The following is a 140,945-nucleotide window of genomic DNA, read 5'->3' as shown; positions in this document are numbered from 1 at the left end:
TCAAGCCAGCTCTGTGTGTTGGGGAGTGGAGGAGACTCTGGATTTTTTCATACTTGACTGTGTCAGTGCTAAACACAGAGAGTGAGAGCTGGAAATATTAAAAAAAACCACAAAACCAAATCATAACACAACATTTTGATACTGCAAACACTTGGACTGGATTTTAACATCACATGCTCCAACCTACACATGCAGAGCCAGACTGGGTCAGTCCCAACATCCTGTCTCCAGCAGCAAGCAGTAGCAGCCTCCCCAGTGCTCAGTGTAATTGTCAACAAAACCCTGATTTCCCCTCTCACTTTTTGGTCTTTTTCCCTCTATTTTTTTTCCTTTATTTCCCCTTTCTGTCTGTAACACGATGTGACTGAGAGCAGGCACACCCCGTGCAACTGTTTGCCGTCATGTTGAAATGCACCTGAGATTGACAAAGTTCCCTCCACTCCAGGAAAATTACACAACTTCCCCCCTGGCCTCTATAAATCCAGAATTTCCCTCTTATTCCTCTCTTTAGGGCCCTTCACTCCTCCTGGGGGTGGAACCTCCACCCACACCGAGCCATGAGGGTTCTCCAGCTGCTCCTGGCAGTCCTTGTCATTCTCCTCCTCCAGGGCGCTCCCGGTAAGGACAAAATCCTCACAGGGCTTCCTGCAGGACTGTGGAGAGAGAAAAGGCAGGTTCCTGCTCTTCTGAGGTAGAAGAGGACAAGACAGGGCCCCCAAGTAAAGGCTGAGCTAACTCGTGCTTCCAAGGAAAAACTTTCTCCTGGTATGGTCTCCATGAAGTTCCTGGATGCAGCTGTCCTGAGTTCACAGATTGTGCATCCCCTCCTCTCTGTGCCCTCAAAACTCACCCAGAAATGCTGAGCCTAAGCCAGGAGCCTGAGCTTTGCTCCTGACCAGGATAAAAGCCTCATCCTCCACCAAACAAGGAGAATCCCATTAAATTCTCCATGAGTGGAATACAGATGTGGCAAATGCAGGAAGAGGCAGGTGTGACCAGAAGGTTGAGGGAGGTGATTTTCACCCTCTGATCTGCTCTGGTAAGATCCCACCTGCAAAGCTGCCTCTAGATTTGGGATCCCCAGCATCAGAATCTGATGGGGCAAGTCCAGAGGAAGTCACAGAGATGCTCCAAGGGCTGGAGCCCCTCTGCTCTGGAGCCAGGCTGGGAGAGCTGGGGGTGCTCACCTGGAGAAGGCTCCAGGGAGAACTTAGAGCCTCTTTCAGAGCATAAAGGGGCTCCAGAAGAACTGGAGAGGGACTTGGGATGAGGAATGGAGGGACAGGACAAGGGGGAATGGTATTAAGTTGAAGGAGGGTAGGTGTAAATTAGATATTGGGAAGGAATTGTTCCCTGTGAGGGTGGTGAGGCCCTGGCACAGGTTGCCCAACAAGAGTGTGGACTCTCCACCCCTGGAAATGTTCAGGGCAAGGTTGGATGGGGTTTGGATCAGCCTGGGATAGTGGGAGGTGTCCCTGCCCATGGCAGGAGGTTGGAAGTAGATGGTCTTTAATGTCCATTCCAACTCAAATAATTTTGTGTATCTTTGATTCTATAAAATCAAAACTGTCTTTCAGCGGGGGAAAGAAGAGGGAAAGGCAAACAATTTTTGTTTGCTTGTTTGTTTGTTTGTTTGTTTGTTTTCTTCTGAAATTCTGGTTTGATAGAAATTTATTCCATGACTTGGCATTTTTGCTATCTGTTTGTATACACATGTCAGAGGTTTGGGTTTCATTCAGGTGTAAGGTCACTCTGATTTTAGCAGGACTTTGGTGACATCACTTTTGCAGAAGGCAAACCTGATAACCAAGAAGAGGAGAATTACTTGCTTAGTCTGTTTATCTTGTCATTTATTTAACCCAAGTCCTGGGGACAATGAAGGGAGAAAGAAGGGTTTGCCCACCCCACTGGTGGTGGTGGACCCTCCAGAACCCCCAAATTTGGTGTTTCTGATGTGTCTAAAGAGAAGCAGCACATGCCTTTTAATCAAAACAGAAGCAAAAGATTTGAAAAACCCAAGCAAACAAAACCCCCAAAACACCAAGAAGCCAAAAAACCTCAAAAGGAAACAACAGGTAAAACAGCTGTTCCAAAAGGCCCTTCTCTGTCTTTTGATGCTGTCCAGCCTCACCTAACTCATCCAACCTAACACAGCCAACCCAAACCTGGCTGTCTCACCCAGGCCATCCTTTTGAAGACTCCCAGTGCTTGCTGGATGGAGAAGTCCTCCCAAGCACATCTGATCCTCACCATGGAACCACCTGAATTTCCCTACTGCCGGCTGAGAGCATCCCATGGCCCAGCCACCATCACCAACACCAGTGGAGTTCCCAGTAGGTTTTAGAGCACTGAGTAGATTCCAGCTCTCCTCACCAGGTCTCTCCTCTTTCCCCAGCAGCCAGAGGCCTTTCAGACACGCAGCAGTGCAGGAACAGCCGTGGCCACTGCCGGAGGCTGTGCTTCCACATGGAGCGCTGGGAAGGGAGCTGCAGCAGCGGCCGCCTGCGCTGCTGCCGGTGACAGCGGCCACCCCAGGGGGCTGTGACAGCCCCAGGAGAGCCAGCACAGCGATCCTGCAGCCAGAACTGTACACAGAGCCTGCCTTCAGACACCTCCACGTGCAGCTCAGTTTGTCCGCCACCAATAAACCTCTGGGTTTGCTGTGTCCTGCTGGATCCGTGTTTCCCCCTCAGATGGAGCTCCCTGCCTGACATTCAGGGGTTGATGGTGCTGGAGGTGCACTGGGGGATCCAAATTGTCTGCACAAAGGTGGCAGATGTGGTGTGTGACAGTGTTCACAGGGGTCTTAGGATGAGGGAAGAGACGAGGACCTGACTCCATGTTTCAGACGGCTTGATTTATTATTTTATGATATATATTATATTAAAACTATACTAAAAGAAGAGAAGAAAGGATTTCATCAGAAGGCTGGCTAAGAATAGAAAAAGAAGGAATGATAACAAAGGGTCTGTCTTGGACTCTCTGTCCGAGCCAGCTGACTGTGATTAATGTCCATTAATTAGAAATAACTCTATGAGACCAATCACAGATCCACCTGTTGCATTCCACAGCAGCAGATAATAATTGTTTACATTTTGTTCCTGAGGCCTCTCAGCTTCTCAGGAGGAAAAAATCCTAAGGAAAGGATTTTTCATAAAACATGTCTGTGACAGTGGTGTAGGGGCAAGGGGTGTCCTTCCAGAGTGGCAGCAAGAGAGGGAACTGCTGGGCTGGTCCAAGTTATGAAACCTCTCTTTGGACCCATTCCTCCACCTCTGTCTCAGTCACTGCCTTTAAAAACCTCAATTTCTAGCTCTGCTCAGAAGAGGCCATGGCAGGATTCATCCTCTTCAAGGAGATGGATACAAGACAGAGGTATGGTTTTCCCTCCAGAAGTTCCTCTTCCTTGTTGTAGTTGAGAAGGAGACAATACAAAGCAACACACTCCATTTTCAGAAGGCTTCAAGCTGATTTTATTATAGCATGAATGCTTTTAATACATTCTTACAAAACTCATAAGTTTTCACTTTATGCATTGGTCATGAAAGACAAAGAAAATGCTCATTGGAATAGGCAGTTGCAGGTTTCTTTTATTTATCCTTCTTTCTTTCTTGGTTTCTATGTCAACGACCTTGGGTAGAAAATTCTTGGATCCTCTTATCAAACATGGATCCTCTTATCAAACTCTCTCTAGCTCACAGAAGTCGCTGTGAAACTTCTTCCACTCTTCTTCTCCTATAGCAACAAGTTGAATCTGGCTGTGTGACTCAGATTATCCAACCTGATCTCCTGGATCAGGAGGTGGAAGGAACCCTGGAAGGTGTCCCTGCTCATTCCAGGAATGCTGGAATAAATGACCCTTAAAGCTTCCTTCCAACCCAAACCATTCCATGATTCTGTGATCCACCTCTGTGGGGAGGTGAAGGTGGTGGGTAAGGCTGAGAAATCCCTTTGGGGAGAACAATTCAAACAATTCACTTGGTCTCACAGGGAGTGTGGTGGGCTCTGCGTCTGCCCTGCTCCTGCATGGAGCCATTCCCAGGTGAAATCTTACTTCCATAGTGCAAGTGATTCCAAACTCTACCCCAATATCACCCGAGGGGTATCACTGCCTCTTTTCCTGCATAAGCTGATTTACTGAGTAGAATTAAGAGTGGGAATGAGCCAAGGCCAAGTTCACTTCCAGCAGTTCCTCACCAGGGAATGAGAGTTGTTGGCTGTGGACTGTTGTTTACTGAAGGAATTTGTGAATTGCCCACTCTGGTGTGCTCTGGAGCAGGACCCCCAAACAATTCCTCACCTTGGAGGTGGTGAGGGGGAAAGGAGTTGGTGTAGGATGACCAGGAATAGAGATGAAGGAGGTGTAAGTAGAAAGTTGGCTTGAAAGAGTGTGAAAATCTCAAGAGAAAAACTGGAAGATTTATCTCTTGAAAACACCCAGTGTGGTAATTAGGACATGGAAAAAATGAGGTGGGCAAAATTCCCATCCCCAGCTACACACCTGGCTTCAACCTAAACCCACTCTGCTATCCATCCCAGAGGCACCAGTCTTTCCCTGGAGGAAACCAGTAAAACCAGTGACCCCAGTGGAGACCTGCCCCATCTCTGGCTGGACTGTGAGCAGGGAAAGATCCCCTCACTCCTCCCCACCATGAACTGAGGCAGTGAGGGCCTGCTGGGCTCCATGCTGGGACACCCCATCCTTGCTCCTATGGCTCTGCAGGCTGCAAACAGGGTGGCAATGCTTTCAGGCAGTCCCCTCTCCTGGATGCTTGTCCTTTCCATTGTTGAGTGACACTCTGGCTCCTCAGGGACCTCTGGAAGCTCAGCCAGAGGTTAGCAGCCACTGCGGCTCGCAGGAGCCATCAGCCCCATCGAGAGATAAGGCTCCCCTTGATAACAGGACCTGCCAGAACTGAGCCTCCAGTTTTTCCACCTTTTTGAAGTCTGGCCGGTGAAGTTTTGCAGGACTTTGTCTTTTTGCCAAAGTAACCAACTTCCAGCTCCAGCCTTTGCCTTCCCTCCTTTTCCCCAGCCTCCTCCCCCTTCGCCTTCCCTCTTCCTCCTCACTCCTCCAAGCGTGATAGGGATTCTGGGGGGAGGATGGACACAACCAGGGGGTGATGTCATCTGTTTTTGGCCGTTCAGAGGGTTAGACACGTCTGCCTCTACCCAGCCTGGCGCCGGGAGCAACTGGGAGCCTTCCTCTGGCAGCCGCCCCTGCGCCTTATCAGGGGCAGGGTGACATCCCGGGGCTGGGATGCCGGAGCTGCGAGGGAAAGGAGGTGGGGAGCCCCTGAATGAGCTCTGTGAGAGGCTGTGTGCACAGGGATGTGTCTGTGTGTGTGTCTGAGCTTGCTGGCAGCAGGGAAATCACTCCCAGCAGGACGGAGTTGGCTATCAGCTGCAAGAGAGGGGGAAAGCACCTCTGTGCCAAAGTCCGGCCTAGTCAAGGGTGATGCTGTCACCCAGATTTGCTCCTGGGGTCTTGGGGATTTAGCTGGTTAGAATGACCTTGAGATGCATCAGAAAGTCTCTTTTCCCAGCCCAGCAGTTGAAGGAGTCAGAAGTCCTCAGTTCTCATTCTCAAGGTTGTTTATTTGCTCTTATCTAATACATTTTCTTTCTGACCCGCTGAGATTTGTCCAGCATGTCAGTTCATGGCACACTGACCACCTTGGGTTATCTTTTTATACCAAAAATTACATGTGTATTATTTACAGTTACTTCCCAATACCTATCACCTATGTTAGACAGTGAGCTTCTACTCTAAACCAATCCAAAAGTGCCAACATCACAGCAGAAGATGGAGGCCAAGAAGAAGAAGGAGAAAAGCTGGACATGCCCAGATTCGTCTGTCTTGCCCCCTGAACCCCCATTCTAAAAACCCCAAAAAATCTATTTTTCACCCCGTGACAAACTAGTTATTATTCTACTTAGACTTTCATGGCTTGCAGATCTTCATATAAAGTTGGTAACTTTTTCCGTGGGCCGTTGTCAAAGTCACAGATGCCTTGGGCTCTGTGCCAGGGTCTCTGAGCCCCCTGGCAGGGGTCTGGGCAATCCAGGACAGCCAGAGGGATGACCTGAATTATGACACTGGGCGGGTTTAACCTCTCATATCCCAGGCAGACCACCTGGAAAATCCATCTAGAAAAGGTTAGAAGATTCCCCTTGCCATCAAAGAAGATCAGGGCAGATGGAGGGAGATAAATTAATGTGTCCCATACCCAAAGCTCAGGGTCTGGAGTGCTCTCAAGCAGAGCTGGGTACAAATTTACCATGGAAATGGTATAGGGATGGACTTTTGTGTCCTTCTCTTGTTTTGGCACCTTTCTCCAAGATGGAATGCAAAACCTTCATTCTTTTTAAAATGCTAACACCACCCCCTCTTTTCTTGTCTCCCCCAGAAAGACAGCTTGATCAGAAAAGTGTGAAATATTTTTGGCTAAATCCAGGGAAAACTGGGCTTCCTATATTCTACAACACAGCCTTCAGAAGGGAAAATCCTTGTGGGATATGGGAGCCCAAGGAGAGAGACAGTTCCCCACAGCAATGGTCTTCAAATAAATTCAATTTTGTATTATTTTTTTATGTTAGAAAGAATATTTTACCCCCTGTTCTGATGGATCATCAAGCTCACTTTGGAGACCAGTGCTCTGGAGGGAAAGGGAAATTTTGGGGAGAACATCTACAGCCCCTGAGGATTGGAACAGAAATCTAAACAACTGGTAGGTCTCCTTCCAGCTGGAAAATGTAGAAAATTGATTTTCTTTTGCTTGGAATAAATAAGGTTTTCTGCAAAAGTAATTCTCAGTTGTTGTAACTAGAGTGAGAAAATAGATACCGAAAAACTAGGAGTGCTGTAAAATCAGAGGGAATGGGCTCAAGCTGTGCGAGGGGAGGTTCAGGTTGGACACCAGAAGGAATTTCTCCATGGAAAGGGTGGTTAGGCATTGGAAGGGGTTGCCCAGGGTGGTTTGGAGTCCTCATTCCTGGAGGTATCTACGAAATGACTGGATGTGGCCCTCAGTGCTCTGGGCTGGTGACAAAGTAGGGATCAGTCACAGGTTGGACTCAATGGTCTCAATGGCCTTTCCAACCTAAATGATTGTGTGATTCTGTGTCAAATGAACCTCCGCCACCAAAACCTGCCACTGTTTTTTCCATGAATAAATTGATGCCCTGTTCATACATCCTTTCTTCTTCTGGGAATAAACGCAGCCCCTGGCACTGCCCCTGCTGACCTCGGCTCCCCACATCAGCACAAAAACCTGGCAGTGGCTCAGTGGCCCATCTCAGGGGCTGTGCAATAAAGTACACGTTTTTTTCTAGGCATAAATAAATGACTTCACCCTCCTGGCGAGCTGCTCTGGGCTCTTTCATCAGCTCCACGTGGAAGAAGGGCAGCGCTGGAGCAGCACAGCCCCCTCTCCCCACCGAGGCAGCACTGCTGATGGGGAGGCTCCAAAACAAACACAGTGCTCAGCAGCTGCTGGGCTGCTCCCCAGCACAACAGCAAAGTCACCTGAAGCCAAAATCTCGTGGCTCTCAGTTTGGAGATGCCCCAGAGCAGGGTGGAATTTGGGGAATGTGCAGGGAAATGGCTTTGCACCCCAAATGGGGAGGGTGGATGAGCCCTTTCCCCTCTCCAGCCTCCTCCCCAGGATCACAGCTTGCAGGACCCTTCCCCAAATCCCACAATCATTGAGGTCTTCATCCAGGACTATCCCCTCGTGCCTGGGATGGACACAAAAGCTGTCAGGAGTCTTTATTGTCCAGATCTCTGCGCCGTTATCAGCGACTCCCACACACTGGAAGTGAGATATGTGTGACAACATTTTTTCCATCAGCGAGCTTATCGTGGCTGAGAAGAGTGGAAGGGGGTGGGGAGGGTGATGGGGAGGAGGAGGAGGAGGAGGGAGGGGAGGTGCATGGGCATGAAAGCCCACCCAGCCCATCCTCCACCCAGCCCACGATCCCACATCTATGGAAGAAGGAGAGGAAAAAGGGAGTTTTGTGTTGTCAGAGCAGTTGTGCCAGGCCCAAGGCCTCCTGACCCAGCAGAGCCAGTCCTAAATTCCTTGGGTAAGATCCGAAAACACCCTTCCTGCAAAAGCATCTCTTAATTCATATGGGTGTATGTACAAATGAGGAGAGCCTCTGCAAGGATGTTGGCTGGGCTAGCAGGACCCCAAGGGGTCTGACCCCTCCTTGGTGTCAAGGCAGATCCTTCCCAGGGCAGGGGGAAGCTCCAGCCAGCAGGAAAGACATTAATGTGGAAAATATCTCAGCTGTATCAGACCACAACAGGGCTGCTGGGACCCCAGCACTGCATCTGTGGCTGTAAATTGTGTGCTGCATCTCGTTGGGTTTCTGCTGATGCCACTTTTGCCAAGTTCTGGGCCTACAACCCAGATTTTTAGGGTAAAACCTGAAGCCTGCCCTTCCTTGTCTTCATCTGGAGGAGGTGGAGGGAGCAGAAGTAGGGGATGATTCTTTGAGGCTGGAAGTTCATCCCTAGCCTGGAGGAGCTGATGCCATGGTCCTGAAGCACCAAGAAACGGCAAAGTTTTTGCTGCAGGAGCTGTGGGGGCAAAACCAAACCTGCAGCTGCGTGATGGGAAGATTTTAGGGAGCTACAAAACTTGGTGATAGAGATGTGGAGCTGGCAGCACTTGCCAGGGCAACACGTCCCAGTGAGGTCTGCAGGACAAGCTAAAAATACAGATGTGATTTCACAGAATCATAGATTGTTTTAGGTTGGAAGGGACCTGAAAGCTCATCTCATTCCAGTTCCTTCCATGGGCAGGGACAACTTCCACTATCCCAGGTTGCTCCAAGCCCTGTCCAGCCTGGCCTGGAACACTTCCAGGGACAGGGAGTCCACAACTCCCCTGGGCAACCTCATCACCCCATAATAAAGAATTTCTTCCTCATTTCAAAGGCTCTTCCTCATTTCAATTTGCTCTGGAAATCACTATGTTTATTCCAAGTTCATGCATATCCCAAGTTTGCCATTAGCCCCTTTTCTCCCAAAGATCTGGGTGTCTGCTTGGCCCATAGCAGCCACTTCAAATGAAACACATTTCATTTGTGTTGGGGTGAAAACCACAGAAATTAAATAATCCCTCCCTCCAGGCTGCTGCTTTCAAGGAAAGCCCAAGAAGATGCTGCCCTGGTTTTATTTCAAGGTGAGGAGTCTGGCAGTGCTGTCTTGAGACCATGGGGAGGCGATGGCCCAAAGGAACCAGCTCTGGAAGCAAAGGGGAAGCTGAGGTCCCCCTTGCTGGCATGGGAACAGCTTTATCTCCCCAAGGAGGACAGTTATGGATTTGCCTGTTAGGACCTGTACATTGAACAGTTAAGGATTTGCATTACGAACTCTCCAGGCTGATGTTTCCAAGGATGAGGCTGGATGACAACACAATCCTTCAATTTATGATCCACAGCCCAGGGGCAGCCCTATCTGAGCACCAGACAACTCCTGACACAGAGCACATGGAGGGAAAAACACATGGGAAGGGGAAAACGTGGATGTTTTGTCTGCCTGGGGCTGTGACTGGTTCTGGTGGCTGGGATGGGAGGTGGTGGCCGTGCTCCTGTGATTAATGGGAGGTTTCACCATCAGCATGGTGGCTCCCAGGCTGCCTGTTCCCTGCTATCTGCTGGGAGATGCTGCTCTGGGAGCTGCTATCTGCTGGGAGAGGCTGCTCCTCAAGCACAGCTCGTTAGCAGGGTCCCCTGGGGGGTGACAGACTGCGGTGGGCTCAGCACAGGCTGCAGAAGGGATTTTTGGGTTTTGTGAGCTGACACGGTGAGGGATGATCCGAACCCCTGCTTCTCAGGTTGCTGTTGATAATTGCTGCCCCGAGATGTGCAGGATGTCTCTGCTTCGGCCTGTGCAACTGAACAACGAGTCTGGACTCTTCACTTTTCGGCCTTGGGGTTGTTTATTAATTCTTATCTATAAAATTTTCTTTCTGCCCAACTGAGATCTGCTCAGAAGGGCAGTCACAGGCACTCTGACCGCCCCCGAGGCGGTGTTGTCCTTTTATACTACAAACTACGTATAATATATTTACACTTAATTCCCAATACCTATCACCTATGTTAGACAGTGCACTTCTACTCCAAACCAATCCCAAAGTGCCAACATCACTGCAGAAAATAGAGAGCAAGAAGAAGAAGAAGAAAGGCTGGAAATGCCCAGATTCCTCCATCTTGTCCCCATAACCCCAATACCAAAAATCCTAAACCCTGTGATCATTTTATTTTTACACTATTCAAACCTCTGTGACTTTCAGGTCCTCATACAAAGCTGGCAACTTGCTCCAAGGGTCAAAATCAAATCCCCAGGTGTTCTGGGCAGCATGCCAGGGTCTCTGAGTCCCCCGGCGGGCTCCTTGGCAACTCTGGACACCCGGAGGGATGCCCTGAGTTCCGACACTGCTGACTGTAGGCAGAAGCAATTCTGGCTCGAGTTAATCCAGTTATCAGCCCCCACAACAGCCCTGTCACTCACCACAGTCACATGGTGGAACACTGTAAAAATGCCTTCAGAGACAATGGGAAGTCATCCCACCAGCCATCGTCAGTCACCAGCTGGACAATCCTGAGGTAAAAGTGGATCCCAAAATGTGTGCAGGGACCTCCTGTAACTTGGGCATGGGGCAGAGATGAGTGGGTTTCTCATGGATGATCTGCAGCAGTGACTCTCTCATCAGCCTTAGACCAAGAAATGAGGTTTGTGGATGAAGGTGGTGGAATAAAAGATGGGGAGAAGCTTTTTAGCAGAGCCTGCTGTGACAGGACAAGGGGTGATGGTTTTAAACTAAAGGGGAGTCAATTAAGATTAGATATAAGAAAAAGTTTTTGCAGTGCAGGTGGTGAGGCCCTGGAACAGGTTGCTGTGGCTGCCCCATCTCTGGGAGTGTTCAAGGTGGGCTCTATTCAAATCAGTTTTTCCAGGGATGAATGGTTTGGGTGGGAAGGGACCTAAAAGCTCAGCAAGTTCCACCCCCCTGCCATGGACAGGGACACCTTCCACTGTCCCAAGTTCCCATCCAGCCTGGCCTTGGACACTTCCAGGGATCCAGGGGCAGCCATAGCTTCTCTGGGCACTCTGTGCCAGGGCCTCCCCACCCTCACAGCCAAGAATTCCTTCCCATTATCCCATCCATCCCTGCCCTCTGGCAGTGGGAAGCCATTCCCTGTGTGCTGTCCCTCCATGCCTTGTCCCCAGTCCCTCTCCAGCTCTCCTGGAGCCCCTTTAGGCCCTGGAAGGGGCTCTGAGCTCTCCCTGGATCCATCTCCTCTCCAGGTGAGCACCCCCAGCTCTCCCAGCCTGGCTCCAGAGCAGAGGGGCTCCAGCCCTTGGAGCATCTCTGTGGACTCCTCTGGGCTCACTCCAACAGGTCCATGTCTCTCTGGTGCTGATGACCTCAGAGGGCATATGGATTCAATATATATCTCTCACTTCATTCTTTTTATGTTCTTTTTATGCTCCTCTCTGCAGCCCATGCACAAAAACTCACTGAGCCCTTCTTTTTTTCCCTAATTAGAGGCAGTTTTGTATCACACTTGTCCCAGACACCACTTTCTCATATCCAGGATGTGCCACCAACCACATCCTGGTCAAGTTCCCTGTGTGCTTGTGACTCTGAGGCTGGAATTTCAGTTTCCATCCCCTGCGCTGTCAGTGGTGGCTCCTGGATCAGGTCACTGGGATGATTCTGCTCAGGCTCCTCTGCTCACACCTCTTGTCTGGCAGCAGAGTTGGTGTTCTGCATCCCATCTCATCCCAGGGGATGCTGGCACCGTGATCTCCTCAACCTCTGCTGTGTCTGGAGGATTGACCTCTTCCCTTATGGGGTTATCATCTATGAGCCCCTCACTGCTGCCAAGTTACCTTGGCAAGACAGGGATAATCCTTCCCATCCAGGAGGGAATTAAATTTGTCTGCACTTTTAAATTAGCCACTCGTTGCTTTTAACACTGACCAGTGAGCACAGAGCTGAACAAGCCCTCAGCACAATTTGGCCATCAGGACATTCCCAGCAGGCTCCTGTGGGGAAGAGGTCCCAGAGAAATGATTCTGAAGGAACACCAGGTTGGGTGTGCCTCCATTGCACCCATCTGTGTTTTGGGGAGGGTTCCTCCATGGGTTATGGCTGATCAGGATGGATGTGGGTTGAGGTTTTATCCATGTAAATGGAGAAGAAAGGCAGTGTCTTGGAGTAATGATGAGATTTCCATGTGCCACAAGTGTGACCTGCTCCAAGGTGATAACATGGAAGTGATCAGCAGAAAGTGGTGGTGACTGCAGAAACCAGCCAGAAAATGCAGTTGTTGTGTTCTGCCACATTGAGATTAAACAGCAGGGCACCTGCACAGGGAACCTGAGGCAGGACACACCTGGGATATGGGCACAAGCCCCTCTCTCTGGTTTGTTCCAGCCCAGCAGGATCCAAGGGACTGGTTCACACCCAATCATAGAAACATGGAATCATAGAATCAGTCAGTCATGGAATGGGCTGGGTTGGGAGGGACCTTAAAGATGACCTGGTTCCAAACCCCTGCCATGGGCACGGACACCTTCCACTAGACCAGGCTGCTCAAAGCCCCATCCAGAACTGTCCCTGTCCCCAGGACTGTCTCTCTTTAGGGACAGCATACATGAGGTTCAGTCTCACAACAGAATCACAGAATCACAGAATGATGAGGTTGGAAGAGACCTCTAAGATCGTAAAGTCCAACCTATGCCCTAACACCTCAACAAGAGCATAGTACCAAGTGCCATGTCCAGTCATTTTTTAAACATACCCAGAGATGGTGATTCTACCACCTCCCTGGGAACAGCATTCCAGTACTTTATTATTCTTTCTGTGAAAAATTTCTTCCTAATATCCAAACTATACCTTCCCTGACGTAGCTTGAGAACAATGGGAAACAGGCCACTAACAGATTAATTAGCAGTCTTCACAGCAGGCTAATAACCATTTTCTCACAGGTTTTTGGAGTTTCCCAGCCAGGTATGACCCCGTGGGTGTGTGACAACCCCTGCACACAGACCTGCTGAGCACCCCTGTGCTGTGAGCCTGAGACCCTTTCCCCATTACAATGAAAAGGATATTTCTAGGCTGCTTTCCTTTCAGCAGCTTCCTCTCATGGCACTGTGTCTGCTGTGATCCTCATTCCCCTCTCTACCCTCCATTATTCCTCAATATTCCTCTTCCAGGTCCTTTTCCTTATCTGCAGCCACTTTCCTGTTTTTCTTCCTCGCTCAGCACCCTCCAGCCTGCCCGGCTCCTGGACCATCAGCTCCTGTCGAAGGGTTTCCTCCTCCCCTGGCTGATGTCCTCCCAGAGATAGCCCTGAGCATCCCACGGGACCGTGGGCATCCCGTGGGGTCCCGTCAGGAGAGGGTGGTGGCGCTGACCCTGAAGGAAACGGCGCCGGGAGGAAACGGCAGCGCTGGGCTCCCAGAATATCTCTGCTCTGGGTTACCCCAGGGATGCAGAGATAAGCAGAAAAAGGGGGAAGGAGGAGGAGGTCAGGGCTGTTTTCTGAGATGTTTGTGTGTCTTCTGGCACAAACAGCAGTCTGGGCTTCCCCAGCAGGCGCCAGTGTCGTTTTGGGGGGCAATTGTTTGTCCAGGCTCGCTCACCTTGGAACGTGCAGCTCAGCACCACGGTGGCCAGGGAGATGCTCAGGGCCACCGGGAGACAATGCTGGGAGAGCCACAGCAATTCCCAAGAGACGATCCCCTCTTTTTGTGGTGTTTGTTGCCTTGGGTAAGTGCCAGTTCAGGGTTAGGACCTCGCTGTACTTGATGTTGGACACACTCAGGGCTATCCCTTACCCCTGAGATGGAACAAGAGGCACTTGGTGTCACAGCCCATCCCATGGGACAGCTGCCTGCTGTGTGGGGACTTCCATGGGTGATGTCCACCCTTAGTGGGGCAGTCCCAGGAGCTCGTGGCCCTTGCAAGCACCAGCAAATAGAGTTTGCCAGGTACAAGTCCTTGGAGGGGCTGCAGATACTTGGAAAATGCAGCAAGGCCCCTCTTGGAAGACCCCATGGTGTTTAGTCAGCCCTCAGACCCTGAGGTCCATCCCAAGGCAGGAGACTGGAACAGTGGAGGCTGCAGTCAGGAGTCACAACCTCTATCCCCATGCCAGGAACTTCCTGCAGCCAAGTGATGCCTTGGCAGATAAATAAAAGGCCCTGGAAGAAGAATATTGAGGAATAATGGGGAGTAGGAGGGAAATGAAGATCGCAGCTACTCCTTCAGCACAGGCATTTCTGGAGATAGTGTCATTCTATTCTATTCTATTCTATTCTATTCTATTCTATTCTATTCTATTCTATTCCATTCCATTCCATTCCATTCCATTAAATTCATTTAAATGATTCATGGTTCCGTGACTGTGCCATGACCACGGCCGTGTGTTGGGACATCTGCCATCCCGTTCCCCGGAGAGAAAAGTCACCTCAAAACTAAAAAAAAGCCCATTCCAACCCAGCTGACTTGTTACCCCATCAGCTGAGAAAAACACCCAGCTGCCAACTTCCCCTCCAAACCCCAAGGCCTCTCCAAAGTCCCAGGACAGCATAACTTCAGGCTTAGGTCTTGGTTTAAGCACATACACGTGACTCTGTTGCAATGACCACAAAGCTGTCCCAGAGCCAGTTCCCTCTGCCTGTCCCCAGCCCAACCTGCTGCCTTTCTCCTGCTATATTTATCAGAAGGATTTGGCTGGTTGGAAAGCGCTTGGGGAGGCAGCAGGGGTGGAGCCACCTTGGAGATCAGCCATGGGAGAAAACCTGGAGCTGGCTCCAGCCCCATGTGGCTGCTTTGAGATGGTCTCACATCCCCCCTCAGGGTAATTCCAGTGTAAATCTGGGAGGCTGCTCTCCAGTTGGTGAATTCTTCATGTTTTACAGACAATTTATAAGTCTTTAGCACCTTTGTGCTTGTCCTAGGGACCTGCTCCCTTATCGAACCTTCACAATCCTCATCTCCAAAAAAAGATTTAAAGGGAGAGATGCTGCCACTTTTTTTCTATGCAGGAGATGTTCAAATCAATTTTTTTGTCACCCTGTCTCTCTGAACCACGGGGATTGTCACCCTAAACTGGGAATTCTTACAGATACCAGTGAGATTGGCTCATTTGAGTACCTAAAAAAGCTTTGTCACCCCCACGCTCTCCTGTAGCAGTGAGAGCAGAGGAGAACAACACACAAAACCTCTCCCAAACTTCCAGAGTCAGACAGAACAGCATTTGCTCCTCACTTTTCTGCATCCCTGGGAAGATCTGTTGTAGCTGGAAGCTTTGCCTGTGCCAGCCTGGAGGCACTGCCTCAAATCCCTGCAGCTGCAGATGTTGAGCAAGCAGTGAAGAGATTCCTGCTGCTCACCACAGCACGTGGGCTGCTCTTGGGCAATCAAAGGCTTGCAGCAACACAGGACCAAACCTCTTGGATGTGGAGGCTTTATGGTGCTCAGCTTCCTCTTCACTCCTGGAGCACTCACTTCTGGAATTTTGGGCTCTGAATGTGTTTTGTCTTTCTGTGCTGGGATCTCTGGGCACCCTGTACCAGGGCCTCATCACCGTCACAGTTAGGAATTCCTTCCCAATATCCCATCTAACCCTGCCCTCTGGCACTGGGAATCCATTCCCTGTGTCCTGTCCCTCCATCCCCTGTCCCCAGTCCCTCTCCAGCTCTCCTGGAGTCCCTTTAGGTCCTGGAAGGGGCTCTGAGCTCTCCCTGGATCCTTCTCTTCTCCAGGGGAGCACCCCCAGCTCTCCCAGCCTGGCTCTAGAGCAGAGGGGCTCCAGCCCTCAGAGGTTAAAATGAGATAGGGTGAGACAGCCCAACTCCCTTGAGGTATTCAGGATGGCAATTCCCAAACAGACATGGGATAAGGTGATGGAAATAATCCTCCAGGAATGAGACCTGTTCAAAGTGACAGGGCCAGGGGCAGATTTCACAATTCTGCCAGGGAAATGACAGCAGGAGCTGCCCAAGCCCACAGTTTTCTGCTCAGCCAAGGAAATATGCTCCACATATCTCACTGTAAAACCTTCCCGGACCACGAGATGGCATCAAAAACCAGAGCAGCCTGAGCCAGACAGGTTTTCCCTCTGGTCTGGCCTCGTCCAGCAAATACAGACTTTCCAAGGTTCATCCTGCTGGGATGAATGGCACAGCTTGTCTCTTCTTACAGGAATGTCACTTCTGCCCCAGGAAACTGCCTGTTGGCTCCCTTGTCCTGCACATTTTTTTTCCTAAATAAAAAATTAAAATTAGAATTAGAATTAAAATTAAAATTAAAAGTAATTAAAATTTAATTCTAAAATAATTAAAATTAAAATTAAAATTAAAATTAAAATTAAAATTAAATCCAATGTACTTCCAGTTTCTTCCGCAACCCAAACAGGTCCAGGCACTCTTCTCACAGATCCCTTGCTGCTGACATCAGAAATCCCTCCTGGCACTCTGCCCTTCCTGCCCCAGCTCCTTAGGAACGACCCAAATTTCCAGTTCCACCAGTTCTCCTCCTATTTCCATTTGTCCCCTGAGGCTCATGTATAAACAAAGCAGAGAGCAGGGAAAAACAGGGTTACCAGGAGAAAATGGGTCCCTGGTTGCTGGCGGCATGTGACAGACCCTCCCATGTCACCAGAGCCTGGCATGGAGCCTGCTGAGATAACCTTTCACTGGAGCACCAAAAACGCCCTTTTCTGAAGAATCCTGGGAGGTTTCCCTTCCTGCTGGGAGCCAGCAGCTCCTCTGGCTCTGCAGCAGCACAATGAAATTGAAATCATTGCAGCAAGGCTCTCCATGGGCCACCACTGTGGCTTTCTCCAGCTGGACTCACTGTAGGATGGAACCTTCCTGCCTCAGTTTCCCTTCTGCCAAGAGGACAACAAAAATTGCTCTGCAGAGAAAATGGTCTCTCCCCAAAGCCAAATTCTGCCTGTACCAGACACAGCCTCCATCCCTGTATCACCTTTCCAAGCCAAAAACAACACAGAACAAATGCTTGGGCCTAAGGAACCCCCCACCCCATGGGTGCTTCATGCTGTGAGCAGGAGGCATCAAGAGATGAAGTCACAGACACAAATGAGAACCTGGGGATCTCCTGGAACAGACAAGGGCAAACACAGCCCCATTCCTTGGCCAGAAACGTTGGGAAAACACCTTCCCAGCTCTGTGTTGGAAGGAAGACTCAGGTGAGTGTAGGAGGAGCCAAGAGCTCAGGTGATGCCCTTGTTCAGGCTCTGATCTGGGCCATGGCCAAGCTCTGAGCTTGCAGAGAAAAAGCCAAATTGTGAAACACTTCCTCAAAAAGCTGTGCCCAGAGCTCTCCCAGTAAAGCCAGGATGGCAAAGTTGCTGTGGTTGGAAAGGACTGACACACTGGTCATGCAGAAAAAGCAAAGGTCACAGAACAGGGGTTTTGCTTTCCCTCTGTACAACATGCACAGAAAAATACTTTGGATGCAAATTCTCACATGTCACTGTCCCCACTTCTCTCTCACTTCTTCTTTTCAGTGGATTTTCTCCTCTGGAGCCAGCTGGGAGTTTCTTTTTGAAGCATAAGGTCTTCATCCTTAGATGTTCCCATCTTACATCTGTCATCTGGGCAGTGGGTGACCCAGAGGGGCACAGAGGGGAAGTCCGGTCCCACTTTCTGTCACAAGCCAGGATGGATGGACACAGATTGCAGCTGAGTGGCTCAAAAGCACAACCTCAGCAAGAAGTGGAAGGATGAGGTCAGGATCAGGTGACCAGGCAGAGCAGCTGAGTCCTGAGCACTTCCCAGAACTCCTGAATTCCCTGGAGGTTTGTTGGGGCATGGCAGGAGCAAAGTCAGGCGTGAGCCATAAAGGGAACAGAGATCACAGTGGCTGCTCCGAAGTGTCTGAGCACAGCTGACCCAGCTGGACAAGTGCCAGGAGTGTCCAAAAGGACAAAGGCACCTGGGCTGTGCCAGCTCTGCGGTGGCAGCAGGAGCAGGGCAGTGCTGTCCCCTGTGCTGGCACTGCTGGGGCACCTCCAGTGCTGGGGACAGCTCTGGGACAAGAGGGACATTGAGGGGCAGGAGCTGTCCAGGGAAGGGAACAGAGCTGGGGAAGGGGCTGGAGCACCAGGAGGGGCTGAGGGAGCTGGAAAGGGGCTCAGCCTGGAGAAAAGGAGGCTCAGGGGGAACCTTGTGGCTCTGCACAGCTCCCTGACAGGAGGGGACAGCCAGGGGGTTCGGGCTCTGCTCCCAGGGAACAGGGACAGGACAACAGAAAATGACATCAAGTTGTACCTGGGGAGGTTTGTATTGGATATTAGGAATAATTTCTTAATCAGAAATGTTCTCCAACCCTGGCACAGCTGTCTGGGGCAGTGGTGGAGTCCCCACACCTGGATGAATTTAAAAGCCATGAGGTTGTGACATTTGGGGACATGGGTCAGTGGTGGCCTTGGCAGTGCCAGGGGATGGTTGAATTCAATGATCTCAGAGAGCTTTTCCAAACTAAATTATTCTAGGACACCTTGTATGGAAAGCACATGGCAGAAGTGCCCTGGAGTTAAGGTGATTCCAAAAGGAACCTCCTGAACTCTCTGGGGCTGGAGCAGCTGCCCCAGCCAGCCCCACATTGATGGGGACACAGCTCTGGGGAGCTGCCCCAGCCCCAAAAGCTGAAAAACAAAATCCCTTGCCAGGGCAGAGAGAGAATAGAGAACAAGTTCCCATAGATTCAAACTGTTCCCGTGTCAGATTCATGGAGGAAAATTCAGATCTGATAAAATTCCACCTTTGACTCCCGGAGAGCTGCAGCCAAAAATTGCTGGGAGAATGGGGAGACAGGTCTGGCCATGCTGAGCAGTGACATTCACACAGGTCTACAAAGTTTTGTCTGAAACAAGACACAGAATAAGTTTGTTCTCTGCCTCTCTGATGTGCCAAATATGAAGAAAAACTTTCCCACCTTAGGATTGGAGCAGTTCTTGGGCACAGCTGGTGATGATGTTTGCTTAAGGAATTAGGAGGGGAAACACCCCAGGAAGACAGGATAGAGCATGGTAACCAAGGAGAGAGTCTCAATAAAAATACATCAAACTATTAATGCTTAATCTAGACAAGGACTCTGCCTTATTCTGGTGCTGAAGATCAATTAAAAGGGACACAAACTTTGCAAGAATTAACAATATCCCTGTCCTTGGCTCCCCACATCCACCCAGAGCCAGCAAGCTCAGCCCTGGAGGTCTCGATGTGCCCCAGGCAGGGTGGGAAGAGGCTTTTTGCCGATGTCATCTGTTCCCTGTGGTCACAGGGCTCCTCGTGAGCCAGCCCGGCTGAGTCACCGCGCCCGAGGCGTTGTGTAACCGGAGTTCCCTGTTTGCGCTGAATTTTCGGGGAATCAGAGCTCCCTGTTTGCCAAAAGCAGGGGGGAGGATTTTGCAGGATCCTCCAGACTTAGCAGAAACCTTCAGCCTCTTCAGCAGCATCAGCAGCACAAGGCTAAAGGTGATGCTGATGATGTAGGACACCAAGACCCCCCTGATGCCCCAAATTATCTCCCATCCACACCAGGAGCACACAGCCCCCACCAGCCAGGACAGCCTCTCTTGCTGAAGGAGGCAGCAAAGCTCATTTTCTGTCTGGACAGAAAAAATCTGGTCAACAAACTTCCACCAGACAAGCCTAAATCCCTCAGAATTAGCCAACAGCTCCATGTTCCAGTGAGGTTTCTAAAGCCACGTGCTCCAGGTCCTGGAGATGGTCTCACATCCCCCCTTCGGGGTAATTCCAGTGTAAATCTGGGAGGCTGCTCTTCAGTTGGTGAATTCTTCATGCTTTACAGATAATTTATAAGCATTTAGCACCTGTGGGATGGAGGAAGGCCAGAGGCAGGCTGGAGGAGGGATACAGGTGGGCGGGAGGCAGAATTGAGGAAGGATGCAGTGGCTCTGGCAGACACTGAATGCTTGGGAGATGAGGACTGGGGCTCAGGATGTCCCAGTTCCCATGGAGAGCTGAGGATTTCATCAGGGCCCAGCCCTTCCAGCAAGGATTTCTCAGGCTTTACAAAATCCTGTTTTAGTTGCCCTGGGTGAGTATTTTACCTTGGCAGCTGATGCAGACATTAATAACCATCATTATTCCCATCAAGGCCTCACAGTTGCTCTGCTGCTGCCAGGGAGAGCAAGTCAGCTGCAAAATCATGTCACAGAAATCTTAAAATCATAGAAATGCTTGGGTTGGAAGGAACTTTAAAGCTGATTTCATTTCATGCCATGGGCAGGGATTCCTTCCATTATTCCAGGCTGCTCCAAGCCCCATCCAACCTGTCCTTGGACACTTCCAGGGATGATGCTCAAAGAGGGACATAAAGCCAGGAATAAAAGAACTTCAGAGTAAAATATTGTGATGTTGCTTCAGCAGTGAAATTATAGTGTTTAAAAGCATCTGAAAGGGATGAATCAGGAAAAATCACCGTGGATATTCCCTAAAGGAGAACTGGCAGCCCAGCTGAACAGGCTTTGGGTTCAGGGAGGAGCACAATTCACTACTACCCCAAGCAAACCAGATCTAGTTGATTATTAAATAAACATGCATTTCATACACTTTTTGTAAGCAATGATGATTTTAAACCCTGAAGATGAAAAAAGCCACACCTGCTAAATTAGGACCATAAAAAAATTACGGTAGGAGATGAACTTACATAAAACTTGTTTTTTTCTTCTAAAACCCATAGGTGTTGGCCCTGCAGTGGCCTCCCTAAGAGCTGTTTGCTGTTAGTACTGAAGCAGGCACACCATGATTCAATCAGCACTGATTTAATCAGTGATAAGAGAGGTTTGTCCAAGGCCTCCTGACCCATTTCCTTATCTTGTTCCTGTAGTGTTGGATTTTGCTCCAAAGGCCAAAGCCTCAGCAAACACCATTCATTTTTTTCTGATATGCTAAAAAAATACAGTGAGAAAAAAGGGGGTTTGTTTCATGTCTGGTTTGGGCACACAAGGGATTTTTGAATGCTCTGTGAAGCCTCAAACGGGGAAACTTTCCTGGCTGCACTCAGCATCAGATATATAAAAACAACTTAGCAATGAACCACAGAATGATTTGGGTTGGAATGACCTTAAAAGTTCATCCCATTCCACCCTCTTCCATGGGCAGGGACACCTTCCACCATCCCAGGTTTCATCCAACCTGGCCTCGGACACTTCCAGGGATGCAACAACTTCTCTGGGCATCCTGTGCCAGGGCATCCCCACCCTCACAGGGAACAATTCCTTCCCAATATCCCATCATAGCCATTGCCCCTTGTCCTGTCCCTCCATCCCTTGTCCCCAGTCCCTCTCCAGCTCTCTTGGGGCTCCTTTAGGCCCTGGAAGGGGCTCTGAGCTCTCCCTGGATCCTTCTCTTCTCCAGGTGAGCACCCCCAGCTCTCCCAGCCTGACTCCAGAGCAGAGGGGCTCCAGCCCTTGGAGCATCTTATCTCAAAAACGATCAGCTTGTCTCAAAAACTGACATGTTCTCAGTCCAAACCAGCTGCAATAGGGGCAGCAACTCTGACACTTCCCCAAAGAGGGCAGAAAGTCAGCAGCCTGTGCAAAGTTTTAGTTCATGCTTTCGTTTCTTGAAAAAGACACCAAATATTTGCAGGAGAAACAGGTGGCTGCTCCCTCCTGAATAACCCACAGGGGACACCAGCAGAGTCTGAAGGATGGGACCCCTGGTGACACAGAGCAAGGCAAAATAAAAGGTGTTTTATGGGACTGAAGGTTTAAAATCATTGTTCTGTAACTTCTGGGTGAAAACCTAGCTGGAAATAAGCAGGTGTGGGGAATTCAGAGGGAAATTATCAAATTACTGGAATAAATCAGTGTTAAGTGATGTCCTGACTGACTGGAGGCACTGAGGCTGTTGGAGCCGGATTGTACAAAGGGCAGGACAAAATCCAGGTTATTTCTCTTGTTTATGAGGTTTTATGCCAATAAAACCTTGCAGACAATGTGGAAAACTGAAATCAACCTTCACAAGGAGAGTGAAGAAATCCTGTGGAGTCAGAGGGAAGTTAGGCAAATTGCAAGTGATTTTTTTAAAAAAATATTTTAATTGTTAAAGCACAAATAAAAACATAGTGAAGGGGTGGTTAAATATTACATGCAAAGGCCCTTGCAGTGGTCCAAGGGCCATTGCACACACAAAAACATCTCCAATTTTACTGCCCAAATACTGAGTTGTGCAGTCAAGTGTATTAAATGTTATTCTGATTTTTCTCATCACTTCACTAGGAAATCTTCTCATACCAAAATCAATCTTTAAAATGTGAGTATGACCAAAGATTGATTGATATCAAAGGAAATGGGGAAAAAAGGAATATGCTCACTGGTTTTTGATCACTGATTATTTGTGGTTCCAGTCCACATGGTCTTTTCATTTCTGAGAATGGTGGGGAGTATAGTTTTTACCTCCTCCTCTCAGAGAAGGGTGAAAAATAATAAAAAAATGTTTTTTATCATTAAAGATAAGCTTTAGCGTCATTGTTGTTTAGAACAGGTCTTGAAACTAGCTCCTGAGATGATTTTTCCGTTGCTCATACTCCTGAAAATTGGCCAAAATGAGGGGAAGACTCAGTCAGCACAGCAACACGGGGAAATATTTCTGTATTTCCAGATGAAAATTTCAAGGGATGCTGACAGGACAGAAATGGAATGGAGACGGGATAGTGTTGGGGTGCAAGGAGAGTGGATTAGGAAAATTAGATAGGATAAAGGCAGGTTGAAGGAGAGAAGCAGGAGGATCACAGAACCCCAGAATGGTTTAGGTTGGAAGGGACCTTAAAGGTCATCTCATTCCACTCCCTGCCATGGCCAGGGACACCTTCCACTATCCCAGGTTGCTCCAAGCCCTGTCCTTGGACACTTCCAGGGATCCAGGGCAGCCACAGCTTCTCTGGGCAGCCTGTGTGATGCAGATGGAGTGGAAAAGGGATGGGTGTGGGATGCAGGAGGGTTTAGGAAAGATACAGGCAGGTTGGAGGAGGAAAACCAGGTGGCAGAGAGGCCAGCTGGAGGAGAGAAACAGGAAGGAAAAGGTATAGAGGCAGGATGGAAATGGGATAGCAGAGGTGGGATTCAGGAAAAATCCAGACAGGTTGCTGGAGGAAAACTAGATGGGATAGAGAGAGGATAGAGGAAGGAAGCAGGAAGGATGTAGATGGGATTAAGCAGGGATAAAGGTGGGGTTGAGGAGGAATTCTGACAGATTAAAAGATGAAAACGAAATTGGATGGAGCACAGCAGGAAGAGAGAAAGGCAGGAGGAATGATCCAGGATGGGATGGCAGAGGGAGGAACACCTGTGGGATCGAGGAAGGCCAGAGACAGGCTAGGGGAGGAATACAGGTGGGATGGATGCGGGATTGAGGAAGGATGCAGGAAGGGTGGAGGTATGAACACCAGGTGGGATGGAGGAGGAGGGATGGAGGCAGAGCAGGGGCACAGGCAGGATGGTGGAAACCTGCAGGAAGAGGGGCAGGGATGGAGGCAGAAGAGAAGCAGGCAGGATGAAGGAGGGGAGGAAAGAGGGGAGGAAAGAGAGGAGCAGCGATGGAGCCGGGATCAGGGCTAGACGGGGGGATGGATGGAAGCAAGGATGGATGGCTGGAAGCACTGAGAGATGGCTGGAAGGAGGGATGGATGGAAGGAGGGACGGATGGAAGGAGGGATGGAGGGAAGCAGGGATGGAGGGAAGCAGGGATGAATGGATGGAAGCAGGGAGGGATGGCTGGAAGGAGGGATGGAAGGAAGCAGGGATGGAGGGAAGCAGGGATGAATGGATGGAAGCAGGGAGGGAGGGAAGCAGGGATGAATGGATGGAAGCAGGGAGGGATGGCTGGAAGCAGGGAGGGTTGGATGGATGGAAGCAGGGAGGGATGGAAGCAAGGACGGATCCATGGAAGCAGGGATGGATGGAAGCAGGGATGGCTGGAAGCAAGCAGGAGTGGATGGATGGAAGCAAGCAGGGAGGCGGGCTCTGGGGGCGGGCAGCCGGCAGGATGCTGTCACACCGGGGGCGGGCCGGCGGGGATGACTCAGCCTCCGGGAGCTGCCCCGGCCGCGATCACCGAGCGGGGCCGTGAGCGCCGCTGAGAGCCGGGGGAGCCGGGGACGCGCACAAGGAGCGGCAGGAGCGGTAAGGGAGGGGATGCTCAGGGACAGGGGGCACAGAAAATAGGGCACATCCTTTCGGGGCTCCGTGAGGGCCACGGAACACCCGCAGGGACAGCAGCAGCAGCGTCCCCCGCTTTTTCCAGCGGCGCTTTGGGGGATTTTTGTCCGGGATGCGCAATGCAGGGTGAGCGATGGGGGATGCGCTGCGGCGGAGGTTGTGGCAGGGAAAATGAGCGCTCGAAAGGCGTAAAAACCTTCAAGGAAGGTCACGGGAGGAGAGAGGAAGCCTTGTTTTTATGTTAGAGACAGGAAAAACAGCGCAGCCCTGCTCGTCAGCTGACGCCGAGCTCGGTTTGGCACCCTGGGAGCATCCCGTGATGCAAACCCAGCCTGGGTTTGGACAGGACCATGGCTTGGGAATGGCGATGGAGAAGCTGCCATGGGCTCCTCTGGCCTGGAATGAATCTCTGTCCCCTTATCCCACTGCCAGGGATGCTCTGAGGGCGCGGTGATGTAGCAAACATCGCTTCCTTCTGGCATTTCCCTCGAAATCTCCTGTCCTGCCGTAGCACGGGGGCTTGTGCAAGACTCTGGTTTAGGGATTGGTTTGTAAGCATAACAGGGAAAAAAAAAAAAGAAAAATCAGTGCAGCTTCATTTGGGAGGAATCTTGTGCTTTCTGTGCATGTAAGCTGCATAAGTGAGTGCTGCAGCTTGGCTCAGGAGGGAATTATTTTGTCAGATACAGAACAGCCTGGTCTAGTAGGGTCGAAATTAGATGACCTTTAGGATCTCTTCCAACCCAAACCTCTCTAGGATTCTGTTACCTGACCTGTGTTAGCGATCTGGCTTTGCTAGAAGGGAATAAACACAGGGAGGAGCACCTCATGTTGTTTTGTTTTTTTTTTTCTCAATGAAAATATAATTCCAGCTCTGGTAATGCAGAGAGAGCTGTAATGAATGCAGGTTTGGTGCTGCCGAGCTCACCTGGTGACGCAGCAGGCTGAGCTGGATCTGGAGCTGCAGCTGAGCCTTTCTGGGCTGGCTTTGTTGTGGCTGGGAGTCACAAGCCCTGGCAAAGAGAACAAAGGACAGAGCTGGGCCCGGGCTAAGGGCTGGTGCTGAGCGGGACACAGGATTTGGGCTGTGCTGAGCAGGACACATGATTTGGGCTGTGCTGAGCATCCCTGGAGGGCTGGGGGGTGTTGTAGAAGGGAGGGTGGGACAGCTTTTACCTTCCCAGAGCCTTAGAGAAGGAAGGTGTGGATGGCTCCTTGGAGAAGGTGTGGATTGCTCCTTGGAGAAGGAAGTTGTAGATGGCTCCTTGGAGAGGGAAGGTGTGGATGGCTCCTTGGAGAAGGAAGGTGGGGTGGCTCCTTGGAGAGGGAAGGTGTGGGTGGCTCCTTGGAGGAGGTGTGGATGGCTCCTTGGAGAAAGGAGGTGTGGATGCCTCAGTCTGTGCCTGCAGGGGGTTGGCCCAGACACTGCAGCAGGAGCTGGGAGATGCTTCAGGGCTGTGACTTATCTGTGGTCTGACCTGCCTGGGCTGAGTCATGTGAGCTGGGCTCCGAACAGCCGGTTTGGGGGTTGGGTTGGTGCCTTTTTCTTTCTTGAATAAAGTTAAGTGGGACTCATGGGCTTTGTTTTGGGGTAGGAGAGCTTTGTGGTGCAAAGGTGAAGGGATTTGCTGCTGTGGGCACTGAATGTGTGTCAGCCTTGGCTGCTGGAGGGTGATGTGGGGTCCTGCTGAGGGCTGGGATATCAGGATCTCTGCTGGTCAGAGTGACTCTGAGATAGGTACAAGTCTCTTTCCCAGTGTCAAAGAAGGAGTGAGGATTCTTCTGTTCTCGTTCTCAACGTTGTTCATTGTTTCTTATTTATACCATTCTTTCTCTGGCCTGCTGAGGTCTGTCTGGCAGGTTGGGTTGAGGCACACTGACTGCCCTTGTGTTATCTTTTCATACTAAAAACTACATGTGCATTATTTACAATAACTTCCCAATACCTATCACCTATGTTAGACAGTGAGTTTCTACCTTAAACCAATCCAAAAGTGCCAACATAATCCAGAAGATGGAGGTCAAGAAAAAAAACAGAAGGACAAGGTACACCCAAATTCCTCCATCTTGGGACCCTGAGACCTCATTCTAAAACCCAAAAAAATCTATTTGTTTGTCACCCTGTGACAAACTATTATTCTACTTAAGCTCTCTTGACTTGTAATTCTTCATATCAAGGTGGTAATTTGCTCCATGGCACAAAATCAAAGGTCTGTGAGCCCCCTGGGCAGGGGCTTGAGCCATCCAAGGCAGCCAGAGGGATGTCCTAGCTTCCAACAGGCTGGGATATCAGGATTTGATTATCGAGGAGCTCTGTCCAGGAGAAAACAGTTGATATTGTTAAAAAAAAAAGGGAATTTAAAAACATTAAAAACATAGATGATGATGATGATAATAATAGATGATGACAACTTCATCCTTTCGTTACAAAACAAAAAAGGTTAAAAACCTTCTGTTTATTGCAATTAGAATTGCTAACATTTTCAATAATAATGACAGCAGATAATGACAACTTCATATTTTCATTACAAAACCAAAAAGGCTAAAGAACTTCTGTTTATTGCAATTGGAATTGTTAACATTTTTAATAATAATAATAATAATACTAATAATAATAGCAGATAATGACAACTTCATCCTTTCATTACAAAACAAAAAAGGTTAAAAACTTCTGTTTATTGCAATTGGAATTGTTAACATTTTCAATGATGATGATGATGGTGATGATGATGTATCAGTTTAGGGGGCTGCCCGGGCTGCCCGATCTGCTCAGGAGGGATGGGGATGGCTCTGGGCTGGTGTCTCCTCCTCCTCTGCGGCAGCACGGAGGGCTGTGGGTGGATGCTGCAGCACCAGCACAGCCACAGCCCTGGGGCTGCTCTCCTCCCTCGCAGGCTGCAGCTGCTCTGAGCAGCTCCTCTCTGCAGAGCCTTCGGCCTCGCTGCCTCCTCCTCGCTGGGACAGGGGCTGCACTCAGCTGCCCCAAATTTCCTCTTTCTGAGCGACCAGCTGGCTGAATCCTGAGTGTCCTGTCCCACCCAGGGGCACGTGTGCTGGTGGGTGTTTATTTCTTGTTTATTGCTTGCTCATCCTTTAAGAAGTGGTTTGGAGCTCAGAGTATTCCCTGCTCTCAGGCCAGGGGAAGGTGGGGGGACATGAGGGGCTCTTTGTGAGCCCCAAACATCCTCCTGCCAGCTGGGGAATCCTGCAGGGTGAAGCTGACCCCTTATTTCTGTTTCCAGGCTGGTGGGATGGGAGCTGTGAGAGGATCAACCTTGGCCAGGGTTATCCTGAAGCTGAGGCACCTCTGGAGATGTTTGGGGTACAAAGGGAAAGGATCTGCTGAGGTTCCTGGGGAAGCTCCTCTGCCCTGTTTGCTGTGCATGAATTGGGGGGCAGATGTTGGGGTGCAGCAGCTGTGATGCAATTTTGGTGTTTGGGGCTGCTGCTGTGGGGTTTGAACAGCCCGGAGGTTTGAGTGTGAGGAGGAGATAGCGGTGCTGGGGGAAGCACAGTGCGATAACGCTGCCAGGGGAAGCTTTGCTGCTCAGATCAGCTGGGGTACAGGGGCTGAGGGAGGAAAGCAGCAGCTTTTTGTCGCTGTAGGGTCTCTGGGGTTGTTGTGGTTGTGCTGCATGTGACCCACGCCCGGTGGGAATCCGTCCTGCCAGTCCCGTGCCTGTGCCCTATTTATAGCCCTGCTGTACACAGGATAAAGCCAGGGAGAAGGGGGGGTTAGGGAGGAGCAAATCCCACGGGGGTGAAGATTTCCCTTTCCTTCTCCAGACACCTGATCTTGCCTGTCAGCTCCCACCACTCGAAACTTCCCATTGGAGACCTCATAGAATAATAGAAAGGTTTGGGGTGGAAGGAATGTTTAAAAAATTTAATTCCAGCTTCTCTGCCATGGGCAGGGACGTCTTCATAGCATTTAACTGTGTATTTTAACTGTATGTCAGGTTGCTCAGAGCCCTGTCCAACCTGACATTGATTGTTTTTTGGGATGGGGCATCCCCCATCTCTTGGGGCAACCTGTTCCCTCATAGGGAAGGATTTCCTTCCCAATATCCCATCCATCCCTGCCCTCTGGCAGTGGGAAGCCATTCCCTGTGTCCTGTCCCTCCATCCCTTGTCCCCAGTCCCTCCCCAGCTCTCCTGGAGCCCCTTTAGGCCCTGGAAGGGGCTCTGAGGTCTCTCTGGAGCCTTCTCTCCCCCAGGCTGGACACCCCCAGCTCTCTCATGGCCCACAGGCAGGCTCCATGCCCACAAGAGGAGTTTTTTTGGGGTTTTTTTGCCTCAAGAGCCATCTGGCTCCCAGCTATTTGCTTTGCTGGGTTTGCTGGCCCTGGGCCATGTCCATGGTGCAGATGCAAAGCAGCAGAGCTGAAACTCTGCCTCTTTCAGGGGAAACTGCTGGGATCTATTTTCACTTTGGTTTCGGGTTGCCTGGAGAGCGTGGTCTGGTAACCTGAGGCTGGGAGATGTCCCATGCCTGTCCCTCAAAAGCTGGGTGTGAGCAGCCCATCAGTGCCTGGCAGGGTGGTTTTCAGCCTGTCAGCAGATTTACAAACATCCTGCTGCAAGAAAAAATGTGTAATCATGTGACTTCTGGCCTCAAAAACACCTCCTGCCTCTGCTATGGGAAAATACTGAGTTGACTGCAGGAAGTACAGAGGGTTGTGGGGTTTGATGTTTTTGTGTGTGTGCATTTTTTTTTATTATTTTTATGAGATTTTTCATTTAAAAGGTGCTTCAACTCAGGCTGGTTACCTGCAGACTTTCTGTGGCCTGTTGTGGGCAAAGAGCACAGTTGTATTGTAAATGTATATTTATTTTCCTGGGTGTAACCTCCTGTGCAAACAGGGGAGCACAGCCAGCGAGTCCCTTGCCTGCAGAAACCTTTAAGCAAGAAAATACCCATGAAACCCCTGAAAAATGTGCATAAAACCCCTTCACAGAGTTGATATTTAGGAGTGGGAGGACCCAAGTGCTGCTGAAATTCAGCTTTTTTTTATGGGTGTCCTGCTGAAAGCACAAAGCAGGGGGAACAAAATAAATACATGATGGAAGGAGGAGTGGGAAAGGAGAAAAAAAGCCCCTTTATACAGCAAGCTGCAGCCTCCTGGGCTCACTGCTGGCAGAAAGTAGGACACTCCTGCTGGGTTTTCTTCTCTGGAAAGGCTAAACTTGGCTGGGAGTGGGTGGAAGCAGCCAGCAGGGAGGTGTGAGTGTGTGTGGCTCCATCCCCATGCCCTGCTCATCCAGCAGGAGCTGTGTGTCCGGTTTAAAGCTTGCCAAGGTGATTACACCTTCAGCTGCCTGAGCTGAGCAGGAATTAAAGCCTGGATGTCTCTGCTGGGGAGGATCTGAGGGCTTGGGGTGCTCACCAGGCTTGGGGTGGATGTGGGGCTGCTGGGAGGGTTTGGGGGAGGAGGAGGAGGGTGCCCTGGTGTGTTTGCAGAGATAAAGGAGCTTGTGTTGTGTCTGAGTCAGGTTTGAGGACGTGGAACAAGTGGCTGCTGGCGCTGGGGGTAAATTTGAAGTTGGGCAATTTGGTGTGAATTAGGTTAAAGGGGAGGGCAGGGAAATCACAGAGCCCTGGGGTGTTTGTGGGCTGCATGGTGCTTGTGCTCCTGCATGGGAGGCTGTGCTCCTTTCTTTCCTGCTCTTCTTTTGTGTCTCTGACCCCCAAATTGGGGCTTTCTTCATTCCCTGCACCTTCCCAGTGGGAGGGGAGCAGAGGACAGGAGCATCTGCTGACCCCCCTGTAAATGGACAGGGGGTCACACCAGGGGCTGTGACACCCCCAGGGCATGGGGATGGCCAAAATGAGTCTTTAAAAATGTAATTTGGAATACTGTCTTTAAAGGGAAGAGCAGGGCTTGTATCAAATCCCATGCCTGAAGTAGGGTGTGGAGATGGGATGTCACTTTTTCCTTCTCCTGGTCCATTGTTGTGGAAGTAAACACAGGTTTTAATACCCTCTAAATCCCTTGGATCTGCTTCAAAAGGTATTTTCCTGCTGCTGCTAATCCTGCAGTGGTCAACAAACAAGGTTGCCTTGTCTGATTTCTCCTGAGCTGCAGCGGGGGGGTTCTTGCTCTGTTCCTGTGTCTCTCTCCTGACCTTTGGGGCAATTGGGGATCTGGTGCAGCCACACATTTTATCCTCCCACATGTTGCTGCAGCTGAGCCCACCCTGGGGATGTCCCAACACTGCTGCAATGTGTCTGCAGGTGGGGTGTCCTGTGCAGCAGCCAAGATGTGGCCGCCCATGTCCCTCCTGTGTGTCCTGGTGGCCTTCGCCAACGCTCGCAGCATTCCTTACTTCCCTCCCCTCTCTGATGACCTGGTCAACCACATAAACAAGCTCAACACCACCTGGAAGGTGAGTACTGTGCTGATTTGGGGGTTTTTTGGGGGGGAGGCATTGCTGGCAGTCTCTGTGGGATTCAGTGGCTGGGCTTTGGGAGTGTCACCGTGGTGGTGACAGAGATCCAGCCTTGGTCCCAGCTGGATTCTCCAGTGAGGTGATGCTGTCACAGGAACTGTGGAGCTCCTCCTTGGAGCAGAGCAGGATGAATTTGTGGAACAGGAGCTGCTGGTTCTTTGCTTTTTTTTTCCTTACCAAGCTTGGTGCTCGAGATGGTATTTTGTGTTCAGACTCAGATGTTTATTATTTCTTATCTATAACACAGTCTCAGAAGCTGTAATTCTACAGCATTTCACTGACAAGCTACAAAAGGCCCTGTATCCATCTCTATAAGGTCTTTTAAGGAAAAACTATATAATTAAGAAATGACACTTAAATTATTTTCACTTTTAACTCAGTAACTAATCACTCGTGTCCCACAATGAGGATTAATTACATAATTAATTACATTATAAAAAATTACATTAGAAATACAAATACAAAAATGCATTATAAATTATAAAATACAATATAAAAATACATTATAAAAATTACATAATTAATTACATTAATAATTGTCTAATTACAAAATACTACTCAAACCCATGAAGAAGAAGGATTAACCTCTGCCTTAAAACCTCTGTCTTGCTTCACATCTGTTATTATGTTCTAAAACATTAAACTCTTAAGTTTTCCACCACCTGATATTACACACTTCTAATCAAACTCCACACCTATAATCTCAGTTCTGTCATTGAATTTTGGAAGCTTTCTCTACAGCCTCAGGTCAAATGTAGTGTTCTCCAGGGGGTCAAATCTGTCAGCACAGAAAGTCTGAAATTCTCAGCATGCAGGGTTCCAACATCTCCTTCCCCTCTTGTCTGAACCATGAACACTGCTCTGACAGCTTTGTCAAACCTCTGTTGGATACACTGAGAAGTAGAGGAGGAATAATGTAAAAGAAGGAAACTGCAGGAGGCTGGAAACAAGCAGTGAATGTCCAGTTATTGGTGACCTGAGTCTCCTTGGCCAGTTTGCTGTGTCCAAAGCCTTGAGCTGGACCTTACTGGTCCTGATGGGCTGGTCCTGGGCTGTGTTCTGTGTCTGTAGGTGCTTGGCTCTTGGCCCCTGGGCTTTGCAGCAAGTGTCAGACTCTGGCTGGGGTTTAGGATCTCCGGAGCACCAAGCTGTGATCCCAGAGATGCTCTTGGTGGCTCTGGAGAGTCCTGTCCCAATTCTGTGTGTGTCTCTCCCCAGGCAGGGCACAACTTCCACAATGCTGACATGAGCTATGTGAAGAAGCTCTGTGGCACCTTCCTGGGTGGGCCCAAGCTCCCTGAGAGGTGAGTGCAGGGAGGGGAAGGTGAAGCTCCAGTAGAAGTTGTGTGCATCCTTCATGAGCATCTGGAGTGGATGAGGGGCTCTCCTGGTGGGGTGGACACTGTTCATGGGATTAAGCACACATGAGGGGAATATCCATCCTGTGTCCTGGCAGACCCTTGGCCAGTTGTGCAGTTTGTTCTCCTTGAAAATGAACACTCCAGGGAAGCTGCTGACCTGCTCTGAGGACAGCATAAGTATTTGTGCTCCTTCAGTGAGCAAATAACACAAACATCCTCCAGGCCACCTTCAGAGGAGGCTGGAGAGTGCAGTGCACCCTGTCGTGCTTCAGTGGTGTTTCTGAGACAGGATTTCCCTCTCCTCTCAGGGTGGATTTTGCTGCAGACGTGGAGCTGCCCGATAACTTCGACTCACGGACGCAGTGGCCCAATTGCCCCACCATCAGTGAGATCAGAGACCAGGGCTCCTGTGGCTCCTGCTGGGTGAGGACAGGGGAAATTTAGTGTTGTGTTCATAAAATTTACTGACCCAGGCCTTTGTATTTGCTGCTGAACCCCCTGCCATGGACAGGGACAACTCCCACTATCCCAGGTTGCTCCAAGCCCTGTCCAGCCTGGCCTTGGACACTTCCAGGGATGCAGGGCCAGCCACAGCTTCTCTGGGCAACCTCTGCCAGGGCCTCCTCACCCTCACAGCCAAGAATTCCTTCCCAATATCCCATCCATCCCTGCCCTCTGGCAGTGGGAAGCCATTCCCTGTGTCTTGTCCCTCCATGCCTGGTCCCCAGTCCCTCTCCAGCTCTCCTGGAGCCCCTTTAGGCCCTGGAAGGGGCTCTGAGACCTCCCTGGATCCTTCTCTTCTCCAGGTGAGCACCCCCAGCTCTCCCAGCCTGGCTCCAGAGCAGAGGGGCTCCAGCCCTTGGAGCATCTTTGTAGCCCTTAGTGAGAGTACACTGAGATCCTGCAATGTCTGAGCTCCTGGGTGCCTTCTCCCAGCCAGGCCATGCTTGCTGCTCTCATTTCCAGGAGGTTTCCTGGTTTCTCTCCCCTGGCTGAGCTCTAATGTGTGTTTTGGGGTTGCCCTCAGGCTTTTGGCGCCGTGGAAGCGATTTCAGACCGGATCTGTGTCCACACCAACGCCAAGGTCAGCGTGGAGGTCTCGGCTGAGGACCTGCTGTCGTGCTGTGGCTTCGAGTGCGGCATGGGGTGAGCTGCTCCTGGTCCTTGTGCTCCTGGAAGGTGGTTGGGAGGAGCAGGGGCAGACCCTGGAGGTGCCTTTGTTACCTCCTTTAGGAGCACAGAGCTCCTCCAGGGGTTTGTGCTGTGGATGAGGGAGTTTGGTGGGAACATAAAGGTGATTCCAGGGACTGGGATACATCCTGTCTCCAGCATGGTGGGTGGTGATGGCTGCAACCACTTAATGGTGCTCTCCCACACAGAGCTGGCAGCTGCCAAAGCCCAAAGAAGGGTCTTTTCTTAGTCCCAGATCCTTGGTTTTCAGGCACAAGCCTTTTGCCTGTGGCTTTCCCAGTTGTTGAGCACAGGGTAGGGAGTTGAGTCTCCAAGTCCTCCCTGCTGCTACCAGGTCAGGGACCTGGTAATGAGGCACTTTGGGATTTGGATGCTCTTACCTCCTCGCCTGAGGCCTTGGTGTCTCAAGGCAGATCCTGGGGAAGAAAAGAACAGACTAGAAAAAGGTTTAATATGCCCAAACCTTCCTTCGAACCATCGCAGGCTGGCTCCATTCCCTTGCCTCTCCCAGAATGGGATGGCTGGGGCTGGAGCTGGTGTCTTTCCCCCCCAGGTGCAATGGTGGTTACCCCTCTGGTGCTTGGAGGTACTGGACAGAGAGGGGCCTCGTGTCCGGGGGTCTCTACGATTCCCACGTGGGTAAGTCCTGGCTGATTCCCTTGGGGAAGCAGGGAGGAGCAGCTCTGCTTGCTTAAAGTTCATGGATTTTGGGACCCTTCTCTCCTGGTTTGCATCCTTGTGGCTGCTCCCTCCTTCAGCTCAAGCACCTCCGCAGTCCCAGCTGGCTGCCCCTGCCCTCATGGCTCCTTCCTTTGGGACAAAGGTCCTTGAGCAGCACCCAGAGGCAGGAGGCCCATCTGGGAAGGGAGCCAGGAGCCCTCAACACACCCCCAAGGCTCCTGTTTCCATAGCAGGAATGAATCAGGCCGTGAATTTTGTGCTGTTGCTGGTTTTGAACCAGTTCACTACGCTTTGGATGAGGTCAGGAGTGTTCCTGATGTATTCCCCCTTCAAAAAATAACTTCCAGACTGGAACCCTCTGCCTTCTCCTTGTCATGACCATCAGCTGGTTCACGTTTCCACCTTTTCCATCACCATTTGGAGAGGGAGGTGGTGGGAAACATGTTTTTCATGGAAGGAACACCTCCTGCACCCCACTAATTTGTGAGGTTCCCGGGGCAGAAAGTCTTTTTCCTTGGGTTTCTGCTGCTTTCTCCAGCATGGCTATTGGCATCTCTGGGGACAACCAGTTGATGTCACCTCTGTCCTGGACAGGCTGCTGGCCCAACACCAGCCCTCAACACACCCCCAAGGCTCCTGTTTCCATAGCAGGAATGAATCAGGCTGTGAATTTTGTGTTGTTGCTGGGTTTGAACCAGTTCACTGCACTTTGGATGAGGTCCTGACTTCCAGACTGGAACCCTCTGCCTCCCCCTGTCATGACCATCAGCTGGTTCACGTTTCCACCTTTTCCATCACTATTTAGAGAGGGAGATGGTGGGAAGCGGGTTTGTTGGGAAACATGCTGCTCATGGAAGGAAGACCTGCACCCCACTGATTTTGTGGGGTTCCTGGGGCTTCTGGTGACTTCTCCAGCATGGCTATTGGGATCTTTGGGGACAACCAGTTGATGTCACCTCTGTCCTGGACAGGCTGCCGGCCCTACTCCATCCCACCGTGCGAGCACCACGTGAACGGCAGCCGCCCCCCCTGCACTGGGGAAGGAGGGGGCACCCCCAGGTGCAGCAGGCACTGTGAGCCTGGCTACTCACCCTCATACAAGGAGGACAAGCACTATGGTAAGGGAGGTGGCCTCCAGAGCTGCTCCTCGTGGTACCTGGGAGGGGTGGGCAGGATTGAACCCGTTCCTTGTCACAGACGTGTTTTATGAAAAATCCTTTCCTTGGGATTTTTCCTCCTGGGAAGCTGGGAGGCCTCAGGAGCAAAATGCAAACATTGATTATCTGCTGCTGTGGAATGCAACAGGTGGATCTGTGATTGCTCTCATGTGGTTGTTTCTAATTAATGGCCAATCACAGCCCAGCTGTCCAGACTGTCTCAGTCACAAACTGAGACATTCCTTGTTATCATTCCTTTTCTATTCTTAGCCAGCCTTCTGATGAAATCCTTTCTTCTATTCTTTTAGTATAGTTTTAATATATATAATAAAATAATAAATCAAGCCTTCTGAAACATGGAGTCAACATTCTCATCTCTTCCCTCATCCTGGGACCCCTGCAAACACCACCGCAGTTCCTGGTGGGTTTTTCTCCTGTGCCCTGTCCCTGGTGGTCCTGGAGCAAAGCTGAGTGTGGCAGATGCACAATTTGTGTTTGCTGAGGCTCAGCTGGGAAGGCGGAACTGGTGGAACTGGTTGGAGGCCTTGAGGTGCACGTGGATGGCTTGAGGAGCGTGGTGTCAAAGCCACCTCCAAGTCTCCTTGGCAGCCCTGCACATTTAGGATAATCCGGCTGTTTCTTGGAGATTTGTCTGCACCTTGAGTGTTTTGGGTTTTGAAAAGGAGAATGTACAAGGGGAAAATGTCCCTTCCCACTAAAGCTGTCTGGAATAGATCTTTGGGTACAGAATAGGACTCAGATTAAATAATTCCTTCTAGAAGAGGGATGGCTGGAGCCCACTTTTCATGCTTGGCTGTGTCAGTCCCTCTGGAGCTGCTGGGTTGGGATTTAACCTGAATTTAAGTGCAAGAGGCCTCCTGCAGGGTCACACTGAGCCATCCTGTGTGGCCCATCCTAATGGTGGGAATTCTTTTCCTTTTAGGCATCACATCCTACGGAGTCCCTCGCAGTGAGAAGGAAATCATGGCTGAGATCTACAAGAACGGCCCAGTGGAAGGAGCCTTCATTGTCTACGAGGATTTCCTGATGTACAAATCTGGTGAGCAGCACCACTGGGGCTGTGGGGGGAGAGTTTCAACCTGGGGTCCCTCTTTTGTGGCCCTGGTCTGTCTTCTCCAGTCTTGGAGATCTCAACCATACACCTGAGTATCTGCTGTGGCAAAGACATGGGCAGGTGCCACCTCCTGTGTCCATAGCAAGAGGAATCAGGTCTTGGAATTGGATCAGCCCTCATGGGAAGCACCCCAAATCCCAGCTGGCAGCAGCAGCTCAGATTTTAGGACCTCAAAATTCTTCTTGTGAACTTTGAGCCCCTTGGGGAATGTGTCTGGGTGTCCTGTGTGCTCTGAGCATCAGTCACAGAATTATGGAATGGTTTGGGTGGGAAGATAATGATTTAAAAATCTTCCCATTCCAATCCCTGCCATGGGCAGGGACACCTTCCACTATCCCAGGTTGATCCAATCCCTCTCCAGCCTGGCCTTGGACACTTCCAGGGATCCAGGGGCAGCCACAGCTGCTCTGGGCAACCTGTGGCCAGGGCCTCCCCACCCTCATAGGGAAGAATTTCCTCCTCCTAACACCCAACCTAAATCTCCCATCTTTTAGTTTAAAACCTTTCCCTTCTGTCCTGTTGCTGTCTCCCTGTGCAAAACTCCTTCCTTTAGACTCTGTGCTAAGTTTCAGTTTCACATTTAACCAAAAACCAAAATTAATAATATGTAATAATGTTATAAAATACAAATATAAATATAATTTTATAAAATATAGCACAAATACATTAATATAAGTATACAATCTATTATATAGTATATTATATAAATATATTATATTATAAAAATATATAAATATAAGCTATGAATATAATTTTATAAAATTATATTTATATTTTATAAAAATAAAATATAGTAGTATTTTATAGATAATAAATTATATTGTTTATAATTTTATTATACATTTATATGTATTATTAATCTCAGCCACTCTGGGGTTGGTGCCACCAGGCTGTGAGCACTCTGTGGTGTGGACAGGCAGTGCCCTGTTGACATTTTGGGGTGTTTTTCCCCTTGCAGGGGTCTACCAGCACGTGTCTGGGGAGCAGGTGGGAGGCCACGCCATCCGAATCCTGGGCTGGGGCGTGGAGAACGACACTCCCTACTGGCTGGTGGCCAATTCCTGGAACACTGACTGGGGGGAGAACGGTGAGAGCCTCAGGGAACCTTCCCTGCCCCATTTCCCCACCCCATTCCCCTCCACCCGCAATTCCCACCCCATTTCCCTACACCATTCCCTTCCACTAGCAATTCCCGCCCCATTTTCCTGCCCCATTCCCCTCCACCAGCAATTCCTGCCCCATTCCCCTCCAGCGGCAATTCCCACCCCATTTTCCTGCCCCATTCCCCTCTACTGGCAATTCCCACCCCAATTTCCCCACCCCATTCCCTTCCAGCGGCAATTCCTGCCCCATTCCCCTCCACCGATTATCCCTGCCCCATTTTCCTGCCCTATTCCCCTCCAGCGGCAATTCCCGCCCCATTTTCCCGCCCCATTCCCTTCCACTGGCAATTCCTACCCCATTTTCCTGCCCCATTCCCCTCCACCAGCAATTCCCACCCCATCTTCCTGCCCCATTCTCCTCTACTGGCAATTCCCACCCCAATTTCCCCACCCCATTCCCTTCCAGCGGCAATTCCTGCCCCATTCCCCTCCACTGGCAATTCCCACCCCATTCCTCTCCACCAGCAATTCCCACCCCATTTTTCCTGCCCCATTCCCCTGGGATGGATGGAGAGGATGATTTTTTTTGTGTGTTCTCCCAGGTTTCTTCAAGATCCTGCGGGGAGAGGACCACTGTGGCATCGAGTCCGAGGTTGTGGCCGGCATCCCCAGGACGGAGCAGTACTGGAAGAGGATGTAACTCTGATCAAAGCACAAATAATCCTGAGTCCCTGATGCTTTTAACTGATAGTGGGTTGGGTGCAGAGACCCCTCCCTTCTAAAAGAGACTCTAGTTCAGGTTACTTTATTAAAGCTTTTTATCTTTTCTTTTTTTTTTTTTTTTTCAAAAATTTTTGTTTGTGTTTTTTTTTTTTTTCTTTTTAAAATTTTTGGGTTTTTGTTTTTAAAATTGTACGTTGGGGCTGGAGGTGGAGCTGCTTTCTGCCAACCTCCTGCTTCTGGTAGCAGAAAGGGGCATGCCCTGCTCAGAGGACTGCTGGAGAACCAAATTCTTCTTGGAATTTGGTTAGCCTGGACCCCTTCCAGCCCAGTTTGCCGCTGGGAGGGCAGGAAGCAGCAGCTTTGTGCTGGGATTAGAGACTTGGTGGGGCAGCAGAGGTGGATGCTGCAGGAAAGCCATGGCCAGGGGGGATTTGTGCACCCCCAGATGGGTTGATCTGACTGTTAGCACCCAAAACAAGCAGGGAGGAATTTCCTGTGAGTGTGTGCCTTGAATTGACTGATTTTAGACCTATTAATGAACAAACTGCTGATGAACTTGCTGTGGGGGTGGCTCTGGCCAGAGCTGCCTGCACCAAGTCCCTCGTGCATCGCCTGCTCTGCTCCATCCTCCTGGCTTCTCAAACCACTTCTTCCTCAGCTCTTCACTGACTTTTTTATCTGCTGTAGTCTGGGGCTATTGATGCTGGGGAAGGGCCTGGCTGGAGCTCCATGAGCCTCTGATCAAATATCCTGCAAGCATCTGGGAGGGAGCTGGGAAAGAGCAAAGCCCTTCTCCTGCCTGGCTGAGCAGCTTGGTGTGTGCAGGTCATGCCTGGGCAAGGGTGCAGTGCCCAAATTTGGGGTGCTTTGGGGCTGCAGGTGCTGGATGCTGAGCTGAGGGATGGTTCCCAGGTCTGCGGCAGGGAGCTCAAGCAGATGCTTGGTGGTGTCTCAGTAAATTGGACACAATTAAAGCATTCTTTTCTTGACATTAGGGAAGGTAAAAACCCTTATTTTTGTTACTGGGGGGAGGTGATAGGTGGTGTACAGGAGGAATCATGTGATTTGCCAACACACTAATATAGCAAAGAGCTTTTTTTTTTTAATTTTAAAGCACAAAATATATTAGTGACCTGAGGCTATGGGTCAGAGATGTGTGAAGCAGGCTCTCCATGCACTGTAAAATAGCCCCTCTTACCTCTGCTTGCTCAGGCATCAGCGAGGCAGAGCTGTGCTGTATTTGGCTGGAACACCTGTGCCAATAAATGATTTCTCCAGTGTCCTGGCTCCTGGCTCCTGGTTGCTTCTGCCACCTCTAATGGTTGGGGTGGAAGCCAAGTGAGGCCCTTCTGTCTTCAGAGAATGGTTTGGGTTGGGAGGGACCTTAAAGATCATCCAGTGCCACCCCCTGCCATGGTCAGGGACACCTTCCACTATCCCAGGTTGTTCCAAGCTCTGTCCAGCCTGGCCTTGGACACTTCCAGGGATCCAGGGGCAGCCACAGCTTCTCTGGGCACCCTGTGCCAGGGCCTCACCACCCTCACAGGGAAGGATTTCCTCCCAATATCCCATCCATCCCTGCCCTCTGGCAGTGTGCAGCCACTCCCTGTGTCCTGTCCCTCCATCCCTTGTCCCCAGTCCCTCTCCAGTTCTCCTGGAGCCCCTTTAGGCTCTGGAAGGGGCTCTGAGCTCTCCCCGGATCCTTCTCTCCTCCAGGTGAGCACCCCCAGCTCTCCCAGCCTGGCTCCAGAGCAGAGGGGCTCCAGCCCTTGGAGCATCTCTGTGGCCTCCTGGACTCTCCCCAGCAGCTCCACAACCTTCTGCTCTTGCCCCTAGGTCTGGAGGCAGCTCTGCAGGTGGGGTCTCACCTGAGAGGGACAGAATCCCCTCCCTTGTGCAGGTGTTGTCACTGCCAGCCCTGTCCTGTGGCCCTGCTGGTGACAGCTGCCCTTGGGATGGGGAAGGTGCCTCCACCCTGAGCAGAGAGCAGCCAGGACCTGTCCCCAGCATCCCTGAGGATGCACAGAGCCCTGGAGCTTGTGCCTGCAGCCCAGGGCTGTGCCACCACTCCTTTCAAGGTGAATTTATGGACCCTCAGCTGCCACTCTGGTTAATATTCTTCCCCCAGGTCTGTCACGCAGGGCTGTACTTTGATACTCAGAGTTGTCACCAAGGGAGCACTGGAGTTTTATGAGCTGAGGGCTTGTAACTTATGGGGAAATTACTGTTGTAAAAGAAATGACAGCTGAAGAGAAAAAAAAAAAAGATGGCGCATCAGTTTTTGTTTTTTTTTCCAAAGAAAACTTTTAATTTCAACAAGACTGGAAGCTGCACAAAGAGAGCTACCACGAGTTTCTTTAGAACAACAGCTTAAATCTACACCAGGAACTGTGGAGTAGGGGCTCTCCTTCTGAGTAACAGCCTGACCAGGGCTCGGCCTTGCAAAGGCCACCACCCTGCACCTGGCAGCTCTGTCCTAGACCAGGATTTCAGCTCTCCTTCCCTTCAGGACAGCAAAGCAGCATTTGAAGGGGGTGGGTAGGGACCTTGCAAACAACAATCCACCCCAGGAGAACAGGACTTGCCTTCAGAGTGCTGTTTCCTCTTGTGAGGCCAGCCTGACGTGTTTGAAGACAGCAGGGGGAGCCTCCTGCAGCTCACACATCAGTCTGACCCAGAGCCAGAGCCAAGTGGGTCAGGGAAACCTGCCCTGGTCACCCCTGGTGGCTCCAGCCTTCCCAGCTCCTGGCAGGGATCACTCCTGGCTTCCAGGGTGAGCAAGGCCACCCTAAAAAAGCATCCCATGAGGGACAGCAGGGTGCAAACCCTCCCTCCCCTGCCCTGCTCTGCCACCCATGCCCTGGGGCTGGGTCAGCACAGAGCCCAGAGCCTGCTGTGGGTCAGGCCTGGGGTTATGAGCTCAGGGCTGTGCTGGCAGCTCCCTTCTCATTTTAACCATTTCCCCACTGCTGAAACAAGATCTGTGTCACTGCAGGGACCATCTGTCCCAGCTGCACAGCTGCCTTTCAGCTGGGGGCACATTCAGGTGGACAGAGTGCCTCACCTCTCATATATTTAACATTAAAAGGGCTCATTTCAGCATCCTTCAGCACAACAGAAATGTGGCTACAATCTGCCTGCTTCCAGCCTGCAGGATGTCAATCACTGAGGGCCAGAAAGTGGCCAGAGCTTTTTCCTTGGATAAGGAAGCACATTGCTCTCCCAGCTGAAGCAGCATCTTTCCAGCATGGAGCAGGCACCAGAGGTGAGGGAGAAGAGGCTGCTTAAGAAAGGGAGGCAAAACCTTCAGGGTTTTGCTCAGCTCTGAGCTGGAAAGATGCCTCAAATCTCAAGGAAGAAAAGAAACAACTGGAGTTTCTATTTCAAATCATCCTAATGGAAAGAAAAACAAAACAAACAAAAATAAAATCACCAGAAATATTCAGTTAAACAGGAAAGAATGGGGGAAAAAAAACCACTCAACTCCAAACACTGAGACTCCAGTCAGCATTTGCAGCCAGCAAGGGCAGTGAGGATGGAGTCCAGCAGTGCAACACTGTCACCTCAGGGGCTGCAGCTCCCCAGTGTCCCATCCTTGTCACCATCCCAGTGCTGGGCCACCCCCACAACCGAGTGACCTCCTGCCACCCATCTGCCACCATCATCCCCCCACCCTGCGGTGCCCTTCAGTTGTCCCCTGCCTGCACGTACTCCTCGGTGGCCTTGGAGAGGGTGCTGAGGTACTGCCAGCTCAGGGCAGCCAGCAGCATGGCACAGGACAGGTAGATGGGCGAGTAGTGGTGGCGGGAGGCCATGGGGCCGGCGGGCAGGCTGGCGGCGCGGATGGCGGCGATCGCCTGCTGCGTCCTGCGGCACGAGGGGTCCGTGCTCGGCATCTTCTGGTAGATCTGCAGCAGGAGGAGGGAGGGAGGAGGAGTTAGGGCTCCTATTTATGTAAATAAATACCCTGTGTAGGGCTCTGTCATGGTTTGATGCTGGCGCAACGCCAGTGCCCCCATGAGAATACCCTCACCCTGGTGTCTGCTGTGAGATGCGACCAGGAATAAGCAAAGCAGGCCCCCACTTAGAAATAAACAAAACTTTATTTACTAAACTACAACTATGTGTAAAAAGAAACACACAGGAAAAATGAAAACCTTCCAAAAACATTTCCTCCCCCCCTGTCATGGGGTGCTTGACGCTGGCGCAATGCCAGTGCCCTCCATGAAAATATACATTCTCCCTGGTGTCTGCTGTGAGATGTGACCAGGAATAAGCAAAGCAGGCCCCTCACTTAGAAATAAAGAAGAGAAAACTTCATTAACTAAACTACAACTAAATGTAAAAAGAAACACACAGGAAAAATGAAAACCTTCCAAAAACATTTCCTCCTCCCCTGTCATGGTTCGATGCTGGCACCAATGCCAGTGCCCCCATGAAAATACATTCTCCCTGCTGCCTGCTGTGAGATGTGACCAGGAATAGGGCAAAGCAGGCCCCACTTAGAAATAAAGAAAACTTCATTAACTAAACTGCAACTATATGTAGAAAGAAACACACTGAAAAAATTAAAACCTTCCAAAAACATTTCCTCCTCCCCTGTCATGGTTTGACGCTGGCGCAATGCCAGTGCCCCCCATGAAAATATACATTCTCCCTGGTGTCTGCTGTGAGATGTGACCAGGAATAAGCACAGCAGGCCCCTCACTTAGAAATAAAGAAGAGAAAACTTTATTAACTAAACTACAACTATATGTAAAAAGAAACACACTGAAAAAATTAAAACCTTCCAAAAACATTTCCTCCTCCCCCCACCAAATTTCCAATACATCCATCCCTCAGATCACCCACTCTTGGTTCATCACCACCCTTTAGATAATCAATTCTCAGTTCATCAAGGAGTGAGGAGTCCTCCTTGTGCCATAGGCTTCCCCTGGAAACACCGTTGAGACCTCCTGTGTTTCCTGTCACATGTGGCACTGCCCAGAGATCATTGCATTCCTGACATCTTCTTTCCATGCCCACTGCTCTCACCACTGCACATGGACCACAGCTGCTTCTAGGGTTCTCCTTTTAAGGGTGCTTTGTCCAGTTCCAAAAAAGAGCACAGTCTCTCACTTTTGGGACACCTGTCCCCCCCAGATTTCCCCCCCTGGGGCCAAAGGGTCTCAAAAAAGAGATCTCCACTGAAGATCGAGGGCACCAACCACGAACCTCCTCATCCATTGTCTCTGCTCATCTCTCCCATAACATCACTGCACTCTCTCAGCTCCAAGCCACTGCCTCCCCCCTGGATGCAGTCTCTGTGTCACAGGAAACATCGTTCTGTCCATGGCTATACAAGAAAAGTCCAGCCAAAGGCCACTCCATCACCTCCTCCCACCTAAGATTCTTCTCCACTCTTCCGACATCTTTCACCTGCACGAACTTTCATCACACTTGTCCATTTCCTCCTCCATTTCATCTCTATCTCTCTTCTCATTCAGATCCAGAAGGATCAGTATGTATAAGGTTTCCATTATTCAAGAAAAGGGTTAAAATCTCAGGCTCTGCCTGCCCAGAACTCCCACGGCTTCTCACCGTGCCCCCACTGCACTCCCTCCTTCTTCTCGGCCAGGCCTGTGCTGCCAGCACATGATATCAAATTTCAAGGTGGCACAAGGAGTTTAAGGGAGGAAAATGGGAGGAGGTTGAAGTTTTGAGGGCCAAGAGTGATGGTGGTGGTGGAGCGACGTGAAGCAAGGGACAGCTGGAACAGACATTTTTTATGAAAAATCCTTTCCTTAGGATTTTTCTTCCTGAGAAGCTGAGAGGCCTCCGGAACAAAATGTAAACATTGATTACCTGCTGCTGTGGAATGCAACAGGTGGGTCTGTGATTGCTCTCATGTGGTTGTTTCTAATTAATGGCCAATCACAGTCCAGCTGGCTCAGACTCTCTGTCCGAGCCACAAGCCTTTGTTATCATACCTTCTTTTTCTATTCTTAGCCAGCCTTCTGATGAAACCCTTTCTTCTATTCCTTTAGTGTAGTTTTAATATAATATATATCATAAAATAATAAATCAGCCTTCTGAAACATGGAGTGAGCTCCACATCTCTTCCCCCTGAACACGGTCACAGAGGCCCATCCCTTTCCCACATCCCTCGGAAAGTGCACTAAGCCAAGCTGCCTCTTGAGGGCTCCCCATGATGGGACATGGACCACATGGCTTTGGACACGAACCCTCGAGCCCCAGTGATGTTACAGGGACCAGTGGTGTTACTGGGATCAGGGGTTTTCACTCTGCAATCCTCACTCGCTGTACAGCCCACCCGAAACCAGCGGGAACATTCCTGCCTGGAAACAGCCACATCATCACCTGATTCTGGGGCATTTGGGGTTTTCTTCTCATGGCCTTCTGAGATACTCCTCTGCAGGAGTCTGAGCAAGGTGGGCTCAAGCAGAGACCCTCTCCTGGGTTAAAGCCCTGCAGTGTCACTGTCCCTTGCCATGGGATCAGCCAGTACACAAGGGCAGCTCTAATAACCCATGGTTTGGGGTCTCTCTGCTGCAGACTATTATTTTATTTAATAGCCTTCACTGGAATTGGGTTTTGGGGAGGGGAGGTGTTTTTTTCCCACAAAAACCCCCCACAAGTTGACTTTCCACGTGAACTTTTAATCTCCACAGGACCCTGTGGAGTCAGGAGGAAGTCATAAGGTCCCCCTTGAGCCTCCTTTTCTCCAGGCTGTGCCCCTCCCCAGCTCCCCCAGCCACTCCTGGTGCTCCAGCCCCTTCCCCAGCTCCATTCCCTTCTCTGGACAGGCTCCAGCCCCTCAATGTCCTTTGTGTTGTGAGTGGCCCAGAACTGACCCCAGAATTGGCTCAAGGGGATGGGCACTGCCCTGGCCCTGCTGCTGGACACACTAGTGCTGGTCCAGGCCAGGATGCCCCTGGCCCCAGTCCCTACTCCCCAACACACACTCAGACCCAGGCAACATTCAAGGGAACACATCAAGCACAGTTTGGTTCAGACCAAAACCACATCAGGGTCATCACTCCCCACTGCCACTGAGCCAAGGATAGAATGAACAGATCCCCATGTACTCCCAGCTCCACCCCAAAAACACGGACAGGAACAGCCAGAAATGGCTGAAAACAAACTGCTGAGCCTACCTCTTCCACATACTGGTACATGATGGCTTTGACAGCTTGGATGTTGGTGGCATCCATCATGAGGGTGACGGCCTGGCCCTTGCGGATCTTCACCACCCCCCTGAACACCTGCTGGTTGTTGTAGCAGGCAGCCAGCGTGGCAATGGCCATCACCTGGGGAGAGACAGCAACTTGCACCGCAAGGAACTTGCCAGAAAGCCACCCTGTCCACAGTGACATCCATGAAGTGGAGCCACAACCTCAACAACAGCAGAAACGGCAGGAGCCACGAAATAAGCAAAAAAACCAACAACACAGAACCTCCTCCACCTCCAGCTCCTCACCAGCTCGGCTGCAGAGGGTGAGGAACCACTTGGAAGCTCAGCTCACCTGGGGGATAGCGCAGAAGTTGAAGACACTTTGGTTTTTGAGGCGGGACAGGTAGGTGAGGACGTCGGGGACGTGGTGGAGGGCGTTGGTGATGAGCTCATTGAGGCACTGCACGGCCACGTCGATGTTCTCTGGCTTGGCAAGGTCTGAGAGCTTCTTGGCATATCTGCTCCAAACCTAAACACCAAGATAAGTGTTCCTGAGCTGGAGGGGTGCATTGATGTCATCAGAGAGACAGCAGGTCTGGGAGAGCAACAAGAAGCACCAAAAAACCCCCGCACAACAGCCTTGGGATAAAGAAAAGCAGGAGGGGCAGGCGTGGGGATGTGACAGTGGCCTTGGTGCACACAAAGAGATGGTAAAGAAGTAGGATGAAACTCATCTCCACATCTTTCCTAGGGAGGGCAAGGAAAAGGTGAGTCACACATCAAGAAATGCCCCGTGAGACAGCTGAGCCACATAGGAAAGGGGGAGAAAAATTTTTGGACATCATGTCAGGCACAGGCAGAGCTGACCCTGCTTTTTAGGAGCTTTTTGGATACCCTCCTGGGATCCCAGCCAGTTTTATTCTCCCTCATTCCTACAGAAAACCTAGCAGAGAGGAGAAAGAGCTGCCTAAGTAGCTCTTGGCAGTGTGTGGTGGCATCACCTTGTCCCCACATCTGCAACCAGAGAGCTGCAGACAGATGTCATCAGAACTGTCATTACCAAGAAGATGTACAGCCAACAGCAGCAATTTTATGAGGTTTTTCCTCACCTCTCTGGGCCAGAACTCCCTTCCCTCCATCTGGTCCTCCAAGTAGTCACGGATGATGTTGGTTTTCTGCAGGAAGAGGCCCATGGAGTTTGCCAGCTCTGTGTCCTGCCCCACGATGGAATCTTCCAGCTCTGATGCAGAGAAGAGACGGGAGAGGCCAATCCCCACCAGCCCAGCAACGTAGTGACAATACTGCCAAGGAGGTGCCAAGTTGGGAAAGGAGAGGGAAAAAAAACAAGATAAAAGGAGCAGTTACAAAGAGCTGCCTGTTTGCCACAGTGAGTTTTACAAAAAGCAATTGAGAGTTCATTTGATGCAAGGTCTCCCAGGGATGTCTCAGCTTTCCCATGAAAACAAACATTTTTTCCCAATAGGGATGGTCTGTCTACTCCTTTCACAGATACAAAGAGGCCCTACCTGGAAATTTTAAAAAAAAACTGTGGATGTGGCACTTGGGGACACAGTTCTGTGGTGGCCTTGGCAGTGCTGGTGGAATGGTTGGGCTTGGTGATCTCCGAGGGCTTTTCCAACCTTAACTCCATGACCCTGCTCAAGCTCAGTCCATTCCTCTGTCTGGGCTGACTCACCTTGTCCCACTCATGCTCAGAATCCACCTTTTTCTCCAAGAACTCTGCCATCCCAACACCCATCTTTTGACAAATATCTGAAATCACATCCTGGTAGACCTTGGACAGTTTTCTGAACTCCATGGAGATCTGTAGCGTGGTAAAAACAGAAAGAGAGTGTTCAGGAAGCAAAAAAAAAAACCAGCACAGATCAACATTTATTAACAAATCAGAAAAATACTGTTAAACAAATCAGAAAAATACTGTTTACCAGGCTCTAATCCTGCCCTGGCTGGAGATCTGGGACAACTCCCTCAACCTGAGCTGTTTCAAGGTCCTTGGAGCCCAGGCTTAGCCTGTTCCCAGTCTAAACAGGACGGTCTCTGGCAGGAGATCAGACACAGCAGAATCTTTGGGAAGGCTCTGTGGCCTTGGACTGGTATCATCTGGGAGCTGCAGGACAAAACTGGCTGCACTTGGTACACAGAGCTGTTTGCCTCTGTAATTTGAGAGCATTCCATGGGAAAACACCCGTGGGAGGTTTCTGGTGCTCTGCTCTCCCCAGCCCTCTCCAGCTCTAGCTTCACACATTTGGCACAACTGGAAAGGCATCAAGCAGTGAGGGAAGAGTGAAATCCTTCTACTGCATGTCCAGTAACGTGATCATGGAATAACAGAGTGGATTGAGTTGGAAATGACCTTGAAAATCTAGTTCCAACCCCCCTGCTTTGGGCAGGGACACCTGCAGTGTCTCCATCACTCTCACACTGAAAAAAAAAATATTAAAAAGTGCATCCTTCTTTTCCCAAAACTGTGGAGCATCATGTTTCACTGTGCTAAGCTTTATTCTCCATCAGTGGGGGACTGCAGCCAGCCCAGGGGTTTTGTGCAATAAGGGTTTGTCTGTAAAATAAATGTATTCACTCTGCTTCTGCCTCTGTGGCTTCAGTCCCTTCAAAGAGCAGCACAGTCTGCAAATGCACCTCTAGGAAATATTATTAGAAGTTTTTCACTGCAAGGGTGGTGAGGCACTGGTAGAGCATGCCCAGAGAGGCTGTGAATGCCCCCCAAAAAATTCAGGGATAGGGCCTGAAGTAACCTGGTCTAGTGGAAGGTGTCCCTGCCTTGGCATGGGATGGAATGGGATGAGCTTTATGGTCCCACCCAACCCAACAATTCCATGGTTCTACAATTTTATGATTACTAAAATTATTAAAATAATACCTGAGCATGGGTGTATTTATTTATTTATATTTCTTTTATTTCTATTTATTTATTTATTTTAATATTTATTAAAATATTAAAAATTATTTTAAATATTAAAACAATAGCGATCAAAACATTACATAAAATTATATTTATTAGAATATTTATTAAAACATTCCTTTAAAATATTAAAAATTTATTAAAATCATACCTGAACATAGATTGCCTCAAATAAATAACATATACACCAAGAGAGAACAGCAAAGCGCCACAAACACCTTCTCAAAAGCTCCTCTAAAGCCAAGCCACTGACATATCTACTGTATCTCTACCCACATTCCCTACAGCACTCCAGCCCCTGGCAGGCTACAGCCACAGTCACCTCAAACCTGAGCATCAAAACTCCCAACACACCTCAGTTCTCCAAACAACCACCCCATTCCCACTGCTAGGGAAAGCCTGAAAAGGGCAGAATAAATTAAAAATGGTAAAAACCTGAACAAAACAGAACATCCTCTGAAAATGAGATGTTCCTCACCAGAACTATTACATTTTTTCTTAAACAGAGGGAAGGAAAAAACCCTAAAAATCAGCTCAATAATAAAAAAATCAACACAATATTGTTACTAATTACAATGAGGGTGCTTTTTGTCTTGTATCACAGAGTTATGGAATAGTTTGGATAGGAAGGGTCCTTAAAGCTCATCTCATTCCACCCTCAGCCATGGGCAGGGACACCTCCCACTGTGCACACAGGTGTTACATTTACATTTTTTGAAAAATCTCTTTGTCTAAAATTTTTCTCTTGAGAAGCTGAGAAGCCTCAGGGAAGAAAAAAAACCCAATAATTATCTTATTTACATTTCTTTTGCTTATATGAAATGTGTTTAAAGATTGTTTATTTACAAGTAATTGTTTTATTGGTTTCTGGTGTGAGTTGCTTTGACTCATTGGCCAATCAGTGCTAAGTTGTGTCGAGACTCTGAAAAGAGTCACGAGTTTTCACTATTATCTTTTTAGCATTCTATAAATATCCTTTCTGTATTCTATAGTATAATATAATATAATGTAATGTAATGTAATATAATATAATCATAAATTAACCCTCTAAAAACATCAAGCCAAATTCATCATTCCTTCCTTCACCAGAACACGCCACAAATACAATTCACTGTGCTGGGTAACAACCCCAAATTTCTCTCCGTAAGTCAATGGTCATCTGCTCTTCCAGCAGAGGAGGCAAAAAGCCACTTTCCAAGGGCTGGAACTTTTCCACAGCCAGATCCCCTCTGCCCCACATCATTGCACAATGTTTGAATTTCTCACCCCAGCTTGGCACCCAGCCCCACAGGCAGGTGATGAAGCCCTTGGGAAGACCTGTGGCACTGAACAAGCTCTGCAGGCACCACGTGGAGACAACCCGGCACCCAGAGATGCCACCAGGGGCAAGGAGGAGGCTGCCTTACCGTTGGGAAGTCTTCCAGCACCTGCCTGTCCTTCTCCTTGCTCTCTGTGTACTTCCAGTCTGGCTGGTAGAGATGGGAGTGGAACTCGTGCAGCATCGGGACCTTGACATCCAAGGGGATGCTCATGTCATCCTCTACAGTGTCCAGGGCACGGAGAACCAGGTAGAATATACACACTGCATGGCTGGAAAAGGAGAAAAAACAGTAAACTTTCACTTGGGAGTGCCCAGGAGGCAGGACAACCAGCTGGGATTAACCACAGAGCCTTCAGCAGAGGCACTTTGAGCTCAGCATGTCACAGAGTGACACTGCCACGTGCCTTTGGAAGATACCAGGCAGGAAAATCCAGGATTTTCCCTCATGAGGAGAACTACAGCATATTTTTGGGGTTTCTAAGATGTGTATCAGGGAACTACAGCATGATTCTGGGGTTTCTAAGATGTGTTTCTCAGATGTGCACTTCTAGTGTGGCTGGTAGAGATGGAACTCGGGCAGCATTGGGACCTTGACATCCAAGGGGATGCTCCTGTCATCCTCAGGAATCCATAGGAAATCCAGGATTTTCCCTCATGAGGAGAGCTACAGCATGATTTTGGGGTTTCTAAGATGTGTATCAGGGAACTACAGCATGGTTTTGAGGGTTTCTAAGATGTGTTTTTAGATGTGTACTTCCAGTCTGGCTGATAGAGATGGGAGTGGAACTCGTGCAGCATCAGGACCTTGACATCCAAGGGGATGCTCATGTCATCCATAGGAAATCCAGGATTTTCCCTCATGAGGAGAGCTACAGCATGATTTTGGGGTTTCTAAGATGTGGATCAGGGAAGGGTCAGGCCTGTGAGCTCCCTGAGCAGGGAAGATCCAACGCTGCAAGCAAGGCCAGTGTTCACCTGGACCCAGAGGACAGAGCCCAAGGTCAGCTTATTTGGAAAAGCAAATGTCAAATAGGGAAGGGGGAAAAAAATCAGTTGTTTTCCCCATCATTCCCTCTTCTCTGCACACTTTTTACCCTGTTGGGGTAAAATATTCCTGTCCTTTCTTAGGGGTAAATAAAGGGGTGACACTGTGCAACAGGAATATTAGGACTGGCAGAAAGAGCCAAAATCACCTGTACTTTATATCTCCAGAAGCAGGACACTGGAGGCAGCCCATGTGTCCCAATATCCCAGGAGGAAGCTGCTGAGAGCCACCTCCCCTCCTGCTCCCACCACCCCTGCCTTCCCTGTCCCTGCTTCCTTCCCCATCCCTGCCTCCACATTTCTACAGCTGAAGAAAAAAAACCAACCAAACAAAACCAAGTCCTGATGGCAAGAAATGCTGTTTGCAACACGATTTATATTAAATAATCCCCAGATCTCCATAAGCACAGGGATATATGCCAAGGAGAGGAGGCATTTATTAATTGTTTAACAAATGGAAAGTAGCTTGATCTGCTTAAATGCTAATTACCAGGTGACAGTGTTGTACTCCTGTACAAGCAGTGATTAATCATCCAGGGAAAACTGACTTGCTCTTAGAGCCAATACTGTCAAATTTGGCTTTTTTTCCTTGATTAGAAGGGTATTTAACACCTCTGTCACACCACATGAGCAGTTCTCGTGCTCCTGTTCCTCTGCATGACTGAGTTTTTCCATTCCAGCCATGCTGTAAATGTTCATCCAACAGGATGCAAGTGCCCAAGGCTCCAATCTGCTTCCAGGAGCCACCAAGAAAGGCAGAGCAGAACCTGAAAATGCCATCCCAGAGGCACCTCTCACATGGGCATCATGCCCAGGGAAGAGCCAACAGTAATTCCAGAACCCAGCACAGTTAAAACACTTATTTAACCCCAATTCTGCATCCAGACCTTGTCTGCCTCCCTAACTTCCATCACATACTGAATTTAGACCCATGGCACAAATGGAAGCAAAGAACAAGTCTGGATCTTCCAGAGCTCAAGCTCAGCCCTGTCAGCTGTAGCTCCCTCCTGCCCAGGTGAGGAGCTCTCCTCTCTCCTTGCCAGCACATACAGCCTGTGCTGAACCCTCAGGAATAGATCCTGAAGAGTTCCAGAGACAGGCAGGAGCATGGAACTGGCAGCAGAGAGGCAGGAGCATCCCTCTTCCCCTCTTCATCACCAGGAGACGAGCTATGAGCTTGGATCAGAACTCCTTCCCACCACCAGCAGTTATGATGCTGTTGGCTCAGCTGTGGATGAAATTGCAGTTTTGAGCCTCCCACCTTCCCAGAAACGCCCTAACCATGGAGCAGTGAGCTGGACAGGGCTCTGGCCAGCAATACAGGTGGTTCATGGGGCCAAAAAAAGCCAGGAAGGAGGAACCAGACATTTCAGCTCAGCTACCAATACCCTGTCTGGCCAGGGAAGGGTGCCCTGCCTCCCTAGCTTCCATCATATACTGAATTTAGACCCATGGCACAAATGGAAGCAGACACTTGGAAAGAACAAGTCTGGATCTTCCAGAGCTCAAGCTCAGCCCTGTCCTGGGTGCAGCTCCCTTCTGCCCAGGTGAGGAGGTCTCCTCTCTCCCTGTCAGAGAGGCAGGAGCATCCCTCTTCTCCTCTCCATCACCAGGAGAGGAGCTATGAGCTTGGATCAGAATCTTTTCCTCCACCAGCAGCTATGATGCTGTTGGCTCAGCTGTGGATGAAATTGCAGTTTTGAGCCTCCCACCTTCCCAGAAACACCCTAACCATGGAGCAGTGAGCTGGACAAGGCTCTGGCCAGCAAAACAGGTAGTTCATGGGGCCAAAAAAAGCCAGGAAAGAGGAACCAGACATTTCAACTCAGCTATCAATATCCTGTCTGGCCAGGGAAGCACTGCCCCAAGCACTCCTCCAGAAGTTCCCCATTCTCCAGCAGCCCTTCTGGGATGCCTGTCTGTAACCACAGGGGCCCAGGTGAATTCCCTGATGGGGTCAACAACAATTCAAGCACTTTTTTAATCCAGCAAAATTATTTCCTTCTGTAAGGCTGTGGCTCTACCTATTTCTCTATCCTCCCTATTTTGTATTTCCCTTGTTTGTCCCTAAATCTTCTGGTGGAAATCCTTTGAAAATGAACCTCTCCTGATCCACTACTGAGCCAGCTGTAATCCAACCACCATCCCTGCCCAAGCTGGGTTGCAAAGATCAGGCAAGAGCATTTTTAGGATGCCAAGCAGAAATTCTGTGCCCTGAAGGGTGATTCTCCTGCAGGGCTGCCAGGCAAGGATTAAATGACAATAAACACCAAGAAAACTGCAGGAAATTTGAGGCAAGCATAGGGCAGACACATTGCTAACAGGTTTCATAGTGTTTTCTTAATTTTTTTTCTTAATTCCTGCACAGAAAAAACATGGAAAATAAAAAACTTAATTCTTGGCCCTACTTGTACTTTTCCATGTAATTTCAGCCAAACCACTGAACTTCTCTGCCTTTCCTGTCAACCAGGCTGCAAACACCATTTCATAAACACTGGACACAGTTATGGGGCACCATCCAAAATGCCAAACCAGGGCTCAGAAACCCCACAGATCACACAGTGTTTGGGGTAGTGCCTGCAACAGCTCAGATCAGAGCCATCAGATGTGTCTGGAACAACTTCCAGAACCCCTAAATTTGATCATCAACCCATCTTGGGATTAACTGGGGATTTAAAAACTGAAATCAGTAATTGTTACATGAATATAGGGAATTATATATATGGAAAATAATTACATGGCATGAGGCTCCCTGGCCAGCTGAGCTTTATTTACATCCTCTGTTACTATTCCTGTCTGAAGCTTTTCTGCACAAGGCAGCAAAATCTGCACAGCAAAAAATGGGTGTGCAACAAACCTGCTGTGATAAATGCACAGGTTTTGAGGCAGCTGCTTCCAAAAGCACCTCCCAGGCAAAACCCAGACCCTTGGTCAGCCCCAGGTTTTTCCTCACCTCCTCCCTCCAGCCTTTGTCCAGCTCAGCAGTGCCAGGACACATTCCCAGGGTGTCACACGGGGCACAGTGCCAGGCCCTGTGTTTAACAGCCTGCTGGCCACAGGCTGAGCCCAGAGACACAGTTTGGGGAGGGATGTGATGCAGAGGGGGGATGTGGCACAGCCAGCTGGGACGTGAAAATCCCCACGTCCTGCTGCACGGGGTGGGGCTGAGCTGAGTGAGCCCAGTCAGCTCCTGATGGGAGAGGGAGCGTGTCCCAGCAGCTCCACTAGAGAAATATGGAGTTTGGGGGTAGGTACTGTATGGGCTCAGCTCTGGTATTATGGAGGACATCACACCCACCAGCTCCTGGGGAGGCCTGAAACTGGGGGGCCACTAAGTTCCCTGGGATGCCCAGTGTTGGGGTGGCACTGTACCACTCAGGGAGGAGATTTATCCTCACCATCACCTCCATCACCACCTCCCAGGGAGGAGATTTATCCCACCATCACCAACGGGTTCGGGGGAAAGCTGCACCCACCCCCTCCCGAAGATCCCCAGCATTGGGATGTCACCCCACCCACCACCCCCCAAAATCCCCGCCCTGCCGGCGGTCACCGCACCCCTCCCCGGTGTCCCCCGCTCACCGCAGCTCTCCATCCAGAGCCTGGATGACGGCGGCGAAGCTGCGGCTGGTCTGGTTGAGGTATCGGTAGCAGGTTCGGAGGCCACATCCCAGCGAGTCCTGAGGGCAGAGCGGGCCGGGGGCCGCGGGTTGGAACCGGGGGACGGCGGCGGGCGGTGGGGCCGGGGGGGCTCCGCACCGCTGCTGCTGCTGCTGTCCCCGCCGCTGTCCCGCTGCCCGCGGGGGTTTCCGCGGCGGGGACAGCGTCAGTGTCCGCCGGAGCACGGACACGGCCCGGGAGCCGGCCGCCATGGGGGCGGCAGCATTGGGGGGCTGCGGCCGCTCCGCTCCGCCCCAGGCCCGAAACCCGCCCCTTAACCCGCCCCGTGCCGCGGCCGGACACGCTGCCATGTACGGAGAGCGCCGGGGCCGTGCGGTGTCCGGAGCAAACCGGGGATGCGCGCAGGGTACAGGCACCGAGCGGTGCAAGGGATGCTCGGAGCTGGGGGGATGAATGCGGGTATGGGCAATGAGAAATGCATGGGAAACGTGAGATGCTCGGAGTCAGTGGGATGCTGGCAGGATACCGGCACTGAGCGATGCAAGGGATGCCTGGAGCTGCGGGATGCTCCGGTAGCACCGGGGCTCTGCGATGTCCGGCACCGAGCAATGCAAGGGATGCTCGGAGCTGGTGGGAAGCTCGCAGGGTACCGGCACCGGGCAAAGCAGGGATGCTTGGTGCCGGTGGGATGCACCAATGCACAGGATGCCCGGAACCGGTGGAATGCCCGAAACCGGTAAGATGCACACACAGTAGGGGCAATGCAATAGGATGCCCGGAGCTGGTACAACCGGGAAGCACCGAGGCGCACACAAGGCGCACAAAGCCAGGCAAAGTCCTATACAAGCTGGATGTGGGATGGTCACCCATGGCAACACCGTATCCGCGCCCGGACATGACAGTGCCTCCCACCTCCTCCTCCTCCTCCCGTGCCCAGCTCCCCACCGGGAGCACCGCGCACCGGCGACAGCGAAGCGCTTCCCGCCGCCCGCTCACCGTGTCCATCCGCGGCATGACGGCGCGGTAGCCGCCCATCTTGAAGCGGAGCAGGTTGTAGATGTCCTCGGGGTGGCCCAGCCATTTCCGTAGCAGCTCCATGGGGGCCGCACTCAGACCCCGCCGCCGCCGACGCCGCGCGCTCCCGCCGCCCCCCCCGCCCGCCGCTTAACCGGGCACGGGCGGGGCCGCTCCAGCCCCGCCCCGCAGCCAATCACAGCGCTCGGCACATCGCTCGGTGGGGCGGGCGCGGCGCCGATTGGCGAAGGCGCGCTCGCACCAGGGCAGCGCCAGCCAATAGGGAAACGTCGCGACTGGTGTGACGGCCGGCGGCGGGCGCTGATTGGCTGAGGCGCGCGTCGGCACAGGCGGAGCGGGAAGGAATCGGCGGCCCCGAACCCCCTCGTGTGAGCGTGAGGGGAGCGGAGCCGCCATGGAGGCGTGGGAGGGTTGGCGTGGGAAGGGGGCGTGAAAAACCTTCCAGTTCCAACCTCCTGCCATGGCAGGGACACCTTCCACTATCCCAGGTTGCTCCAAGCCCCGTCCAGCCTGGCCTTGGACACTTTCAGGGGTGGAGAAGCCACAGCTTCTCCAGGAGTTCCATCCCAGCTCCCACCTCCTCCTCACAGGGAGGAATTCCTTCCCCGTATCCCATCTAACCCCGTGCTCTGGCAGTAGGAAGCCATTCCCCCTTGTCCAAAGTCCTTTTCCAGCCCTCCTGAGCCCCTTTAGGCACTGAAAAGGGCTCTGAGATCTCCCTGGAGCCTTCTCCAAGCTGGACACCCCCAGCTCTGAGCCTGCCTCCATCACAGAGGGGCTCCAGCCGTTAGAGCACCTCCATGGCCTCCTCTGGACTCGCTTCCACAGTCCATACCCTTCCTGGGTATGTGCTGAGAACCCAACACATACCCAGCTCCATCCTCATATCCTTCAAAGTGCAAGATTCAGCTTTTGGGGTTCTTTTTTGTGAGTGGTTTTCTTCCAGAACTTGGGCTTTGATCATCATTGTGGGTCCCTTCCAATTCAGGTTATTCTATGATTCTTTGTTTTGGACAGGCACTTGGCCAACACTCTGCAGAAGGGACATTAAACACTTTCCTTGGTTCCATAACCCCATTAATTCGTTTATTCAGCAATCCCATAACCTGCAACCATTCTCTAAGGTGTTGCAGTTCCCAAGGGAGAAGCTGTGCAAGCCTTGCCTAGGAAGCAGCTGCCTACAGCAGAGGTGTTTACCTCCAGCATTCCCAGCTGATTTGCAATCTATCTTTAAATCCAGTTCCCATTAATGAGACCACTTACACAGCTAAGGAAAATCACTGGTACCATCCTCAACAGGCTGCTGTTAACCAATTTCAGGCAGCTGGAATTTCCATGTACACCCCAGTTTCTAACCAAGAAACTGCCAGAAAGGACACACTTGAGATGAACATCATTGATTCTAATTCCAGCTTTTATTGTTTTGTTCAAGTCAACAACTTATTATTAAAATAAATCCAGGGAGAGAGGATAGCAGCAGTTCCCACCTAGTGCAGAAACACAGCTCTATTTCCAAACCTTTCTGCTTTCAGGTTTCCTTGGAGAGCCTGAGATTTATGCAACACTGCCACACGCTGTAATTTTTTTAAATTTTTACAGCAAGATCTGGAATTGGCAGTTTGCCACAAAGCTGAATCCTGTGGGCGCTTTGAGATGAGCTCCACCAAGCACTGCTGACATATATTTTGTACAAGCTGATGTGGAAGGAGGAGGGAGCTGTTCCTGCCAGATTACATGGGAGCAGCCCCTCATGTTTAACCACACCCATTCACAGCCCAGCACACAGGTATTCAGCTCCAAACAGAGGCAGGATTATTTAATTCCTAATTAATCAAGCTGCTTAGGCAGAGGGATATCCTCTGTTTTGCTGACTCCTCCGGGGTCAAGGGACAGGGTCACTTCAGACCACAGCAATCCCCTGCTCAACCCTTTACACTTCCCATCCACTGCCACCTGAACAGGGTGACCAATGCACCTCAGACCTGGTCAAACTCTTTACACTGTGACAAAAACCCCCATGAACAGCCACTTTTTCCTTTATGCAGCCACTCAGGGAACCTGAGACCTCCACTGAGCACTTAAATCTGCCAACTCCTTAAGGGCAAACTCAACAGCCTAAAAGAAACCATAGAGATCTTCTAGCACAACGAGGAACATGGATCAGAGACCACCCAGCACCCTGCAGGACAGATCACCCAGTGACTGGGGAAGGGTCCCCATCCCCTGGCAGCAGCTCAGGCTGGCACTGAGGGCACCACCACGTCAGTCTCTTGAAGCCACCCGAGGGTCCAAAAGTGCCCTTCATCAGGGGATGTCCCAGGGGACACTGCTCCTTCTGGTACACCTGGGGGTGCAGCCCTTGGCCTCGCAGTTTGTTGTGCAGCCACTCAGAGCTGAACTGAAGGGCGCAGTCCAGGAGATGCTCCAGATCTGAGAGAGCCAAGAGGGAGCCTGGTGTTAGTGGGTGGATCCTGGCCAGGTACAGGATCTCGTTCTTGATGATGTTTCCTGGGAGGGGTCAGAAACAAGGAGACAGTAAGGATATTTCTAATCAAGGTAATGCAGGCTGCTGGCTCTAACTTGGGATTTCTGCCTCAAGGAGCACAGCCAGCAACACCACTCCCTGTACCAGCAGTGGCATCCAAAGAGTAGACTTAGAGCTGAGATTCAACTGGAAGAGGTTCTCTTCCCTCTACTGTTGTTACAGACCTTGAAGATGATAACATGCCCTCAGCTGGATCAACCAGAAACTCTTAGCTAAAGAGAAAACCACCTAGACATGCACTTCTGCATCTGTGGACATCCCACCCACCTTCCTCCATTTCTCCTTCTGCCCCTATTCCCTGGAACTCACCCAGCCCTGAAAAATATCTTTGGTCTAGGAGGGTGTAGCAGACAGGATCGGGTGCACGGAGGGCACGCAGCGCCCGGCCTCGGTGGAATTCCACAGACAAGATGTCAGAAGCAGGATCAGCCCTGGGAGAGGAGCACCAGAGCATCCGGCAGTTGTAGAAAACAAGGAAGCCTCCGCTCTCAAAGTGCAGAACCAGCCTGGGAGAAGCAGAGAAGTTGGATTTTCTCATCAGAAACATCTCTGAACTACTTGTTATACTCTGCAGCTGGCCACTGTCTCAAGGCAAGGCAGCATCTTTAACAACTGCAGCCATGAAGCTTGGTGGTGAACCCACACAGCTGGCGGAAAGTTTTTCCTGCTGCTGCCCTGTGACCCTGGTTGGCAAAGCCTTCAGCAGGACAGTACACAAATCAGAGAAATGGATGTTTAAATGATCACAAAAAACGGTGTCTAAAAATACTTGCATAGAAATAAAGTCATCCTTCAAAAAAATTAACAGAATCATAGAATGTTTTGGGTTGGAAGAGAACTCAAAGATCATCTTGGGCCACCCTCTGCCATGGGCAGGGACACCTTCCCCCACCCCAGGTTGCTCCAAGCCTGCCCTTGGAAACTTCCAGAGCAGCCACAGCTTCTCTGGGAAGCTGTTCCCCCTTGCTCTGTACAATTCCAGTGGGATACAGGACACAAACCACACCCATGGTTTCAATTCACTGCTGTCCCTTACAGCATCACTCCAGCCTGTGACTCCAGGTGTATGAGATGTTTGTTATTTATCTAAGACTTTTTTAAAAACACCTAACTGGGAGAAATTGGCATTTTTAGGGCATGATTCAGCCTGGCATCCCAAAATTTCTCTCTTCAAGATAAAAATCTTAGCAGAGCTGGTACTAAAATCCCCAGACAACTGCATCCTACAATTCCACTGTGGATTCTCTGCTTGAGCACACCCCACATTTACTCATACCTTAAAAATTATCAGAGAAAATCAAGGCTAAGAGCATTCCCACACAGATTTGGCTTGGGAGAAAAGAGGAAATACCTGGGCACAGGATCCTTCCAGTCCCCCCTTTTGTTGGCTCTGCTTGCCCTCGAGAACTCGTTTGCGCGGACGCTGCCGAACATGCCAAAGTGGATGCGCAGCCAATTGCCCCGACCCTCTGCTGCCTCTGGGGCTTCAGATCTTGAGTTCTGGGCTTCCTGCAGCTCCTCATCTTGGGAATGGGGATGTGGAACACCAGCCTGTCCCTGCTGTCCCTGGGCAGGACAGTGTGCCTCACAACCAGCCTCTCTTTGCAGCGCTGTCTCTTCTGCAGTTGGCCCAACAGGACCTTCAGCTGCCACAAATGCCAGGTACAAATTCTTCCCATGAACCTGAGAAAAGAGGTGGGATGTGCTGATGATCCATAAAGGATCATAACATTCTAGAAAGAGTTTGAATGGACCTTAAAGCTCATCTCATTCCAAGCCCCCATCCACTGGCAGGGACAACCTCCACTAGACCAGGTTGCTCAGCCTTCATCCAACCTGTTTTTGAACACTTCCAGGGATAAAATCTCTGGCAGTTTCCATACAAGTGACTTATTTGTTATAACCTCTATTAGAGTGCACATCAGCCCACCCTGAACATGGGATTCATCAGCATCCAAGCCACTCCCATCAGAGCTGGGGTCATCCTTGCAGATTCCTTTCTTTGCCTGCCTGAAGCACAAGGTGTTTAGATGCCACTCAATTCTGAATCCCTCACAGGGATTCCCATCAGGGGTTTGAAATTGGTCATCATCACTTCTGATTCCTCTTTCCACTTTGTGCTAGGCACATTTTGTGCTTTTAATTTTGCTCCACACCTTTAATCAGAGGTGAGGCTGCACCAGGCTTTGGCCAGTCAGGTCCAAATCATCATCTGGAGGTGTCAGGCCAGTGAAGCCCCAGCAGGACTGACCCGGTGTGACTTCTGACAAGTACCCACAGCACAGACATCTCAACTTAGCCAGGTGAAACCCTCAGGGAAACATTCACAGGTTCTGCACCTTCTGTCACCCAGGTGTGGGGCAATGGTGATTTCTGCCCTCAGACTTGTCATGGATCTGTAAATTCAACTCACCTGGGAGTCCTGGAGCCTCAGGGCATTCAGGTCATTCACACTGAGCTTCCTGCTGCTTCCCCCCACCTTGGCCACCACTTGTCCCACAAAATGGGAGGTCAGCAGCTGGAACTTCCTCACTGAAGGTCCCTCTGGCATCTCCAGCAGCTGCAGGGGGATTAGCAGGTCCTTGTCACACTCTGCCCTAGACTTGAAGGGAAGCTGCAACTCAGAAATACACAAAACATTCTCCTCATTTTCCTCCTTAAGTTCCTATGGTAAAATCTATGAAGATAAATGGGACCAAGGAGGAGGATGAGTTCTCATCCTAGTGGATATATATAATTTAATCTAACACAGCCCTGAATAACATACTCCAATGGCAGATTTCATGCTGCAAGTAGGAATTTGGCCTGGGGAATCTTTCAAAGTCCTTTTTTTCCTGGGGCAGTGAGAGGTTTCCCTGCCCACATCACTGGGCATGGGGATGGAAGTAGATGATCTTTAAGTTCCCTTCAAGCCATTCCATTCTGTAATTTTGTGATTAGTGACCCGGAACCAGCACAGGCAAGTGACCCATCTTTTTCCCCATACACCACGGGAAGTGCTGCTCCCATGGGAAGATCAGCCCTGGAATTAGAACATCCCCACCCCTGGCTTTACCCACTGCTTGCCCCACTGACTGCAATGGCATGGAACCAGTTGGGGAGCATTCCTGCACTCTGCTAAGAGCATCTGGGAGCAGAAGGCTCTGGATGAGGGGGAGATGAGGCAGCATCATCTCGCAGCTCCTTCCAGGAAGTCACACCAATACATGAGGAGTTATTTCTGGCATGAAGCCCCAGTTCCTTGCAGTTCTTCTGAGGACTCCTGCTGGCTGTGGGTGTGCAAGGAAAGCTCAGCTTGGCTTTCATCCCACAGTGCCAGTTCTCGCTGCAGACTAATCCCAGAGCCCAGCACTGATCAGAGGCTCAGCTTCAAGCTCCACAGCACTCAGTGAAGGAATCTGAGGCACCTGGCACAGCTATGAGACAGCTTGATGAGAAAATCAACAGCAATCCTGGGGTCCCCCGCCAGAAGAGCCATTCCCACCTCATGCCAGCCATTCCTGTGCTGGAGCACAAACCAAATTCCTTTTGGAAGGCCTCAAGAGGAAAACATGTTAGGGAACATTAATTTAATGTCTTAGATCGAGGTACAGATAGTAAGTAGTCATCAAATCTAGATTTGGCAAGGGTAAAAGACTGAGCTTTAGTCCTCTGACTTCAAGGGCATGTAATGATTATTCACAGGCCTACTCCAGTTTTATTGAAAAAATCTGCACATTATGTTTAACAAGAGGCAGCTAAAGAGATGCTTCTGCTGCCAAAGGCACCAGCAGCAGTTTGGATCCCTGGAAACAGCTGGGCACAAGGAGTCTGCCCTGACTATCCAGGCACTGGCTTCACAGATTGAATGCCAGGACAGCCCTGTGAGCCCAGAGCTCACATCCCAGGGAAGTTCATCACCTGCAGAGCCCTGACTGCTGCTAAGTCAGCTCTCCACAGCTCCTTGGAAGTGCTGGGAGCTCTCTAAGGTGTTAATGCTCACACTACCCCAGCTGTAGCCTGTCTGACAGCAAAGGAACACTCCTCCTCAAAAGGAAAAACTGCCCTGTTCCCCAACACATCAGAACCACCAGCATCTGCCCTCCTTATCCCTTGTACCTGATTCCCTTATCTCTATGTACCTCCTTATTTCACATTTTTACTCTAGATCCATTTCAGTCTCATCCACAGCACTCCCCCTTCCAAGGAGGAAGATGAGGAAAACCATCCCCAGCCCTCTGCAGGGCACGACACCCATCTCACCATGAGCATGGTACCTGAGCTGGTGCTTCTGCAGCTCTGGGGCAGGCAGCCAGGCCTCCAGGACAAACCCTCCCCCTGTATGGGCTCATTCCCAGTCCTTGTGCCCAGACAAAGGCCCAGCACCCACAGCAGAACAGAGCAAGGACAAGCTCAGGCAGCTCACCCCAGCTCTGCCTGCACCCAGGGATTGCAGGAAGGCTCCCTGTGACCTTACACCCCTGGGCAAGGCTCCTGCAGCGACTTCAAGGCACAGCTCTGACCCTCCACATGCACTCAGGGGGGTGCAGAGCTCTCTATCTTCTCACATTCAACCAAGCATCATTTTGCAGACACCATCAGAAAACAGGCATTGATTTCCCACTCCATTCTCACCCACACCACCCCAGGGCAGTGAAGGCACCCACTGCTTTTCCCCCAAGCCCCACATTCCCGCATCCAGCTCTCATGCACTGCTCTCCCCATGCCCACCGTGTGCATCCATTTGGGGAGCAGGCTGGGCAGCCTTCCCCCCCCCCCCCACTTCATTACCTCTCCTTTACTCCTCACAGCCCTTCCTGTATCTCTACCCACCCTCAACAGGACTGGGCACAACCAAAGCCCTTCCACCCACTTCTTTAAAAGGGAGGAAGATCCTCCCTCCCCTCCCCAAAAAGCAGGGGAGCTCCCCAGTTGGCTGCTGGGGCAGGGATGGGCGGTTCCAGGTGCTGAGCTCACTCACCCCCCCAGCTGTGCCGGTTTGTGAACTGGTTGGGCTGGGCGGGAAGCTGGGCAGTACCTGGCAGGGTGATTGGGTGCTCAGAGCAGGGCTGTGCCCCCGCAGAGTGGGAGGTGGCTCAGCACATCTTAAAAACAAGTGATTGGCGTTTTTCACGGCACAGCCCTGGCTGACAGCCTGGTTTCAGCTGCCGGCTGTTGTCTCTGAGTTCAGCTGGAAGCACTCAGGCTGAACAAGGCCTGCCGAGTAAAATTCAGTGAGAAGACCAAACATCTGAATCATGATGGTTTTTAAGTGTCCTCAAGGGTTTTTCCCCTCTCTGCTGTGTTCAGCAGCTTTTCCTCATTTATATTAAAATCATAGCCACAGATTGGTTTGGGTTGGAAGGAACCTTAGAGATCCAGTTCCACCTCTCTGCCATGGGCAGGGACACCTTCTGCTCCACCAGGTTGCTGCAAGTCCTGTCCAGCCCGGCTTTGAGTTGCTCCAAGCTGGGTCTGTCACCTCTCAGTTCTTTACCCTGTGTTTGCCATCCCAAATCCTACATGTAGGATTGTAGGACTGTATAGCCTCTGTGTGGCTCAACATTGATTTTCCTACAATGACTCATTGCTTGGGAATTACCAGGTCTAGGCAACAAAGATTTTTGTTCTCATTAATTACCTAATATTTATTAAATAGAAATTTTTATATAGGACAAGGAGTAATGGGTGCAAGTTGAAGGAGGGGAAATTTAGATTAGATATTAGGAAGAAATTATTAACTTTGAGGGTCGTCAGAAATTATTAACTTTGAGACACTGGAACAGGCTGCCAAAGGTGGTTGTGGCTGCCCAATCCCTGGAAGTGTTAAAGGCCAGGTTAAAAAGTCCTTGAACAGACTGGTCTAGTGGAAGTTGTCCCTGCCCATGGCAGGGGTTGGGACTAGGTGAGCTTTAAGGTTCCTTCCAACATCTTCACATTTTATGATTTCAGAAAACATTTCCACCATGAGGGTGGTCAGACACTGAACAGGAACCCAGAGAGGTGGTGAGGTTTCCATCTTGGGATATATTCAAAACTTGACTGAACAGAGCTCTGAGAAATCCGATCTCATCTTTTCTGACTTTAAATTCCTTGTAATTTTTTAATTGTGAGCTCTCTGGGACAGGACCCACTTCACCATTTCTCCTCCAGGTGCATTTCATGTTTTCAGTATTTCATCATTTACCCCCTGCCCTCTCCAAGAAGCCTATGAGGGTAGACAGAATCAAGCACAAACCTTCTGGTTTTATTATCATTGTTTTATTTCCATTAGTTCTAAAGGTGTAGAAGTTACGTGGATTGGTAGCCATACTACTTCATAATAGATATTTTTTTACATCTTTAAATAATTACAGCTTGTTCAGTTGGTTGGTTTCCCTCTCCCCTTTACAAATAAGTGTTTGTTTCCACGAGACCTTCCCAGATGACCTGAGAAGCTTCAAACTTTATACATGGGGAGAAAAAAAAAAAGGCAAAACAAAACACCACCCCTGACATAGTCACAGTTTCAATGTTACATTGAGAGTTGTTGATTGGTTTTAAAGCTCCCTTGCAATATTCCTGAGCTCCTCCTGATTGCACCCTCTCCATCCAAGCCCATAAGATTGCAAGTGATCTGTGCATCTTGTCTGATCGATTTACAGAGAATAACTGAAGTGAATCAAGACAATGCCCTTCCACAAAGAGCAAAGACGTTTAGAAGTGGTTAAATGACCTTTCTTGGCTCCCTGTCCTGGTTCTCATCTGCCCATCTCACTTTGGTGGCCACTGGGCCAGTGCCAAGGTCTGGTTTGACACAGCCAAACCTTGTGCTATAAACTCTTCAGCATCAAAATTTTCCTGATTAGGGGTGATCTCAAGGGGAACAAATCCCACAAATGCAGTTTTATATGTGCTGAGGTGTTTTGCAGGAGTGGGCCCTTCCCTCTTGCTCCTCAGAGAAGGGATAGTTCTTGGTCCTGTATTTGTGTAGGACCTGGTATGGGTCTCATGAGGTTCTCCAGCAATGAAAGCAATAATAAAATCAGTAATTACTTTGCTTTAATGGATCTCTAATAATTGTATCTAATTCATTACCAAAGCAGGCTCTAACTGCCTCCCCCATCACAGGCAGGGAAGCAGAGCTCAGGTGGAACCTGTAATTTTGTTATTAGCTCCTCTTGCTGGAAGGAGCTGAGTGAACTGACAGTGGCAGCACTTTAATCCTCTTGTCCTGTGAGTATCCCTTGGTCTGTCACCTCTGGAGTTTGTCATCCTGCATTGGCCATCCTTGCAAGACGTGGCTCTGAGTGATTCCTGGCCTTGGAAACCATGTTCAACCTCCCACAATGACTCCTTACACGGGAATCCCCAAATGACAGTAATTAATTTGCCAGTGATTCTTGGGAAAACATTTCCAGCATGAGAGCAGTCAAACACTGGAACAGGAACCCAGAGAGGTGCTGGGATTTCCATCCTTGGGAATATTCAAAAGTTGCCTGAACAAGGCCTTGAGAGACATGATCTTGTCCCTTCTAAGTTAAATTATTCTGTAATTTGATCTTTAGAAGCCCTAAAGAAGGGGACCCATCAATTATGGTGTGTTTGTACCCCACTTGAAATGGTGATGCTCATCTGAGATCAGTCTCTCACCATCCTGATACTAGAACTGGCTTGAAAAAGACAAAATCTCCTGGGCCAACAGCAGCTCTACAACAGTTTTGGGTGATTTAAAAGAACCACAGAACCTGGTGTATCTGAACTTATGCTTCTGGTGCAGAAAGGAGGACAAAAGAGCTAATTTCTACCCCTAAAGAGTTGTCTTCTACCCTTAAAGCTGCCCTCCAGAGCTTCACCTTTTGGAAGCAGATGTCTTGTTCTGTTATCAGGGACTTTTAAATGCTCCTCACTCTGTTTCAAGAATTGCTTTTCAGGCTTTGAGGAAGGCTAAAATCTAGTTAATAAATCTCTACCAAGAGGACATAAGGCAGATATGTTCTGCAGGGATTTTTTTCCTTCTGGCATTATAAGCAGAGTTCTTTCTGGCATCTCTGAGTGGGTTTCAAGGGCAGGAGAAAAATTCCACTGGGGAATTTGGCTTTGAGGGAAAGAGGAGGAGCACAGCAATAGGGAAGGGAAGGGAGAACCAATGTGAGCCTCCAGATGGAAGGAGAAATGGGGCTGTGGTTGGTCTGGACTTTTAATCCTTATCAGGAGGCTCCACTCCCTCTTGGGGCTTTCCAGGGTAGTTCTGGATCCCTCAAAAGTTGGCATGAGCCACGTGGCATTTTGTGGTGTTATGGCCAGGATTTCACAGCCAGCTCCCAGGAGGGCTCCACTGCCATTTACAAAAGGGATTTACTTAAGGAGGAGTTTGGCTAAAGATCTTCCTGCCAATGGAGAAACACCTTTGTGTTTTCACCTCAAATTCATTTTTTTCAGGGCTATTTCTGGCCTTTTCTCTAAAGCCTAGCAGGCCTGAACAAAATCACAGAATTTAATTTCGTTGTATTCATGTTTCATGAATGTCTTTCCCTCATCTGTAATTAGCACTAACGAGGCTAAACACTGCATTAGCTCCACAAAACAGTGGGAACTGGTGCAAACACCACCCAGCTGTTCCCATGGCGCCATTGCCATGGTGCTTTTCCCTAGGGAGTGTGGAGGCTCTGTCACCCCTACAAAACCCTGCAAATGTGAGCTATGGAGAGAACAGGGAATGTGGAGACTCTCCAGTCATGACCAGTCCAGTTGAATCCTTCTCCTTAGAGAAGCCTTTACACCATAGGGAGGAAAAGGGTGAGTTCAAGCAAAGACAACACAATGCCATTGTTTTGCTTCAAACCTGTCCATGGCTCTCCTCTTCACCAAGTCACGTGCCTTAGTTTGTGGGGAAGAACTCTCCTTGTGGGAGTGTTAAACAGTGGGAGGCAGAGGGTGGCACATTTGGGAGGGCTGCACAATCCCCCTTAGAGATTTTTCACTTGGTAGTTCTGTACTCGAGTTCTGGATGCGGGAAGGAAAAGAGAGGAGCTGGGAAGGCAAGAAGGGTAACAGAGCTTGGGAGCAGACAGAAACCAGGGTGAAGAATCTTGCAGGATGAATCTCCCAGGAGCTCTCTGCATGGACAGGCAAGGCTGTCCTTCCTTGGAAATGTTGATGCAAACGTCGTGGGAAGCATCTGGTGAAGCACTTGGGCTGCCCAGGGGAGCTGTGGCATCTGCCCTGCTGGAGTTTGAGTTTGTTAAACCAGAGGCAGAGCAGTCAGGGCTGGATTAGGCAGGATTGATCCCTTTGGGAAAAGGGAATGAGTCTTGCTCTTTGCATCTCTTCCAACTCCATTTGCCAGGATTCCCTGGTAGCTGAGAGCCTTATGGACAAGCAAACAGTCGAGTCTTGTTTAATGGAGTTGTGCTTCTCTTGCAGGCAAGCAAGTCTGTGCACATGCTTGATAAGGAAAACAGCCCCTGCCACCTCCTGTAGGGGCTGAAGCCACTGCTTGTTGCAAAAAGTGAAATCCTAAAGGATTAGATGTGGGAAATGGTCACGAGCCAGCTGTTAGGGGGAAAGTGGGCACTCACAGTACAGCCAAAAATAAGTGACAGTCAGATTTCATCAGTGGCATCCAAACCAACATAAAAATAGGCAAAATAATTAAATTATCTGTCTGAAAAGCAGTGGCCCAGCAGCGTTAGAAGAGCATCTTTCACTTGCTGTGCTCTTGAATCATCTCTAAACCTGGCATGTCGCTATCCATCAGGGAAGAGCCCAGCCATTTCCTCCAGGATTTGATGACCAGCATGGGTCTCATCTACCTTCTTCCAGAAGGTTCCTTCTTCCAAAATCCTCCTTTGACTTTGGGCAGACCTACTCCAGGCTCAGCCAACAACCTTTTGGAAACAGTCCCATGATTTTGTAGAGATAAATAGGAAAGGAGTTACTATTAAATACGGACATTCATGAGCTTTCCAGACCATCTAGAAAAATGAAGACAATGCTCTACATGTGTGAGCTGAGGAGGAAGGGGGATGTCTCTTTTTTTTCTCTGCCCTACATCATATCAAGTCCACTAAAGCCACTAAAGAATCTCTAGTGAAGTCTGTTCAGCAAACTGTCCTGGAACTGGCTCCATTTGGTGGAAGATCACTGAATTTTGGGTCATGAGAACACAGTGGCATTTTCTTCTGTCATGAAAAGAATGGGTGGTGGCAGAAGAAGTGTCTCTGTTCCACCACTGTCTGAGTCTTAAAATGCCAGATATTGTTAAATAAAACTCAAGAACTGTGTCCATCTCTATTTCTGGCTGTTTCATAGTAAGTGGTGACAGTCAAATAGAGAGGCTCATTTAAAGTGGGGAAAAAAGGCTTCAAATCCTTGAGTTACTCTGAGATTTGAGTCTTCTCTGTTCATTTCATAAGAGCTCCCTTACACCTTGGATAAGTTCTCTTTACCTCTTTGCTGGAACATCTCACAAGGGGAGAGAAGACAGGAGAGCAGGGGAGGTGGAGACAACATTGACTTGATGATTACGTGGCATCTTCTTCATCTTTCAAGCAGATCAGCCTGGAGTTCATAGGAAAAGGGCCAGGTTATGCAGTTATGATGTCCCCGTGGTTCTCAGCCAGCACCAGGCTGTTCCAGGAGTCCTGTTTGGAGCTGGTTTGGGGAGACTGGCTCATGGCTGACTGGTAAGCCTGGGGGGAAAGCTTCAGAGCTGAGATCGCAGGGTGAATGGATGATCCATGTCCGGACATGGCAGAGACTGAGAATGCCTGTGGAAAAAAGAGAATGCAGTGAAAAAAGCTTCAAACCTTAGAGGACCATGTAAATCCATTTAGTGTGGGCTGGTGCTGTTGTAAAAAATGTGTCTGGATTTACTGCAGGGCTGGAGATTTGCTGCACCCTATGTGGGATACTTTGGGCAGGCTCTTCCCTCCTGTCTCCCTTTCTTTCTAGTTCTAGAAACGCAGAATGGTTAGGGTTTGAAGAGACCTTAATGATCATCTCCTTCCCACCCTTGCCATAGGCAGGGACACCTTCCACCATCCCAGATTGCTCCTGTCCAGCCTGACCTTGGACACTTCCAGGGATGGGACACCCACAGTTTCTCTGGGTAACCTGTGCCAGGGCCTCACCACCTCACAAGGAAGAATTGCTTCCCAATATCCAATCTAAACCTCTCTCTTTCAGTTTGAAGCCATTCCCCTTTGTCCCATCACTCCATCCCTTGTAAATAGTCTCTCTCCATCTTTTCCTGCAGCCTCCCTTCAGGTGCTTAACAACCTAAGTAAAGTTATGAGGATGTTCTCCCCATGTCTACCACCCTATTTCCCTTTTTATTTTTTTTCCCACTGCTAACATCTCCCCTCAGTACCTGAGAAACAGGGCTGGGGTGCCCATAGTGAGATGACAGCCCAGGTTCTGTTTTGATGGGGCGCATTTCCTCGGTGGTCGTGGTGCTGCTGCTGCTGCTGCTGGTGGAGCTGGTGGTCGGGGTAAGACTCTCGCTGCTGGATGGGCCTGGGGTAAAACCAGAGGGTAAAACAGGCTCTTTCCAAAGAGCTTTCAAGCACAGAGTTGTGCTCACTTCTGGGTAGAAGTGAGTGTGGTAAAAATGAATTTTAAAATAGTTGGAAGGGTATTCAGGTATTTAGACATCTCCCATTTTTTAAAAATTCGCCTGTTTTATCATTGGATCTCTCTAATTTGAGGGCACTGTGGTTAGAAATACAAGTGCACACACAAATACAAATAATAAAATAAATTTCTTCATTCAATACTTACCTGCTGGTGCCTTTGTTTTGTTAAGGTTCTTAGGCTTGCGTTTCCTCGTCTGAATTCCCTCTTTTCTCATGGCTAAAGGCCTTGGGACCTGTGAGTCCAAATAAAAAAGCACATTGTTTTCTGAATGTCCTTAAGGTCATCTAAGAGAACATGATTCCAGTTCTAACTTGTGGTCCAGCTGGTTTAATTGAAAGCAACAACAAAAAGGAGCCCAAATTCCCTGGTCAAGGGAGATTAAAGATGTGCATCCAAATGGGAATAAGAAGATCACACCATGGTATTGAGTGTTTTAGGGCCAGAAGGGAACTACAGCTCATGTGTTTGTGCTTCTGACTTGGCTCTTTTACTAAAATGCCTAAATTTATGTGGGAAGAATCCGGGCCTTGTTTCATTAGATTTTAAGACTTATTTGCAAAGGCGACCTAATTAGTAAGTGAGAAGTGCCCAGCATGTACACCCCCTTGCAAGAATAAACACAACGTGACCTTGAGGGGGACTAAACCCAAAAGGACAGCAGGAAAAGCAGCTCCAGGAGAGCACAGAGCTATGTAAAGAACCCAGCCCCCAGCCTGGTGCCACGAGCAGCCTCCCACAGCCAGGATTTACCCCGTGGAGCTTCATGTAGAGCCCGCAGGCGTTGCAGACGGGCTCCCCCTCGGCGTTCCTGCGCCACAGCGTGGTGGTCGTCGTGTGGCAGTTGGCACAGGAGAGCCCAACACGGCGGGATGCTGACTGTGGGGACAACAGAACAAGGAAACAGTGAGCCCTGCAGTGCCCTCACCAGCTGCACCCCACATCCCAACCAGCTCGCTCCACCACGCCTCAGGGTTCCCTCTCCTCTTGCCTCTCGTATTTTTCCGGCTTTTTATCTTTTTGCCCCTTTGCAATTGTCCAACTGCATCTTTCTGCCCCTCTTGCCTTTCCACTGACTCCAGGAGGTCTCAGCTATCCTAGGCCATCTCAGGTGCCACCAGAGACATGAAATAGAATCATTGGAAAAGACCTCCAAGACCATCGAGTCCAACCTGTGACTGATCACCACCCTGTCACCCTGCCCAGGGCACTGAGGGCCACATCCAGTTGTTCCTTGGACACCTCCAGGGATGGGGACTCCAGCACCTCCCTAGGCAGCTCCAGCCGATGCCTGACCACTGTTTCAGTGAGGAAATTCTTCTGGATGTCCACAGTAAACCTCTCCTGGCACAGCCTGAGGTTCTCTCCTCTCATCCTGTCCCTGTTCCTGGCAGCAGAGCCCAGCTCCCACCTGGCTGCCCCCTCCTGTCAGGGACTTGTGGAGGGCCAGAAGGTCCCCCCTGAGCCTCCTTTGTCCAGAATCCCACATCACCTGAACAGAGCCCCAGATCTCCAGCAGCTCCAGTGGCAGCTTAGAGACTCCCTGCACATGCACCCACCTACCCTAAGGTGTCTGGATCTCAGACCATCCCGCCTTTTCCAGCTCCCAAGCCCTTACAGGCATCGTGGCTATCCCAAGAAAATGTGATCAATTCCATAAATGTTCCATATTCCTTGCTGGCTTTGTGCTATGTTGTTTATAGAGCTCAAGGGGAAGATAAAAAAAGAGAAGCTTCCAGCAGTGTTTTCTTCCTCTTGATAAAGAGGGATAATTAATAGGAAGTCTCACTAATGAATTAGGGAGCAGACCCAAAGTTCCTTTTCTGGGTGAACTGGTTTAGTCAGGCTCAGAAGGCAACAGGAGAAAGCACCGGGCTTGAGGCCATATAAAATACAAGTTTAGAGCTGAGAAACAGTGGGAGGTGGAGGAAGGAAAAGCCACATCGTCCACATCTGCCTGACTTTTGCCATCATCCTTCAAAGCTCAGGCCTTAGAGGCCAGTAAATGAGAGAGGGAAGGTCCTGGGTGCCGGGTGAGATCCTGCCTGGATCATTGGGACTCCGGAAAGGCGTTTCACAAGAGGGCGCTCGGTGCCCGTGGCTGCTGGCAGCGCTCAGCCTGCCCGTGTCACTTTGTCACTCTCGGGGGACGCCTGGGTTTGGGCACAGACAGGGTTACAAAGGGCGGTGTGGGGATGGAGCCTCGTGGAAAACAAGGAGTGTGGAAATCTGGCTTTCCGGTGGCTGCTTTTAGCTTGGGTTCATGATCAGAGAATGTTAAGGTATCATAGAATGTTGTGGAATCATAGAATTTTAAGGGGGTAGAAGGGATCTTAAAGCTCATCTAGCCCCACTCCCCTGCCATGGGCAGGGACACTTTCACTATACCAGGTTGCTCAAGGCCTTATCCAGCATGGCTTTGAACACTCTCAGGGTTGGAGCATCCACAGCTTCCCTGGGTAACCTATTCCAGAGTCTCACCACCCTCACAGAGAAAAATTCTTCCTAATACCAAACCTAAATTTCCCCTCTTTAAAGTTGTACCCATTGCTTCTTTCCTGTTACTCCAGTTCCTGATGAAGAGTCACAGATTCCCTGTAGGACCCTTCAGGTACTGGAGGGGGCTGTGAGGTCTCCACAAGACCTTCTCTTCTCCAGGCTGAACTGTCCCAAACTTCTCAGCCTGTTGTGATGGACTCATGTCACTGGGGATACAGAGACTTTCCCAAAACCCCTCACCAAAACATGCATGGAGCAGCAGAATATCAACTGAGCCCACAGAATCATGGAGTGGTTTGGGTAGGGAGGGACCTTAAAGATCAAGTTCCACCCCCTGCCATGGGCTGGGACACCTTCCACTATCCTAGGTTGCTCCAAGCCCCATCCAAACTTGCCTTGGGCAATTCCAGGGATCCAGAGGCAGCCACAGCTTCTCTGGACAACCTGTGCCAGGGTCTCAGCACCCTTACAGGGAGGAATTTCTTCCTAATATCCCATTCAAGCCTACTCTGTCTGTTTGAAACCATTCCCTGTTGTCCTGTCATCCTTGTAAATGGTGTCTCTCCATCTTTCCTATAGGCTTCCTTCAGGAAAGCTGCAATAAGGTCAACCCAAAGCTTTCTGTTTTTCAGGCTGAACAATCCTGTTCCTGTCCCCCAGGTGCCTTGTGCACACCCCACCCTGACCCCAGAGGCATTGGGATGCCCTGACCTGCCCTACAATGGGGGCTTCACCTCATACAACAGATATGGGAGCAGAGTATCCAAAATAGAAATCCAGAAAAGTCACCATGAAGTGAGGGGCTCACCCAGCAGTGACGAGGGATCCCTGTGGATACTGTTCTGGAACTGGAAAGAGTTGCCATTCCTCCAGATATCCCCAAATCACCCTGTGTCCTACAGCCCCTTCCACCGCCTGCCTGAGTGTCTGGAGAACTGCTCTGGGCAGTAGCAGGGCTTGGAGTATCCCAAGCATGAGAAAATCTGTTTTGAAAGTCTGGACCTCAGCTGGGCAGATGGGAGTCGAAACACCCCTGGCATCTCCAGCTGGCTGAGATTTCTGTGCCTCCTCCTCCCACAGGTGTGATCTGGACTTACCAGCCTCCTCTGGGGTTTGAACAGGGGCCGGTTGATGCCGTTCATCTTGTGGTAGAGCCCGCAGGCGTTGCAGAGGTAGTGCCCCGTGCCGTCCCTCCTCCACAGCGGCGTGGACATGGCCCCACAGTTGACACATTCTCGCCCCTCGGAATAATCATCAAAAAATTCTGCTGCCAGGATGGGAGAGAAGGGAAAAGACTTCGTTAATTAGGTGGCTGTACCTGTAATTGCTGCTCTGCTTCTCAGTTAAGCCCAGAACAGATATTTCAAGAAATCACAAATGTTCAGATTTTATAGGTTGCAAGAAATAGATTTTATAGAAATCTTTTGCAAGAAACAGCTCTTTCTTTCCCAAGGAAGCCCCCCTGGGATTATTGGGAAGAGGGACTCCTTTCCTTGCCATGGCTTCAGGACTTCTGTGGCAGCAGGGATGTGCTGGGACACAGATACCAGGAAGCTCTGATATTATCAATTTTCCCTTCTGCTCTGATGTTATCCAATTTTCAAGATTGGCCATAGCCAGGGCAAGCAGATCGGGGCAGGTGAGCAACCCTGGTTACAATCAAGGCAGATTCCTGAGACCGTGGATAGCCACAAACCCCACAGAGCAGACCTGCCCAGAGCTCAGGCAGCTGCACCTCAGAAAACTATTCCATGTGCCCTGGTCCCCATGGGAATGCTCCTCACCCAGCCCCTCTGCTGGGGGGAATGGCTGCCGAGAGCCAAGGGGAGGTTCGTGTGCCTTCACCCCATTCTCTGCACAGAAAACGTCTCCTGAGGTGCAGGAATCCACAACTTGAAGGAGTGGATGTAGATGTGAACCTTCATGTGCAACTTGAAGGTTCCCTGCCCATGGAAGGGGGTTGGAAATGGATGGTCTTTAAGGTCCCTTCCAACCCAAATTATTCCATGGTTCTGGGATTCAAACCCCAGCTCAGGCTAACAGCTAACAGGGATTGTTGGGAATTTATGTGTGTTAGAGGCTCAGCTTTTGATAGAACTCTGTATTGTGTTTGATGCCACACTCCAGGACTTGCTGCATTCACCCACTGCATTCCTGGTACATCCTTCATTGGGGCTTGGCTGTAGCTGGGATTTGAGGGACAACTGGGCATGGGGTGATAGGAGAAGGGGGAATGCATTTAAACTGACAGAGGGCAGGGTTAGGTCAGATGTTAGGAAGAAATTCTTCCCTGTGAGGGTGGGGAGTCCCTGGTGCAGGTTTCACAGAGAAACTGTGGCTGTTCCATCCCTGGAAGTGTCCAACACCAGGGGGGACAGGGCTTGGAGCAACCTGGGATGGTGGAAAGTGTCTCTGCCCATGGCAGGGGGTGTGGAATGAGATGAACTCTAAGGTCCCTTCCAACCCAAACCATTCTGTCATTCTGCACTGGGCTGGGCCAGTCCAGTCCCTCTGGCTGTGACAGGACCAGGAGGCTCAAAGGTCAGCACAACACAGCTCAACTGCATCATCATCCTTTGGAAAGACACTGCTCCCTCCCCGTTCCATGCAAACCCTTCCAGAAACCAAGAACTTCACTGTATTTTTTGTCCACCTGCTTTTTACACAAAAATCTCAGCTTCCTGCTGGAAGACAATTGCTCCCCAAGGAGCAAACCAACAAAATTTGGCTTCTGGCTGAGTTGTGCCTCAGTCCCATGTGGATTCTCTGATGTCTAGCAAGGGTTATGTTCAGACGTGGCCTTATTTTCTCTTTTCCCCAGACTATTTTTGGAAAATCTGCAGGAAACTGCATAACTGTGAAGCAGCCAAAGGACAAAAAAAAATTAATGAAGTGGCGCCAGTTAGCAGAGACAAATATTCACGTGAGCTTAATTCTCCCTAGGAAATCTGGCTAAAAATGGCAGGAGATTACACCATGTGCCCATGGGGAAATGGTAGAGAGCAGTAATTTATTGTACCTAAGCAGCTCTGGATCCAGAAAAGCAGGAATCCAGTATCTTCCCAGCAGTTTGGGAAAATCTCACTACCCTGGGGCAATTCTGGTGGTTTCAAGAAGATGGGAATCCCTCCAGGTGATTTTTGTCCACATGGATTCAGTGATGCCATAACCCTCACTTTCACCCTTAAAATGACAATTGAGTCACAGCCAAAATCTAGATCAAATAAACTTCCTTTGAAAAGAGAAGGGATTGGAACAGCTGGTCAGGAAAGAACTCATTTCCTTGAAAAATCTCAAGAAAGGAAAACATTTCACTTTTTTTTTTTTTCATCTTAGAAGTTGTTGAGGTTTTTGATTATAATTTTCCAAAGAAAAAGCCAAAGTATTTTTGCAGTAAATTTTTCCTGTAAAAAATGCATTCTTCTTCGAAAATAATTCAGTACAGAGTTGTGGACATAATCCAGGGAGAATTTAGCAGAGCAGAGGTAATCAAAAAGGTAACAGTTAAAACTTGAGTGATTTGAGTTGTGCCTGTGACTAATTACAAAATACAGTCTTTCTTGGAAATTTTTCCACCAGGAAACCAAAATATAAAAGTTTTTATTAAAAGACAAAGAAGAGAATTCCTAACAGTCCCTTGGAAATGTTAAGAATTGGACTAGTTCTTAATAAGAAGGTCCCTCAAAAAAATGTCAAGTATGGATTTATTTCTGCTTTTAGAAAAATGTAAGTCTCCTATCTGCTGGCAATAAATAATTTATTGCCAAAAGTTGTGTTATTTCCCAAGAGGGGGACACCCAGCTCCAATGCCACGATATTTTCAGTGTTGTTTTCTCATCAACATCCAAAACACCAGTGCATACCTGCCTGGAGACCTGCTCTCTTTTCCCTTCTGCATTTGACTGATATTCTTCCTATTTCTTTGGTTGGGTTTTGGGGTTTTTCCCCAGTTTCCTTGGGATTTGGACTGGAACATCTATCTCAAGGGACTTCCAAAAAATCACAGAATGATTTAGGTAGGAAGAGACTTTAAAGCCCATCTCATTCCAGCCTCCTGCCATGGGCAGGAACACTTTGAAATATCCCAGCTTGCTCCAAGCCCCATCCAAACTTTCATTGGTTGAAGTTTCCATAAGTCCCCTTCTGCTTCCGTGGCAATAACATTTGTGAGACTTTCCCCTCTCAGCTGCAGGCAAAGGTGATCCTTGTGGAGGTTCATAAACAGGAATCATTGGTGTTGGAATCAGGGAAGGGACAGACTTTGTTCCCAGGGGACACCGAGGCTCCAGCAATGGGCGGCTCTCCCTAATCACAGCCCCTATCAGATGGGTGTGTCCCCTCTGGGCACCACCCAGTGCTGAGTCAGATGACACCCGCCAAGTGCAGCCTCATTAAAAATATTCCTGCATCCTGGAGAGCTCCTTGACCTCGAGAGATATCACCTGGAGGAGAGATATCCTCACCTGCCTCAAAGAATGCTTTGGGATGGCACAGGAGGTGTCTTGAGCACTGCTGTAAGTTGGTTTAGAGATGATGATATGGGATTGGTGCGTGTCATTTATTGAACAAAAGGTGTTTGGGCCCTAAGGAAGTGGGAAACAAGGGACTAGATGTCTTTCTAGAGGAAATTATATTTTTATAATTGTTATTTTGTATATATACAATTATATATATATTCATAGCATCAGTGAACTCCAGAATGAAGTTGCCACGGGGAGTTTTCTGAGCTGTCATTCTGGCCACACGTCCCCCCTGCTCTGTAGAATCCTGAAGATCTACAAAATAATGAGAAAGGGTCACCTGAAGACCTGCAGCTTGTGCAGTTTGATGTGGGTGGGTGTTCAGGACCCAGGAAACCAAAATGTTCCCAGGGCTCAGAGCCCACAGGAGCTGGGATCTCCAATCAGACTGAGCTAAATTGGGCATGGAGGTCACTGGGCTTCAAATGCACTAATTGTTTAATTTGTCACTGTTATTAATAATGGGGATTAAGGAGACTCCCCAGGAAAAAGCAGCAAAGTGTTTCCTTGGCTTCTGGCTTGGGGCTGGAGCTCTAAATCCTGGCATTATGAGATCCCCTGACACTTATTCCTTGTACTTTGCAGCCGGGAAAGGAAACGTTTATTCAGGCAGCAAATGGCCCGAGCAGCTCCCGGAGGGCCCTGAACAATGAGGGGGGAAGGAAAGGCTCCCCCAGTCACACTCAGGGCAATAATTTCCGTTCTGTGGCACAGGAGCCGCTGCCTGATAATGGAGATTTATGGGTCCATCCGGTGACCTCTGGAATGGCCTTTCTGCTGGAAAGATTTACTCCCCCTCCCAAAGCCAGGTACAGCCAGCACTGGGACAGGGTTGAGGGAAGGATTTGCTGATCAGGCTGAGAAGGAGCCTCATGTGTGCTGAGTGTCCTCATCTTCCTCTTTGAGTGTTCAGCTTCCCCACGTGCCTTTGCCAAGCCCTTATCTTGTATCTTGGGATCATTCAGTCCTTTTTATGGGCTGGGTCCCTGGTGTTGGCTAATCCTGATGGCCTTCTGCTTAATTCTTCATAAAACCCTGCCTTTAGTCAATGAAGGAGCTTCTCACATGAAAGCAGATCATGAAATCTCACTGAATGACCAGTGGAGAGAATGGATTGCGTCCCATCCCTATCCTGGTCATCAACTTGCTGTGTAAATTGAGATTTTTTTTCCCCTCACATCTACTGTTTATGAGCACTGCAAGGTCCCCAGGGCAGGAAATGTCATTTGTGTGTTGCACAACAGGCTGCTAATCTTGGGTGAGGCCTTGAGTATGCTCATGTCAGAAATACTTTCCACAATGGGATATCCAGTCCCCAGGGAGCCAGGAGTGACTCCTGAGTGGGACACAGGGGTCTGGTAGGGAAAAAAAAGAATTCTTGGATGTGGCCCTTCTTGACACTTGGTCGTTGGGAGGGATCCTTCACATCCACTGAGATCAGCCTGTATGGACAATGCTGAGGTCATCAAAAAAGCAGATTGGAGCTGTTCCTGCCAGCCCACACCTCCAGCACCTCTGGCTTACCAAAAGTCTCAGGAATTTTGTCTTCCCAAGCAGGAGAACCAGATATCCACGTGCAACTCAACCCAAGGCTTGAGCCTGCAGCGTGGCTTGACTTTTTCCTACCATCTTTGCAAACCCCAACTCTGCCAGCCTAGCACTACGTCCATGCCTGAGTCCAGAACTTTGGGCTTTCTTTAGGAACCCATCCCTGGAAGTGGTCCAGGCCAGGCTGGATGGGGCTTGGAGCAACTGGGACAGTGGAAGGTATCCCTGCCCATGGCAGGGGGTGGGACTGGATGAGCTTTAATGTCCCTTCCAACCCAAACCATTCTGTGATTCTGTGATTAAATCTCTTTGCACAGGGGAGATCATCTTGAATGCATAAACCTGATGGATCAGGAACCTAAGGAATAATAAGAGAAAAAGGAAGGATTTTGAATCCTTCAGTTCAGAGCCAGCATCCAAATTATGAATTTCTCTTCCCAAATTATCCTTTGGAAAGGGACAAAGAGCCCTCCCTACCCTGGTTTGGGATCAGACCCTCCTGCATGAGAAACAACAAGGTTGTCTTCTACTTCCCTCCTACCCCCTCCTGCTTTCACCCTCTCTGGATGGAAAGAGACTTCCATTAATATAGCACTGGAGTTTTGTTTACAGCTGGAGAGATATTTGATATCAACAGTTCCCCCTGCAGAAGTGTCTCCTCAACCCAATGAAGCAACTCAGCAAAGGAGGAACTGTCCTTCAAACACAGCCAGGCCACTTAGAGGCTCTAAACACAGCCTGAGAGCAGTTTTCCCAGCAGAGAAGCAGTTTCCTAAAACAATTTGTTATGATAAGAGGTGAGAGCCACGATCCTGTGTATACACAAACCCCAAATGGACTCTCGGGGGCACTCGCAGCTGAGGCAAAGGACATGGACACCCTGGAATCCCACCCAGGACACCCTCACCTTCTGCTTCAAGGGACAGCCACAACAGCATGCCAGGAGATACAGGATTTACCATCCCCAGCCACTCTGTCCCAAATCCCAAAATTGTTCCCATTAAAAAGTGGCAGTTTGGAAATCCTTCCAGCCTTTTGGGGTCCTTTAAACCAGAGCTTTGCTGCAGCTAGAGGAGCTGAAAGTCACATATTCTTTTTCTTTGGGATGGGTTGAGATTTTCCATGAATTGCGTGATTCCAGAAGTGGAAGTTTCAAGGGGAAAAACCCACCAAAAAGTTTCTGGTCAGATCACATCCCAGCTAAAAGGGCTCGTTGGTCCAGGACTGGGGCAGAGAAGGAGAAAAAATGAGAAGAAACAAAAGGGGAATGGCCAGGGAGTGACAGGGCAAATTTTAAATGCCCAGATTTATGCATGGGGGAGCTCTGTAGCCAAAGGAAAGCTGTAATTGAGCCTTTCCTTCGTCCATGGGGACATCACCACCTTGGCACACAGCCTGGGATCAGAAAGTGAGGATGGAGCTGATGGAGCCAAGGGTGTTTCTATAAAAACAGGTTTTGCTCATTGGCTTTTCCCTCTCTGCTTCCTCTTCTCTTCCTGTTTCCTCTCAGGCAGAATTTGGGGGAAATTCACCCAGGGCTTTAGAGATTAATGGGATCTAAACACAGGGAGAGCAGGACAGTGCCTGTCTGAGCAGTGCCCATCTCTGGGCTGGGAGCTGTGGGAATGTGGCTCCCTGCTCTCCCCTGGTCTGGGTTAAGAGAAGGCATCACCCATGTGATTGAGGATCTGCAGGAAGTGGGGAACCAGGTAAATTCCCCACACTTAGACAGAAACATGCTTTCGAGCAAAAAGCATCATTGTGCAGCCTCACAGAAATGGCTTGGTGCCATCCCAGAAAGTTTTAGGGTTTATCTGCCACATCTGTGGTGGAGAAAATGGTAACTGTGTACCCAGTTAGCTGCCTGGGCCAAACACTTTTCCCTCTGAAAACATAAAGACCCTACTTATTACTGAGGAAACATTCACCGTACAGTCTGGCTTTCCAGAAGGCAAAAAAATCTGCTTTTTCCCCAGCTTTGTGAAACACCACGGCGAGACATTTCCCGTGCAACCCTTCCCAGGCCAAATGTTTCACGTCAAGGCAAAGGGAACATTGTGTCCCTCCCCTGCAGCACTCCCTGCTCTGCCTGCAGCAAGCCAAGGTCTGTGGCACACACCATTGCCAGCAGCCAGGAATACTCCTTTTCCTTCATGGATATGTTTTCTGCGCTTTGAAGGACGGTGGAGGTGGAAGCAGCCAAAGGACCAGCTGAGATCATGTGCAGGAGGGCCATGATGGGAAGGTTGGGCAAATTCTGGGCCTGGCTTGGAGCTGAGTCTTGGCTCTGCATTAGGATGCCCTTGAGCAAGGCTTTTCATCTCGTGGTGACGCTGTCCTTTCCCTGTGACAAGGAGTGACACTGGAGGGGGGCAGAGGACAGCTTTCAAAAGCTGGAGAAAAGAAATGGATGGAAGAAGGGTGGGTGGAAACAAGCTGGTTTCCTCTAGATCAGATCTAAACACTACTTTGGGAAGGGGCAGAAGCTGGGGGTATGGCCAACCTAGTTGCTTGGAAAAGCAGTGACAGCTCTTCAGCACACAAAAACCGCCAGAGCCCAAACCATCCAGCCTCATGGTTATCACAGAGTGGAGAGACAGTCCACACACACACTGAAGGACCATGTCCCACATCCCAAAGGTGCACAGCCTGCTCTGAAGGAGACAGGAATGCAGACATCCCTGAGGGTCTTTTGGTGGGAGCCTCTTGGCCACCTTTTAGAGACCAACCTGGTGTCCAACAGCAGCTTCTGCTGACTGTCAAGTTGTGCCTGAGTGAACTCCCACCCACCAAGGTGACCTCCCCTTCCTTACTCCTCCTTGCAGTTCTTACACTTGTAAATATCTGAGGCTCCTCTGATAAACAGAAGATTCCTCCGCTTATCGACTGTCCAAATATTTTTTAACAAATCTCAGATTAGCATGGAGAGCCCAGGGAATGGGGAAGATGGGGTCAGCCTCAGCCTGGAGTCTGCTTGGCAGGAGGCACCTGGAAATGGTCTTTCTCTCTTTTGACAAAGGAAAAAGAGCCACAGCCTTGCCCTCCTTGAAATCTGGCCCATCTCCAAGTGGATGTGCCCATTGAGACTCTTCTTTGATAGCCTCAGGGAAGGGACAGTGGGGAAAAAATGAAGAGGATCAGAAAAACTTGGGATTTGCAGTGCCATGATCCCTCCTGTCTCTGAGTTGGGAACAGGTAATGGATCATGTGCAGCCGTTCTTGGTGTCCCCACAGGGGACCACAAGCAGGTGTGCTGTGGAGTCCTGCCAAGCTGCTGCTCTGTGGCTGAGCCATGGGAATTGCCTTATGGCTGCAGGGTAACCAGTGAGCCAGAGCCAGCCACTGGGGAGGTTTGGAAGCCTGACCCTAAGCCCAGCCAGCAGTCTGGCCACGTTCAAATGTTCTGAGACCCCAATCACACCCAAACTTCCTCCCAGGAACTGCACCAGGAGAGGCTGGGCTCAGGCTGAGATGGTCTGTGCTCGGACCATGCCAGGGTCTAACAATTACCACAGAATCACAGAATGTCCTGAGCTAGAAGGGATCCACAGGGAACATTGAGTCCAACCCCTGCCTCTGCACAGGACAACCCCAAGATGATTCTTCACCAGTGACTGAAGATTATGGTCTGTTGGGTTTTCATTAGAAGATGAGGGAATATCCATCCTTGGGCATTCCAAAGCCTCATCCACATGCCCTCAGCCACTGCTGAGTTGGTTGTCCTGCTCAGGATCTTAAAAAGTGCATTTCTACAGTCCTACACCTCCAGAAACCCCAAGTTTGTGGTGTTTGGGTATTTTTTTTTCCCCAGATCAGAAGAATAGACATTTATCTAAAGCAAACAGGCAAAATCTTTCTTGTAGAAATACAATGATACAATTGTATTATTGTTATTATATTTGTGGGCATGTGGTATACATATATATAAACAAATATATTTGTATATATACACCTAACATGTCCTAGTATCACAGAATGGTCTGGGTTGGAAAGGATCTTAAGCATCATTAATTCCAGACCCTCTTCCATAGGCAGGGATGCCTGGGATGTCCTTGAGAATGCCACTGTAGCAAGTTAAGAATCATCTCCAATCAATTTTTTCTGGTTTTGCTATTAAAATTATTATTATTCTGTGACCATGTAGAACTTAGCTATATAGAATAGTGTGCGAATATATATTTATATATATGTGCCCAAATGCACACATGTATATTTAAAAAACCCCTAATTTTATATGTGTAAAACACATATGATATATTAAAACACCTCACTTTATAAATACAAAACACATCTATACCATGTGCAGGAATATATGGAATATGTAGGACTGCTCCACATATACAATCCCTCCCTGAGCACGACAGCACTGACCAATACTGACACATTCAAACTCCAAACCCCTGTCCCAGTTTTGTTCTAATTTCACTGATTTAGACACAGGTTCTGCCTCCAGTTCAGAGCTGTTCCACTGACAAATCCCACTCAGAGGAGCTGCACCAGCACAAGCCAGGCCAGATCCCGGCCTCCCAGTGGGACTCCAGCCAGGGACAAACAAAAAGGTGTTTACTAGGGCTCATCACGTTAGAGGGGACAGTGAGTTTGTCTAACCCCTGGCCCTTCTCTTTTCCTCTTTTATTAGTTATTCTGGATGTTAAGTCAACTCAGCCCCCGAGCGGGGCGGGAGGAGGGGATGATAAAGCATCTGCAAAGGTCACTTCGCAGCCCAGGCCAATAAAACGGCAGGTACCGAACTTATCAGGGCCACATATAACTTGCAGTTTTTCTAACTCAATTGATTGGACTTTTTATCTAAAATAACAGGCATTATAAGATAGGCGAAAGTCGAGATAAGGAGGAAAATTGAGTAGCCTCGAATCAAGATCAGCCTGGGGACAGGTTCAAACTCCCACACCTGCCCCAGAGGAATCAATGAAAGTTTCTTGGCGCCGTCCGCTCGTTTTGAAATGCTGCTGGAGTTGGGTGAACTTTGAGACTGCGGCGTTTATTCTGTGATTATAATTAACCTGCTCACCCGTTGTTATTGATTTGTGTGGAGGGAGGTGCCAGAGCCTGACTGGGATGTGGGTTTGGGAATAGAAGTGCTCGGGGAGAGCAGGCAAGAGTGAGACCCTTCCCTGGCTCGAGGCAAAGGGAACAGGGTGAAATCCCCCTCCTGCTTGTGGTCTACTTATTTTGGGAAATGAAAAGACCCTCAAGGCCAGATCTTCATGTCCAGAGGGGCAGGATAAATTACAGCGTCACTCATCTGTCCCAGAAAAATAATGAAGGACTGAAACGTGGGAGAAGTCATACCCAGCATCCAGAGCATCATCTCAGCCCAGAGGAGCGTGAGGAAGAGACATCCCACCCCCAAGCCAGCTGCCCCTCTCGTGCTCCACACCACCCAGGCATGTCCCAACCCAGAGTCCTTCCCAGCAGCCAGCCCCCCAGGCAGGCAGCCCCTGGGGCCAGCACTCCCTTCCCAAAATAATCTCAGACATCTGGGACCACACGTCATTTGGAGGAGTCCTGATGTCTGGGGCTCAGGGCCTCACTGATTTTTTTTTTTTTTTTTTACAGCTCCAGCACTGTGAGCCCTGGATGTTGAATAATAGTGGCTCCCTGGCTTGCAAATCCAAGAGTCTGGCTTGGAAAGTCATTGGAGTTTGAATAATAAATATTAGATTGGGTTTTCTTTTTTGTTTTTTTTTTTTTGCCTCGTCTAGGATTTCAGCATGAAGGAATCAGCTTTTTCCAGCCTCCCCCTTGCCCAGGAAAGCTTTTCTTTCCCTTTCTGAAAGAGCAGAGCCTAACATATGATAACAGGACTCCGGAAGCTGGAGCTTGAAGGAAAATTGAGGTGCACCATAGCACAAGGGCTGGCAACACCCAGGGGTGGGCAGCTGGGAATCCAGCAAGAGGGAGATGTCTCCTGAACTGTCTGGAGGTGTTTGCAGAGCCAAAGGAGGCCCTCGAGGTCAGAGGACAGCCTGGAATTTGCTTAAATATTATGAACACAGGGAGCTCCATGTGGAAATTCCAGGAAGAATTGGCAAAACCTTGCTTGGAGGGACTGGCGTGACCTCATCCTCCCTCTCTGCTTCAGCTCTGTCCCCAAATTTGTGTTTTAACCTTTTGGGAGAGTCTGATGGCAATGGGAACCCAGCCCCATCCCAGGTCCCTGTAAATGTACCGTGCTGGAAGCATTGTCCAGCAGCAAAGGACTGAGCTCTGGGAAGGCAAACAGGAACAGCGAGCAGCATCCCACCACGGGACCTCTCCTGAAATGCTCCCCCAGCAGACACCAACTTAATTCCCAGGGATTAGGAGGAAGCATTTCCAGGCAGTGATTTTGTCGTCCCAGATTCAGAAGCAATCCAGTACCAGTCCCTGGTGGAGACGGGAGATCAGCCCTGCGGGATCCCTCATCCGGCTGCCCTCGCCCCACCTCTGCTGGAAAAATTATTAATTTTTGGCTTTCCAGGAGTTATTTCTTTTCCTCTTTTGCAAATAAAATTAATTTCCGAGTCGCTCTCAAGTCTGGTGTGAGTGGTTCGAGCCCAGCTGGCTCCGATAAGGGTCTCACAAGCTTTAGGGGTGACTAAAAATAATTAAAAAAACATCCTGAATTCCTTCATGCTGCAGCGTATAAATGAAGTCGCCACTTCTCAGGAAAGAAAGGAAGGTCCCACTGGATTTTGGGGTTTCACCTCCCTGAGAACACATGTAAATTCCCATGTAATTTGCAGTGGGCTGAGTTTCTTCCTATAGAATCTATTTGCGTGGGCCTGATCCTGCACCAGCTCCCAGTGAAATGCCCTGTGCTTTAATTCAGGGATGGCTTCAGCTCTGAGCAAGGAATGTGGGTAATTTTGAGGTTGTTTTTATTTTGTCACTGTTTTTTCTGGTTTTTTAGGGGATGGCTGATCTTAAAACCTGAGCAAGTTTGGCCTTAAAAAGACAGAGAAAGCAAAAAGAGATTGGAAATACCCAACTTGCTCCCCCCAAACAAAGACTTCATTCTACAATTAGGTATCCACCTCATTAAGCAAAAAAACCCCTCTGTGCCAGCAAATAATTGAGAAAAAAATTAATCACTGGGCACTTCTTGGAAAAGAAAAAATTATTTTCACTTCCAGTTGACGCTGCCCCAAATTTGGCTTTAAAACCCAGGTCTTGCCAAAACCCCAAAGCTGAAACATTTCAGCGCTGACGACGGGGTCAGATCTGCATCCAACTTGGAAAATCTCTGCCTGGCTCTTCTTTTGGAGCACACCCAGCACCCGCCAGTTCTTTTTTTGGGGGATGAGAAAATCCAGCCCGAGCTTATCGTATTGAAAAAGAAATTGCCGCCGAGCGCTGCGAGCGTTTAGAAAGGTGCAAGAGCGCGGGGAATGCTGCAAACTCAACGCACCCCGCAGCAAGGAGCTCCTGGAAAAAAGGATTAAAAAGGGGGGAAACGGGAAAAAAATGGAAAAAACCCTGATATTTTGGAGTAGGTTTGAAAACATGGGCGTTTTCAAAAGGGCCTTTAATGCCCCTCGTGCCAACGGTGCTGGGGTTATTTTCGAGCGCTGTCACGCAAGTGCAAGCACCCGTGTGTGGGAAGACCTCAGTGCTCAGGCCTGGCAGATAATTGGGTTTAATTTGTCATTACAGATGTATTTACAGCTCAGGCCTGGTCACCGTGACCGATGATGTGGGGAAGCCTTGGAAAGGCAGGAGGAGTTTTCATATTTTGCCATAATGTGGGATGTGATCGCAGACAGCTGCAAGAGTTCTGGGCCATGAAGGAGAAAGACAGCTTTTCTTAAAATGAAAAAAAATCCTCAATCCAACCTTATAATGAAATTTGCTTCTATAATTTGGGTTAATTTGGCAGGTCAGAACAAATTCTCACCTATTTCCCTGGTTATTTAAGCAGTGTTTCACACTCGCACACCAAAGGCGAATTTAAACCTTCCTGCCAGACGGCAGCGTGGATTCCGAACCGCCGGCAAGGTGAATATTTGGCATTTCCAGATATTCCCATCTCCCTTTTTGCAATCCCACAGGCATAATTACACACATTCCCCACTCCAAAGGAACTCAGACCTGTAACAACCCAACCTGGCCATTACAATGGAAGGGTTTTGGCAGCGTAATCACATTTTTCGGGATCCCATGTCCCCAAAACGTGTGGCTGGTGCAGCAAAAGTCTGCATTTCTGCCTTTCCCTCCCAGTATCAGCAAAACTTTCTTTCCTAAGGCTATGGACTGACCTCTTGAGGTAGATTCCCACCTGGTTTTGAGCCCCAAAGGGGAAGCAGGCTCTTTGTGAAGTTTTTTACAGTTCGGTTGCAAAATCCTTGAAGAACTCAAGATTTCAGCTTCCTTTGCCCTGTGAATCCCCAGGAGTGTCACCGAGCAGGGGGAGATCCCCGAAAATCCCATTTCTGCACCTCCTTTCCAATAAGGAAATTGCAGGGAGGGAAGGACACATCAGGCTGGTGTGCAGACTTGGGAATAAAACCTCTCAAAGTTGATATATTTGCATTCCTTTTTTTCCATATGCTTGCAAAGCTCCGCAGGACTCAAGGAGCAAAAGTTCCGGCCCAGAGCCCCGCACGAAGGAGAAACAAAATTTCTGAAGGTTTTGGGATAACATAATCAACTTTTAAAAATTGAATTTTCTTTAAAATTGCACCTTTATTTTAATATCGTCCCTCAGAAACAACAGGCTGCCAACCTTCAGGCACATAAAAAGCCACTTTTTCACCCAGTTTGGAATTCTATTTGATATTTGGTGCTTTGTCAGTGGTTTTTTCCACACATCCTTAAATTTTCAGAGAGAAATGGTTTGCCCTTTCAAAATACCCCTCTGTATTTGGCAGAACCAGTTTTGGGGAGCCCCTTTCTGCCGGCCAAGCCAAGGGTTTCCCATCATCAGAAGAGCACAGAGGTGTCAGGATTGGGCCTGGTTTCCTTTGGAATACTCTGCCTAATATACCCTCATCTGTTTCCAAGAATTTCGCCTCTTTCCCTTAAAATTTCTGGCAAAAAAAATGTAGAGAGAAAAATATAAGTTGTCTCTTAAAAAAAAAAAAATATTGCTGTTATTGTTACAGGGATAAAGAAATGCATATGGATGGGTGAAAAATAATTAATCCTGGTTTAATAAAGTCTTAGATTAAGCACCACCATCCACTGCCTTAAGTTTTACTGCTCTACAAAAATTTGTGAGCTTTTATATTATATACTACCCCATGGCTGTTCTGTGCAAAATAAGCTGCACTTGGTAATATAGTGCAATTTTAAGTAAATAATTGAATTATTAATAGGGGTGACAGAGTGCCCGTGATGGTGTTATTTTTATTATTATCACTGATTTATTTGAAATTTAAATTCTACTGCTTGGGGGGGCTTGGAGAGGGGAATAAACATTTGTGTGCTCAAGCTTGATCTTGCTCAGAGATTAGAAACCCTCATTCTGTGGGTTTCATCCCAAATCCCAGACTGACGGGTGACAATTGAATTAGGACGGAGAGCAGAAGGTGGATTCAGACCCGGACGGGGGGAACAAAGCCCTGGGCGAACCTTCCCCGCCGGCGGGGCTGGGGTGAGAAATGCGGCCGCTTGCGAAACGGGGGATGCAGGAAAAGGCAGACAAGTCCAACAGCCCCTCCCCGATGTCCTACAACCCCTCCCGATATACTACATCCCCATCCCGATATCCTACAGATCCATCCCGATGTCCTACAACCCCATCCCGATATACTCCAGCCCCATCCCGATGTCCTACAACCCCTTCCCGGTATCCTACAGTCCTTCCCGATGTCCTACAGCCCCTTCCCGATGTCCTACAGCCCCATCCCGATATCCTACAGCCCCTTCCCGATGTCCTACAGCCCCTTCCCGATGTCCTACAGCCCCATCCCGATATCCTACAGCCCCTTCCCGATGTCCTACAGCCCCTTCCCGATGTCCTACAGCCCCATCCCGATATCCTACAGCCCCATCCCGATATCCTACAGCCCCTTCCCGATATCCTACAGCCCCTTCCCGATATACAATAGCCCTTCCCGATGTCTTACAGCCCCATCCCGATGTCCTACAGCCCCTTCCCGCTGTCCCACATATTTTTCTGCCATCCTACACTCACATCCCTCTGTCCTATGGCCCCATCCTAGCATCCTAAGGTCCCATCTCTCCAGGATCAGGGACAGAACGATGCTGGGACTCCCCTCTCATCCCCTGCCACCCCACAGGGACCAGGCACCTTGTCCCTGGGTGTGTGGGGAAGGTCAGGGGCTGCTTGTAGGGGCAGAGGGTTGTAACAAATGCCAATGAATCACTGGAAATGTCAGCGCCGGGATGCGACAGGGCAGATCTCTTAGCGTCCCTGTGGGAAAGCTTAAGATCTGGTTCCCAATCTCTCCCCCACCAGCAGCAGAAAGGACATTTTCCAACCCAGTGTCTGCTCCAGGCTTTGATCTTCCCAGATGCTGCTGCTGTGTTCCAGCAGCGCCTGTTTGAGGAGCCCTGACTTCGATTTGGCCAAAAAAAAAAACAACCCAAAAACCCAAAAAGCGCCCACCAGGAATACCCGCAACCCCGATTTACCCCCAACCACAGCAATTCCTCCGCGGTGCCACAGCGAAAGTAAAATCCCCGCAGTGAGCAAAATGAAATTTGGGATCGGAGTGTCCTTCCCCAGGCTCGAAAGATCCAGGGGCAGCGAGGAGCTGCGGGATGGATGCGCTCGGAGCCCCGTGCCGCCCTCCATCCCCGCTCCCCTCCGCCCGGGGAAGGGGCAAGAGCCAAAATGCCCATCTAGGGTAATTTTGGGAGCGATTTCAAGAGATTTTTGGTGCTGGCGGGGAAGTCTTTTGAGAGGGGATTCTGCGGCTGGTCCTTTTCATGGCTCATTAAGTCGGGAATTCGCAGTAACTCCATCCCAGGCAATGCCTGGGGCAAGTTCACTGCCGCGACCACAGGGTCTGATCCTGCTCTTCAGGGTAATGAAATCAGTCACCAGACTTACCCTGAAAAGCCCAAATTTGGCATTTTGAACTCACATCGGGGAAAGTTTGCCAAACGGGCCCGTGCGTTTTACCCATCCTTCCCAGTGCTTCATACCACGGTTTAACCCAGGCAAAAATTCCTCAATTTAGGGCAAAACAAGAAGATTTGTATTTCTTTTAGTGTTATTTTCTTCGAATACGTTTTCACTAATCTTTTCCCTGTGTGTTGCTTTATTGTTACAGAGATATATTTATATAAAACAGGGAGGAAAACGTCATGCCTAATTATATAGACAGGGAATTCCTGTCTGCATATTCAGCTATAGCTGCCTATACTTGATCTTTATTTTTAAAAAATCGTAATAATTAAAAATTTAATGACACCCAGAGGTGGTCTGCATTTAGCGCTACTCGAAGGTGATGGTTATTTCTGTGAAAAAGAAAATCAGAGCGCTGAAAATATTTATATTTCACACATTTAAAAGGATTGCGTTTCCACCTTGAGATTCCTCGCTGTGCAGAGAATAAAATTACTTTTAGCCCTAAGAAAAGGCAAAGAAGGAGTCAACTCCACCGTTCCAGGGATTTCTCAGGTGCTGACCAGGCTCGGATGTGGAATTAACGTGTGTCTGTGATGGGAATAATCCACAGCGATGTCCCCTCCACTACATCTTTCAGTGCCTTCAGTTTTCCAGGGTTTTTTTACCCTTAAAATCATGAAAATAAAACCATTTCCCAGCTCAGAACCCCACAGCCAGCCTCTACATGCTTGACTCAACCCCCTCGATGCCCAAAGCATCGCTCGGCTTCAGGGAGGGACCCGGCAGCGGCCGCGTCCCGACTCAGGGGGGGAGAAGTGGGAACGGGGCAGGGCTGGACCTAAAACTCCTTCCCGGAGGAGCTGCCTTCCAAAAATCCTTTTAAAACTCACCAGCTCTCAGGCAGTTCATTTTATTTTGTTTTATTTTTTACCAAAACCCAAGCACTTTTGCTTTAAAATTCGAACGCTTTTCCATATCCAAGGCAGAGGCGTAATTAGCGCCGTGCTAATGAATCCCGCGGATTCGGCCGCGCTGCCGAGAATCCGGCACCCGAGTCAGGACCTGGCTGTGGAGTCTCGGCTTTTTCCTTTTCATTAAAACCCATCTACTGCACTGGCTCAACTCATCCGTTCTTCCCAGTGCTATTTAAAAACCTTTTTTTTTTTTTTTGCCACCAAAATGCAGCAAAAACCACCACGCTCAAAACCCCCAAATCCCCTTGCGTTTAAAAGCTGATGGGTGTTTCTGCAACTGCAATTCTTCATTTGCATTATTTTGGGTTTAGGGTATTTTTATTATTAAAAGCCCTTCTGAAATCACCGCAAAAAAAGGTGATTATTTTCCTCCCCCCAAGGAAGAGATGGCACCATGGTAAAATACAAATATTCATACGTGCTTACTGATATTCAATTAATACTTGATTTTTTAATTAATCCTGATTTTTTTCTCTGCGATCTGCCTTCTCACGGCTTCCAAAAAAAATCGTCTGATTGGCTAAAATTTTATCCTTATTCTGTTCCTCGTGTTGAGAAATTTTCTAGCACCTAAAGAAAAGCACAAGATGTTGGCAAGGCCGAGCCTTCACCGATGCCCAACTTTCCTTCTTTTAACAACTTAAAATAATGCTAAAGACAACGCAAATCCCGATGGAAAAATCGCCCTCCAAAATTCAGGTCAGAGAACACAATCGTAAAATAGATCTGCAGACAAATTTGAGGTGTTTTCTTTGTTAACCCCGACCCCAAAGCCAACAGGAATACCTTCATGGAGAGGAGGCGGGAAGGAAAAAAGGGTTTATGCAACCACCATGCACAGATGTGCCTGCATTTCTCTCTCCTTTTACCCCTCTTCCACCTCACGAAATATAAAAGCAGTATTTTAAGCCATTTGGACCAATTCTTCGCTGTAGGAACCAGAGGAATTTAATGAAATGAAAGGATCCGAGACTGGACTGGGCACGAGAGATCAGGGTGAGGATTTTTGGGGTAAAGAGACTCAGAAATACCAGGGTTTCGTTGTTCAGATGTGCCCGAGTTCCCCGAAAAGCACCATTATAAATGTGGATGCATTTCTTTTAATCCTTCTCCATCATCTCTCCCACCTCAGCTCTAAATTTCTCTCTGCTCTCCCTTTTTGTAGCCCGACCTTTCCAAAAGAATTTTTTAAAAGACCAGAACTTAAAACAGCCCGAAGGGAAGATTTGGAATTCATGGACCCAACTTTGCTTTCTCAATGCTCCCAGTTTAACACCTAAAGCCAGCGCAGGAAGGGGCTGCCTACGTGTCCATGGAACATCGTGGGGATAATTCAAATTATCCCCATCAGAGCCCCTAAATCCCCTCTGAGCTACTCGAGGAGCCAGCAGGCCCTCGCTCCAGAGCTCGCCCCATCACTCCTTGCCGCTCCGGGCCTGCCCTAAATTTCCTTTACTTTTTGGAAACTTTGAGGATGTTTTGGAACAATGATTTTGCAGAATAATTAAGAATAAGGACCCCGATGTTTTCCAGACAGAGAGGCCACTCAGATAGCGACAACCCCAAATATTCCGAATTCCTCCCTCCAAAAACCAAAACCTACGCACAGAGGGGTCCGTGCCCCAAAATCTGGGGGGGTAACGGGGTGAAACCTCCCCTCCCATCTCCCAGCCCCGTGCTCACCGATGTTGGCGTGGCGGGCGGCCGCGGGCGTCCCTCGGCTCTGCAGGTTGTGCAGCATGGGGCTGTCAAAGGGCGACGAAGTCCAGGTCGTGGCCATGTCGGGGCTCATGTAGGCCGGGTAGGGGCTGGAATAGGAGCTGCCGAAGCCCCTGCCGTACTGCTCCCTCCCGTTAGCAGAAAGGTTCAAGGAGCTGCTGTAAGCCGCCGCCGCTTCCCGGGAAGAGGTGGCCGGGATGGGGGTGCTGGTGGAGAAGGAGAACCGAGGTGACACGGGAGGGTGAGAAGATCCAGGGTTGTAAGCGGCGCTTTCGGCTCCGGGTTGAGTCCAGATGGAGTGGCTGGAGTGGACGGGGCTGCCTTGCTGGGAAGAGGCGCTGCTCTGCAGGTAGGGCAGGCTGGGGAGCATGGAGGTGACCCTCGTGGTGGGCACATAGACGGGGGACGCTGCGGCCGCGCTGTGCATGAAGCCACCTGCCCCCTCGTACGCCGGAGGCCCGGGGTTGGCTGCCATGGCTAAGCTCTGGTACATCTCGTGCGGGGCCTCCCCAAAGCCCAGCCGCGATCCAGAGCGATGGGGAGCGCCTGGAAAACCCTCGGCTCCACTTTTTTTTCCCCCGGAGCGGTCCCGCGTGGGCGCGCAAGCCTTCCAGCCAAAACCAAAACACCACCAAGCGATGCGATTTTTTTCCTCCTCCGACCCCCCCTCCCCACCTCTCTCTTCCCCACCGCCCACCTTCCCCACCTTCAGCAGGTCCCGCCGCCTCTTGCCGACCCCGAGCAAGAAGTCCGGGTCCCTCCGGAGGGGAAATTTAGCTCCCGCCTGGATTTAGCTGCTCCCAGCGGGCTCCATCCATCACCTCCCGCCCCCCCACCCCCCCGCCCTCCACCATCAGGCCGGGCTGTTTAAAACCCTCGCTCAGTCTCCTCCTCCCTCCCCTCCCGCCCTCCCCTTCCAACACCCCCGGGGGAGCAGGGGGAGATGCTGCCGGGATGCGGGATGCGGGATGCGGCGGCGGCCGGGCCGGGACCCCCCCGGGCGGGGAGATAAGGAGGTTAGAGAAGGGGGGGAGGTGAAAGGAAGGGGGACACAGGCGGGAAGGTGAGAGACAGCGATGCTCTCTCCTCTGGCCCGCAGCAAAAACCTTTGTCCCGCAGGTACGATCGGTGCTTTAAGTTGTTAATGGCCACCGGGGCCGGCGTTTGATGTGGGCGGCGGGAGGGCTGGGGGGTGTGGGGGGTTAAATTAGAGAAAAGTAGGGGGGAAAGAGGGAAAGGAGGAAGGATGGATCGACCCTCCCACCCCTCGGCTGCCCCACGCGTGTCCGCACCCCCTAAAGCCCGGCCAGACGTGACCGAGGGCGCTTAAAGGAGAGGGGGGACATTACCCATTGTAGCCCCAAAGCGGGGAGCAGACCCCAACTCCCTCTTCCAGGTGTTTTCTATCTCTCTCCCCCGTTTTTCCCGTGTTGGGAAACTGGGAGAAGCTGGAAGCACAGCGGGGTGACCCATTGGGGACTGGGAATGCTGTGGGTCTGGGTGGGGAGGAATGTCCCAAAGTCGTGGGACAGGATGGGGGAAAGGGGTGCTTTACCTCATGCTGGGTTGGTTTCGAATTTTGGGGAAATTTGGGGGAATTTGGAGTGGGTTTGGGCCTTGGGATGCCATTGGGGCCTTGTGCATGGCTTGCAATGGCAAGACCCCAAAACCCACTTGTGGAAAGGGGTCAGGGTGAAACCCCTTCCCCAAGAAGGGTCCGGGGAGGGGGGTGAGATGAGTTGAGATGTGAAATTCTCTACGAATCATGGAGGGAGCCTCTTGGACGGGGCTTGGAACAACCCAACCTGGTGGAAAGTGTCCCTGCCCAGGGCAGGGGGGTCGGAACTGGATGAGCCTTTAGGTATTTTCCAACCCAAACCATTCTGGAATTGTGGGATTCCATGAAAGCTACCTCACACCGGGAGAAGAGCTGGATGGGGTGCAGAGGGGGCGGAATTATGGCCGGAGAGTTGGCTCCTGGGACTGCCTTAGGTTTAACCAACAGATTCCCCCGGCTGAACCCCTCCGCTGGTCTGAATTTAGCAGCAGAAGAGATAACCAGCAGATAAGGGCTGATACCCTGGGAGGACAGCGGGAGACGGGCAGGCGGCCGAGGAAAGGGAGAGGAGCCGGAGGCAGCGCTGGGAAGGGGTAAGGATGGAATCGAGCCGGGAAGAAGGGGCTTTAAGGGAGATTTGTGTCCCCCTGACCCCCAGGGAATGGTTGGTGTGTAACCAGCCTAGGATGGAGCTTTTCCACAGGATTCCCTAACGAGGAGCAAGGATTCACAGGAGGGGAACAAGGGGCGAGTTTACAAACAGTAGTGGTGATAATAATAAAAAAAAAAAAAAATTAAAAAAAAATTAGCAAAATCGCGTCACTTTTCAAGCGCGAGGAGACAATAGGAGGAAACTTTCGGGGAGCTCGCCGGGGTCCCGGCGTGACAGCGAGGAAGAGGAGCGAGGAGGGGACAGGGAAGCGCTACCCACCTTCAGTGCTGGGGGGGCACAGGGGTGGAGGGGGCGAGGCCGTGGGGCAGGGACCCCCTCCCCTGGCTGTGGGGCAGGCAGAGGGCTCAGAGATGCCCGGCTCCTGTTTCTGTGGGGGGGACTGGGGGCAGCGCTGCCCCCCTGCAGGCTCCCCAGTGTGGCCAGGCTGCCCAGTGCCACTCGCTGACTGGTTTTCCCCCGTCACGTGGAAGTGGGCGGCGATGGGAGGGAGCGCGGGGGTGAAGGGGTGGCCGGTATCTGTTGCACCATCAGCCGGGCGCCAGGTTTCGTGGCTGCGGAGGAGAGGGGGGAAAAAAACAATAAAAAAGGAATAAAATTAAATAATAAAATCAAACCAGCCCCGTGGGCACGGCCCCATCAACTGGGTAGCCTCGCGTCCCCAGGGATGCCCGTGCCTGATTGCCAGAAAAAATGGGGGATTTTCTGAGGGGTACAGACACCCCAATCCCGCTGGAGTCAACCCCTTTCATTGGCGATATTGCTCAAGGGAGATTTTTCCGTGCTTCTGCCCCAAATCGCGATCCCAAATTATAGAGTGAGGAGGTGCCAGCTGCTCTCATCTCTGTCAGTTTTGGGGGTGCTCCCCGCAAACTGGACATCCCTCTCCTGTCCCTCCATGCTCTGATGGGTTTAAGGTTAATGATGAAGAACAGCGGCGGTGCTGCACCCCTCTGCAGTTTGGGGTCTCAATCCCACCTGGGGTTCAGCCCCACATCCACAGCCTCCCCTCCCCAGGGGCTCATTTCACTCTGGAGTATCTCCAGACATCCCGAGGGTCCCATTGCCCCGTTTTCCGGGAATAATTCTCACAACATTAACATTTCCCACACTTTGGAGCTTCCAGTGGAAATCTGGGGTTCCTACCCTAAGTCTGTGGGGGAAGCGGGGGGGAGATGTCGGTGGATTTTGGTGCTTGGAAATAAAAATATTGAATTAAAATTTCAAATCTCCGTATGAAAGACACGGGGTATGGGGGAAGAGGAGATGGGGAAATCGATTTATTGAAGGACGACGAGAGCATTTGGAGAGTGCTTCAGGGTTGGGAATGAATCCCTGGAGATGTGGGATCCCCTCATCCTCTGCCCTCACGTTATTCTGCAATACCCAAGGGGCACAGGGACTCCCCAAACCCCCAAAAATGGGAAAACGCAGTTGGAGATAACCCCAAACACCGGGATGAAAATATTTATAGCCCCGTATAGAAATAAAATTACAGGCACAGAGATACATAAAGAATAAACATCAGCAACGGTGTCTCTGTGCAAATTTGTAATTTCAGCACATGGAGGAAAATACATAATTAATAAAAGGTGTGTGATTTTATACAGATCGATACAAAAATTAATTATAAACGGGACTTAATATATGTTATAATTCACAGGAACGTGTGTTGCATGCAAACAATAGATGTACTGTCTTACCGAAATAATTTATTGTTTTTAATTTATAACGCCCTATGGTGTTGTTTTTGTATATATGTAAATTATGAAATATATAAAAAATAGACATATAACATATAAACTATAATGTTTAATAATTCACATATAATATATAAACGCGTATATTTAAAAATATGTATGGATACAGGTATATATAAAAATACGCTTATGAACACGGGACTAGCAGGGAAAGAAAAGAGAATTAAATATATTGATGTCTCTTGACGTCCGTTCTCCGGAGCAGCTGCCTATCCAGATGCGCCAGGTTCGGGACACTCATCTTTCCTTCCTTTGCACAATCACTGACGGTTTTCTCTCCCAAAGCAGCGATTTCCTAAAGATTCGTTGAATTCCTACAGAAAAGCATCTCTTTCCGTACTAAAAAGAAATAAAAAATTATTTTTAAAAGTCACAAAAATCAAAAATGCAATTTAAACTGATTAAACCCGCCCAAGCAGCAAAGCAGCAATACCAGGAGCAGAGAAGATTTCGAGGACCCGTTTTTGCTTTGCTGCTTGCAGGAAAAAAGGTACAAAAGCAATTCCCTTGGATTGTTTCGCATGCGTGTGGTCGGATCCAGCCTCTTTCTTTTTTTCGGGGAATTATCGGTCGGCGGAGCCGGGAATCGCGGGAACGCTCATCCCGAAATTCGGAGAGGTGAGGAACTGCACCGAGCCCAGCCTGGCGTGACCCGACGGGATTTAGGACACAATTTCTCCCTGGGAAAGCAGATGGGACACAGCAAACACAGCGACAAAAAAACAAAAGCCCAAACCAAACCCAAAATTTTGTTCTGCACGCTTTTTTTAGAGTAGAGCTTTTTTTTTTTTACCTTGCAATTAACGAAATCTGCGTGTAAATAACCCAGGGGAGCAAACTTTGGCCTTGCCCCTCTCCTTTCCAGCCTCCAGATCTGCCCCGGACAGGAAAAAAATCTATACGATGCCAATTTTTTAGGTTTTTTTTTTTGTTTTGCTTTATTTATTTCCCCGAATCGAACTTAGTTCCGTGGTGGTTTTAGAGTTAAAGCTCCCAGTGTTGATGCATGGGGAAAAAACCCACGAATTTCCTCTCCAAAAAACCAAAAAAAGAAAAAATCACTCAAAAATCCTTTAGAAAAGCGGGGGGTGGAGAAGAAGAGGGGAAAAATTGAATTTAAATTTTTATCTGTGCTAAAAGTTGAATTTTTAAAGCAACCACGAAGAAAAGTGGTTAAAAATAGGGGAAAAAAACAGCCAGGGAAATGTGATTTTAGCAGAGCAAAATGGATAAACGGGGGCGGCTGCTGCTTATTGGGCATTTGGGATTATTTCGAGTTTTTATTAGTACTACGTTAATTCTTCTATTTATTCCTTCAGCCGGGAAGGGTCTGGAGGAGGGGGCTGGGGAGAATCTGAGAGTTACAAACTCTGGGAGAGGGGATCGACCACCCCAGGACGGCGGAGAGGGGAAAAATCGGCTCCAAAAAATCCGGTGCCTACGGCTGGGTGGCATCTGCGGGCGGTATGGATCATCTATAGGTATCTATCTATGGGTATCTATAGGTATCTAGCCATAGGTATCTATCTGTGGGTGTCTCTAAGCTGTCCCTGCCTTGTGTTAGAGCAGCCGGTGCCACTGGGAAGGGAAAGGGGGGCAAGGCACGGCTGCACCCCCATTTTCTGGGGCTGAGCAGCAGGACCGGGGTGGTTTGGGAGGGGGGAATGGCCGGGAGTGGGGGACGAGGCTCCCGGCGAGCCAGGAGACGTCTCGGGACGGCATCGCCCCCTCCCGCCCCCTTCCCACCCGTCTGGGGATGGACAGGGGGTGCTGCCCCTCCAGCCCTCTCCAGATCCAGCAAAAAGGGGAAAATTCCAAGAGCAAATCCTCCTGGAGCTGTGCGGGGGAATGGATGGACCCCCCACCCTGCCTGGGAGGCAGATTCTGGACCCTCCTCTTTGGAAAGCCTTGGAGTCCCCGCTCTGGGACCCCTCTGCGCCCCCCTGCCCGCAGACACCTCTAGAACACCCAAAAGCAAGGAAAACCCACGGGACGCTGTGGAGAGCACGGCTGGAAGGACAGAGGGACGGCCCGCGCAGAGGGACAGCCCCGCACAGACGGACCCCGCTGTGGCTGCCACCCCCGCCCCGGCTGAACCAAAGCTCTTGTCGCGCCTTCCTGAGACGTTTTCCCAAACAAACATCACGTCTGTTTACGGGACGGCAGTGGTCCCAAAATGCCACCAATCCCCCCCACCTCCTCCTCCCCCATCCCAAAGGCCAGGTGCTGCCCTTCGCAGGGGGGTGGCCGAGCATCATCACGGCTCAGCGGAGCTTCGGGGGAAGTTCTAAATCCTTTCTGACCACCTCCTCTACCCTCTATATTATATTGTTACTTTTTCCCGATTTTTCCTCCTTTTTTTACCTCCAGTAGAAATAAGTAATAAGTACAAGTGACTTCCTCAGGCACAAATCCCTGGGATGCAGAGGTGCGTGGAGCAGCGATCCGTGCCCTGATGCAGCAGGAGGGGAGAGGCTGAGAAGTGAGAGTCAGTGCTGTGGAAATCGGGGGACAGACAAAATCCAAAATCCACCTGGAACAAGTTTTTTAGGAACCGGGGATCTCTAGGAAACGGGAAGCACAGGACATGTGGTGCCCTGCGTGTCTGTGCCCCTGTGTGTGCGTGGGGGGGACAGATGTGTCCCAGAGAACACAGAAAATACAGCTTGCATCAATGCGCTGCACTCCTGTCAGCTTTACTCCCCAAATCCAGTGAATTGAGCCTAAAACGTCAGCGCTTTGAATTTTCCGGTCTGGGATTCTCTGGATTGGTGAGGAGACGTGAAAGCCCAGCTCAGAGGGACCTTCCCCGGGGGGACACAGTGGCTGTGCTACCGCGGTGTGACAAAAGTGTGCGTGGCATCTGCGACGCACGTCAGCCGCGGATGGGGGATCCCCGGGGCCACCAGCACGGGGGCGAGGGGGGAAACATCGCCTGCGGTGGCGGGGAACCCTCTGGGGACAAAGGGGGAGCGTCATCAGCCGGGCTGTGTCGCCCACTCGCAGCGCACGTGTGGTTCTGCTGTCATCATTGTCACCGCCCGCCCTTTGCCGCAGTGACATCGAAACCGCCTGTGCGGAGCGCACTTGCTGTGACATCCCGGCTGCCGGGCACTGACTGGCACTGGCGGAGCCCCGCGAGCCTGGCAGGAGCAGCAGCGGTGATGGAAAACCCCTTCCCATCCTTGGAGAGGCTGGAAAAGGCTCTTGTGTCAGGCGGGGAAGGTGCTGTGCCTGGAAATGCCTGGGATGGAGCCCTGGAAAAGAGGAACCCCAGCCAGCATCACCACCCATCATCTGTCCATAAATCCATTTATCCATCATTTATCTATATATCTCTATATTCATCATCTATGCATACATCCCTATATCCATAATTTATCCATACATGCATCATCTATCCATACATCAATTTATCCATCATCTATCCCTATATCCATCATCTATCCATATATATCTCTAGATCCCTATATCCCTAATCTATCCATATATCCATTTATTCATCATCTATTCATATATCCATTTGTCCATCATTTATCTATATATCCCTATATCCCTAATCTATCCGCATATCCATTTATTATCTATCCACACATCAATTTATCCATCATTTATCTATATATCCCTATATCCATAATCTAGCCATATATCCCTATATCCATAATCTCTGTAACTCCCTACTCATTCCTATGTCTTATTTGCTTTTTTTGGTACCAATCTACTTTGCCAGAACATCGATTTTTTCATCCATCTATTTATCCACGTGTGTGTATCTCTCTCACCAGCGTGTCTTACCTTCCTACTCGCCTGTACCACTCACTGAGTGCCCTTACCTGTCACTGTGGGGTCCCCTACACCCCTGTACCCCTCTTCCAGCCCCACTGGGATGTTCGCAGCTCCTCACAATGATGCTGCGTCTATCCCAGACCCATGGTGGGAATGCTGGGATCCCTGGATAATCCCATGGGGTTACCACATCCTGACCCCTGTGAGGCTCTGCACCCCGACTCCTCTCCCCAAATGCACCCCGGCTGCATGGCGCTGCCTCCAGCCCCACCTTGGGGGCTCTCCCTGCTCCGGGCCGTGCCAAGCCGTGCCGTGCCGGCGGCGGTGCCGTCGGGGCGGCGGGGCCGGGGCTGTCAGCCCCTATTGATGAGGTGTGGGCTGACGGCGGCGAGCGGCGGCCGCCGGCTCCGCTCCAGACTCCCCGGCGCTGGGGTCACTGCCCCGGGCAGCGCCGCCGGCAGGGGAAGGGAGAGGAAGGGAAGGGAAGGGCTGCAGGGCCGGAGCCCGATGCCCCTGAGCTCCCTCCGATGCCCCTGAGCTCCCTCCGATGCCCCTGAGCTCCCTCCCATGCCCCTGAGCTCCCTCCGATGCCCCTCCGAGCATCGCGCATCAGGTCGGTTGGGTTGGATGTGGTGATGGAAAAAAAATGATGGAAATGATGGAAAAAAACCCCAAAAAAGCCAGTCCTGGCCCAAATCTTGTGCCCTCAGGATCAGTACAGAAGTTTTGTGGCTGAGTTCTTTCTGCGCTGAAAAAGTTGTTTCTCTCTCTGCACCGATGGTTTAATTGCGCAGTGGTTGAATTAAAGCACTTATTCTGGAGAGGAAAGCAAAAAATAAGAGGTGGATTTCGCATAAAAGTAAAGCCACAAAGCCAAAATAATTTTTCATGCCAAAAAGTCCAAGCACTGAATTTCCAAGCCCAAATCCATTTGAAAAGCACTCACATGAGCAAAGGACAAGCAGGGTTTCATGTGCAGGCAGTGCTGGCGGGACTGAGGGGTAATGCAGGAGGATGGTTTGACCTTGGACAAGATGCCAGTCAAAAAACCACAAAATATTGACAATTTTAAAAAGGAAAGTTTGAAATAAAAGGTGGGAAAAATGTCTAGTCTTTTCCAAAAAGGAAAAAACTCCCTGATGCAGGGTGAATTTGTGATCTGAGTTTGGCAATGTCCTCCAGCAAGGGACATTGGGGGCAGATGGGAATTTCTGGGAATCTTCCTCTCTTCACCTAGATTTGCAAGTGATTGAGTTCCCTGAGAAGATGAATTCCCTGAACTTTGGACAGTGGGCTGGAACTCAGCCTCTCCCAGATCCCCTGAACTTTGCAAAGGAAAGGAGGACCCAAAGGGCTGCCCAGCCCTGGCACAGCTGCCCAGGACAGTGGTGGCATCTCCACCCCTGGAGGGATTTAAAAGGTGTGTGGGTGTGGAACTCTGGGACAGGGTTCAGTGGTGGCCTTGGCAGTTTTGGGGGAATGGTTGGACTCAGTGCTCTGAGAGGGCTTTTCCAACCTAAACAATTCCATGGTTCTATTAAGTGCTTCCAGAGTTCCTTCAGATTATATTTAATTTCCACGTCATCTACACAACAATTTCTGGAGCTAAGGCAGCAACATGGGATTTTTTTTTTTCATTTCCTAATTAACATCAACCCAATTTTCCAGAAATATCCCACCAAAATCCCCCTTGCACTGCTGTCCTCCAGCCAAGTGAACATTGCAGCCCTCCCCAGCATCTCTCAGGACAGCAGGAATTCAGACTATGCCATTGGGATTCTTATGGCTGCACAAATAAAGATCTTAGTTTCCTTCTACCATCAGGATTATCCTGCTCCTTCTTCTTCTCCTCTTTCAGGTTTGTAAAGAAAAATGTCACTGGTGTAATAATTTTGATGCACAGAGAGAAGCAGAGTTGATGCTCCCTTAAATCTGCTGAAATCCAGTCTGGCTTTTGGACCCATCCTGCAGTTTCACACCCACCTAGGAATGCTGTCCAGGATGGGAAACCCTGGGTGAAGGTGACATTTTGTCACCCATGGGGAAAAGCAAGAAAATACACCACAGGCTGTCATTGTAAAAGGCACAATGACATGAAAGTTAATTTTATCAGAAAATGATAATAACAGCAGGTAAAACTCCAGTGCAGTGCAAGGGGAAAGAATACTCAGGCATGTTGCCAAATTTATGTGTAATTATCCCTCGTTCTTGGATCATTATTGCAGTGTTGATATGATTAATAAACTGTGGTATTTGTTGGGCAGCTGATGCACCCCTGAGTTTTCATGCACTGGACAAGTCAGGAATGATGTGATTCCCAAGATTTGGAGCAGGAAAGAGGTGGAATCCCAGACAATGGTTTAGGTTTTGGAGGGTTTTAGTTGAAATGAACAAAATTCCCACCAAACCAGTCAGAGACAGGAGAATTCTGGGCTTGAATGTGCAGTTCTGGCTGTTGTACAGAATCAGGAAATCATGGAAAGGTTTGGGCTGGGAGGGACCTTAAAGATTACCCAGTTCCACACCCTGGCCATGGACAGGGACACCTTCCACTGTCCCAGGCTGCTCCAAGCCCCATCCAACCTGGCCTTAGACACTTCCAGGGATCCAGAGGCAGCCATAGCTTTTCTAGGCAACCTCTACCAGGACCTCTCCACCCTCACAGGCAAGAATTCCTTCCCAAATTCCCATCCATCCCTGGCCTCTGGCAGTGGGAAGCCATTCCCTGTGTCCTGTCCCTCCATCCCTTGTCCCAAGTCCCTCTCCAGCTCTCCTAGAGCCCCTTTAGCCTCTGGAAGGTGTTCTAAGAAGATCTCCCCAGAGAATTCCCTTATCCAGAAATTGGCTTTTGGTTTGTGTGACAGAGCAGCCTGGGCTCAGCCTCATCCTGTCCTACCCCCCAGGGCCAAGGTGGACAAAGCAGATTTGGTTCAGTGCAGAAAGGCAAAGACATCTCAGAGGGACAGCTCTTTCCATGGGCTGGAGAAATGTCCCTGCAGTGTCACCCTCGCTGGCAGCCAGGAGATAAATGAAGGGTGGCTGCTGGGCTCTGCGGTGAGAACTGATCCTGATCCTGAGCTTGTCTTTGCCACAAAGTCATGGAATCACAGACTGGTTTGGGTTGGAAGGGAACTTACAGATCATTTGTAGCTCCCTGGGAGTCACTCCTGGCCTGTGTGACACCAAAATCAGGCTGGATCCTGCTTTTCTCTCATTTTCTTTTTCTTTTCTCTTTTCCAAAAGATCCCATGGCACTTTATAAAGATTAACCACATGAAGCCTCCCAACAGCACTGCAGGGTGGGTGGATCTTATTATCTGGGAAGACAAGGGGAAGGGGGATTAAAGGCCTTGTGGGGACAGCAGATCCAGAACAGGACCTGTCTCTCCCAGAGCACTTTTAGCCCTGTGCCTTTTCACAGGATTATGGATTTTTGGCAGAACAGCTGTGAAATCTCACTGTAATTCCAGCAGGACACCACTGGGATTGGAGCATATTCCAGTTGTTAACACCCAAAGATACCTAAACCAGCATGGATAAATGGTTGCTGGCAACTCACATAGGACTCCTTCCCAAAATATCTGCTCTTGATGAACTGTCTTTTTCTGACAATGAAATAAAGGTTCATTTTTAGCACCTTTCCATCTAGTGTATGGTAAAACTGCACATGTAATGTTGACTCCAGGAAAGCACACATGAAAGAAGTAGAACTCATTAAGGAAAACCTTTTTTTTTGCTTTTTTTTGGTTTTATTTTGTTTTTTTGGGTTTTTGTTTGTTTGTTTTTAGTGGAAAATCCTCCCAAATGCAAGAAAAGAAAATGTTATTTGTGTTCCATCTGGAAGAGATAGAAATACAAAACCAGCAAACTGGAATGTTCAATATTTGTCATTTCTGTCTGGACAAAGCTCCAAAATTTAATAGTTGGATTTTTAAAAATTTTCTTTTTAATTTAATTAAATTTTACTGTCACTTTGGACTTTTTTGTTTGGTTTTGGTTGGTTTGCTTGCTTTAATAAAATTCTAAGACCTTTCTGGATGAATTGCTGCTTCAACTCAATAAAAAGAAAAGCTGGGCTTGAACTGCTCTAAGCAAGAAGTTTAAATGTTTCTAATAATTTTGCTAATTATAGATGAAAAAAATCTGAATTCTTCTCCTTGTTGTTTTGGGGGAGAGTGGTTTGTATAGAGAATAAAGAACATTTTCAGAATTCAGCCTTAAAAAAGCCTTGACTGTTCACAGTGTGCAGTGGGAAAACCACATCAGGGGCAAAAGTTGTTACATTTTATATCATTTCAAGCAAAACCAAAATACACAAAGGGAAAAAAATAAAAAACCAAAAAACAACGGGGCTGTTTGTGTTTAACTGTTGCTTCCTCGCTTTTCCTCTTACATGGAGAATTAAAAATATGAGAACCACAGGTCTCCACCACAAATACCAGGATATATAAGAAGTCCCCAATGTTTTTTTTTTTTTATTATTTTGGCCTCAAATTCCTGTTTTTACCATCACTCCTTGCAGGTGTTTCTTGTACTCACCGCTTCTTTGAGCAAATCCCAGCATCACAGAGGGGTCACATTGTTCCTTGAGGTTGTAGGAAAGGAACTCTTAGGAAGAAGAGGGGATTTGCTCCCTGGAGGTGTCCAAGGCCAGGTTGGACAGGAACAGCCTGGGACACTGGAAGGTGTCCCTGCCTATGGCTGGGGTGGGACTGGATGAATTTTGAGATCTTGTCCAACCCAGACCATTCTATGATTTCATGGCTCTGTGGTTCTTTGATTTCCACATTTCATACCCCATTTGGATTAAATCACAGGGATTTTTTGATGACACCCCAGAATCTTCCATTTCCCAGTGGTTGGTTGTGTGAAGAACATCTTTGGGCCTCCTCAGCACCTGCCTCATTTCCTGCCCTTTGTCTGTCCTTGGGATTTCATCCCCAGATCAGAGGTGGTGGGAGTTAAGATGCCATGAGTTCACATCAGAGGATCATGGAATCACAGAATCACTGAGGTTGGAAAAGACCTCCAAGACCATCAAGTCCAACCTGTGGCTGATCCCCACCATGTCACCAGCTCAGAGCACTGAGTGCCACATCCAGTCATTCCTTGGACACCTCCAAGGATTGTCCCTCTCCACCACTTACTGACAATGAATTGGACACCACTGGGAAGCATCTGAAGAGGATCTAGCTGGGCCTCAAGGGCAGAACCTTTTATGAAATTCTATTTGTTTCCTTCCCTTGTAGTTGACCACCAATATTGTGGTGAAAACATCTTTGGTTGGTGATGGGATTTTTTTTTTTTTTTTTTTTTTGTAAATCTGGGCCAATTTCATTTCGGGTTAAAAAAGGAAGGAAACTGTATATAGATTTTTTTTTTCCTATTTTTCTCTTTTTTTTGGATTTCTCTTCCCCCTTCTGTAATTTTTTTCTCTCTGCTGCTGGTTTGATGCTGGAGGCCAAATGCCTTATACTGACATTTGTGAAAGAAATAAAAGAGAATTATTTAGGGGGCGAATTCTTCCCTTCCGATTTGGCCTCTCTTTGAGTCTGTATCATCAAGAGCTTTTATTTTTCCTTTTTTGTTCTTTTTTCTTTTCCACCCCATTATTGTCCTGTCAGGTGAGTCCTGATCTGATCAAGGTCTCCTCATATGTCCTTATCTCCTCCCCAGTGACTGGAAGAGGGTTGCTGGGCAAATAAAGCTTAGCAAATGGTCACGTCTTTAAAAAGATATTTGGGAATTTAGATGGAAAAGTGTCTCTGGCCAAGGCTTCTGCATTCAGCTGCCAGCACAAAAACACCCTGAGCTGGTGCGGTGCTGTTGGAAGAGAAGGATGTCCTTAAACTTTGGAAATTCCCAGCTCAATTTTAAATTGTCTTGGGATTCTGCAGAGGCCACATCACCCTTTTTGGGACCTCAGCTGTCCATCTGCTCAAATAAAGGTAAAAAAGCCCTGTGGGGTTTACCCTTGAGTGTGACGTGCTCTCCACATCGTCAGGATCTGGCGTGGCACGAGCCCAGGGGGACATTGAGGACATTCATCCCCACACCCAGCCCACAGACTAGGCAGGAGGGATTTGGCCACACAAACAGAGATTTATCCATTGATCAAAAGGTCCTGAATGGGATTAGGGATAAGTCTATCAGCAGAGAGGGTTTGGTGTCCAAGCGTGGGGGGCTGATGCCGCTGCGCTGATGAGCTGATAGCCTTGACCACAGGAGTTATCAGGGCTGGGGACAATGCAGGACATGAGCAAACACTGGGCAGTGGCACCTCAGGAAAGGCTCTGGGAGTCTCTGGGGTGATGTTATCTCACAGGACAGACCCTGGGAGCCTCTTTCCCCTACGTGGTGGGATCAGCAACTGCAGCAACCTTCGGACATCAAAGACTGAGGGTGCAACGTGAGGGTGTTTGGGTAATGATGCTGGGAAATCAGTGGGCAGAGCAGAAGTCCTGCACTCTCTCATGAAGTGAAATCATCAGTTCTCAGCCCAGCTTCCACAGAAACATGGAATTTTTAGGGTTAGAAGGGACCTCTGGAGATCATCAGTCCAACATCCATCCAGGGCAGGGTCACCTGGATTAGGTGACACAGGAATGTGTCCAGAGAGGGAGAGTCCACACCCTCTTTGGGCAGCTGTTTCCGTGCTCTCCCACCCTCAACATGAAGAATTTCTTCCTCATGTTGAGGTGGAACTTGTGTTTTATTTTATGGCCACTGCTTCTTGTAAACTTGTGCACATCTGGGCTGGAGAAGGGCTGTTGGAAAAGAATCCCTGTGTTATCTGTCTGTAGCCTCCCCTTTAAAAATGAGGTTGGGTGAATGTGCTGGCTGCAGGTCCCTCCAGATGAGATTTGCATTGACTGATTCGTTCAAGCCAGGCTTGGCAGAGGGGTGGAGGCCTGTAGGTAAGAGCAGAAATAAGCACTGGCTATCAGGGCTCACAGACTGGCTGAAGACAGCTGAAATCTGTAGAAAATCACAGCATTTTATTCCTGCCTTTCCCAAATGAGATCCCAGAGCCGAGACAGCCCCTGAAAAGTTCACACCTTTAAATGTTCTCATCAGAGGAGAAACAAATGTCCAGAAACTTGGCAGTAATTGGATCACCAAGTGCAAGCTCCGGTGATTAGATCAGGAGTCCTCTGCCAGGGTTTTACTGAATCAAAAGAAAGGATCAAACGGCTGGAAGAGGGAGCAGCTCTTCATTTAAACTTCATTAATTTCCTGTCCTCTTGGCAGAGCCCTTGAAATGCAGAGGTGGCTTCTAGCAGCCCAGTCTATTGCTGGAGCAAGAAAAAACCTTCATAATCCACAGGATGGGAAAAGCAAAGTCCAGGCTCCAGCTGTCTGGGATAAGCCTTGTCTAAAGAAAATATGTAGCTGGCTTCTGTATTTCTTATTCAGGCCCATGTGATGAAGTGGAAGAAATGAAAATTTAATTTTCTAATAGAAAAATCTAAGGTTGTTCAGGAAAGTTCTGAAGATCTCCCGCTTATGCTGTGCTGGATGGAGGACTCTGAGCCCTCATACCTGTTCTTGGAAGGATATTTGTGTAGAGGTTAAGCCACAAATTTCCTGCTGAAAAAAGAACTTTACTAAGCAAATACCAGGAATCCAGAGGTTTATCCCTGCTCAGCTGTCACTGAGGTGATGCTTGTGATGATCCAACATGGGGCTCATGCACATTTGGCTGGCACTGACCAAAGTGCCCCAAATCTGATCCATCTCACCTTTGAAGAGGTCCAAGCCCTGGTGTAGCTGCAGGGATGCTCACCTGATCCCAGGACCCCTAAATCTGTCCTTTTTATGGCCCAGTTTATAGGGACTGGCTATCCCAACCTGGAGCAGGAGACATCAGCAATGTCCTGGACTGTGGATGGCCCATCCCTGGAAGTGCTCAAGGCCATTTTGGGTGGAACTCTGAGCAAACTGGAAGGTGGAAATGTGGAAGGTGTCCCTGCCCATGGCAGGACATTAGAACAAAATGGTCTTTAAGCTCTTTTCCAGCCCAAACCATTCCATGATTCTACTCTAAATGGTGTAACTTCCCCAGAAGGCTGTTCTGGTTTTCCAGAGCTTTTCATAACCACAGGTGAACACCCTTTCCAATGAGGAAGGTGTTTTATTTTTTTCCTAGCAGAAAACCCCCTAAAATCCCATCAATTTTGCTTTGCAAGCAGAAAGTAAGGGAGTTGCTGTCAGCAAGAAGGTTCATTCATCTTTAAAAGAGAAGGACATTCCAGCCAAATTATATAAAGAAAGAGGTGATAAAACCCACCTGCTTTTTGACTCCAGGTTTCTGTTTCTTTTTAAATCAGACCAATGTATTAAAGATATTCAGACCTTTTATTTTGTGGAATTTTTGGGCCAGATTTGTATCTGTTCCAAGTGGGAAGAGGCATGTCCATGCAGGAGCCATCATTTCATCATGCTGTGCATCCCTTTTCACTGCAGTCTCAGGGGAAGCAGATTTCTCTTGGGTTTTATAGGGCGGAGGGGAATCAAAGGAGGATATTTTCCTAAAATTTGCCAGGAGGTGAGGGAAGAAGCTGGGAGGACAAGCAGAATGTCCAATCACTCCATTCCCTGTGTCGTGTCCCTCCATCCTTTGTCCCAAGTCCCTCTCCAGCTCTCCTAGAGCCTCTTTAGACCCTGGAAGGGGCTCTGAGCTCTCCCCAGGGCTTTCTCTTCTAAAGATTGCTGCAATTACCAGCTGACCACAGAGCAGGGCCCTTCCTGGAAAGTCCAGTGAGAAAGGATCCATTTTGGGGGTGTTTTTTGTTTGATGTTGCCAGAGACAGCAGGACAAATATAAAAAACCTGCATGTGAGCAAAATGGAGAGTGGCTAATTTGGTTTCAAATTAGCTCTAAACATCTCTGTGCTTGGAAGTGTGTTGGGAATTTAGGGAACAGAGATGTCACATCATGGAAATGTGGCCCTGATAAAGCTGGGCTGAGTGAGGAATGCAGCTCTTGGCAGAGCCAACTCCAGTGCAAAGTCTGGGACACTCAAACACAGAGGGTGGCAGAGGCTTGGGACAAGGGAGGGCTTAGAGAAAAACTGGATTAAACTCAATAACAGTGGGACAAGAGTCTGGATAAAAATCCAAGGATAAAAGATGGTTCTTAGCTAAGAACAAGCATTGCTTCACCATGGCATGAGGAGGATCAGCTGGAAGCAGTTGGATGCTGGACCAGCAAATCCTGCTCCCTTAAAACTGACAAACTCTATAATCAAGGCAGAGACTTTGCTGAGCAAGAGGTAAAACCTTTAAAAAGTCCCTTCCAACCCAAATTATTTTGTGATTTTATGGAAATAAGTGAAGGGACATGCCCAGGGCTAAGCAGTGAGTCAGTGGTGGAGTTGGGGAGGGGGCTGAGGTGTCTTGGTTCCTGCTGGTTGTACCAACATGGCTCAGGACCCAAAAAAGAGCAGTGACAATAAATAATGAGCAGGATTTGTTTTTTTTTACTCTTTCCCTTTTCATGACACCCTTGGAGACTCACACAAGTGAATATACCTGGATCTTTCAATGTAAATTATGGTCCCTGCTTCAGGGAGACAATTCCACTGGGGTTTGTAGGAGATTTTGGGAGATTCCCCTAGGAAAAAAAAAATGTATTCAGGAAATGGATCTACTTTGTGGCTTTTCCATTGCTGTTCCCTTTGTATGGCTGTGTTGAGCATAACAGGCTGGTTTTTAACAAATCTTCCAGGCATTTGATGTGAGCCCAGGGGAAAAGTGGGAAGGAGAGCTGTAAAATGGCAAGCCCTGGCTGTCTCTGCTCCCAGCCTTTCCTCAGAGCTAGATAAGAGCAGCAGCAGATAAGAGGAAAAGGGGGTCTTTAATTCAGTCAGAATTTCACTTAGTGTGAAGGAAAACATCTAATAGGAGAATTAGACTAAGCCAGGAAATTGCCTCTTAAACCTGAGCTCTCCTGTGCTGGCACAGTCAGCATTTTATATAAATACATATCTGCACATCTGCCTTTCTCAAAACCACCATAAAACCCTGCTCTTAGCAAAGCGGCTGAGAAATTCTTTTAAACTCATAAACCCAAGCCAACACAGCCTTTTCAAACACATGGGCTGGAGCATTTTTCCAGGTCTCTCCCAGTTTCAAATATTCCCAGCCTCCAAGGACAGCTGAATCCAACAGAGCCATCATCTCCCCTTGCCCAGAGGTGCCCATCCAACCCATTTTGAGCTCCATGTGTGGCCACAATGGGGTTTTAAGTGACGCACACCCCAAATGAGGAGGCACCATCAAGGCTTTGCACTGAGCAGAAGCTTTTGAGGAGGCTGAGGAGGGATCAGGCTTTGAGTGTGACTCTTGTTGGAGACCTGGATCCCACATCAGGGAGGAAGAAGGCTGCATCTGCCCTGCCTCTGCTCTCATTCATCCAGCCCTGGGTGTTTGCTGGCAGAAAACAAAATTCCTTCCACGTGGGCAGTGGTGTAGGATTGACACAGGGATGTCACTGGGGTTTGGGGACATCTGCCATGAAGGTGAATGTGAAGGGAAACATCTAATAGGAGAATTAGACTAAGCCAGGAAATTGCCTCTTAAACATGCTTATTAACATATTAAATATGCATTTTATATAAATGCATATCTACACATCTGCCTTTCTCAGTACTGCCATAAAATCCTGCACAGCACAGGGAATATCCCTGGGGTTTGGGGAGATCTGCCATGAAGGATCAGCACAGGGAATATCCCTGGGGTTTTGGGACATCCGCCATGAGCAGCCCATTCATGGCAAGGAGGTGATGCCACATCAAGAGGATAATTTGGTTTAATAAAAAACCTTTGGGCGTTCCTGTATCATCCCAGCTCGGAGCTGGTAAATTGCTCCAATTCATTTTTGGATTTGGGGATGGAGATACATCCAAATATCCATTCCCATATCCCATATCCATATCCCTTGGGGTCTTCCCAGTGTGCACCTCACTGGGATGTGTTCTCCTGACCCCTCCACCAGCAGCTGTTGAGAGGGCCCTGCAATTTTGTGTCACTTAGGTCAGGGAGATCAGAATTGTGGCAGGCTGGTATTAAAACCTATGCAAAATTAAAAATTCCACTCTGTTTCTCCATTTCAGGTTCCCGAGCTCAGCTCTCCTGAAGATGTCAGGCAGAAAGAAAACCCTGGGCAGCCTCTGGGTCATTCCTTATCCAAAATGAGTGGGTTTGATTAGTGATTTACATTTAATTTCTTCAATCCTCTGGTCCTCAGAGGCTCAGATTCAGGCCTTTTGTAGTCTTCCCTTCCTTGTTTTTTTGTTTCAAGTTATTCTTGTTATGGAAGTACAGGTGCTTTTAGAAGTAAAGCAGTTTTCTCCTGGGGCACTGACATCTAATTAAAGGTAGCAGGAGCTACAGTCTCTCCTCTGAGAAGTCCTGGTTTGTGGAGGTCATCAAATCCTTTATTGGGATCTGTTTCTGGTTTGATTTTTGTTTGATTTTAAACTTCTCAAGCTTTGAGTTGTCTTAGTATCCCTATCATCTACTGCACAGGAGTCCTGGTATGCCAAGCAGCAGAGATTGCTGCAGTCATAAAAACTTTAGGAATATTTATTTTATACTATAAACATGAAATATTGCTCACTAAGACAAACAATTATATCAGAAAAATAAGAATCTGGTAGCACATCTTTGGTAGAACACACAGAGAGATGCCAAGGGTTGTGCTGAACCAGAAATGGGGATTTGGGGTTTAAATGGGGATTTTAATTCTGTCATTTTTTCTGGTCACTGTTTGAATGCTCATGGACTTTTAGCATCCCCAGCATCCCGTGGATGAGACTGAAAGCACCCAGGGCAGCTTCTTGCAGCACCTGGGGCCAGTGCAGAAGCAGGAGGCATTCTCTGTGCACCTAGCAAGGAAAGGTAAAGTGGAGCTGGCTGTGAGCTGATGCCGAGATAGCAGCTCAGTATCTGCACAGGTAACACCCAATTACAACAGAGCTGTGTTGACTTACACTTTCCCTTATCAGGAGAATCAGGTATTCATGTAAATCACAAAAGAGTTTGATGGATGCCAGCTCACTCTGAGCCCCACACCAAGGAACAAGAGGCTAGTTAAACAAAATGTATGTTGCCCTTATCTTTAAGCTGTGACTATTGCTATGAAATAAAAAACTATAAAAGAAAAGTGCCTTATCGTGAGGGTTGTAATTCCTTAATGTCCCCCAGGGGCTGTCCCTGGGCTGGAATCAGCCCCTTGGGACCACTTTCTGAACACCACAGAAGTCATTTTCTTGCAGACAGATGATCTTTCCTTATCACACGTTGTCCTGGCAATAAAAAAAGTCTCTTTCTGAAGATGCATGTTTAGACTGAGCCGGGAGAGGAAACAAAAGGAAAAGAAGGGGCAGCTAAATTGGTCTTAATTCTGATGCTGGCCTGAAAGTAAACAGTGAGGTCCAGGGACAATCTTCATTGGAGCCTCCTGGGCCTGGAAGCGTGGCATGGGGAGCACATGTGGCCAGGACAGCCCAGCTGGAGACTTGTTCTGAGCCCAGTCTGATGGCCATGGCTAATCAGCCCCTCTTATCACATTTACTGGGAGATGGGTGATGCCAATAAAACCAGGTCAGGCTGAGCACACTCAGAGGAGCCCAGGAGCTGGTTGTTAATGGATCTCTGTGGCTCATGGAAAGGCAGCTGGCCCCTCTGCTCTCCTGTCTGGGCGCTGGTGGGACCCCAGATTTGGGTTATTCCTAATTTTCTTTTGGAAATCCTGAGCTGTGTCAGGAATTATGGGTAGGATCCACATTATTTTCTTGGTATTTAGTTACATTATTGTGTGTCCAGGTGCTGTTTGAGATCCAGGCTTTATTAACGTGATAATTGGGGTGACAATGAAATCAAGCTGGTGCTTTGCACCAGGGTTAAGCTGAGCCCTGACTTTGCCAAACATAGAAAACTGAAATGTGTAATAACTTGTGACAGTGATGAACTGTGCTCACACTTCCTTCCTCCAAACTGGAAAGATATTGGTGGAAAAAGGTGAGATGGGGTTGATCTTTATAAATACAATAGATGTATATGTAAGAATAGAAAAGATTATATTCTTATATTTATATATAAGAATATAATATATATTTTTATATATTTATATTTTTATATATATTAGAATATATTTATATATAAGAATATATTTATATATAAGAATATATTTATATTTATATTTATATTTATATTTATATTTATATTTATATTTATATTTATGAGAATATAGAAGATTACAAGCAATGGATATCCAGAACCAGAATCAACATGGATGCATTTAAATCCTTATCTTCAATCTTTTTCCCCTTAAGAAGCACTTAGGTATCTAAAGGCTTGTGTGCTTCTGCATCCCAGTAGTTTAACAGAGATTTTACACCAGTGTGGGACACAGTCCTGTCTTGGAGACCTTACAGCTTAAAAAAAATTATATTTTTCTATAACCTGATAATTTAATTTCTATAACCCGATAATTTATTTCTATAACCTGATAATTAGCAGTTTTCTCTGTTGATCAGTCCAGAGTTCAATGGATCCCTCAAGCCCAGCACCAGAGGGACAGGGCTCAGACACGAATGCCAGGCCCCAGACACGAATGCCAGGCCCCAGACACGAATGCCAGGCACTTTTCCAGCTGCCTGCCCTCCCTGCAGACTCCCAGACTCCAGCAGTGCCTCCCCAGTCCCTGCAGCAGCCACGTCCCCCGCCTGCCCTGGGGGAGCCTTGCACTCCAGGTCCTTGGGGCAGCAGCTTTGAAGGTCTTTCCTTGTACCTGAGTGAGTCTAAACATGGAAAACAACCCAGGGTCAGCTGCATCCCTCCCTGATCACCATCCAGCAGGGATGGGAGAGATCTGGGGCTTATTTGGGTGGAGGGGCCATGGTGGGAGCAGGGATTCCCTCTTTTCCCAGGCTGATTTGAATTCCTGACATGGACAGGGGTAAATCACAGAAACACAGAATGGTTTGGGTTGGGAGGGACTTAAAGGTCACCAAGTTTCACCCCCTGCCATGGGCAGGGATGTCTTACACTAACCCAGGTTGCTCCAAACCCTGTCCAACCTGGCTTTGGATACTTCCAGGGATCCAGGGGCAGCCACAGCTTCTCTTGGAAACCTGTGCCAGGGCCTTCCTACCTTCACAGGGAAGAGTTTCTTCCTGAGGGCTGGGATTTTGAGAGGCAATCACTTGGCAACTTCACCAGCTGCCTTCTCACCTTGCTGGTGCCCCCAAGCCCATCCTCACTTCTGAACCCCTAAACCCTCATGGAAGCCCCTTCATTCAAAGTGGTAAAGACTTTAAAGTGCATTTTGGAGAACAACGGCAGGAGACTGCCCTTCAGGTACAGCTCAGGAAGCCAAGTGGCCTCTGCAGAGGCTTTGCAGGATTATTTCCTGTCCCTGAGGCCCTCATTGCCTGGCACTATTTGAGCTTCCCTCCCATTTCACTCCATCACCAGACCTGAAATCCTGCACCCAGGCGCAGAGACCTGGTGAGCTCAAGACATCAATTTGCAAAAAGGGGAGCAGGGAAGCAGCTGGAGAAGGGAAGTGGGCAGTGACTGCACAGCCATTGGCATGGGAAGGGGCTCAGCCCCAGGTGTGAAAATACAGCTCATCCCTGGCATCTGCTGGGAGCACAGCTGAGCAGGGATTTGCTCCTGCCTTTATCTCCTGAACTCCTGCTCCCTGCCCTGAGCATCCAAACTCTCTGGGTCCAAGTGCATTCCACCAGCCTGGATGGGTCCCACACCACAGGTAATGAGACTCTTCAAGGGATGCTGCTTCCCAAAACCCCACATTTTCATTGAGCCCCACAGACAGACAGTCCTGTGGATGCATCTGCAACACCCCCAGGTATTGTACCAGCACATTTGCATCATCTGGGCTCACACACTGCACACAGAGGGTCAGGTCAGACCCTCTTTCACACATCAGCAGTTAAAACGCCATAAAACACCTTGGGAACCCCCCCACCATCCCATGTGTGCTGCAGAAGCATCTTTAACTGGGCTGGCTGATGGTCTTCCTCAGCATCCTCAGCCAGCAGTGCTCTGTGTGTCATCCAGCAGCCAAAAAAAGAAAATCCCAGAAGTCCAAGGCCCCACCTCTGCTTCTGTGCTGTTCACACGTGTCACTTCTGCTTCGTTTTTCTGGCAAGGGAGGTAAAAACAGCTCGTGCGAAAATTATTTATTTTGTATTAATAGCTCAGAGTCAAAGCCTCAGCAGACACTTGGGATAAACAGGATCACTCAAAATACAGTTGTTTGAAATCAGAGCTTTGCTCTGACCCTGGGGTTTTCAACCAAAGCCAGAAATTTGTATATGTAGAATCCCTTATTATTTCTCCCCGCTGTTAATCCCCAGTACAACAAGGCCTTGCTTGTAGCCAAAGGACTTTGACCAGGATGATTAAAGCAACATTTCATGCAGAGCTTGCACGCGTGGTTGTGGAGGTGGTTGAGATGTAGAATAATCCTCCCTATCTGACTAATAACCCCCTTTGCACTTCCAGTGCAATTTGTATTTAAGCACATCCCATTTCTCCCCAGCCTTTCATTCCTCCTCCAAAAAAAATTATTTTTCAGTGCAGGCGGCCGTTGGGTGAAAAACAGTTTTGGAAGAGATTTACTGTACTTGTTTTCTTGAGAAAGAAGGAGAAACACTCACTTTTGTTTTTTGGTTTTCCTTCCTCTTTCTTTTGTTTTCTTTTACTCCCTGTCCTGCTGGAAACACTCAGTTTTCCAGCGAGATTAAAGGAAGAAAAAAGGGAAATAAAACAACGAGTGAGTTTGTACTTTTGTCTGTCTTCAGTGTGGTTTTCCTCTCTTCCCTTTTCCCCCAAATAATGCAAATATTCCCAGCTGAGAATTAGGGCACCTCACCTCATTTTAATTACTGTGCAATATTGACCACATCCATTAGTGAATCCAGCTCTTTAATTATGGTGAGCCCTTGCTACTAATGGATTAATTAAGGCACAGAAGGGAAAAAGAGTCAATGCAGGGGTTAAAGTAGACCTGGAGAAACCCTGGTTTGAGTCCACGAGCTCCTTTAGGACCCCAAATCATCCATGGGGGCACTTTTTGGCTCATTTCTTTGTGAAATGGTGCTCAGCAGCCCACATGGTCTTGCAGGGTCTCACGACAGTGCAGGAAAAATAGAGGTAACCAGGCATTTATAATAATAAATGCCTGGTTATAATAATAAATGCCTGGAAATAAAGGTATTTCCCTCCTCTGCAAAACCTCATTATTCCATCTGCAATTTAAAGGCTTCCAAGGGGTGAGCAATGGCTTTGCCCACCCTGCAGCATCCCTGAGGATGGTTGCTCCTGCAGGGGTGCTGAGCCTTCACACTTGCTCTGGCCCTAGGAAAGCCTCAGCCAGCAGCTCTGCAGATCCCAGCCAGCTGCCATAATCACACATTGTTCCCTCTCCGTCCCGCGGCACTTGGAAAATGTCAAACGTGGGAGTCCGGCAGCCTTAGGTTCGAGTAAAAAAAAAAACCTCCCAAACATATTTGGAGGGCCGCCAGCACTTTGCAAACCCTCTGCAAACTCAGATAAGGGGCGACCTTGCAAGCCTGAGGGCTAGGCCAGGAGTTTATAAACCCTGCTCTTGCTTGGGCTGAGCTTTCCCAATATTGTGACCATCTCGTCCCCTCCCAGCATCGCGCGGCGAAGGCGGCGTGCGAAAGCAGGGGCTGCTGGCCATGCTGACCTTCAGCAAAACGTCCAAGGTGGAAGAACCCGCTGGAGATGTGACGTCCAGAGCTGGCAGGGACAGGACTCCCCCGTGGAGGGGAGGCAGAGGCTGCCTGGGGCTGGATCCGAGTGAGCAAACGCAGCGCCCGGTTGCGTTTCAGACGCTGTCCCCAAAAAAAACCATTTTGGGGATTTCTGCAGACCCTGAAAATGTGGCTGGGGAAGGGTGGCAAATGCTGCTTGGTGAGGAGGGGGGAGGAAAAGTTGAGTTTGGGGCTTCATTTTGAACCGTAACGAAATCTAAACATTTTGAAATTCTTCCCCAAATGACAAATAATGTCAAATAGTGAGATAGCACCGGCCTGGATTTGAGCCGCGAGGCACCTTCTTATAGTCCTAACTTCTGATAAAAAGGATGGAACAGAGTCAGGAAAACTTTCCTCTCCTTCCCCTCATTATTTTTCTTTTAAAAAAAACCCAAAAAAACCCCAACTTCAGTGAAATCAGCAACGTCTCCTGAAATGTTCCAGTTTGGATGGGAGAGCCTCTCACAGCAGGAAATATTTCCCTCTGGGTTTTCCTGGCCAGCTCTGGCTGCACGTTCCAGCTGAAGGTCCAGCCTGGGCATGGCAGCTCAGATCAGGGTGGGCAAAGATCCCCTACCCCAACAAAAATCCACTCTCGGGGGTTGATATCTGAACCTCATTAATTAACAGGGTTAATTAGCTCAGAGGCAGCACGGTAACTGTGTAAGTGAAGGATGTGTGTCCTTAAGCCAGTGTTATTAATCTTTTTTTCTCCCTCTTTTCTCAATTGCTTTAAACTTGAGGCTTTCTGCTGAAACCTTTGTGACTCACTAAACCAATATTTATGCATTTTTGATCCATGAATCCTTACAAATCCTTTCCCCCTCCATCCTTACTGCAGAGCTGAATGTGGGTGAATTATTTCTCACCCATCCATACATCATCTGGTGAATTTAGGCTCCTTTGGGGTCTGTTTGCAGTTTGTTTCTTACTTGCAAACACATTTGTTTTCTCTCCAGGTCAAATAAGTAATGAGAAAATGTCAGTGCATGAATTACCTGTGAACTATTTACCCCCTGCATCCCACCTGGGACTCCCTGAGCTTCCCAATGCACATCCGGTCACCTGAAACACCAAGAAATTTTTTTAGTAAAGTAGGAGAAATGGCCAGGAAAACACCCAGGTGGATTCTTGTTTACTTTCGCATTCATAAGAAAATCAAGAGCTGTTTTCCTGGATGTATTTTCAGCTCCCAAACCTAAGCAAACCTGATATTTTTATGGGAAAAAAAATACTCTCAGCCCCTTTTTGGGGCTGCTGGACAAAGTCTTTAACTTCTCTCAGCTGACAAAATTTTGTTGTCTGGCTCTTAAATTTCAAGAAAATATAATATTAATATTAATATTAATAATAATAATAATAATAATAATAATAGTAATAATAATAATAATAGTACCAGCTATATAATATGTAATAGATACTATATACTATATAAGATTTATTAGTATTAGTATTAGTATTAGTATTAGTATTAGTATAATAACATGGAGCTGCCTGCAGGGCACAGTGGAAAAAGAAACAGAAAAATAGTAATAATAAGAGTAGTAATGATAATAGTAATAGTAATAGTAATAATAACAATAATATTAATATTACTATTAATAATAGTAATAGTAATAATAACAATAATAATAATAATAACAATTATAACTAGATAAGATATTATTATTATTATTATTATTATTATTATTATTGTTATTATTGTTATTATTATTGTTGTTGTTGTTGTTGCTGTTGTTGTTGTTGTTGCTATTATTATTGCTATTACTATTGCTATTATTATTGCTATCATTGCTATTACTATTTTTCTGTTTCTTTTTCCACTGTGCCCCGCAGGCTGCTCCATGTCCCAGCCTTCCCCGGGCAAAGTTCACACTTGGGGATAATAAACCCCGACCTATGTGACATGGAAACAACTCCTTCCTTATTTTCCTTTCCAGAAGGGTGAAGAAAAGACCTGTATCCTCCAGATCCCTCCAACTGCTCTCATCCTATGGCGAGGAGATGATGCAGGTTGAGTTAAATCCCCCCAAACTAGGGAGTTTATCAGCATGGGTAAAGTCAATCTCCAGGACAGGAATGGAAGGTCTCCAAATGGGAGAAAAGACCGTAAAATTGGATCTTTGGGCAGGCACCTGCTTCTCTCCCATGCCCAAATCTGCCTGCCTTGGTCCCCCTTTTTTGCCCATTTTTTTCTCCCCCTTTTTTTCCAGCTCTCTCCATGCCATCGGTGGAGTGCTTAGCAGTTAATATCCTTCTGTCTCCAATTGTGCCTGGAGAGGTGTAACGTTTGATAAGCCCCATTTAACTTGGCTGTACTACATTGTTTAAATAATTCAAATATAGATTGGCCCTTTAGAAGGATTTCTGCTCTATTGACCCTGCTGGTCATGAGTTACCAGGAAGTCAGGGAGGGGCTTCCAGAGCTGAAAGCCTGGAAAAAAAAAAAATCAATTCCACCTCTTTAGTGCCCCAATCACACCCCATTATTCCCGGGTAATTGCAGATCTGCTTTGCTGTTAACTCTTTGGGAACAATATGGGAAGAGGGGGAGCAAGAAGGGTTTTCCTCTCCACTGAGGTCCTAATCTGCTTGGAGAGTGTCATGTCCTTATCACTGGAGTTTGGATGAATAATTATTTACAGGTAAAGGTGCCAAATTGCTTTGTGTGTTATTTTTTTCTCCCTCTTGCCTCTCAATACCTGGTTAGCTGGAGGTTGTTTGAGCTGCAGAACTCGTAATACTTTTATTTTTCCTACTTGTATTTCTTTTTCTCTGTTCATTGAGCCATCAGAAATAGGGAATGGGATGAGGAATCAGTTCATTCTGATTAGTGATTGTCTTCCATGCAGGGACCCCACCAGGTTCCTTTGCTGCACAGACACGTGGCAAATCTACTCAATAACTTGTGGAAAAGCAGGAGAGGTGGCCATGTAGGAGTAGGACAAAGCAGCCAAAATATTGGCCTTGAGCATGTGATGCCTTCACTGCAGATGGTTCAGAAGGGCTTTAATCTGATCCCATAGAAAACAGACCCCTGGTGAGCTGTAGTGCATCTCTTGGATTGATTTAATACAAAAGAAATCTGTGATTTTAGGAATAGTTGGATCTGGAGGAGAAAATGTTGAAGGTTCAAAACAGAGGTTGGACTGTGGTGATGCTTCATTTGATTGAAATGGTTCAATCCCAAAAGATGTGCTTCATCCTTTGACAGCTACAAAAAACCTCAAACTTTGCATGCCTAAAAATGCCAGATAATAAAAATGTCCTTTCTTTTTTACTGTCAAGAACAGGTGAAACCTGCCCTGACAAGAAGGAGGTGGTGATCCTGGCACCTTCACCTTGTGAGATTTCATTAATCAGGCAAAGAACCCAAAAGCAGGTAAAAATGCCCCACATCCCACCTCTGGCATGGTGCCTTCTGCCTTCCCTCAAATTCCTTGAGTTCCTGGCTCCTCCTCCTTGACAGAGGCCAACAAGACGGGACCCAGGGCTAAAAACTCCTCAGGACGTGATACGCAAAAAAATCCATCCTTCCTTCCTGGTGTGGGAAGGCTGAAAGCCACCCACCCCATCCTCCAGCCTGGTTTGGCCTGGGGCAAAAGCCAGGGCCTCACCCTGTCACCCAGCAGGGCTCCTGGGTCAGGAGATGCCAGCCAGGGTGGAAAACTTGAGGTGATGGAGAACAGTGCAGGCTTGGTGAGGCTGCGGAGTCCCCACCCCTTTCACAAATGGTGACCTTATCACTGGGCTCTGTTTATCTGGGAACAGGGGACAGAGGACAGGGAGGAGCAGCATCAGCCTCCACTCTGGGTCACCACACCAGAGGCTGCTCAGAGTCCATTGGGATTCCTGTCCCAGCTGTTTCTCCTGGGATGTCATTCCAGAACCTCTGTAGGAGCCATCTCCTAATGCCCAAGTGGCATTTCCCAGGCTCATGTGTGTCTTACAGCACTGGGGAATCCCTGCTACCTTCCTGAAGGGTGTTTTTGATTGACTTGTTGACCCAACCCATGGATTTCAGGGTGTGGACAAGGATGAGGTGACATCTCAGGGTAACCAATGTCCATCCTGGCCAGGTTACAACACTTCATGCAGCCGGTGATGATTTCCAGGGGGTGTTACAGAGCAGGAGCCTAATTTGGGTGTGTTGATTTGTCCTCAGGAGGTGCCACTGCCTCTTCCCGCACCATGGAGGGCCTACAGAGCCTCTCAGGTTAACTGAACTGGCTAAATGAGTGCTTACAGGCCAAGAGTCCGAAAATCTTCCTCAGTCTGAAGGCAGGAACACATTTCTCTGCACATTTCAGAGACTAAAACACCCAGCAGTAAGACAAGAGGGACACAGCAATTCAGGACATAGTTTAGAGGTGGACCTGGCCTTGCTGGGTTAATGGTTGGACTGGATGATCTTGGAGATCTTCTCCAACCTTAATGATGCCATGATTCCATCATTCCAGGGTGGTTGGTGTTGCCATGGAGGCACCAAGCTCCATCTCAGGATATTCTATGAGTCTGTGAGTAAACCCTACCTGCTCCAAGCAGCAGCAGACACGTTTGCCTGTGGTGTTTTGTGTCCCCAGGGTGTGTCTGATGGGCTCTGTGCTGCTCAGAGCAGAGAGAATCCCAGTGCAGATGTGCACAGCTGCAGAGGAGCCACAGCTCAGGGGAGCTGCAGAACCACCATGGTGTGAGTGCCAGCAGCACCTGAAGTGTGAAACAGAGTGAAGAGGAGGAAAAGTCTGGGGTAGTTTTTCAGTGACAATATTTGGGGCTTTCAAAGCATTTTAAAGTGGTTAGGTGCTTGGCCCCTAACTGAAATAGGATGCTTTCAGGTGCAAGCACCAAAACAAATCCCATAAAAATTTGGGAAAACCCTGGATGTAGAGTAAGGGGATGGTATCCTAACTGGAGTAACTTATCCCTGTCTCTGGAGAGACCCTGATTTTAGACAAAGCAGAGCCATGCTCACCTCCTCCCCCTGCCCGAGCTGCGAAGGGTTAAAGGGTGGGGGAGTCGTTTGATTAATAGATGTCGTGTGAACGAGCACATTTGCCTGTGGCTGCATTCCTGGGGCTTTCGGCGGGGCGATAAGCTGCGACCAAAGTCCTCGGGCTCCGGGCAAGGAGAGCAAACAGGGCCCCAATGGAGCAGTTATTAATCCCAGCCTCGCATCTCCCAGGGCTGTCTCTCAGCAACGGGGCTCCCGGGAAGCCTTTCACACACCAATCGATACAAGCCACCTCTCCCCTTGCCCTTTTCATCCCCATTGCCCCTTCTTCTGCCCTTTCCATCCTCATCCCCCCTCCTTTTGCGTGCTTGCCCTGGTCTCATTCCATGCCAGCACCTCCAGCTCTGGGACCCTTTCCCATGGGCAGCACGGGAAGGGGAGGATGATATTCCCATTAGGATAGTGGAGCAACCCAAAGTGATGCTGTAGTTGTCGCATCCTGTGTCTCCCCTGTTTTATTCTGCACTGGGCATGGAATTTTTGGGACCAAAAATGGGAAATTTAGCAGTAATATTTCCCAAGAGCATACAAACCCTTCTGCTCCCGTGGAAAGACATGCTCTGACAGTCATTGCTTTTCTTCAAAAGACATTTATAAAATAACACACCTGATTCAGAATTTCTTTAGCCGAAAAATTTCCTTTTCCCTCAGTTGCAAATTGATTCAAGTGTGGTCATTACAATTCAAACTTTGGCATGAAGACACAATTGAAAATGAAACTCCTTTCCCTTCCCTGAAAAGCAAAACAAACTGAATCACCTGGACCTTTCAATCTGCTGGGGTTCAGGTAGAACATTGGCATCCTTGCACAGCTGCTTTCACAAGGGTATATTTTTAGTGGCGGTGTTGGTGCATGGAGGATTTCTCCATGCCACAATTTCGGGGCAAAAAGTAGATTTCTGGTTGCTGGCATCTATCCTAACCCCTCAGCTGCTCTCTGGAGGTTGGTGGTGGCAATGATCAGACCAGGAGGAGTCTCCTTCAGGAAAATCAGTTTCTTGAGGTGGGTCAAGACATTTGGTGATGGTTTTGGGAAGATTGGACTCCAGGCTACTTTATAATTTGCAATTTTCCAGTCTCAGAGAGGGAGGTAGGACAAAGGTTAATGACTTTAAACCAAAGGAGGGCTGATTTAGGTTACATATAAGAAAGAATATTTTATGATGAGGGTGGTGAGGCCCTGGTACTGATTGCCCAGAGAAGCTGTGGATGCTCCTGAATCCCTGGAAGTGTCCAAGACCAGGTTGGACAGGGCTTGGAGCAACCTGGGATAGTGAAATGTGTCCCTGCCCATGGCAGGAGGTGAAATGGAATGAACTTTAAATTTCTTTCCAACCCAAACCATTCCATGATTCCACAATTCCATGAATGTGTTTGGCTCTCTATGAAAACAAGATGTTTTCAGGACATGCCAAGCTGATCACTTCCAAACAAAGTCAGCTTTTTAAGCCAGCCTGTTTTCCATATCCAATTCCATATTTCACAAATATTATGGAGCCCTTCTGACATTACAGAGCATCACAACAGATCTGTATTCACACCTAAGCAGGCGGAACTCATGGAAAGGAACCACCTGCAAGTGACACCTTTGCTCTGAAGAAAACTGATTCACATCTGAATAATTTTTAAATCATTGAGGAGAAAGTTTGAGATCATACCAGAGTTTTATCCAAACCACAGCTGTCCTCCTTTCCCATATCTCCTTCAGAGGCTGTGGGGGTGCACAGGATGCTGGGACCTACAAAGGGTTTGGAGAAGGGAGACAAAATAATTTAACATTTGATTATAAGGAACAAGCCACAGGCCTTGTGCCTAGCCCTGGATTGCCATGGAGAAACAGTAAAATGAGATGTCCAAAGAGTCAAAACTGATCCTGAACTGAGAAACGGAGAATTAAATGCCTGGTTGGGACTGTACATGTCTTTAAAGCTATAGAGTGAGAAACGTGATAATTTTGAGCAGAAATTCCATTTAGCACTGATAATTTTTACAGGATTCACTGCAATGAGTACGTTTCCATAGAAAAGAGTAGCAACAACAACAACAATAATAACAACAATAATTATAACTACTAAACAAATAGGTTTTCCCTGTTAAAAAAAAAAAAAAGAAAAGAAAAAATGAGAGTAGTTCTGTCCAAGAATTCCCAGCAGACTCAAGTAAGCCTTATATCTGAGGTAGCAGATATGGAAAAGGCATACTGAGGTCATCTAATCCAAGGGCCGGAAACCTTTCAAGGGTTCAGTGCCAGACTGTGTTTTTCTTCCCCAGCAGAATCTCAGCAGTCTCTGTCTCTCCTGGAAAAGGGTGAGGATCCCATAAGGGTGGGATCCTGCCTCTCCAGACCCAGACTGTCTGCAGCAGCCCAGCTGCTCTCTCCAGGGTTTATCCTCATAGCTCCTCTCACAACACATTTCCCAGCCTCAGGGTATCATGGAATCGTGGAATATTCCATGTTGGAAGAGACAGGGATCATTAAGTCCATATTGCACTCAATCTCCAGTTGCTGGACAGAAAAATGTGAGTCACTTGTGTTCCCTTTGCCTTCCAGCCCCGTGAGGGCATCTTGGCTGCTCTGGTGCATTTTCAGTGAGGAAAACCTTCTTAAACCCCGAATTTAGGCTCCTGGGACTTGCGGTTAAATCCTGTCCCAACATTTTAGGATGAAAAATCCAGGAAGAGAAAAAATGTGGATTTGCTGAGTTAAAGGATCTCCCCAGAGGTTTTGTACTGTGGGAGGTAAATGGTGTTTCATGAAGACCCCCAATATCCCCACAGCCACATCAATTAGGAAATCCCACTGGTGTCAGAAGGTCCTTGAGGATCTGGTCTGGAGACTCTTGTTTCGTAACTATTCCCACCAAAATGGAAGGTGGGACTTGTTGATCTTGGAGGTCTTTTCCAACCCTTACTGATTCTGTGATTCCATGAAAAAAGACAACCACGGGACATCTGCAGGAATTTGAGATCAGACCCAGGCTGTTCTCCTCCCTGAAATCCCAAATCTACCTCACACATCCCTTCTCCCTGACCTTCTGAAGCCTCTTCCCCAAAGACTTCTCTTGTTAACACAATTTCCACCTTTCAGAGGCAGAGCTAAGAACCAGTGAGGTCAGGGGAGGGAAATGAGCCAACACTGAGTTGTATAAACTGGATTTTTAATCCTTGAGCACCTTTGATCACCCTCCTCTTGTGGGCTGTACTTTAACACTCCAGAGCCCTTCTTCAAGTAGTTTTGAGTCAAAGGGATCATGGATTCTTCTGGAAGAGAGTGGCTTTTCAGGGATTCCTTCTTTCCTGAAGAAGTGATGCATTTAATTGTGTGGAATGATGTTTTCTCCTTGGAAAATGTCACAATCTGTGGTCATTAGAGATTTCCCATGGGAACAGGGGCGTTCATTGGTGTTCTAGATCAGATAATGAATTTCTCCCATGAGCATCTCCCTGGAGTTTCCATGCAAACCCAGGCCTGTCCTCCTGCTCTGTCCCAAAGGTCATCAGTGCAGGCAGACTGCAATCCCTTATCCATGCCCCTGTGTGCAGAGTGTGGCCCACATCTGCCTCAGGCAATTCCCTCAGGGAATGGGGATTTCCAGCAGGAGTTTTGAGAGGACAGAGGTCAAACTCTGAAATATTGATTGCCTCAAGGCCAGGTTGGATGGGGCTTGGAGCAACCTGGTCTAGAAGAAAGTCTCTGTCTATATCAGGGGAGTGCAATGAGAGGATTTTTAAGGTTTCTTCCAACCCAAACTTTTCCATGATTCTATGATCCAGAGACCTCTGGATCATAGAATGGACCTCCAGAGACCCAGGGCACAAATTGTACTCCCAGAAGTCTTGATGAGTCCTGTTTGAGCCTTCATCCCAGCCTTTTTCCAAACAGAGAGGACCTTCTCTCCTTCCTGGTCCACCTCAGCACTAAATCCAAGCATTATGACAAGAAATTGCACTCCAAGCATTTAGCTGGTGTTAGAAACAAGATCCAGACTGGATCTCCTTCCACACTCACAAGAAGTTAATTTAGATTGTCATGGGGTATTTCTGGTCAGGATCAGTTTATGGAAACAAAGACAGCAGAGATGGACATGCAAGAGTCAGAGCTTTTTATGTGACAGGGTCTCCTCCACAACCTTCCACCTTCGGCAGCTTTCCCTGGGCAACTTGGCTTCTTCACAAATATAAATGATGGGCTTCCATCCTTTTTTTTTGCACTCTTCAACATTTTGGTGTTTGCTTCTATCTTTATATAATGAGGAAATGGTCCCCAAGTTGACCAGATGGGCAAGAAAGTCAAATAGTTTGGGAAAAAGAGAAAGGTCCAAAGTTTTTCAGAAGAAAAAGATGTAAGAAAGCATTGTAGAAACAATATTTTATTTTCATTATTTGCTTGTAAGTCTTTACTTCTGATGAAACAGAAGGGCAATCTTTGAAGATTTTCAGCCAGATTTCACTCTCCATCAGTGGAGTTTTGTGCTTTCTACCCCTGTAATATGCAATGTCCTCATAGATCTGCTCCACTTCTGAGGATCTGGGTAAAAACATCACCCATTTCCCAACATAAAACCCATATTCTGCTTTTACACTGAGTTTCTAGCCAGGCCTGATCTTGCACCCACTGCCTTGTGGCAGGCTCTGAAATCTCCATATTCCCACTGAGGTGTGAACAAGCACACACAGACCAGGATTGGGTCCCAGATGTCCCCTGTGACACGAGGCCTTTGCAGCATCCCCACTCCGGCCTTTCTCCAGGACCTGCCTTCCCACTGAGTGCAGCATTGGCACTAAAAAAAGCTTTTCCCCACCGTGATCCAGGCCAGCACGTCCGCTGGAAAAATGACATAACCCCAGCACGTAATCTGGAGTTCCTCCTCTGGGGCAGCCTCGAGCCGGGGCCGTGTGAGAGGAGATCAAAGGGCAGCACAGGAAAATGAGAGGGAAAAACACCCTCACCCTGCAGGCAGGGCACTATCACAGCCCCTGGCGGGCTCTGGGAGTTCCCGTTCACAGGAGGGATGGAGACAGACAGACAGACAGACAGACAGACATCCTCTGGCCCCTGGCACCGGCTGGGTGCGGGCAGGCTGTCCTTCTCCGTGCCTCTCCCAGTTTATCTTTCAGGCCAGTGTGGGACAGCAGCTGGAGACAAGATTTGGCTCCTCTTGTGCCGTGAAAAGGATGTTCTGGACCCAAAAGAGGCTGCAGTGCCACCAGCATCTCCTCCCCTGCGTTCTCCAGCGGATTTCCCATTCTCCCTTGACTTCAGGAAACACAGGACGTGGGTGAGGCAGTGGGAGGGAGCTGAAACAGCAAGGAAAAGCCATGGAAAGTGTGGGTCCCATGCCAGAGTGGTGCTGCTGAGGGATCTCTGTTGCACCCAGAGCCTGGCACAGCCCTGCAGGCTGGACCCTTTCCATCCTTCATCCTCCTCCCAGTCCCTTCAGCCACGAGAAATTTGGCAGCAGCTGCACCCCCAGCTCCCTCTGCCCAGCAGTGCCCACACCAGGGGGTTTGCCTTGCCCAGGGCTTGTGGTTTCTGACCCCTGCCTTGCCCGTTGCCACTGGAATTCCCTATCGCTGCAGTGACTCAGCTGACAGAAAGGGAGACAATGGCATTTTACATCAGCCTAGGCTATCAGGAGCCTGCCTTATCTGAGCTGTGTTTTTCTATTAGTCTAACACTCCATTGTGCATCCCTTTATCAGCTGCAATGTTGATGTAATGCTGGCTTGGAAGTGGTTTCTGCATCCTAGCACTAAGACAGCTCACTTTTATTTCGGGGGGGAAGGGGAGGGTGCGAGAGGAGGGTTTATCGGGATTCTCAGGAGATAGGAGCCCTTCTCCTGCATGGAGCAGGGAGGGAGGCCTGGCTGGGTGGTGAAGGGGGGCTACCAGCCCAAATTGAGCAGACTTTTCCTTTTTTTTTTTTTTCCAAGCAGCAATTTACTGAGCATAATTCCTGCTCCTCCCATCCAGACAATATTTTTAATTGTCCTTCTGCAAGCCCCAGAAGATGCAGACCTGGCTTTCTGCAGCAGGACTTGAGCCCTGTCATGTCCTGTAGTATGGATCATCCCTAACAGCATTTTCCTAGGCAGGTTTTCACTGGCTTTTACACTCAGGGGCCTTTTCCCGCCCAGATTTTTGCATCTCTAAACACCAATTTTCAAAATCCCACCAGCAACTGAGCATCCTTAAAATGACTTAAAAAAAAATCTGGGATTAAATGGAAAGGATAAATGAATCTTCATGCATGAAGTAAAAGCATAATGGTGTAGTCTCATCAGGTTTGCTTCCTGGTGATCCTTTGTGGGTCCTTTCCAACTCGGGATATTTTAAGTTTAAGCCCTCAGGACCCACATCTATGACAGCAGCAGGGACAGAGTCACTTCAGGTGTTACACAGGAAGAGAGGAGCACATCGGATTTCTGTTACTGCAGAAACATGAGGTTTATGGCCAGGTAGGATCAAATGTCAGATTTGGCTTATTCAGCAGTGGAAAGAGCAGCAATGAGGTTGTCAAGGCAGGGCACAGAAAATCTGGAGCTATATCTGAGCATCATCTCTGACCATCATAGCCTGGTTTCACTCAGCTCCCCCAGCCCACGTGGCACCCATGCTTTGGCCAAAGTCAGCAGCAACAAATTCTGACCAAAATCAGCATTTTCAAACCCACTGTGACTCCCTCTTGGAGCAGTCTCTGTTGTGAGAGGTGTGGACCTCATCAGGTACTCTCTGCTCCTCCCTCCTTGGAATTTCATGCTTGTCCTTTCCTCCTGGCTCTGTGTGTGAAGGTAGGACCAGAAGATGTTTTGAGGTTTCCTCTTCTTTTAATGAAGTTATTAATTTCCTATTTTGCTCCACTCAAATCCAGTGGCCTGGTAAAGATGCTGCTGCCAAGACACCCCCTCATGAAATTATTAGAGCCACTTGTAGAAGCCATATATGAATTAGAATCATAGAATCACTGAATGGTTTGGGTGGGAAGGGACCTTAAAAATCATCTTGTTCCAACCCCCTGCCATGGCCAGGGACACCTTTCACTACCCCAGGTTCCTCCAAGCCCACCCAACCTGTCCCTGAACACTTCCAGGGATCCAGGGGTAGCTACAGCTTCTCTGGAAAACCTGTGCCAGGGCTTTCCCATCCTGTGAGTAAAGAATTTCTTCCTGATTTCTAATCTAAACCTGTCCTCTCTCAGATAAACCCATCCCCCTTGGCCCATCACTATATGCCCATAGAAAAAGTCCCTCTTTCTCCTTTTTATAAACCCCTTAAAGGTCTCTCTAGAGCCTCCTATTTGCCGCTGTGTCATTAATAATGACCCAGTTTGACTCCTAATTTGCTGTTTCACTGGTGCCCAAGTTCACAGGGTGACCAAGCAGAGGATAACATTGATTTTGGCCTTTGAGTTCAGCTGCTGGGTGGCTCACTGTGGGTGAGGGCCTGTATTTTGTGGCTGTAGACTGGTGTCTGCTGCAAATCCATCTCCCTGGTAGGTCTGGTCAGCTCAGCAGGTTTGTTTGATGTGGAAGAACAAGCAATCACATGTCTTGCTATAGGTCCCTACATTATTGTTTAATGGCAACAGTCAGACTTCAGGCTTTTCTGGGGTCCATGGAGCTCCAAAAAGCCAATCAGGATCCATTTGCATACTTTCAAAATTCATCCTTGAGACCAGAGGAATTTACAGTCAACTGCAAGTAGCAGCCCCAGGAAAATCCTGTGCACATGTGTGGGGTTCATCCTCTCTGCTCTCCCCAGAGGAGAGGGTGGGTGGTTCCTCCATGTGCTGCCCAGGTGGTGCTGGAGTCACATTCCTGGAGGGATTTAAAAGCCCTGTGGATGTGGCACTTGGGGACATGGGTTAGTGGTGGCCCTGGCAGTGCTGGGGGAACAATTGGACTTTTCATCCATCTCCTAAAGCCTGGGCTTTGGTGTTTGCCTACCAGCACTTTTGCATCTGTGTTTGCATACCCTGGGGGACTGTTTGCATGTTGAGCCCTGGAGATGAGTGAAGACCACAACAATGTTTTATTTGCAGCAAAGAAACTAAAACAGGCCTTTCTGAGAAGACCTTCAAAGCTAATTTCATTTCTTGCTCCTTCATTTACTGCTCCTTTTCCTCTGCACACATCAGATTAGTGAGAATCCCACATGATGGGGACTGAACAGAGTTCACTTGGAGTGCTTGGGTGGCAGCTCTGAAGTGCTGTTGAAGGGACAGCAAGAGTAGAAACACAAACTGTGGTGAGCAGAATCGTGATAAATGGTTACTGCCCATCCCCAGCCACATTTGTGAGACTGCTGCATCCTCAGACTTCAAATAAATGTGTGGAAAGGCTCATGCAATGGGGTAAGCAAGTCCTGGAGGGTCTGAGCTTGCAGAGGTCCTACCTGGACCAGGCATCTCTTGCACTGAAGCTGTTTTGCTCTTCCTCTTCCTCCTCAGCCTCCCCTGCCCGAGGTGAGCCGGCTGCTCTCTCTGCACAGTGAGTGGCTGCAGTTTTGTCTCAGTCATCATTTCTATTGTTATCTGCCCATTATCTGATCCTCTCCCAGGCCAGGCCAGGAAACATCCTTCTGTCTCTGTCTTCGATGACGGCGCTCCATCCTCTTCCTCCTTGGAGAAGACAAAAGCAAAAACAAGTGCATAATGAATCAGGCGTTTCCCTTCTCGCTTCGCCCCTTATTTCCCCCTCTCATTTTTCACACGGGCCAATTTCTGCCTTTTCCCTCCTGTTTGTTTGGGATGTGCTCAGCATCCCGGGGAGTCTGGCTGGCTCCTCTCGGAGTCAGCAGGAGTTCAGCAGTGGGGAAGGCTGATAGGGCTCCTCTGGCCCCCACTGCGTCCTCAAACTTGTCTGCAAGGAGCTTGGCCTCCTGACACCGGGGCATGGGATCAACTCCAGGCCAAGTTGGAGGTTCATGAGGGTTCAGGAAAGCAACTGGAGAGTTGGGTGGAGGAAAAATATTCTATAGAGGGTGATTAAACAAGAGATCAGCTTATCCAGCTCAGGATGTCACGCGGCAGAAACGCGCTAAAGCTGGAAGAGGGTGTTGGGGAAGCGTTGCTCTGTCCTTGCCCTCATTTTTTATTTCCCCATGGCATTCCTGGAGGAGAGGTGGGACACTCACCTCTGTGCACTCCATGGGTTCTGTTTCACTTCTAGAACAAGATGGGGCAAAGCTCTGCCCGCTAAGCCCAGCACTCCTTAACCTTCGGTGATATTTCATATTTGCTGTTCCAAACCAACACTGGGTCCCACATCCAACATTCAGTGGAATTCTGCTTCTAAACCAGGTGATCCTGGTCCTTCCTGGACCTGGTCAGGGTAGGAATATTGAAGACCTGTAAGGAAAGCTGCCCTGAAACACCCACACCATCTGAGCAACCTCTCCCTCCCCTTCACCTCTCCCCACCACCCAGCAGCACTGCACTTTGGCTCTCCTGTTAATCAGCCAGCTTTTCCTAGGAGCCCGATTTTCAGAGATCCCTGCAGCCCAGGGTCAGCACTGCTGTGGGCTTGGTTGTGTCTTCCAGGTAGGAGTCAGGTCATGGGAAGCTCAGCTGCTTTTTGGGGAACTCGTCTGCAGGTTGGCCAAGGGCAAAGGCCCAGCGGCAAAGACTTTGGTGTCACTGGTGTGGGTGACGTGGATCAGGGTCAGTGGCTGCTCCTGCCCCATTTCCATGACTGGGGAAAAGAAAAGAATCTGCAGGGAGTGATCCCAGTTCTGAAACTTTCCCTCTCTTTTCAGAAAATGAAGGTGAAAATCAAGACACACTCACACACCCCAGATAGATGAGTTCCCCCAAATACAGATTCTGCAGTGATGTTTTATTATCAGTTTTTACTGTAAATAGAAAGGAACAAAACATAGAATAATTAAGGTTGGAAAAAACCTCAAACATCACCAAGTTCAACCTTTCACCCATCACCACTATGCCCACTGAATCATGTCATGAAATGCCCCATCTGCTTGTTTTTTGAACATTTCCAGTGATGGTGACTCCACCACTTCCCTGGGCAGCCTGTTCCGATGCTTAACCTCTCTTTAATCAAATAAATTTTTCCTTATAACCAACCTGAGCATCTCTTGGCATAGTTTGAGGCCATTCCCCCTTGTCCTATCTCTTGTTTCCTGGGAGAAGAGGCCAAATCTCAGAATGCAGAAAGATGAAAACATCCTTATTTATTTACCTTTATAAAACACCCTGGCTCTTTTCCTGTCATTTCTAACCAGGCCACATGGCTGAGACCAGAAGGATCATCTCTCAGTGGATGCTGGGATAGTTAGTTTGTGGTTAGTCACAGAGAAAGCCACATTGCTTCTTTAGAGAAGATCCTGAAAGATGAGAAAGGGCATGGAAAAAGTGCTGCAGAGTTATCTGAAGAGTGAAGAGGAAACCTTGCCATGGCAGACTCAGAAATCTTGGTCAGGTTGGCTCCTCAGAAAAGGAGATGGAGAAGTGACTGGAGAAGAACTTCTTGGGGAGAAAAATCCCTGGTGATAAAAGGGTTTTAATCTATCAAAAAAGGGCCTTCCTGGGCTGCAAAGCAGAACCAAACCACCCAAGCTTGTGAGTGGTTGCTGCAATGGGAAATTAAACACTTGGTTAACCCAGGTTCTTCATCCTTGGATATCTTTAAATTGGGAGCAGATGCATTCCTGGAAGTAATGTTTCAGTCAGGTACAAGCTGCTGAGTTACAGGCAGGAGCTGTACCTGAATATTGCACTGACGGTGCTGAAATAAGATGGGATGAGCTCTGATGGGTGGAGATTCCATCTGGATTTGCTTCAACAGCTCTGGAAGGACTGCAAAGGGAGATCTGGCACCTCCTTGCTTACTGGTTTATGAGAGTGATGAGATTTTCTTCCTGGTTTGAGGACACAGCCTTTATTCCTGTCCTAGAGCTTCTGACTGGGGTAAGGCAATGGCTCAGCAAATCAAGGGGATGGGGAAACCAGAGTGAGAATCACAGAATCATCAGGCTTGGAAGAGACTTTAAATCAATTAGAATTTCCACTGGGAAATCTTGGAGTAGTCCAGAAAATGTTTCTGCTAATGAAGCCAGGCTGGGAGAGCTGAGGGTGTTCTGCCTGGAGAAGAAAAAGCTCCAGGGAGAGACCTCAGAGCCCCTTCCAGAGCCTAAAGGGGCTCCAGGAGAGCTGGAGAGGGACTGGGAACAAGGGCCTGGAACACAGGGTAAGGGGAAAATGCTTCCAATGGCCAGAGGGCAGGGATGGATGGGATATTGGAAACCTTCCCTGTGAGGGTGGTGAGGCCCTGGCACAGGGTGCCCAGAGAAGCTGTGGCTGCCCCTGGATCCCTGGAAATGTCCAAGGCCAGGTTGGACAGGACTTGGAGCAACCAGGGATAGTGGAAGGTGTCCCTGCCCATGGCAGGGGATGGAACAAGGTGACATGTAAGGTCCTTTCCAACCCAAATAATTCTCTCTCTTTTTTTTTTTTTTGTGCTTTTCTGCTGGTGTTTTTACACTCTTTGTTCTTCTGGGTGTGCAGGCCATAAGCAAACAGGGAGGCTGTTGGATTTAGTACTTCACCTCTTCAAAATGGAATTGTCCTTTCTTTAATACTTCTCCTATTCCTCCTTCTTTTGGTTGTTTGTTTTTCTTTTTGATGGCATACTTCACTCCCAGCTGCTTCACTCTCAATGTTCGGTTTTCTCACTGGGCAGAATTTACAGGAGAAATTTTTAATAAACACGTGGCTTGAAAAATGCTTATACTGAGCTCTGCCTGCCATTCTGAGCAGGAGTCTCTGTTGGGGTGAGCCAGAAGCAGCTAAAAAGGGTCTTAAACCCCCATTTAGACCACAGGCTGCAAGGTGTGAGCATCAAGAAGGTTTCTTCAGTGAATTCTGAACAAATCTTCAGCAGTGGAGGAATAAAAAGTGAACGGGACTGAAGGACATTGTGACAGGTAGGGGACCTTGAAAAACTCAGTCCAAACACCGCATCAAACCTTTATAACCTTTCCTCCTTGTGCAGCCTGTTCTTGTAAACCACTGGTGATGGAGACACTGTTCTTCCTCTCTCCTCTCTCCCCAGACAGGGAAATGAGGGACATATCACATTTACCCCATGCCTTATCTAGAACTGAACACTCCATGTCCTTCAGCTGCTCCTCATTGTCTGTGTTTTTCACTCTTCTCTTCATCGTTGTTGCTGTTTTCTGCATTTCTCCCACTTCCTCCTGTAACTCCATGTGGTGCCTGAGCTGGACCTCCTCAGTCCCAGGTTTTGGACCAATTTAAGCATCTCAGTGTGGAATAAAAGCCTTTTTCTCCAGCTGATTGATGCTCAGCCTCTGATCTGCAATGCAGATCCCCTTCTGCTCCTGCTCTGCTGCCCTGTGGCTGGTCACCATCAATCCCATCCTATTGCATGCAGGATCTCTTTCCTAAATCCACCTTTTCCCCACAAAATTTTGTTCATGGAGATTACCCTGTGCTCTTACAAACATTCTGCTTCCAGGAGTTTTTATACCAATATGGGGACACTGTATTCTCTTCCTGACAAATTTCCCACACTCCCACAGAACCAGTGGTGATCCAATCCTTTAGGATCCAAAGCTTATGAGATGGAGGTGGGCTCCCAGCCCCCTGGGGCATCAGGGATTTCATTCCCTGTGTACACAGCCCTCAGCCCAGCAGGGAGGGGCTGCAGCCTCTTACACAGAGCAAGGCCCTAATACCTTTCATTGCATGGCAGGAGAGGAAAGGAAAGAAACCCCTTTCCATTCATTCTGAGCAGGTTTTCCAGCCCCTCCCATCTTGACCCTGATTGCTTATCAGCTCAGATATGTTTATCCTAAATCTTTCTTTTCTCCTTTTTCGTGTCTCCCCCCTCCACCTCTCCCTTTCCTGCTTTTTCTCCCACTGTTTCTCTCTCTCCCAGCAGCCCACATGCACACCCCCCTTCCCAAGGCCAGGGCTGAGCCTGCAGAGGAGTGAAGCTTCAGACTAAACTTTAATTTGCACGCTCCCCCTCTCAAGGGCACCCGGCGTTTTTTGTGGCCGTTGTTTCGCCGCAGAGAACTGGAAGGTTCTGGTTTGTGCCACTGTCGATGGAGGAGACAGCACCAGTGTAATTACAGCACGTTCCCTCCCTGTGGAATTCAGGAGAGACCAGCTCCTTTTATAGCCTGGCCAGAGCCCCTCTGAGGGGCTGCTCTTGTGCCTCCTTTATACCCTCTGTACCCAGGGCTGGTGTGAAAGTGCCATAGTATTGACCTCAAGCCCTGCAGGTCCTCTAAGTGGTTCCTAGAAAACCCTCCTGGCACTTTGCCCACGGGGTACAGTCACTGTGCTGCTGCTGGCCTGCGTCTCTGCAAAGTCCCTGCTGCTGCAGACACTGTTCAGAGAGACTAGGCCCTTAAAAAATTCACATTATGGCTTAGAGACATGGCTGAGTGCTGGGCTTGGCAGTGCTGGGTTTGTCTTTGGACTCGATCTCAGGGGGCTTTTCCAGCCTCAATGGTTCTGTGATTCTCTGCCCAGCTATGCACCTCTCCTGTTTCCAGGACCTCTATTCCCACCACTTCCTAGAGAATCCAGGAGCCTTTTTCCTCAGCAGAGGTTTTGACCATTGGGCAGTTGGGATGCAGATCAGAAGCCACCTTCCCTGCAGTGATCTCCTGCCAGAGCAGGAGTGCTGGTGGGGAGAGGCAAGGGATGGGTTGAGAAGAGAAATCCTGCACTTTTGGTGTCTGGGAGGTGCTTGTGCTGTCTGGGCGTTTTTGGTGTCCTGGTAGTTGACAGCAATGTCTGGTTAGGAGGATTAAACAGGGAGAAGGGAGGACATCACTTCATGCTGCTTTCCCAGCCTTTTCAACCCAACTTTCAGCCTAAATCACACAGAAATATCAAAGCACACATGAGCATCATCTTCTCTCTGTGGACCTGTGACATCCATTCTGATGGAGCTGTGATTTCCATTCTGTTTGTCTTTGAGAGCCAATCCTCTGGTTGTCCCCCTGCATCCCAGCCTGCTGCTGTTCCTCCACATTCCCAACCACTGGAAAATAAAGTCAATTGAATGTAACTCCTTCCTAACAGATATTTCACAAGGGGGATTGGCCTTCCTGTGGAGTCCTTCCTGCTCCTTCTGTGAGGACACAGTGTTTCAGTGAAGTCATCCTGGAGTGTTTCTCTTGGATTGCAAAAGCAGGATGTTGCAAAATCCCTGAAGACTCTGGGAGACTGAGGCTGGGTGGAAATTGAAGAGTCTTGTTCTCCAGAATTGCTTGAATGTTTTGGCTTTCCTCATCCATGAAAGGAAGTCCATGAAGTGGGGACAGAGTATCTGAGGGTTGTGCAGAGTGTGTGTTGTTTCCCAAGTAAGACTGATTTAGTTCTCCACTGGGTAGAGTGATGGTCTGGGAAGTGAGGTGAGATTTAAACTCTCCTCCTTGAGTGTCTCATCATGCTTCTCCCCAGCTGTGAGACAGAGGCACTGCAAGAGTGCGATGAAGAGAGCTCAGTGTTATCACAAATAACGAGAACAAGTGGGTTTCTAATCTTGGGGATGAGATGATCTTTTCCGTCACAGGACACAGCTCCACTGGTCAATAAAACAGTGCCAAACACAGACGCGGGAACTTGATTGTATCTGTCATTGACATGATGCTTGGCACAGTTTTGGCCCCAGCCAGCCTCTGCCACCCTAAATCTGCACAGGGCAGAGCACAAGGATGCTGCTTCACCCAGACATAATCCTGGTGGAACATTCCAGTCTTTTGGGGTGCCCTGTATGAACCCCCTCTGGGTGCAAGGAGGATGTGGCAAAGCACAGCTGAGCCTGTTGATGCATCACTCCTCTTGTGCTGCTTCTTAGAGCCTTTACATAAACATTTGCAAGTGGCCAGGGTTGGGAAAGAGCCTATGAGCAGATAGGGCCCTGCTCTGACTCTGTGCGGCTGCTCAGATGTTTCTGCCCTGTTTCATGCAGATGAGCTTAGACCATGGCAGAGGTCAAACCAGCACAGGATATCTTTAAAAAGCCCAGAGCTGAACCAGATAGCTCTTCTCAAAAGCCTTCTTTGCCAGCTCTTTTTTCCATTCCTGCCATACTCAGGTCATGCTAGAGTTTCTGCTTGCAGCACGTGGAAAGTGCAGCAGTTGCATGTCCCAAAAATATTGCAAGGAATAAAGAACTACAGAAGAAATGGGCAGATTGCACAAGGCAGTTCTTGTTTATCTTGCACTGGAGCTTGCAAGGTTGTGGAGATCCTCAGGCTGAGCTTGGGTGGGGAGGAGATGTCCATTAACTCCTTCTCCTTGATTTTCCATGTAAAGCTTTCCCCCCACTTTGCCTCTCTGTTCCCCCCAGCACTGCCCCTGCCCCCCCATCCCATTAGGACCCACAGGCTGTCGGAAGCATAATGGAAGAGAGAGCTTTCATCCATCACAGACCTTGAAGAGTTCAGCGAGGCAGAGCCATCACAGAGGAGAAACATTCCTCCGCGAATCCCCTCTTGTCTCTCGGGTGGGAAGGGGGAGGAGGAGGGAAGAGATAAGGCCAAACTAATTTGTCTTTTTTAATTGGCTCAGAATACTTGAACGAAAGCTGGTTTGTTATCCTTGGCTTTGCTCTGGCAGGCGTCCAGGATGTAGGGCAGGGCCGGAGGCTTCTGAAGAGTTAACCTCTTCTAAATATCCTATTAGGATCCTCTCCATTTAGTGTAAGGACGATGTAAGCAGAGTCAGAGTGGGAGGGCCTCTTCGGCTTTCTTTTTTCCCTTTTTCTGGTGGAAACTCAGCTTTGGAAGGGACACTGGGACAGGCAGAGCAGCAAAGGCCTGAGGGTGAGAGTCTGCTGGTCAAATTTTGCTGTGTGCACTGTAAACATCCAGAGCTGAGCTAATCACCCCGAGCTCACTTTGTAGTCAGTGAAGAGAGACACGCACTCTCTGAGGCACAATTGAATCAGATCTGAAAGAAGTCAAATGATTCAGGCCTGGAGTGACTGGAAAGGGAGAATAGAATGGTTTGGTTTGGGATCACAGAATCACAGAATGGCTTGGGATGGAAGGGACCTTAAAAACCATCTAGTGCCAACTCCAAGGTATTTTTTTCTCAGGATGTTTACATTTATCTAGTGTCACACAGATGTGACAACAGACCTGTTGCGAGGCCTGTGCAGGTCTTCGAGGATGAGGGCGTCTAAAATGGCACTTGATGTCAATGGGCAATGGATCAACCTGAAAAAGTCACTGTGGATGACTCAGGCTCTGGATGTCTGGCCTTAGCTGATCATGTCTTGCTATTGAGAGTTGTGAAGAACCAAGGAACCATAGAATGATCTGGGTTGGAAGGGGCCTTAAAAATCATCCATTCCAATCCTCCTGCCATAAACAGGGACACCTTCCACTAGAGCAGGTTAAGAAGTGGCACCAAAGTCAGGCTTGGGGTCAGATTGGCTGGCGATCCACAATTTCTGTTGAGTGACCTGTTTGTTGTAAAAGAGGGATCGCCAAATCCTTTAAAACAAACTCAAAGACATATTTACAAGGTTGTTTAGGCATGAACTCCACCTTCATCAGTCTTTGTGCCCATGATGTCTGACAGACAAAGTGGTGAAGCTCACTTCCTTGAAGGGTCCCAACTGTACCTTTCATGAAGATGGATGATGTGGGCCAGGCTGGTCCATGGGGCTTGGAATAACCTTGGGCAAGTGGAAGGTGTCCCATGGAAGGGGGTTGGAGCAAGATGAGCTTTAAAATCCCTTCCAACTCAAACCATTCATGATTTTATGTGTATGGAGCTGAGTTCAGGACAGTGTTGGTGAATCTGAGAAAAACTTTGGACTTTTCCAGGCTCCTTACCCACCCAACAGAGGTCCAGCCAAGAGACATTCTGCGGAAAATCGGTGATGCCGCAAGCTTTGGCTTCCTCCCGTGCTCAGAGGGATGAATCCTTTTTTTTTGCAGAGGGTTGCAGTCCCAGGTCAAGGCCTGTGCCCTCCACATGTCTGGGAGCATCAGATTTGCTTTGGTCTCTGACAGCATTACTGCAAAGTAATTTCTCTCTCTGGGCCGTGCAGCTTCGGCAGGGGAAGAGGCGAGAGGCAGAGCCCAGCAGCTCTGACAGACAGTTTGCAAGGTCCAAGGGTTAATTCTGTGCTCCACTATAAATTTCCCTTTGTAGATCTGCCAGGCCTAATTGATTTAGGAGCCAAATTCCCATTTCTCAAAGAAGACTTATCTGGACTTGCAAAAAGTGGAGCTTGCTTTCAGCCGTAAAGGGGGAGAGTTAATGTGCGTTCTACAAGTCCTGCCATCTTAAATCATGTTAATTAGCAATGTCATTTAATTCATAGAAATGCCTGATTCCTTTATTTTTCTCCCCCAGAACCCCATATTGTCATCAAAACCCATCATGCAGGCAGTTCAGTTGCGTTCCTCTGCCTGATGGAAAGGAAATCTACCTTGTAGAGGGGTGTTTGTACAAATAAAAGCCTACAAAGTGAGAAAGGGGAAAATGCCCTGGAGAAATATATCCAAGGCTGGAACGGTACAGCCAGGGCTGTGTTTGCCAGGGTTGGAAATACCTGCTCCTTTTTTCATTGATGGAATCTCCTGGAGTTCATCCCATGCGTCCCAAGTAACGCTATCACAAACCAGTCCCAGCCCCTGGGTTTTGCTTTTCCCGAGGTTTTAATCCTCTCCGTTGACAGATGCAGGCACAGAGGGGGTGGCCCTGCATCCAAACACTTCTGTGGTGCCTCCAGAAATGGGTCTTGCTCCAAAAGTCCCAAGATGCCTGGGGCAAGTCCCATCCCATGGCAGCTGCCACAGCCCCAGCCAAGGATCAGAGAGCCCCAGGAGTGAGTGGGCTCCTTGAGGGCATCTCCCCCCTTCTCCTGCCCCAAAGCAGTCTGTACCACCCTGCTTAGCCTTGCCAGGGCTGTTCTGAACAATGCTGAGTTTCCCAGCAGTTTCTCCTTCCCACACTTCCCTGTCCTTGCCATTCAAAGTCCCTTCCCTCCCTTCTTTTACCTCTCATGGAGGAATGTCACTCCTCAAATGTCCCTGCAGTCTAACCAATTTCACTTCTCCCTCTTAATCTGACTTTCCTGCTCCTTTACTCATTTTCCTGGCATTTTTTTGGGCTGTCCCCAGTCTGACCCCTCTTTCCCTTGGAGCCTGGAGCAGGGCCCAGTGCTCCAGCTGAGACCTTCCCAGCACCAAGGAGATAACTCCAGAGCTGACTCCAAAGATAATGCCGTAACTCCACGGAGCTTCCCCATGGCTCAGACACTTCCCAGCCTCCCAGAGGTTGGGAAGAGGAGTTCCCATTATGAAAGGAGGCTGGGGAAGGCAGATCTAAGACACCCACATTTTGGTGTCCATTTTGGTGTCCACACCACATTTTGGTGTCCACATCCACCTGGCCAAGCCTGGGGTTCTGCTGCTGAGGGGAGCAAGGAGCTGTGGTGGCTCCGTCAATATTGGGATGGGATTTGGGTGCCACAGGGGTGTCTAAGGTGACTTTAGTCTGGGGTCTTGCTGCCATTTGGCCTTCTGTTGACATCTCAGGTGCTTTCAGACTTTCCCAGTGCCTCTGTTTGTCCAACTAAGTATCTAAGTGAATAAAGGGAATATAAAGGGAATATAAAGGGAATATAAACGGAATTGAGACATCCAGATCACTCAAAAACACTGACCTGGGGAAATTTATTAGTCTTAATCCACAACTGAGTCCTGACTTGGCATGCCATGTCTCACAGCCTCCCTTGCTGTTTCACATCTCCCTCCTCCATTCCCATCACTTTTCCCCTTTCCCTGCTTGGTGGAGGCATTGCAGGACCCCTTCTCTCTCCATCCCTGAGCATCTCCCAGGAGCAAGCACTGAAACACCTGAGAGGGACCCCAACCCTTGGGATCTGAGCCTTGTGCAGAGGAAAGGGATGCTAAAACACCTTCCCTCAGCTCCCCTCTCACTGCTGAGCTTTGCCTGGCAAGGAGCTGTCTCCTCCTGCCTGGGGATGTGCTGGAGGCTGAGCAGAGCCCATTCCTTCATGGAAACCCCCCTTCCCTTTTCCATGGCTCTCAGAGGCGGGCACCCCCAGCCCTGGGAGGGCTCTGACAGTAACCATGCCACGGGGGCTGTCAGTCAGAGCAACCTTGGGCAGTGTCAGCCACAGTTCGCTGTAATCTCCCGGGGGGAGAGCGGTGCCAGAAGTGACAGCTACCTTTATCCACATCCCAGGGATATAAACAATATCCTGGAATAATGACAGGGGGAGCATAAGCATCAATATCCTTCAGCTGCTTCTCCCCCCTCTCTCTCTCCAGCCCGGAGTATGTTCCTGAAAAGCCTCGTTTCCTAATACCTGGGGTTTCTTTGCTTATTAGCCTTATCTGCTGGAGCAAAGTACCTCGGTGAAAGACATTTTTTGGTGACGGTTTTTTTCGGAATGTTTTTGTAATCCTTGCATTTATAGGCAAAGACAAGGAGATCAAAGCTGCCCAGGGTTTATAAAGCATGTCAGGCTGAAAGTTTGACATCAATTAGAGTGATATACACGTTGTCCAGATTTATGAGAAAACACTGATTTGGCCCCATCCCCTGCCCCCCCAATCAGTGGAACTCTTTGCAGTGACTTGCATCTCTTTTCAGGGCCTGCTGATGAGTGATCAGGGATCTGTGACCCAGTGGTTCTTCCCAGCTGGAATCCTGCACGCACTGAG

General features: G+C 49.0%; 4 protein-coding genes across 6 annotated transcripts; 1 reads left to right on the top strand and 3 right to left on the bottom strand.

Annotated features, from left to right (window-relative positions):
* The first annotated feature begins 24,106 nt into the window (after positions 1-24,106).
* CTSB (cathepsin B) lies at positions 24,107-38,162 on the top strand. 2 transcript variants are annotated; one of them, XM_054291774.1, is made up of 10 exons: positions 24,107-24,210; positions 30,482-30,633; positions 31,915-32,000; positions 32,366-32,480; positions 33,085-33,203; positions 33,802-33,887; positions 34,901-35,047; positions 36,030-36,146; positions 37,180-37,308; positions 37,927-38,162. In XM_054291774.1, the coding sequence occupies exons 2-10, from the start codon at positions 30,508-30,510 to the stop codon at positions 38,022-38,024; spliced, it is 1,023 nt and encodes a 340-aa protein (XP_054147749.1). In that variant the 5' UTR covers positions 24,107-24,210; positions 30,482-30,507; the 3' UTR covers positions 38,025-38,162. The 2 variants fall into 2 exon arrangements, with proteins under 2 accessions (XP_054147749.1, XP_054147751.1); XM_054291776.1 differs by lacking the exon at positions 24,107-24,210 and adding an exon at positions 27,133-27,302.
* A 3,284-nt stretch (positions 38,163-41,446) lies between these two features.
* FDFT1 (farnesyl-diphosphate farnesyltransferase 1) lies at positions 41,447-55,288 on the bottom strand. Its single transcript, XM_054291728.1, has 8 exons — positions 55,145-55,288; positions 54,110-54,207; positions 49,569-49,752; positions 46,918-47,046; positions 46,331-46,522; positions 45,574-45,750; positions 45,205-45,357; positions 41,447-41,955 (listed from the first exon to the last, which is right to left on the bottom strand). Exons 1-8 carry the CDS (start codon positions 55,244-55,246, stop codon positions 41,734-41,736), a joined length of 1,257 nt encoding a protein of 418 aa, XP_054147703.1. The 5' UTR covers positions 55,247-55,288; the 3' UTR covers positions 41,447-41,733.
* A 2,086-nt stretch (positions 55,289-57,374) lies between these two features.
* On the bottom strand, positions 57,375-60,279 carry NEIL2 (nei like DNA glycosylase 2). The gene is made up of 4 exons (XM_054291706.1): positions 60,142-60,279; positions 59,080-59,411; positions 58,038-58,234; positions 57,375-57,691 (listed from the first exon to the last, which is right to left on the bottom strand). Exons 1-4 carry the CDS (start codon positions 60,277-60,279, stop codon positions 57,375-57,377), a joined length of 984 nt encoding a protein of 327 aa, XP_054147681.1.
* A 7,996-nt stretch (positions 60,280-68,275) lies between these two features.
* GATA4 (GATA binding protein 4) lies at positions 68,276-92,120 on the bottom strand. Of its 2 annotated transcripts, none has more exons than XM_054291750.1 (6): positions 91,592-92,120; positions 72,920-73,089; positions 70,077-70,202; positions 69,471-69,558; positions 69,061-69,206; positions 68,276-68,458 (listed from the first exon to the last, which is right to left on the bottom strand). In XM_054291750.1, exons 1-6 carry the CDS (start codon positions 92,118-92,120, stop codon positions 68,276-68,278), a joined length of 1,242 nt encoding a protein of 413 aa, XP_054147725.1. The 2 variants fall into 2 exon arrangements, with proteins under 2 accessions (XP_054147725.1, XP_054147726.1); XM_054291751.1 differs by having other exon boundaries at positions 72,920-73,086.
* Positions 92,121-140,945: the final 48,825 nt, after the last annotated feature.

Source organism: Melozone crissalis, unplaced genomic scaffold, assembly GCF_028551555.1.
Source record: "Melozone crissalis strain CALT ecotype California unplaced genomic scaffold, PUWL_Pcris_2 ptg000106l_1, whole genome shotgun sequence".
Taxonomy (NCBI): Eukaryota; Metazoa; Chordata; class Aves; order Passeriformes; family Passerellidae; genus Melozone; species Melozone crissalis.
This window is presented reverse-complemented; position numbering and strand designations above follow the sequence as displayed.

Excerpts from the sequence above, each read along its gene's own strand:
- FDFT1 (XM_054291728.1), bottom strand. The coding sequence starts at position 55,246 with ATGGAGCTGCTACGGAAATGGCTGGGCCACCCCGAGGACATCTACAAC. Across the intron at positions 47,047-49,568 it reads TGCTGGAAGACTTCCCAACG|ATCTCCATGGAGTTCAGAAA; the intron begins GTAAGGCAGCCT and ends ACCACGCTACAG. Across the intron at positions 45,358-45,573 it reads ACTTCTGCGCTATCCCCCAG|GTGATGGCCATTGCCACGCT; the intron begins GTGAGCTGAGCT and ends GTCTCTCCCCAG.
- CTSB (XM_054291774.1), top strand. The coding sequence starts at position 30,508 with ATGTGGCCGCCCATGTCCCTCCTGTGTGTCCTGGTGGCCTTCGCCAAC. Across the intron at positions 32,001-32,365 it reads GGGCCCAAGCTCCCTGAGAG|GGTGGATTTTGCTGCAGACG; the intron begins GTGAGTGCAGGG and ends CTCTCCTCTCAG. Across the intron at positions 33,888-34,900 it reads TCTCTACGATTCCCACGTGG|GCTGCCGGCCCTACTCCATC; the intron begins GTAAGTCCTGGC and ends TGTCCTGGACAG.
- NEIL2 (XM_054291706.1), bottom strand. The coding sequence starts at position 60,279 with ATGCCAGAGGGACCTTCAGTGAGGAAGTTCCAGCTGCTGACCTCCCAT. Across the intron at positions 59,412-60,141 it reads TGAGGCTCCAGGACTCCCAG|GTTCATGGGAAGAATTTGTA; the intron begins GTGAGTTGAATT and ends CTCTTTTCTCAG. Across the intron at positions 57,692-58,037 it reads AAGATATTTTTCAGGGCTGG|GAAACATCATCAAGAACGAG; the intron begins GTGAGTTCCAGG and ends GACCCCTCCCAG.
- GATA4 (XM_054291750.1), bottom strand. The coding sequence starts at position 92,120 with ATGTACCAGAGCTTAGCCATGGCAGCCAACCCCGGGCCTCCGGCGTAC. Across the intron at positions 69,559-70,076 it reads TCTACATGAAGCTCCACGGG|GTCCCAAGGCCTTTAGCCAT; the intron begins GTAAATCCTGGC and ends TTGGACTCACAG. Across the intron at positions 68,459-69,060 it reads ACCCCAGCCCTGTTTCTCAG|GCATTCTCAGTCTCTGCCAT; the intron begins GTACTGAGGGGA and ends TTTTTTCCACAG.